Source organism: Colias philodice, chromosome 7 (assembly GCF_061535455.1).
Source record: "Colias philodice isolate Cphi_HAF_F1 chromosome 7, ilColPhil1 Martin Lab GWU primary, whole genome shotgun sequence".
In the NCBI taxonomy this organism is placed as follows: Eukaryota; Metazoa; Arthropoda; class Insecta; order Lepidoptera; family Pieridae; genus Colias; species Colias philodice.
The window spans coordinates 2,061,927-2,190,895 of record NC_143092.1 but is presented as its reverse complement, the minus strand read 5'-3'; the positions used below and the strand labels follow the sequence as shown (position 1 = coordinate 2,190,895).

The window sequence follows — 128,969 nt, the reverse complement described above, 5'->3', positions numbered from 1 at the left end:
GATACGTTTAATCAGGTATATTTATATTTAAAATGAAAATAAGTGCTGCTTTTTGGCTTTGTAGCTATTTTAGAAACAAAAATCTTATGATACGTTTTATTACATAAATAATACGAGTTGCGACTTTCAACTGAAACTTGTACAAGAATTAATGAGGAAATTGAGAAACGAAACGATAAAGTTTAATGTTCATTTACATTTTAAGTAGTCTAGGAGATATATTACACAATTTTCTTATAATGTTTATTTTTAGAATTCCAAAATGATGATTTTATCTGTCATGTTCCCCCTTGTGGAAAACGTTCACTTATTTCCTATTGGACTATTTTTAATACAATAATTATCTTCGATAGCTTTTCTTTGACGCCTATATTCTTCACTTAAAATTGCAACTCAGTTCTATACAAATATATAAACACTTTAGATTATGTTTGTTCAGAACTTCCGGACAAATACCTAAACATAACCCACAATTATGTAACAACTGTAATATAGAATAGTAATCATTGTGTTTTACTCACACAGAAATAAAACATGATTTGATTTATTTTCTGGATGAATATACATCGATTTATTTCATGGTTTATCCTTGACTGATTTTGATGACTTTGTTTTGATATAACAAAAGCTTGGTAAGCAATGAGAGAAGGATCAGATCATCAGGTATATTTATATTTACTCAAGAAGAAGGAAGAACCAATTAATTTTTGGCTTTGTCACTATAAATATTGTAGTGTAGTAGTAGTAGGAATGGGATTGCGGATTTAAATTAATAACTTTATTTGAAGTATAGAATATCGTTTTTATACTTCACAAGAAAAAATTACATTTTAGCAATATCTTTTAAGTAGTTTTTATGAACGTGAATTCAGAAAAAACTCAAGCTAACATCAAAATATAGGTGCTAAACATAGAAATCTAAATAACAAGTGTTATTTAGATTTCTATGGTGCTAAACATAATAATAATTTATGTTTGAATATACATAGCACGTTTCACACTCTTTTCTTTCACATTCTTTTTTCCAATAAGACGTGTATTATTTTAATAATTATGATACAATTATCTATATTTCAAACTCGAGATATAATGTCAAAATATATTATGTTTAATAACAGACTGAAATTTTCTGTAATTTCATGAAAATTACATACAAGTCCCCAAAGAAATTAAAAGATAGTGTTTAATACAATTTTGTTATTATAAGTTTGAAAAATAACATTTCTGTTACAGCACTTTTGATAAAAACATAATATTGAAAATGATTTGAAAATGAATAAGAAATCAATTGAACGTGAAATGTTTTTTATGGATATACAATTCCGTATCCCATAATTTTATTGATGACTATGTTTAGCATGTGTTTACTATATTGGTATGTTTTTTATAGTTATCAGATCTTTAATTACCTTTAATATCCAAAAGAGATCAAGTAAGTATTTGATAATATGCAATATTTCATAATAATTTGCATTGAAATCTAATGGACCAGTATGTTCGGGAATAATAGCGCACACATATAAATAGAAAAATATGAAACGTTCTTAAAATAGCATGCTTAGGTCCAAAAAGCCTTCCTTCATCCATACAATTGATTCCACGTCAACGTTCAATTAACTGTAATGATGCGATTTCGTTAAACCATTAGATAAGGGTTTACAACCACTTCCCTGAAGGATAAAGGTTTATTGATTGACTGTTGCGGCTGTAACGTGTGGAAATGCGCTTATAAACTGCTTTGTGGAGTAGAAATATAAGAAATATCGCTTATATTATGGTATATTATAATATATAATGTGTGTAGCGACACCTCGCTCTGAATCGCGCAAGCGAAATGTTTTCGCTACAGAGGTATATATACAACTTTCCGACATCATCCATCGGGGCCTTCACGGCCGGCCAGTCGAGTAGACTGGTCGAGGATCCTCCCTTTTTCGATGGAGGAATTCCACCTTCCTTCCTCCACAGTGGTGACCCCTGACAGTTCACAACTCCTTCTGTCCATCCATGATGTCCATGCTCACCTATCCCTTCCCCGCCTACGATCACCGCCCGCCAGCCAGCGCACTCGGCTTCAAATGGAGTCCTGTCCACTACCATGTGCGATCGCGCATGCTTGGTCAGCTCCGCAGCCATCCTCACTGCACACTCCGACTCACTGGAGCATTACACGCAGCATCACCGCACTCAGTTCCGACTCACCGTGAACTAGCGGCTTCCTGTTCCGACTCACTGGAACATACCTGGCACTGGCAAGGCAACTCGTACTACGACCTCCGGTCTCGGAGGGGAGTCCTGTAGCGACACCTCGCTCTGAATCGCGCAAGCGAAATGTTTTCGCTACAGAGGTATATATACAACTTTCCGACATCATCCATCGGGGCCTTCACGGCCGGCCAGTCGAGTAGACTGGTCGAGGATCCTCCCTTTTTCGATGGAGGAATTCCACCTTCCTTCCTCCACAATGTGTAAAGAAATAACGCTTACGCGTCTGCCTATAAGGTCACACATAATTTTGTTTAACGCATACATAGATACGATACAATAAATTAGGAATTACTTACTATTATTATTTCGAAACGCCGAATTTTGAAGGACCGTTAAATCGTAGATCTATTCGTAAATTCTACTGAGCTACTACAAAAGTCTTTCTATATTATTCTTATATTATAATGTTTCACAACCATTCAGATATCAAGCGAATCGATTAGTTAATATACTGTGGAAGCTAACGTTCTCTTACACGCTTTAAACTATTTAAATAATAATATTGTTCATAAACACACGAATTCAGCACTACCACCTCGATCCTACAAAAACCTACACCAGACAATGAATATATTTCCCACCCATCTAAATCATAAGAATCCCGTATTAGGACAAACCCGTGTGTACTACACTTAATCCGACGATAAAGCATGAACTATGGCTGTCGTTAGAGGATCGGGCCGGGGTAATAGCGTTCTTTGTCGCTAATGTATACGCGCCCTAGGGCCCGGTCAGAGCGAAATTGTGCTGAAATTCAAATGATGGCCATTCTTGGAAGGACAGTAATTAGGTTTTTAGCTTTGATTTTTGTTTTTATGAGAAATATATTTATAAGCTTTAAAAATAGTATCAAAAATAATATAGTACTAGCTTCCACCCGCGGCTTCGCCCGCGTGGTGTTTTAATAAAAGGTAGCCTATGTTGTTTCTCAGGGTCTAAAATTGTCTGTGCCAAATTTCATCAAAATCGGTTGAAAGGTTTAAGCGGGAAAGCGTAACAGACCGACAGAGTTACTTTCGCATTTATAATATTAGTAGGGAAGGGATAGTTAGTAGTTATATAAGTTATCCGTCGCGCAAAATCAAGTATTTCTGTAGCTAATAATATGTATGGACGCGTCCTGTGTTTCTGTCGGTAAAGCTTCGTCAAAACCGTCTAATTTTTGAAAGTTTAGTGAAATGGTCACAAACATACATACATCCATTCTCACAAACTATCGCTTTTAAGATAGGAGGATGATATTATTGAACATGTATAGTATCTTCAATCCATACTAATATTATAAATGCGAAAGTAACTCTGTCTGTCTGTCTGTTACTCAATCACGCCTTAACTACTGAACCAATTTGCATGAAATTTGGTATAGAGATATTTTGATACCCGAGAAAGGACATAGGATAGGTTTTATCCCGGAAATCCTACGGGAACGGGTTTTTCTTTAAAAATGCGGGCGAAGCCGCGGGCGGAAAGCTAGTATTATCATAAAAATATTTTTATTGTATTTTTTATTCCGATTATAAAAACAGTTCGATTGAAAGCCGGAAAAAGCTTATATTATGTTATTCCAGCCCATAATCTGCATTTCAAATTTGACGCAAATCAGATCAGGATTTATCGTGCAAAAGAGCAACAAACATAAACACATTTTTTTGTAGGTACAAATTCGGATTAATATTAGAATGTTTCATCATGTGGTTTCACAATGGTTTCATACGACTGTCCATCAAACTTACACCAATCTTATCAAAAGACAACACCTCGGCTAAAACCTTTGTTAAAGTAATTAATCTAATTTTAATTACACGCGCCGCACATTTTATATCAAATTATCTACTAAAAGTTCTTGGGAAACCTTAGCAAATTTATATTGGAGTTCAAAAACCATGATATAATTATTATCTATAATTACATTTTTATACACGGGATTCTTTGATGTTATCAATTGCCGTTCACCTTTTATATTAAATAATGGAAGCGACATTAATTGTATTAGTATTTCATAGAATATACAATTCCACAGCAGTGTCGTTCCGAAAAACGAATTTAATCACAAGTTTTACAAAACAAAAACTTTTTGACGAGCCGAATCTAATAAAACTTAGATGATTTCTCGCGAAACGAAATGGGCAAATGTTTTCGATGACGTATGACACAATACTTTGGACCAGGAAGATTCACGGAAACGTGAAATATTATTTTTGGAAACTTTTTTAAATGATTCTTCGTATAGATAAGATTAAAAAATTCAATTATAACTTGGAAAATATCAGATGTTTCAAGTACCGTGTATTTATTTATGATTGTTATTCAGTTGACTTTAAGTTTTAAATTGCATGAATAATTTGAGTTTTAGCGATTCTAAAAAGCTAAAAGCTCAGCTGAAATAAAAATTTAATTTAGACTTTTCATACCGTAAAACGAACCGCTTTGTAAAATCTATTATACGAAGCAATTCGTTTCAGATAAAGAAAGCGTCTGTGTAATAATGATATAAATTGCGTTGAGAATAAAATTGTCCGATTTGGGTTTAAGTTTTAAATTTGTGGCTTAATTCAATTTCAGACTATTTTCATCCAACAAATAGTCAAGTATATTTATTTATAAATTTATAAAAACAAATAGAAATAAAATCCTATTTATAAGCAAGGATACAAGAATTCTGACTAATATTTATAGACAAACTAGCTTACCGCCCGCGGCTTCGCGCGCTTTGTCTAAAACCTAATAAATTATATACTAAAACCTTCCTCTTGAATCACTCTATCTATTAAAAAAAACCGCATCAAAATCCGTTGCGTAGTTTTAAAGATTTAAGCATACAAAGGGACATAGGGACAGAGAAAGCGACTTTGTTTTATACTATGTAGTGATAATAGTGTAGAGTAGTAGAGTCTAACATCGCTTCACAATCGTGCTCATTTTCTTTATATCTGTAACTATGATTTTTGTTCGTTATAAATTTTGCGAGATAAAAAAAAGACAGAACCAGAGTTTATGGTTCAGAATCAACGAATGCTCACATGCAAAGGCATACGTTATAAATATTCTATGAACGGACGCTGATTTTTCCGACTAACCCTAAAACTGAGCTCGCAAAATATATTTATATTTTTTACAGTTACATAGATTCCAGTATATCTGACAGTCAACCTTGTTATAACTTGATAACTCAAACATTTAAACGAATGAACAAACTGAAGGGTTTCCGCTTCCCGTTTATTCTCAGATTAAAATTCCACATTTATTTCAATTACCCCGAAAAACGTTGGCCAAAATTAGGCCCGTTTGGTTTAATTAATGCCTCGAATAAGGTCAGGGAAGTTTTTTTAAACGCACCCGCGGGTGCGAGTGGTTTTTATTTTTTCACGGGTGTTTTTCAGGTGAAAATTTTGTTTATTGTCTTTAACAGAGGGGTGTGTCTTAATTTGTTTGGTCGAGTTTGTTCAAATTGCCGCTTGCATTGTTATAGCAGCTGTAAACTTTGGAGCAATTGTGAAGCTTTCGTTCTTATTGTCGCTTCTACTGAAGGTTATTAATTTAAATGTCGCATTGTTGTGTTTAATGTCTAATTGATTATGACGCTTACACAATAACGGGTTTAGGTTTTTGAGTTGTTATTTTATGAACAAGTTTACGTGTTTAACTTTAAGTTAAATTGAATAAAATTGATTGCTTCTTCGCTGTTTTAAAGGTAACAAAGGAAAAAACATATTACCGTTATTAAAATAATGTTGAAACTTTATATTTTCTACCTATCAACATCAAAAATAGGCACCATCACTGACACCAACTGATTGAAACGTAATCAATTCAGTTTAATATTCCAAATAGATTTTGAAAGCAATTCAAAGGACATTTGTTACTGAGTGGCATTTCATCAAAAACCGTTTAAGGGTTTAAGTGACACGTTCGAGGTTAGGTGCCCAATGACATAATGGATGGGTCTCGCGCGAACATTGAATTTTTTAGTCGAACACGCTGTAAGATTTTAAAAACCTCTCATTTATCGTTTTTTGTGAAGTATTTTGTGAAATTGATTTAATTCTTAGCTACGTACATGTGCAAATCTATTATTGATTAGTTTAATGGTGAATTTGAACATCTATTTTCTCATATCTGATATCAGTTGTGTATTTTTCTTTTTCCGATCACAACACAATATTAAAATAATCTGAATCATACACAGATACGTCTAAATTAAGTGGATTGTGAATATTTATCAACTCAAAAGGTATTTAATGAAGTATACATATCTGTTACTTGGCTAAACCACATTTCCTGAGCATGACAGGATAAACCGGTAAGGACTAGACCAAACTATTTCATCCTAAGTCCCATAGAATCCAATGTAGTCGAGTAGAGTCTGTGTGACTGGTTTTATCCGGTTAAATCTTTGATATCCTAGCTTTTGCCTGTGTCTCGATGTGTAATAAAATATTCAATGTTAATATAAAAGCCATAGACCTTTTTAGTGAAATTTCTTAGAATTCACTTTGCACCGCCTCTATGTATTCTGTGTATGGTTATTCTTCTGTATTTTTATAATTGTATGTGCATAAAAATTACCAAATTTCGTGTTCTTATATAAGTTTATAAATAATGGAAAAAACTTGACCACGAAGCGGGATTCGAACCCACATCCTTTCTCGCCAATCCGGGAATTTTGTGTTCTTTATATTTCTCGTTGGTACATTACATAAACTATTTAACATTTCTCATACAAAGTACATTTTATATAATAAATTTGATAAAAGAGCATCAAAACCCCACACAATATATGATCAAATTATTACGAAAAGCATTAATTCCTTTACTTACCTGTCCGTGGAAAAATCATTACATCCATTCACAGTTAACAATGGGGAAGCAAAAAAGCGATTTTATGTTCAAGTAATTCACTGAAACGAATAGCAAGGGACATATTGTGGCCCTTAAGAAAGGGATTTAACGAACCAAAATACTCTCAGACTGGATTTAAGTATTGCGTCAGATTCTTACTTGATGACTCCCTGAATTTAAATGTATGTTTATGTAGAATTCGTTTTAACGAGAAGTTAAAAGGTCATGTCTTTTTTTGTGTTACGAGTTTTGATATTTCTTTTTGTACATGCAGAAATGTTTAACCAAATATAGTGTTATTAAAAATAACAAAACATATTGTTTTGTAGCTCTATTTGGACTCTATTTTATCAACTTTATGTATATAATTATATTAAGTATAGCTTTATCACCATGAAATGATGTTTCCAGAAAACATTTAAAATCTAGTCATAGCTAACACAGTAAAATTTATTCATAAATCTCTTTCATTAATCTTTAATCTAAGTAAATAATATATAAATCTCAGATACAAAACAAATTAAAGTTTCTAAGAGATAAGCAAATAGAATAAACTTTGTATTAATTAAATTTCGCTGTGCGTTATTTATGCAATAAATAATTTGAAACATTCTGTAAAAACTTTTCCAACTCCAAAGATGATGTTCAATTATTTACTAAGGATCTTGATAATATTAATTTCACTGTTAAATTTTGTTTACAAGGAACTATGAATATTCACTTGCCAAACCTTTGTTAAACTTATATTAAATGTTTTCGAGTAACAAACATTACGGTAATAAACAGGTAATTTTCAACAAAATTGTTATCCCGAAACTTAGACCGTGTAATATAGTCTTCATAATTTGTTTTGAACAAGTGCTTACATTATGAAACTACATAAATTTGCCGCTCTTGTCTAATAGGATTCAATTTTTCATTAATTGTCTTTTATAACATTTGCATTATATCAAAAGCTGTATACATTGATTCATCCAACTATACATTGAAATAATTATCACCATTTATACCATCATTCAATCGATTTATTTTGTAAAATAATATGTGCTAATCATCTGTGCCTTATAAGATTTTCATTTAATTTTGCTTCTACATAGCCCTAGTACCTTAGTGGAAGCAAAAGTTAATATTATAAATTAAATTATAATTAAACTCGTGAACTCCAACTCATAATGATCACGAACTGAACAACATTATATATGAGGCTAGAAAAGAAATAAAAATAGAATCAGGGGTGCAAATACATTATAAATACCCGTGTTAAACAGATAAACAGCTAACAACACTAAATAGAAAACAAATCTGAAGCACCTTTCCAATAACAGCAAATTAGTGAGACAAGTATTCCATTCCATAAAGTAAAGAATAATCGCCAACCAAACTCGACCTCTTATCTAAATAACGTTTTATTATACTTTTGTAAAACCAGTTTCAATATACAGCTCTTGTAAACTGGTCGGTTGGAATATGAAAAATTCATAACGAATGTTTCCGAGAGCTCCCGATCGGTTTTATTAGCATTTAGGGTATCTCGTGATGCGAGCATTCTTCATGCTTATAACTTACCTGTTTCTTGTTTATATGGATATTGGCTGTTTTTACAAGGGCGTTTGGGTAGATGAGTATAGGGTTAGTGTTATCGTAGTTGGATCTTTATGGATCATAATATAATATTACTATTATTCACTTTGCATATTAATTTTTTTTTCTAATAATATTCTTGTGAAAGCTAATTTCTAATTATCGCTGGTTTAAATTTTATCACATAATGGAGACCACTTAATTTCCGGTGGCCCAACCTCCCCTTTTGCTTGCTCTGCCACAAAAAGGTTACGAAATAAAACCATCTTCTCTTTAAAAAGATGATAATCACAGTCAGTATTATAATTTTAAATAGTTTATTTTTTAATAAAATGACAAATTGTAATTGAATTGTAATGAACATTGAACGCTGTAATTTCCTGTAATTAAAGGTACAGTAGATTATGTATTTTAATAAGATGTCATAAACGTGAACTGTTTCCTTTGTTGGAAATTCTATAATAAATAAATAAAATGCTGTGTTGCAAATATGTGACCCATGGTTAATACCCATTGGTCTCGTCACCAATATATTTCCTAAAAGAAGTATAAATAGTAAATAACTAGTTTATCTTAACAAGCTCCGTAAAAAATATTATTATTGTTGAAAATTATTTAGAATTAAAGCCATTTAAAAAAACAAAAGGTTGTTTACATTGATTCTAGTTGTCCAATATAAGACTGTATTTAGGATAAACAGTTACACAAGTGTCAGCGTAAACTAATAAATAATAATCAGTCCCCCAAACAAGGCTTGTGCAAAGTTGATCTTGGTCCAGTAATTGAGTCAAGCTTGCACACAACGGTACTCGCCTATTGGATGCGAGATTTGAATTAGATTATAAACTACATGATAAACTAAACAAGATATAAGTACATAAGGTTTATAATTTTTATTGTTATGTACTTGTTAAAGCATTAAGATGATATTGATAAACTGTAGGTATATGGAAAATTCAATCACGATCGAAAGCCGCCTCATGATTGATATGATTCTTTAAATGATTGCAAATCTCTATTAATATTATTAATGTGAAAGTTACCATCTCTATCTCTTATTCACGCCTAAATTACTGAATCGATTTCGATGAAATTTACTATAGAGATAATTTGAGATGTGAGAAAGAACAAAGGACAGATTATAATATATATCACAGAAGAACTACGTTATTGTTTCGCAACGCGGATGAAGCCACGGAGCACGGAGCAAAGCTTAGATTACATAAGTTATTCTGCACGTTTATTTACAGTAACTATTCTATAACATCAAATAAATTCAAATTGTCCTTTTATGACAGTTCGACGTAAAAGTAGTGTTTATCTATGTATGGGTGTTCTTTTGTGGGACTCTAGAGACCAAAGGCGTAGGCTGACTTTGAAGTTTCTAAGGTCAATCGATTGATCTGTGTTGTAAATTCTTATATTGTATCTAGTAGTAGAACAAGATGGTAATATCACTTCAGTTTATTCTAGACTAGCTTTCCGCCCGCGGTTTCGCCCGCTTTGTCTAAAACATAATAAATTATATACTAAAACCTTCCTCTTGAATCACTCTATCTATTAAAAAAAACCGCATCAAAATCCGTTGCGTAGTTTTAAAGATTTAAGCATACACAGGGACATAGGGACAGAGAAAGCGATTTTGTTTTATACTATGTAGTGATGTAGTGATTTCGATATCACTGAGCTGAAGCGCTTGACCACAATCTCGCCTGATAGAAAGCAAAGATGTGGTCTACGATGGTACGCGCTTCCCTAGTAGGTACCGGTTCACTCTTCGCTTGAACACCCCCATAGTTTATTCGTCGGGGTCAGTGGTGTAGGAATAGAACGAAGTGTGAAGAATAGAATCAAAATCAAAAATAAACATTGCTGATGGTATCTTGTAAAAAAACAGTATTATATTATACATTTGTAACATACATGACTGTAATAATATACCACCCTATGTAATTAAACGTCTTAAAACAACACGACATATTTAAATTTGATTTTACGTCGATAGCTAACATTCCACAGCATTAGTATGTATGAATAACTAGCGGTCCGCCCCGGCTTTGCCCGTGGTACATGTTTACGTTTTCTCTACATAAGAACCATCCTCGTACTTCAAGGAATATAATAAAAAAAGAATTATCGAAATCGGTTCAGCCGTTCTCGAGTTATACGCTTACCAACACATTTTGCGATTCATTTTTATATATAAGATATTTAAATACCTACACATACTAAGAGCTTTTTGGCAGCAAATTTACTTACTCTATAATATTATGTCGGTTTTCTAAGCGAAGAATTTGTGTTTGCCCATCTATTTCATGATCTCAATGTACTACTGAAATGTATATATAAACATTGACTAACATTAGTTGGACGGACTTTGTACCGGTCACTTTTCATTACCCAGCTCAAATGTAATAAAAGTAAGTACATTGCAGTCTCAAGAGACAGAAATTTAACTAAAAAGATACTTGGCTATTTATAAAGCCCAAAATAACATTCCTTTGTACGAATATACTGCACTAAATCAGTTTGATTGCTTTAAAAATGTAGGCTTAAATGTCTTTTAGGGTTTAAATTAACTCAGGCCGACAAAGGATCTTGATTAATTGAGGCTGAAACAACTTGGCAGGCAATTTTTATTTTAAAAATAATTAGCCTTTGGGAAAATGACCTTTACAGTAAAAAATTGAGACCACTTAAATAGCGTTGTTTTGGTATCATCTGTGGGTTGGCTATGACTTGAGATAATAACGTTAAATGTGATGTTAGACATTCATAAGGCGGGAGCACAATTTAATAACTCATCCCTTTGATAACGATATTTAATTTTTATTTATATTTGCATAATTTTGTGTATTTTTTTACTGCTCTTTAGTCTTTATAACATGTTCGTATAAGCATAGGGGAGACCGGGTACAAAAGTAACACGTTGTACTTGTACCTTGATTTCTGACTGGGTGTTACTGTTATCATTAAATTAATATAACCATATATAAATTTAGTTTATATTCTTTACACTAGCACCTCAATTTATTATATTATGTAGTGTTTTATATTCATAAAGTAAGTTTAAAAAAAAATCGTCAGTTGTTACTTTCGACCCCGTAAGCAGGTCGAAAGTAACACGTCGTGGGTCGAAAGTAACAAGACAAAGGGGTTGGTAATTAATACAATATTATGATGGTAAATCAACAAATTATTAATTGTTTAAAGACTTTGTATTAATAACACATATCAACTTTTGTATTTTAAATATAATACTTGCAAATATAATACAAAACAATCGATAAAAAATATTCGAAGTTCAAGTCATGAGATTAATTAAGGGAATCATTATTTTATAATTAAAAATTCTGCATCCTGCATCCATCTACTAGCATTCCCAGCTCCAGCACAACCAACAGGACCCTCGGCAATACGAAAAAAGCGGAATGTGTTCTCCTAGAGCATTAATGGCAACAGCAACAGTTACTAATTTTCCAGGCTCTGCTAAGGTTATGGCCCCTACTTGTTTAATCCCTTTTTAATCTACAAATTTGGTTTGTGGTCACCCCTGTCTCGTCCATATTCCAAGTATCTTTTGGCTCAAATTGGTATCTTTCACAATACCTCAGCAAGGTTATCAAAAAAATTATTCACATTATGCTCGTTGATGGAGATAACTGAAAATAAACTGCAGAGCACTCGATTAAATAGTCGCGTAGATTACTTTACTTGTTATTAGTAAATCTCGATCGACGCAAGGTAGCTGCACTAGTATTACGGCTTGTAATTTTTTTATAAATCTATATAATGTTACATGGCAAATACATATTATATTTTTGCAAGGCCTCTAATTGTTGCACCATCTTTCAAAATGCTCTTCAGCCGTGTTGGTAATTCCTCGATCAGTAGTTCTAATGCGTTGTCGCGGCATTCTGTTGAAGTAAAGATGTACATAAAAATATACATAATCATAATGGGACAAAAATAACATGTTACTTTTGTACCCATAGGGCTATGTTACTTTTGTACCCGTCTATATTTTTGCCAAGACGTGCAACAAAACTTTAAAACGGAACGTGCTACATAAAAATGATTATGAGCAATGTACAATTACTCTAATCAAGAATGGATATGCAAACATTCAGATTTCTATCATCCTTTTAAGACTACGTAAACGGTTAATAAAAAAATGTCGAAAATCTTACTTTTGATTCGTGAAAACACGTAGCGTCCTGTCACACAGCCTAACAGCGCGTGGCGCACGCGGCGAATGAATACAATTAAGGGGGACGCTCTCGGCTATCGCCTGACAGAGGCTTAGCGGTGTTCGCCCATTGGATAAATCTAGAGAGCATTTGTTACTTTCGACCCACCGTTACTTTTGTACCCGGTCTCCCCTATTATTTACCTCTGGACATTATACAGATATAGCAGAGATGTCTGTTGGTATGAAATATATTCTTCATTATTTTATGATTAATTTAATTAATGTTGTTCAATCATTAAAAAAAAAGTATTCTGGTATGTAACCGCATTAGCTTGCTTCATTCTCTACACAAAGCACAAACCACATCTAACTATTCGATAAACAATATCATAATATAAGGAGCAAGGGATAGATCGGTTGAGCGATCATTAACATTGCCTGTAATTATGTATGTATATCTGTTTCAAACATTCGAGCTACAAAGGACTGATGTACCTGAATGCAGTGATGTAATTAATTATTATTGCTTGCTTGTCGCAAAATAGAATGAGCAATCGCTTAAGGGATTAGGTACTTAATAAATTGCTTGAGTATTGCCAGTGTGGTATTGAATATTGTATTAATTGTGGGGATACTGAGAACTATTGTAACGCGTGGTAATGCTGTGTTGACATTTTTGTATTTTTTTTATGAAAGCTGAAATTGTCGTATGTAAGATTTTAGGTTTTACTTTGCATGTAATATTTATGTGTGTATATGTGTTTTCGTTTCAGTAAATGTATTTCCTGGTTTAAATTGTTTAGAATTTAGATTTTAGATCATAATATTATTATTACAGGTTCGACGTGGGTACGACCATGGGACATTGGTACGAAAATCAAACATCGAGATTTGATATGAGATCTGTGATAAAAATGTAAATAATCTATTAAATACCTATTTTATACTAGCTGTCCGCCCCGGCTTCGCCCATGGTACCTACATGTTTAAACTATTCTATCTCTAAAGTTGGATCGAATTGCACATGGTGTGCGAATTTTATTTTAATCGGTTAAGTGGTTTAGGAGTCCATTGAGGACAAACATGGTGACACGAGATTTATATTATATATTATATTAAGATGTTCCTCTATCTATTAAACGAAAACCACATATGCGTGTTTATTTAAAATTTAAATAAAATTCTAACATTATTAGCATTTAATCCATACGGGGACGAACTTATATTTTCTTTCACTAGTCCAATGTTTATTTTGGGTCAAAATGTTTGCTTTTAGTAATTACATTAAACTAAATACCGCAATCCTAAACAAACGGTTATAATAATGTGTTTACGTTGAAGTTAAAACATTTCACTCGATATTTTCTTTTGATGTTGGATTTTCTGCTAGAATAATTATGTTATATTACAAAATTTAGGATGGCATCCGTGAAATTTCAACAACTGTAGAGATAGTAGTGTACCAATACAAGTTACACATTTAAGTATGTTATTTAAGAAATGACTATAAAATTGGGATTGTTCTATTGGTTTGGGTATTTATTATAATAATCGAGCTAACACTTCTTAAAGTAAACGTATTTTGAATTCGTTAGGACACTTTTAATTTCATAATTATTTAGAAGCTCTATTTAGGTTCTATTTCGGTACCTGACGTAAGGTCAATCGTTGACCATATTTTGGAAGCTATTTTTGCTTCTCATTTTTACAGCAACATATCTTGGATTCAGCTTGGCTTATGCTTAACTAGCTTAGTATATGCATATACTGAAAGTTGGCTAAGGCTTCGTAGATTTTAATAGTTACGGTATATTATCTTATATGTTTACAGTGAGAGAGAGCATGGAAATCACTGCTCTACCATAAATTAAACAATTAATATTCTTGACAAGAAGACAAGATAAATATTATATGTATAATGTATCTATATGTATAAGTCTATAAATTTTCCGTGTTCAAATACCTATTATCATTAAACTATAAACACACCCGTTTAATATTCCATTTGTACAAACATGTTCACTCAATTTCCGATACATGATAACGCAAAAATATTTGGCAACAAAATTCATATTAGAGAAAGCATCTAATGTTTACCTATAATCCTATTTCCATGCGTAAACAATGTTATCGATATATTTTCCTCTGAATACCATTATTTTTAGTCCTCATGACAGCTAGTGAGCAATGCTCTGTGAATATTTTAAAGTAAAATGAACCTTATGTTTCAAAACATAAGATACAGTTATGTAAAATTTTCCACGCCTCAAGGTCCCAGGTGTTGCCCCGAGCAAAAATTGAAGTGTAATATTCCGACTTCCAAATTCAAATTTCGTATTTTTCTCCTTTTTTAAAACGTCTGGCTATAGACATTATAGGTGTTATAGCGCAAACCTGTAGCAAATCTTGTAACCTGTATCAGTATGCCTGTATACCCATTATTTTAACAGTTTTAAATGTTAACTGAAGCTATTTACATATATTATTATAATAAGAGGTATCTCTGAACAAATACTGAAGATCTCATTTTGTTTGACTCTAAGCTTTCGATTCGACTATGCTCATTGTAAGTTTCAATTAAATTGGTGCTGTGGTTTATTTAGTTTACACTATGTAGAGATAATAATTAACAAAAATACATTCTATAATCGAGCTAATATACCCATTTTAGATATTAAACGTTAAGGTTTATTTTTATATTCTGAATAAAACTACGAGAAATCTTAACAAGAAATCAAGATTTCTTGCGTACCTTTGAATAAAGGGCGAAGGAGGCGCCGTGACTAAAATAATTATTACATGCCGTATCTACTCCGTACGAAATACTATTTTTTCTGTCTCAGTGATGAATAGGTCATGTAAACATAATGTTATATTATTACAAGTAGCTAAATGAGCAATGTCACTTAGAGAAAGACATACTAAACTAGCTTTATTTGTAATGCTAGGCTGCGCTCCGCGGTTTCACCCGCGTGGCTCCGCTCCTATGAGTCTTAGCGTGGTGATATATAGAGCCTATATATAGCCTTCCTCGATGAATGAGCTATCTAACACCGAAATAATTTTTCAAATTGGATCAGCAGTTCCTGAGATTAGCGCGTTCAAACAAACAAACTCTTCAGCTTTATAATATTAAGTATAGATTGATTAATAGGCACAATTATACTAATATAAACTGAAAGATTAGAAGTTCGATTGCTGAATTGAGCTCATAAGTAGCCCAGTTTATAGATGTCTACACGGTACAACGGAAGACGCGGAATTGTTTCTATTCTTTATAAAAATAATTGTAAACAGCTATTCACCGTATACTCTCATCAATTCAAATTACACACTGCATTTATAGTACTGTATTGCCGATAATCCCAATAAAACTCAACAAACGCATAACAATGCATTTAAAATACATTTAATATCAAACCATTCGACAGAATCGCATCCTTATTCCGCACCTAAATCAACTTTATATCGCGAATTCGTCGTTCGCAAAACGATTTAAAATTGGAAATAAATGCTCGTGTCGATAAATCTAAGTGAACTGAACGTACTTTGAACTGTTCCGTAATTCGCTATCGGCTTCTGTACTAATGTTGGCTATCGTTTGTGAAAATAAAACATTCAATAATTGTGACATGAGCTGTTAAAGTAAGTTATAAGAAAGGCTGAAATTTAAAAATGTATATTTTTATTTTTCCTTGAACTTCTTGCAATAATTTTTCTTCTATAATAAGATTAAAGTAATTCTTTTTTATATTTTTAAAGAATTTTACTTATCATGAATCTTATTACAAAAAGTGTCAAAGGTATTGTGAGAGCTAAATACAAAAAGTCAATTGTTTTTCAAGGTTACCTTCCATGTAGAGGTCCATAACTCATAAGTATAAATAATATTAACAACTAGCGGTCCGCCCCGGCTTCGCCCGTGGTACATATTTATGTTTTCTCTACATAAGAACCATCCTGGTACTTCAAGGAATATAATAAAAAAAGAATTATCGAATCGGTCCACCCGTTCTCGAGTTATGCGCTTACCAACACATTTTGCGATTCATTTTTATATTATAAAGATGTAAACATTGAACTTTTAAACTTTGAAGATTGAAATGATATGAAACTACCACAGATACCTACACAGAGCTTTATCAATTATATTGATATTACCTACCTATATTACCTAGTGATTTTATTTCAAAATCAGATACATCTAAAAATATATTTATTAGAATGGAGAAGCAATAAAAAACTTAAATAAAAAAGGTAACACATATAATATCTCAAACAATATCACGCAAGTATTATGACAAGACAGCACAAAACAGTACAAAATGATTTGATCACGGCAATTCCCAGTTCACTTCGTCATTGTATTCTTCTGTGTCCTTCAAGGGCTCCAAGAACGGCAATTTGGCGATAAGACCTGAAACAAAATAAAAGGAAATATTAAATAATTGATTTTTTCATAATACTTTAAAGTTTTTTTAAGATTTTGAATATTCTGAGACTTGAAATGGTTTGAATACACACTATGTTATTATGTATCTACGATAAGAATTAAAAAAAAAAAACAAAAACATCTATACATATAATAAAATCGTAGGAAAGTCAAAACTGTACATTGAATATTTTTTTAAAAGAATACATAATCCATGATCTATAATCGATATAGAAGCCAAAAATATAGTTTTTAGAATTTTTGTCTGTTTGTCTGTTTGTCTGTTTGTCTGTTTGTCTGTATGTTTGACCGAGCTAATCTCGAAAAGTACTGCATAGATTTACTTCAAATTTTGCATGAATATTCCTAAGAGGTCGGGTGAGGATAGTTTAAACATATTATCATGATATCACCTTCGGGGGAGGAGCTGTGAGCCTTTATTTTTCTTACATATTCCGTGTGCTACGACAGCGTACAATCTAAAGACTCATGTTTAAATGTTGGTTTCGAGTAAGCCATGCTATTATCTAGCTTTACAAAATAAAAACTATGTCATTTACGTAATTTGGGCAGAGAAACAGTTTAATGAATTTAGTAGTATAAAGACAAATCTGAAACAGCGCCATCTATGAGATTTCGTAAAAATCAAATCAATTTACATGTTAACACTACTGAAAATACTGTTGAAAATTAATAATTTAAATATAATCATGTTATTTATTTAACTCTTTAACCCATATCTTCCCTTCCCTATAAGGTGCGCTTATATTTCGTGTGAATATACTACATTTTTAAAAGTGAGGGTAGATGTTTATTATTTTAAGTCAAACTAGACACCATTACAATCTCAGAGCAATATTACAATTAATCTAATATTGATTGTGTTCATTGGTTACATTTTTAAAATCTTCGTGTTTTATAAATTTATAAAGAATAGAAAAAATTCGATCACGAGGCGGGACTCGAAGCCACATAATTTCGTGATCGAATGTTTCTATTCTTTATAAATTTATTATTTATAAATTTATATTCATAAAACATTTGAATGTCATAAAACCAAAAATATCAAATTCAATCTTTGTGTTTTGTGAATTTTCACCATGCGTTCCCACAAAAGGTAAGTTGTTACTTTTATAGGTATTTATTATTTATAATGATAGCAATTCATGTTTTTTAAAGTGAAACTTTTATTACATCGTCTCAAACTTTTTGGTCTGTGTAGCGCATGTCGCGTGGCGGTCGAACCGTACTATAATTCTGTGCCTCCAGTGAATAAGGGAGTAAGACGAGTTATTCCCTTTGGTTTTTATTGCACCATTGGATTCAGCTCGTCAAAATACACAACATATCAAAAGGTCATATCTCTAGCTGCGTCCTAACCCATTTTTTCGAATGACCCAAACGGTATAAGTAGGGTGTGATTAACGGTATAAGTTACCTTATCCATCATTTTAGGCAATCGCAAAGGAACTATTCGTCTCGAGTCAAAAGTACCCACGAACACAAAGACGTATGTGTAGTTATACTTTTTGAATAAAGACTTAATTCATTTTGTTCCATCAGTCCTAACACTATTTTAGTATAAACGCATTTGTGTCATTTTTCTAACATGAGCATAAAGGAACAACTCTTTTAGTGTCATTGGTTCAAGTGACGACATGAGACAATTTGGCATTAATGCCGTGTTGCTATTGGTCTATTAATAATTGAATACTGCACGGAAACAACACACACTATTCCTTATTATTTTTAAATCGTTTTTTCAATAAATCTGCAACAACAAATCTTTATATTTTTTAAAAAAGGTATTTATCAGTTAACTTGGGATACTAATATATTTCTATGGAAATTAACTATTTTTTGCAATAGATATTAAAAATACAGTTAACACATTAAGTGCATTTAATGATATTATACTCTTTGTTTATAAAATACAGAACGATAATAGAATCATCTAAAAAAAGCCAACAAAAATGTTAAACTTATATTTTCTTCTTATAATTGGGTAAGTTTTTAAAAAATAACTCGTTTTTAATCTTTTTTTTAAAAAATTATCTAACTACAATAATCAAGACAATAATGCTATAGTCTATAATAGTCGCATAAAAAAGTATTTATAACCAGTCTTGACAATTATGAATATTGTTTTCTCCGCATATAGCGTTTTAGCCACTGTGCTTTGGTAATTTGCCTTTTTATAGGAAAAAAATCCGCAATATCGATACTTCTTTGGTCCTGCATTTTCGTAAACATTTTATGGATACTCTGGTACCACATATTTTGAAAAAATTGGGCTATTGTCACGTAGAAGTCTCTTCAAAGTGCGTGCCACAAGTCGTATTTGCATCCAAGGCACCTTCAAATCTGTGCTTAATTTTTTCATAAAATCTTTGCGGCTCATTGTATTTTCTTTATTTATCTACATTATTTTGATATTATATGATATAGAAATTGTTAAAATTCTATATCATGCCGTAAAATATCGCCACTGACCACCTATAACTTTTCCTGTATTAATTGAACATACAGGAATATGGTTTTCGGGCTTCTCTTATCTCTTTATAGTGCTTGTATCCTCAATGTATACCACCATGACATTGTGGCGTTGCCACTTTTATTATCTTTATTTTATTATCTGTGGCGTTCCGAAACGGAACGCACTTGATCGAATTTTAAATTGATTCGACGATTAATTTTCACTAGGACATTATAGTTATTACGCAAAACGCAATACGCAGTTGATACGTATTTAATACCAATACTCAATGATTGTCTCCTGCTAACCTGTACAGACTAGACTCATTGTGGTGACTGGTGAAACATTGTATAGCATTAACAACATAGTACTGTATTATTGAAAGATCGATTAAAGGTTTATTTTACAATCTACGACTTTCATTATACATGGGTAACAAAACCCCATAACATATTCGGTTTTACTCCGGACAACATCTTCAGCCACCCAATCCCTTTGCTTGAAGTCCAAATCCAGCGGAGGACAATAATCGTCATTTACTAAAATTGAAGGTTTTTCGTCCTAGTATAAAAGTTGTCTGGATCCCATTTTATACTCAATCTATAGTATAATACTATAGATATCATGTGAAACGTGACTTGGAAAAAATTATTCAAATAAATCACAAAATAAAAATTTGAAACAATTTTAAAAGTTACGAAAAGCCCAATTATACGTCAAAATTACGCAACATCCTCTTTACAACCAAATGGCGGAATTTACCTGGATGAGCCAACTATGTACTGCTAGGTCTCGACGGCTAATAAGTTGGTTCTGGATTTTGCAACGATTCGATGGTAAATATAGAAGAGTTCATACGTCAAATTTACGTAGATTGGACTTCTAGGGTTAAATGTATAAATACCTAAATGTTGTTTTGTTTTTATTATCTAATAACGATAAAAAAAAACCCGTTGATTTCATTCGTTTTTCAAGCTACGTGCATAGTTTTTCCACTAAAATGCCTCAATTGAGTCATAAAGTACACAAATTTCAAGCATAATAAGTCACATCATTTCTATAAAACCAAAACTGGCAATAATATAAGTCGTGTTGTGCGATTATGAACATAGTGCATAAGGGCATAAGTCGTTATATTGCAAAGAGTAAAAAAAAATTATGTGAATACATTGAGTTATTCCATGAAGTACTCGTTCATAAGGCCACAACTACAAAAAAACACGAAAAAAGTATATTTATGGGGTTGTTACAATATGTGTTCATATGTAAAAATATAGTCTAACATCATATCTTACACATACAAGCTTAAAATTTTGAATTAATAAAGATTTAGTATTGATATATAGTTTTTTGTCTCTCCTGAAAAGTGCTGTTTTTGAGTTATTCCCTTATTCACTGGAGGCACAGAATTATTATCGTACAAATACGATAATTTTGTGCCTAAGTTTCACTTTTACCGTGGTTTCATAAAACCACACAACATTTTTATTGGTTTTATAAAGGTTTTATATTACACTTTTAGAATGAAATAATAAAATGATGAATTCTTTTTGACTTTTACAAGATTTTGAGGTGCGTTGGGAACAGTAGTTTGTTGATAAAATTTTATTTGTAAGTAGCTTTTTTTATAGATTTACAGTTAACTTTTGATTTTTTATTTACAGATTCAATGTTCATAAAATTATATCGCCTTTGGAAGACGATTTCTGCTGACAATTTTACAACACCTTTTACAAATTAGTAATCATCCGCTTCGTCAATTTTTGACTGAAGTTAATGTCCAACGTATGGTTCAATCATTGGAAGTATCTCGGGTAATTTTGGAGGATATTTTTCAGGAAGGAGAGAAGGGGCAGCCAACCACATATCAAAGTACTACGTTTTAGTACCGAAAAAAATGTTATTGCCAAATGAAACATAAATTTTGCACTCACAACTGTACAAGTTATGATTTTTATTCTGACTTTGCTGTTATCTGATTATAATATTTATCGTTATGGCTATCGACCGTACTGGGATGAGAGTACATGATATACTCATCATCCAGGATTGCATAGAGCATTTTCACACTGAAAAAGATGTTTTCTTTGAATCGTAGTTGCTTCATTTATTTATTTTTAATCATTTTACATAATATGTTTTATATTTGCCCATTTTCATTATATTTTATAAATAAAATGGAACCAACATAACTTTGTTGTGTATCATTTCTCTATTAATAACCCGTAGGCATATTTTCCAAGCGCCCCATTTAAGGTGCGGTCCTGAAATTTTAATGTATACTTTTGCCTAATATAAGCTCAAGCTCATTTTTAGATGAAAATAACAAAGAGAACTTATTTATTAAAATTTAGTAGATAAAAGAAATTATGTTACGATTTTATAAGAAAACACAGTATATTTATTAGGCGGCGGTGATTTTCCAGGCAAAAGATATTCATCAGCTCAATAAAATTGAATAGTATGTTGTTAGTTATTCTTTAAATTCACAGATTGTAATGAGCATTGCCGCATGCAAGTTGTATCGTAGTTTAGATATATCATAGTTTTGACACATTAAAGTTCCAACAAAACCCTCAAATTTTTGAGCAGAGTTGAGCAAGATAATTTAAAAAATGTGCTGTGTTAAGTATTATAGAAAAGGTTAGTTCGTTGATAATTATTATTTCTTCATCATTTACATGTTGTTAAATGTTAGTAAAAATAAACTTTGACTGTTAATACTTTTGTTCAGTATTTACCTGTATGATTATTGCTTGGTAATTAATATGTATATTTTCATGTCGTATAGCTAATTATAAACATAAGTGTGATGTGAAACTAGCTGGATTTATTTTTACACACTCACAGCCATATATTTTATATTAAAATAGTGTAAATCATAATATTTTTTCACAATTAAAAATATTTCCTTTTTTCTGATGGTGTTGGCATCGAATTAAACCGCGCTGTCGTTTCGTTCACTAAAAGTGATGTTATGAGGACCGAATATGTAGCCGCCTCAACTTACGGAAACGAGAGTAACCTGCGTTGTCTGTTAGTTATTGTATAGTCGAATTTAACGTTACATGGAAATTGGAATCTAAATATATTATGTATACTTAAGTATATTAAATCTGTACATGAAATATATTTCCTAAATAACTATCACGGGGTGATTAGGGATCGACACTGATGCCAACGAAGCAAACAGTAAAATTTTTGTCCGTCTGTCTGTCCGTATAACCGTTATAGAAACAAAAACTACTCGACGGATTTAAACGAAACTTGGTACAATTATTTTACATATTCCTGAGCAGAGCAGTAAAAGTAGAGTTAAAGCTACACAGAAATCATATTGTATGAAAGAAATGTTCTCCTTATTATATAAAAAACATCTCCCGACATCATAAATGTATATCTTTTATGGTTGACTCACAATAACACGTGTAACTTCCGATAGCTTAGGAGTTCGAAGCTTTCTGATTATATTTGTCTATAACACTCTCAGTCCGTTTCAACTCAATTTTTATTTTCATGCATCAGTGCCACCTAAAAAATCTTTATCTCGAAAATCGAGCAAAGCTAAGAAAATGAGAAATAAGAGTTCTCAAGAATCGTTAGAGGTAAGAGGCTTACTATAGGCCGAAAACAACATGTGTTATGCCGAGAACCTGAAACCGCTTCACAACGAGAACTACGGCTCACAGCTGACCGCGAACGGCATGTACTATCCCGTGAGACCGAAACCTTCACTGAGAGGGTATAATGTCTCACAGCTGATCACGGCCGTCATATTTTATCTCGAGAATCTGAAACTTTTACTCAATATGAAGACCGTTTGACAAATGATAGGGTGCACCATAATATTATTCGATCTCTTGAAGATGAACATGAGCATAAGCAATGACTAGAGTAAGGACGCGAATATTACAATTAATTGAGACAAAAACGATTAATAAGTTTGTTTAATGAAAGATTAAGAATTGAAACTATTCGGTCTCTGGAAACGGACGAATAGCGAGAGGCCCCTCTTACTGCAGACAGATTTCGACATAGTCAAAATGTTTTCTATTAGATTAGAGGTAAACATAGAAGATCAATCTACGAATTCGGTGGTGGGGTCCGACAAATATAAAAGTGGGTTTGCTTATAACCTCACAATTGATTACAGATCATCTTCTGTATAGGCGATATTAACGTAGTATGTTATTTTTGTAATGCTTTAAAGTGGAGTAAGGACAATTTTAGAACATGTTTCATCAGGTTAATTCGTATGTATGCAGTTTTAAATCGACATTAGAAGCTTTTCCTCAAGATGGTGAATGGTGATATTAATATAAAATTGTTATAAATGCCGATAGACGGACGTCTATCGGCACTCAGGAACTTCCTGGGCGTGTTATAACGCCCAGGCCACAGTATTACAATTTTTTCTACAGCAGGGCGACGAATGTATTTTCGCATAGCAACGGAGGGGAACTCGCGGGGGGTCAAGTGACGCGGGCCACGTACCATTAACATGCTTAGTTTGTGGTACCGAGCGCGAAAGAAAGTCATCGTGTTTTTTTTTTGTTGCTATGTAAACTAACGTAATTTAATACTTAGGTACAATATATTCTATAACGGTGCGCTCAAACTGTTAATCTACATTTAATTTAGATTATTATTTGAAATACTAAGTAATGTAGAATTTAAATCACATTCATTCATGTTTTCCTCAGATTTTCGATTTCCTCCGATTTTAAGATTTTCTTATCAGTGTTCAATTTTAATTTAGTTAAATTTTATAAGAGACAATTAAGAACATTCAAAAATAAAGTGTCACGTATTTTTTTAAACGACGAATGACGAAAAACGACGTAATCGCGGACGAAGTCGCGGGCAACAGCTAGTCCTTGATAAGTGTACAAAGTTTAAATTATAATCTGTCTGTTAAAGTGCGTCAAAGTTGAGCCAAGGATTCGATTGCATACAAAATAATCGTGAAACTAATATAAGCGGGTTACTAAACAAAGTCGAGTCCTTTTGGAGCCTATTCAATATAACAAACAAAAAAGAAACCCTTCTTTTCATTTAAACAAGTGTAGATAAACTAGCCATTGCCCGTGGCTTTTGTACAATAGTATACAATAAAGATCTTAAATGTCTCGTCTTTGGACATTCCTTCGCAAAATCCTTTCCTTGACTTGCCAAAGTTCATGTTCGTAGGTCAAATAGTTTTCGAGATTTCGTGTTTCGTCAGCGAGATGATGGATCGTGTTATTGACCCCGGGTGAAGTCGAGGTGTTTGGGGAATGTTTCAATTATGAAATAAATAGAAAGTTTTTTTTACTTAATAATACTTCTATTATCCTATTTTGTCATCAAACCGGTTATAAAATAATTTAACAGTTTAGAACGAATTATACATTGCTTGTGCGTTTCTGAATGCAGGTCATAGAACATATTAACATAGATAAGTATTTTACAGTTATTTCAAAAATAAATAGTAAAATAATATTATTGCTTAATCCATGCGATCATATTGTATCTGTATAATTCACAGTTAAAACGGTCATTTACTGCCCCACTAATCATATACAATTTCACTAAGAATTTGTTACAAGTCCAGTACTTGACTTGACTGAAACGTGTACAAACAGCACGTATCCCTTTTCAGTAAGCGTCCAGTGACAGCCACGGGCCGATAGAAGCGAGCTTACTCCAATCCGGATTATTTCTACCACGGCAAGCCAGCGGCTGGCATGATACGATCTAAACGTGAACTGATAAACAAAGGTACGGATCTAGTAACTTTTAGACTGGCTTGTACTGCTTTAGCCGAAATGTTTGGCGAGCATTTTAAAGACGTGAAAGTGCGAGTACTAAATAGATATTATGTTACAGAAATACAGTTCTGTTATTTTGCTTATTGTGTAAACAGTAATTTAAAAATGAATTACATACTTTTTGTAGTAATATAATAATATAGGCATGCATGACAGTCAAAATATGTAGCTGAATTTGAAGAAGCTTAATATTAAGTATGATTATTGATTACGCAATTTGTTTTTTAGCGGGAAATTAAGGAGTTAATTTTGAGTTAGTTTGATCTTAATAAAACAATACCCAATTTTTATACTCAATGAAAACTCCAATCAAAAGTAAAATTAAAATATTATTCCATACACAAAATTCTATTCAAGCGAAATCTTATTTTTAATATTTAATCTTACTAGAATATACAAACGCACGCCTCACGAGCCACGCGCAAAACGTCGATTTATTACTCGATTTATTACAAACGTTCGCGCAAATCGATTCCCGATTCGATCCCTTCATTTAGTATTATCATCAGGCGTTACATAAGAGAGATTCTCAATCCGATTGAATGATATTGATGTTCAAATAAATGGCAGGAGTCGAATTATTTGAGATAAAACGTTCGGATTAGAGAGTGCGTAAAAACTTTTGTTCAAGACTCAAGTAACACAGTCACAGTATTTTGATAAGAAAATTGTGTTCATACACCGAAATGATATGTAATAGAGATAATATTCTTACGGAGGAATATAATTTTATTGCTCCAATTCTGAAACACAATTTGTTTCATCCCATTGTAATGTTTATCGTACTGTTTACATTACATACAACATTTTCGTAAATAATTCATATTTAACATCATTTTAATTTTGACTGGAGTTTTGACAGTCTATTTTCATAATATTTCACTGTAACGTATATTATATCAAAATTACAAACACTTTTTTTAATGCAAAATACAACACGTTACCTAATACCTACAATAATTATCATCCTACTAAATAACACCTCATAATATTAGCGATATCAGAACCAGATAAAGACCAGATAAGTTATAGTTACTAATCCGCCCAGTTTCATCCGGGATTGAAATTAAAAATAACCTAGTTACTCCAAAAAAATGTAGCTAGTGCAAATTTTAACACAATCCATAAAGCAGTTTTTGTTTTAAATTACAAAAAAAAGTTACAATGAAACAGAACAAAAACCTAACCTCTGTGTAAATTAAAATCATATTCAGAATATTTCAATATACCGAATCTTTAAAAGAATAATACGAAAAAGCAACATAAATCGGAAGCGCTATTCCGTGCTAAATAAGCCATATTCCCTTAACCAGCCTTTCAATTCGCAAGTACACATCGCCCCATTGTCCTCATTGTGCGAAACAAAAACAGCGCTCAATAAACAAACATTTCGTAAAATAAAACATCGTGATATTTCACCGAAATATAACGCGATACATAATTCGGCCAACTTTATACAAGTGAGCGACTGAAAGCGGTTTAAATAATAAAAGAGGGTGAAGATAGATGGTGTTCCCGCTTAGAGGCTTTTGTTTCGGGCACTGTGAGGGCGAACCCTCGTATCGGAGCTAACGAAGTAAATTGATCTACAAAGGTCAATAACAAAACGGTGTCAGATAAGGCGCCGTACTTTATGGGCCTAATGCTGATTTACATTGGTGATGCTGCTCGCACTGGATTTGCGAGTTGCTATATTACTTTTGAATTATCGTTATTCAGTTGACTGTTTTGTAAACGAATGTTTATTTTACCAGTTCTAGCATTAAAGTTGAAGACGAATACAATTCTTAACAGTTATTTCAAACTGAATCCAACTGTCTGTCTATTATTAAGCATATTATCAGACTGCTACCTCTAACAATACCCATTCGATTCTCGCGAGTGACTAGCGCCAATAGCTACGCGCCAGCAAATTAACGCTACCCTCTACGAAATATTTCCCGCCGTAGCCGACAAGTTTCGCGCTTTTATCTCGTTTCACTTCGATTAGAATGAAATATTGGGCCGAGTTTCTGTATCGGGGAATCGTGTAAGCGTTTTTTTGAACACGTGATTTGTATTCGTGAAACTAGTTTAAGTGAGATACTATGAGATAGTCGGCCGCTTTTAACCGTTGAACTTTTGCATGCCGTAGATGTGCTACGAATTGATGAAAGTTTGGTATGACTGTATTTTAAACTTGTTCATTGTTCAAGTAAACTTTAACCGATATTATTGATGAATAGAATAATATTTATATTTATATGTAATAATTTTCTATTTAATAATCCTAGCTAATTTCAAAATTTCTTCGTCATTGTAAGTAGTGATAATAATTAAACGATGCAAATTATAATTTCATAACAGTGAAACTGTAAAGTAAAATGAGACGTAAATCTGCAGTAAATTAACATTAATAATATTAGCTTATATAAAAGCTTTTATATAGGTATAACATTATTTTACGCGGTGAGAAATTAATATAGTTAGTATTTAATGAGTACATAAACATAAAATTATTATAATTGCAAAATAAGTATACAACGGCATCTATTAAATAAGAGTGTCAGACATAAATTGATATAACTCAGTACTTAATCCGGCAATTTCGTCGAAATAACTACCTAATAATCCGTTGCATCCGCTTATGTTAACATTATAATATAGGATTATATTAAAATGTGAGTCGGTTTGAATAATGGTCAATTTTTTGCATCGTGTTGAATTTCCTAATATAATATAATCATATTTTACGCAAGTTTTATGCATTTATGCATAAATTATATAAAATCCAAATTCTTGATTATATCGTTTTCGATTCCGCTTTTATAATTTTAATACATAGGTAGTATAATATTGTATCATCGATAAGCAATAATGAACAATCATAAAATTTTATTACTTAGGTTAAAACTTAAAAGTATTAAAAGTAATTTAAATAGTTTCAGCGTGCCAATCTACTCTTTTAACAGTAAAAAAAAAGTTTTGGATTAATTGAAAAATCTGTTGCAGCTTTTAATTTCTAAAGGAATATCGATAGCGAAACAAAATCGAGTGGATATTGACAACATATTCTGAGTCTCGTCTTGTTTTATCGTTTGCTATTTCATCGCTACATAGTACAAAAATATATTTAACTAGCTTCCGCCCACGACTTTGTACGTGCATCCCCGTTTTTCCCCGTTCCCGCAAGAATTTCGGGAAATCCTTTCTTAGCGGATGCCTACGTCCTAACATCTACCTGCATGCCAAATTTCAGCCCGATACGTCCAGTGGTTTGGGCTGTGCGTTGATAGATCACTATATCAGTCACCTTTGAGTTTTATATATATAGAAAAACTATCTAGTTGTCTTTCTCTGTTTAGATCTTTAAAACTATACAACGGATCCTGATGCGATTTTTTATTCATAGAATACTCTCCAGCAAGATTTAATTATATAATTTATACTGTTTTATGTCGAAAATTTAGACAACGCGGGAGAAGCCGCGAGCAGTAAGCTAATTTTACCATAAAAATGCAAAAGTTTGTTTAATAAACATCATAGTTTACACAATAATTATTTTGAAATACGAGTATTGGTTTAAAAACTGAAGTATTGTTGTGAAATTGTAAATACCAACGTAATATGATTATTACTACTTCAGTTTTTATGACAAAATTAAAAGCGACTGTTAAACAATACAATCTCGGTAGCTTGTATAACATTATATTCTTTGAACACAAATAGACAAAGGGGAAGGGTTCCTCATGATAGCTTTAAATAAGTTTTGATAGAATTTGACGTCTCAAATATTGAGGGGATTTATTTGAAAAATATTTGTTGTATTTCGAGGCCCTGAAGAATTCGCCAGAGTATCCTATACCTACTCTATTTTTCAGAAACCGGCATTATGCATAATATCAGTGTTATTAAAAAAAAAAAAAAAAACAATATATATATATATATATAGTGGACATAATAATTTATAATGCCGAAACATGAATGTCGATTAAGAATAATATTGTGTGTTAGAGTAATTTAAACATATTATATAGATTTATTATTATTAAAGTATTTTTATTGAAATTTATACAAGTTTAACAAACACAAAAAGAATTATTATTCCTATCTATTCCACAATTTCTATTTGTTTGGGTCGATATGATCTAGTTTTTCAGCTGTAGGTTTTCGCTATAGCAATAAACTAATATTTATTGTTATCTTTCAGCGGAATATTCACTTTTTAATCTACTTTATGAACGTTTGAAGTGTCGATATTGTGATTGTACTTGAAAGAGAAATATGCGATATTATTTTCTTTTATTTTTTGGTGTTTTCTTTGACTTAACATGTATCGTATTATTAATTATACCGTATCGTATAGTAATTGTTGTACAATTGTGTGTCGATGACCGATGCGTCCTGGGTTCGATACGTAATAACTAGAAGATTTATTACAAGTATACAAGAAATTTATTACAATTTATATTCTATTCAGTTAAAACTTAAACTGGGGAGGCTGAAACTTATTGTCTGGCGTGTGTTTCATAACAACACAAAGCCTAGAACCCTAGTTTTAAGTAGATACTATTGTTCAACCCAGCGGTGGCAATGATGGACGGTAATAATAATAAATGTTATAATTTAATACGGGTAAATTTTGAATTACGAGAGGATTATACATACAATGCTTAATATTATTTTGTTTCGCACAAACTTATCAACTCCTCCTAAAAGGTTTGAAGAATTTATATATGTATTTTTGTGTAGATATATCCTAATTAGACTAGAGTAGATAATTTTTGAAACAAAAAAAAATCGCAGTCGGATGAAACCCATTAGAAAAGGAGGGGAATATGATGAAAATTAAAGGAAAAATAAATTACGGTCAATCCGAGTTCGGGAAAAGGGAGGGGGGAGCTTTTAAGAGAAAAAAATGGTTTCTCTTGATTTCCGACAAAACTACAAGTCCTACGGAAAAAAGTTCAATGGCAAAGTTGTAGATAATAAAAAGATCTACAACTTTTGTATTGACAATTTTTTCACATAACCTCAAAATTTAGGTGAAAAATTCAAAAAACCAAGTTTTTGGTTTTTTATTTTTATCTACTTCAAAATTTATTTTTTTTCTACGAAATTTGGTGGAAACTTGCTTTATTATGTCCCAAATACACTGTAATTTATTTGACTGAAAATATTTATTTTTTCGCCTTATTTTGAATTAATACCAAAAAAACAACCTAATTTTCAATCGAAAAGTCACCCGTCAAAATATCAGCTTTTTTCAAAAACTTGGGGAGCCTTTTATTCATTGAAATCTCTACTTTCATATGGTGTAAAAAAAAATAAACATTACCATAGTAAATGTTCTCAGAAAATGCATACAAACAGTGTGAAAATGAGCTTTTACTAAATCAGGCACACTTCTCAAACTACCTGAAATGTTTTTATCGACATCATTTTGCTTTTGAATATGCTGTAAAATATTATACTTAGAACAGATAATTTTTTTTCTTTTGAAATATTACCGAAAAGCCGATACAAGAGAAGATATAGAGTTCGAGAAGTGTGCCTGATTTAGTAAAAGCTAATTATGACACTGTTTGTAAGCATTTCCTGAGAACATTTACTATGGTAAGGTTTATTTTTTTTACACCATATAAAAGTAGAGATTTTGATGAATAAAAGGCTCCCAAAGTTTTTGAAAAAAGCTGATATTTTGACGGGTGACTTTTCGATTGAAAATTAGGTTGTTTTTTTGGTATTAATTCAAAATAAGGCGAAAAAATAAATATTTTCAATCAAATAAATTACAGTGTATTTGGGACATAATAAAGCAAGTTTCTACCAAATGTCGTAGAAAAAAAATAAATATTGAAGTAGTTAAAAATAAAAAACCAAAAACTTGGTTTTTTGAATTTTTCACCTAAATTATGAGGTTATGTGAAAAAATTGTCAATACAAAAGTTGTAGATTTTTTTATTACCTACAACTTTGCCATTGAATTTTTTTCCGTAGGACTTGTAGTTTTGTCGGAAATCGAGAGAAACCATTTTTTTCTCTTAAAGCTTCCCCCCTCCCACTTCCCGAACTCGGATTGACCGTAATTTATTTTTCCTTTAATTTTCATCATATTCCCCTCCTTTTCTAATGGGTTTCATCCGACTGCGATTTTTTTGCACTTTTTATTATTTTTAAAGGGATCTACCCCAGTGTAAATGGTGTGAGAATCGATGTATATCGTAATCTATATTTTAATAAGTGCTAAGGGTGTCCTGACAGAACTTTGCCGGGTTATATTGTTACACCTCTGAAAAAGAGATTTACAACAAAGGTAACTATTTCTCTACTTTATTTTGTAATCACAGCACACTAGTGTAAATCCTGCATTACATTAACTAGAAAAACCTCAGTTAAACACAGCGTATATTGACTACAAAAACATTTAAAATAAAGAGAACAATGTATTCATTAACACGGCTCAGTAATGAAGCCGACCGCGGAAAAACCGCACTCGCGTTAGATTTATCATAGTTTCCGATAGTTGGAAATTGTATTTGTATGTATATAAAATATCAGTATACAATACGTATAAATAAACACCTTTTCATCATGATTAACTATAACGTTTGGTTTTTATTAAACGAGGTCATATAAATGTTAAAAGGTCTTTAACACATAAGTTCTCCGTCGATTTCAATATATTTTTATTGGAAATGAGATTGATTGAAAATTAGAAATACTGAAATATTAAATTTAAAAATTCGTTCACAATATTTTTCGTAAACAGAAACATATAAGTTCCAAAATAGCATAAAGCAGCTTATTTCAGATGCGTTAGACACTAAATGTAGGTGGAAACACGTAAAATTTTAGCTTAGCTACGACGTAAAACCATAGTATAAAGATAAAAGTAAGTTATCTTCGAACAAATTGCGCCGTTTGTATGTACGCGGAGCGTTTGGCCACGCCCCCTTTCATGTACGTACGCAAGCTTGACACACGCACACGACGCCGCTCGGTTCCTTCTCATGGACCGGTCTCGTGAGGGCCGCGCCATTGTCGTGAGCGGGCGGTGTTTGTTTATACAATTATTATTTAAAATATCAATGTGACAAGTAACAACCTTGCGCCTCGCGACTTTAGGTACTGTGAGCTTTTAAACGGCGAAAGTCGAAAGTCAGCCTACTTGTCTCTTTATACTATGGTACAACGTTCGCGAAAGCACCATAAATTATGTATTATAACGAGTGCGTCAGTTACCAAAGTCGCGCAGGGAGGCGTTTAACGTAATATCCTTATAAATATCCGCGATAAATTCTTTGTGCGTGCACCTTACAGTTGCCGATAAAATATAGAGTGAATGAATCGTTAATTCTTTAAAGCGATTATCGAATAATATGGATGTGATATTTTTGATTTGTAAAATTAAAGCTTGAGGATTGACAGAATAAATTGTTATTATCTTTAGTAAGCTTCAACAGTAGTAGAAGATTAGGCATAAATGTTACGCTGCCGTTAATAAACGGCCTAGCCTCTTTATTAAACGGAGCGTATGAACTATATAGTTGACTATTCGATTAGCTAAATCAATACACAAAATAAAAATTATTAAATTTCATTTAAATTCGTCTAGCAAGACGTGAGTGGTATACAAACTTATGAATAATAAAAAGTATCGCAAACATTAATATCAATTCTAGTAAATAAATGTATACATTTCTAAGTTACGGTTGGTTTAATAAAGTAGGTTTTTCAGCAGCATCATATAATTTCACATTTAAATATATTATTTAACCTTTGTACACATTTGTTTACTTTGTAACTTATGATAATGAAATTACTCTTTGTTCCATTTATTTTGGATGTTTGTGTTCATTATAAGAAGTACCTACGAAATAAAAAAAACATAATTCCATCAGGTATAACATTCCACGCTTGGATAACATTATTCTTTAGCCATACGGCGTGTTAATATGAAAAACATTTTTAGCAAATGAAATTTAAATATAATTTATTTACCTGTTATAAATCCGCCCACAAATGATACAGCAAGGGTAACAATTAGAGCCAGAAATTGGTTTAAAGCTTGCTCGCTTGCCGTTCTACCGGTGCCGTCCTGAAAATTATATAAAATATAAAAATTATTTATATTTTAAATACATTAAAAAAATATTTTTTGCTAAAAATAAACTTATAGAATAAACAAAGAAAAGTTCTAAGCGTCTCTTTATGAATAATAACATTTATTGGCATATAAAATAATATTATGTGCTTTTTATAAGAATGTATTTTTCAATATCGTGGTTCATAAAACCACATATTAATTAATTTAAACGCAATAAGATTTATTTATACTCTTTAAATATATTTTAACTCTGATTGAATGTTATACCAATAAATAATTTCCTCAAAGGGAATCAAACACAACATTCTTGGAAATTTCATTCCATTAAAAATATGCGATGAATTAAGTCATACTTCAAATATAAATATATTGCAAATTTTTCTTATATTTTTAGTTGAATCCTGCGCTGTTTATAAGTTCTATAAAAATAGGTGACTAATCTAAAAATATATGGTAAAAATTTCAATTAGACACTTTAATAACAGCATCAAATTAACTGAGAGGTTAATAGTTTCTACGTATCATGAGTCATGACTATTCAAAAGCGTATCGAATTTGAGTTGAAAAAAAAAATATTATTTACAGTTTAAAAGCTTGACTTAAGTTTCAGTCTGAGTTCCACCTTGAGTCTGAGTTTGAGATCGAGTTTCGGGTCTGAGTTTGCGTTTTTGTTAATTATATTAAATTAGACCAACAATCAACATTAAATAATAACTAAAAATATTGTCTCACCTCATGTATAGCCTCAAATACATCATGTAGTTCCTTTCCATATGTGTCCTTAGTGGCCACGGCTGCGAATATCACGGTTAATATCCCGGAGTAGATCCCGGGCATCCCGTGTAAGTTGTTCACACCGCATGTGTCCCGGATACCGATGCGTGTTAGGAGTGGCTGAAGGATAATGTATGGCAAAGTTATATACAGGTTAGAATTTTCTAGTGCTATCTGGAGGAAAAGTAGTGTTAATACTATAGACATTAAACTTTGTGCAAAAATTCCATAATTTTTGAAAAGTACAATGCATTCGCTACTGATCGCCAGAAATGAGATGCATTGTGGGCCAGAGAGCGAACAAAAAAACAGGAGACAACATACAGCTTGAAATAAAGCACCGTGGCGCACGACTAAAGAGAAGATTCATTAATTGCATTTATAGATTTTTAAAAATTTGTTAAATTTGCTGTTTTCACTTTTATTGCATCGATTGAAAGGGTCAATTATAATAGGGATATCTAGAAAACTAGATAATGATTCGATTCTATTTATAGTTGGATCGAATAGTTATTGAACATGATCACAGGTTGACCGTCAATAGGGATGAGACTCTTCCTTATTTTTTATTAATTTCTTATAATTACAGAGTCTATACTGAAGTAGGATAAAAGGTGTAACGATATTAAATATTGATAAAGAATGAATAGATAATGCCCAAAAAGGTTTGATGGGAATCTTCCATAACACTGGTTTTCTGAGAAACCTGCGTTTGCCTAAAGGATTAATAAACGGTCCATCATTTTGTTATTGCGAAATTTCGTCTAAATCTTGAGATATTTATTAATTAATATTTATTGTTTGTTCAAAAATACTACAATATTAGATCACTTATTTACAAATTATTGTTAATCTTATCGAATGTTTTTTTTTATATAAATTATAATACTAGGTTTCTGCCCGCGGCGTCGCCCGCGCAGTCAAAGAAAAACCCGCATAGTTCCCGTTCCCGTGGGATTTCCGGGATTGCGTCATTTTCCCGGGATGAAAAGTAGCCTATGTCCTTTCTCGGGTATCAAAATATATCCATACCAAATTTCATGTAAATTGGTTCAGTAGTTTAGGCGTGATTGAGTAACAAACAGACAGACAGTTACTTTCGCATTTATAATATTAGTATGGATTAGTATATTAGTATATTATTAGTATATTAGTATATATATTAAGAATAAGAATAAAGAATAAAATAAATAAAATAATATTAGTATATTAGTATGGATAGTATGGATTATCTTAGTTCTTGGTTATCCTTAGAAGTTGTAATATATTTTAGTCTCCCTCAAAACCACAAAGCTTCTATACCAAGTACTCTATACACTTTCAAATGGTATCTAAAAGATCGGCATTCTATCTTCCAATAGCATGTTCCCAGTTTTCAAATAAAAGAGTGGGACAAAAGAAAATTTAATAAGATATGGCGTGGCCAGTTCACGATCCACATTCCGTAGATATTGTCCTCGCAATGTCGATATCAATGCGCAATACTTGCGGTTATGTGATTGTACATTTTGATAATTATTTTATACTGGCTTTTGCCCGCGGCTTTGCATGTGTCAATGAAAATTCCTATTAGAATTTGACTATTCCTTAGAGCATTAAACCAGACTATTCAAAGAGCTTAAAAGTAGACTGTCACTTTGTCTTGCCTTCTGTCTCCAGACACAAAACAAATCAAAAAGTTTACATCACCTAAGCAATTAAAGATATCCAATTAGATTTCAGGCTTGTATAAACGTTAAAATTGGATTGAATTTTTCCACTATAAAACGATTTTTAGTGATTCTTCCAATAAATGGATAATTTCAATCCAATTTTAGAATTATAAAACCGTGAACATTGTAGAACGCGCTAACAAATCAAGTTTTGTGTTTGAGTTTGACAAATTATATAACCAGCGAGCCTATCGTATCAGCATTAATGGTGCCATTATATCATTCTGTTATCATTAAATAGTTCCAAACGCAATATATAATAGTCGTTGAATTTGTCGTGGTATTAGTGCTTATTTACATTAATTCGTCTTTTAATTTTTATTAACTGAAACAATTTTAATCAGTGACTAGTTGAACTAAATGGCAGTAATTAACAAAAGATGACATAATTTTTGGAAATAAACACTACAGTCGAGCCAATTTAATAGGCAACTATTGACAGTTCAACAAAATTCAACAACGTAACCTAGTAACGACGACATAGAATAATATGTCATTTCGTTTTGTTCGAATTGCACATTTGTTTAACTTTAGTTCTGCACAATGCCCAGCTTGGCACGAGAATACACTGTTGCTACGCAACACACAAACTCACCATAAGGTACAGAGCGCGCCCAGCACAGCGCACCCGCATCTATATAGGGTGTCCCACTATTGGTATACTAAGCGTGAAGGGACTTTTTTGCTAAATTTTTCCTGAAAATCTATGTTTTCTTCTCTAGCTTCGCGCAGCTGGCATATACTACTTCGCTAATGTGAGCATTTTGTCTATAAAAACATAATCTTAAACGATAGCTCACGTGCAGGTAGCAAAGTTGGGCGGGTTGCTTGTTATGGGTGTACACATACAGCCGTACAAATAAATGAGTTATAACATTTTATGCAAAGAATAAACTAAGAATAAGGAAAAATCATAGAAATAAACACGAAATAAATGTAACCTAGTATAACTTCGTAATAAGTATTCATACTAATGCTATTCCGTCCTTATTACGGCTACCACCCTAGTATAAGTCTGACATAACCGAGTTATAACATATCTTTTAGTACATTGTGCTGTGTTTTACAAGTTTTAGAAGCAATTTTCAATCTAAATTTGAGATAATAGCAATGAGAGTAATACAAGAAGTAGAAAAAGTTGAGCAAATTAATAATTTCATTACGTACCTATTGAAATGGAAAATTTTGTATGAAATGTCAAAATATACGAAATTATGAAAAACCCTTTTGATACTTATAATGATTTATATTTATTTACAACATGCGCCAAACCATACATACATAAAACTTATTTCTAAACTTATCACAATAATATACACTTTCGTTGAAAATATAAATCTTCTAAGCCTGGAGTTGTATGTTTTGAGTACCAGTTATTTGGCAACTCTCTATCTCAAGGTGGGTTTATCTTCTGTTCTCCAGATATTGGATAGCGTTATCTATCATTTGCTTGCATATTTAATGATATATTTAAATTATTTCCAATATATATTTAAAAAATAAATAAACAGAACATCGTATGATGAAACTTCACAACAAATTCGACGAAGTCAAACGAGCGTCAGCAAAATGACAGCACCAAGGCATAACCGTAGACAATTTCAATGTTTTTCATAATTTTGTGAATGAATTGCGACGTTGCCGCTTCGCGCCTATTGCATAGCGTTAGCATAGTTACATCGACGTTATTCCAAATTTATTTGTAAGAAATTATGACATCCTTATTCTTTATTTATTCTTATCATATCTATGCATTGCATAAGGTTTTATTTGTACGGCTGATAGAGTTTTAAGAATTCATCTATTTGAAAAAAAATGCGTCTGGAATTTTATAAGTATTTTTTACGAACTCAGCGTATGCAAAACTATAACCTCCTTTGAGCTTAGTATACCAACAGTGGGACATCCTGTATATCGTAGTTCTGCACGTGCACAATGTCCAGCTAGTTCACACTCCACTAGGGATGTGAGAACGCTGTTGCCTAGCAACTAACAATAACGTACGGTTAGTCTAACACGCTCGCTGCGCCCGCACCGACTCCCTTTTCCTCACTGTGACCACCGTTGCCTAGCAACCAGTAACAAACACCGTTGCCTAGCAACACTCACCGTCAGGTACCGGTAGCCCAGCACACTGAGCACGCCCGCGCCGATCCCCACCGCGATGGCGCCGCCCGGGCTGATGTGCATGTTGCACACAGAGCCCACCGCCACGCCGCCGGCTAGCGTGGAGTTCTGTATGTGCACCATGTCTAGCTTGCCAGCGTGGTGGCTTACGAGGGACGAGAATACGAATGTTGTTACCTGGTATAGAGGGAAAAAAATTAACGGTATAGATAGATAGAATAGTCACTGGTTGACCCCTCAAAGGTTTTCCTAGTGGGTTAACTTATGTGAAATTTTGTTAAAAAAATGTGAAAAAAAAATGAATTTGAATTAGGTATTCTTTATTGCATAGGTACACAAAATAAAAGCACAAATAGAAGACGATCAAAGAAATTGTAGAATTGGTTGTATAGGTACATAACACAAAATGTGGAACCTAATATAGCTTCCGCTGTTTATTAAACTTTAATAATTGATAAACACCTACAAATGGAAACTATTGAGTATAATTTATCAACATACATGTGGTATTGATAAATTTAGCTAATTGCCCATGGACATTACTGCATGATAGAATTAAACTTCCTCTAATATCATGTTATAAACTGACTCATATATTATTGCTAACTGTATTCCGAAATTTAATTCTTTGTGTCTTGGAATTATATCTAGAAGTCAAGGGATCATATTGAATACCTTAAAATTTTCGATAAACCACTAAAAATAAAAATATCACTAATTTTATATTTAAACTAGCCGCTCCACGCGGTTTCACCCCCGTGGCTCCTCTCCCGTTGGTCGTAGCGTGATGGTATATAGCCTATAGCCTTCCTCGATAAATGAGCTATCTAACACCGAAAGAATTTTTTAAATCGGACCAGTAGTTCCCGAGATTAGCGCGTTCAAACAAACAAACAAACAAACTCTTCAGCTTTATAATATTAGTATAGATATTACATTGAAACTGCAATACAATTCCATACAGATTCTCTTTCACGATTAAACTCCTTTTCGCCTAATAACTTGAAAGTGAATTCATTAAAGGAAAACCTTTTTAAAACTATTTAAATTAAAATATTTGCACCAAGAACAAATTCTCGATTCTAATGAAAATGTTATCAAGATGCTTAGGAATGTTACTGGTGGAGATATTTTCACGTTTATAGTTTTATTTTTGTATTTATCTCAAAGCAGCTTGCAGATTATTTTGTATAAAACATGTTAATGAATAGAGCAGCGGTGTGCAAATTTATTTTAATACAAATCTTACATTAAAAAGTAGAGTATGTTTTAGATGTTTACAATTTTGTGTAACATAAAAAGGATCATACGATCCTCCTGGATATGATTAGTATTCATAATGAATGCCAAAAGTAGTTTATAGAGTTTGGCTAGGCATTTAATATTTTTGTATGTTTGACAGTTTATTTCATGTTTTTTCGATCGGAAGTAGAATATAACATAAATGTATAGCAAGACATTCCTGATAATTTCCTGTGCGTTGTTCCGATATACCGTTGCATAAACAAGTTCATTTAAACGTTATCAAAATTGATAACTGACACTATTCATTATTTCAATACAACAACGAAGCTTTGTATTGCTCCGAAAGGCGTAAATAATATATAGCTATTTATATTAATCGTAAAATCCAATATTTAACCATGTGTTTCCATTTCACCCCGGGGTTAGTTTGCTCATTAAAACGGACAAGATCATAATTACGTAATTAAATTTTATTATTCATCCGAGGAGTCATTTCCATTGAGATTTGTTTATTTATTTTATACATTCTTGATAGATCTTACTCTACAAACTAAATTGAACTTTATCTTAAAAATAGCACAAAACAAAAGATTGATTTTTCTAAAATATTTATAACTAGCATTCTGCCCGCGGCTTCGTCCGCGAATACAGGAAATTTCCTTAAAAGTGAAATGTTTCACTTCTGTAAAACGTATCCTATGTCACTCTAAGTTTAGCCTCCTATCACCAGACACAAAAATCCATACTAATATTATAAATGCGAAAGTAACTCTGTCTGTCTGTCTGTTACTCAATGACGCCTGAACTACTGAACCAATTTGCATGAAATTTGGTATGGAGATATTTTGATACCCGAGAGAGGACATAGGCAACCTTTTATTGCGAAATATGTACCACGGACGAAGCCGGGGCGGACCTCTAGTCATGATAATATAAAATCGCTCTGTGGCGACGTGAAAGAAAGACAATCAAACACACGCCTATAAAATATAAATAAGTAAAAATTGTACTAAGGGTAAGTGTACTTTTAAATACATTTCGTAACCAACTATTCATAATATTATAAAGTTTTAAATAAAATACTTACAGTAGCTGCAGCCAACGATAAATACGAATTGACGACTGCCCTTTGGTATTCACCGTTAGATCTGGTGAGAGCCGAATTGAATGACGGCCAGTAAATCCAAAGAAAGATGGAACCTGTAATAATTACATACATTTTACTATCTCTTTCACGCTCAAGTAATTTGATATGAGAGAGAAAGAGTTAAATGATTGTATAAAAAGTTTAAAGTAATGCAAAGAACATAATCCCTTAAATTTATGAAGGCTCATAAGGATTTCAAAACTTTCTTATTATCAGTTTCTAGTCGAAAATTTGCTTCCAAATAGTATGAATAGTTACAGCAATTCAAATAATATTTTAGGTTTAGCATCGTTAAGTTTGTATGCCTATAACATGAAATAGACTATTCAATGGTAATTTATTTTCTTTTTAAAACCACATTTTTTCTATTATTTCTTATTTTATAAATATCTTCATAATAATATATAAGTGCATCAAGATATTAAACTTAAGTGTAGAACATTTCCATTAAGAAATTTCTATGATAACTACTCCATTCAAATTTTAGATCATACTAAAATAGTTTCATAAATATTATCAGCAGTGTATGACTGGAAATATCTATAAACGGAGTGTATAAAATATTCATTGCGCTATCTCAATATAGGAAATGCACATTTAACCATAAGCATTATTATAACTCGAACAAGCATCGAATATTTAACAATAGAGCGTTTAAAATGTTATGTAAAAATATTAACATTAAAAATATCCCGTGATATCTGACTTTTTTCACAACAAATTTGGTATCAGTCCGTATTTTTCTCCATATTATCAATAACATTATTTTATTTAGATATTAAACAAATCGGTAATTTCCTAAATAGATCGAGATAGTTTAGGTACTATGATTGTATTTATTTCATCAGTACCGTGGGAAGACTCGCTATTAGACATATTCATTATTCTATAACCTTTAAATAGCAAAATTGCTTGCTCACGCTTTCAATTTAGTTTATATTTAAAGTATCGGAAAACAGAAAAGAAAACTTATTAAAAAGCGAGGCATTAAATTGACGCTTGACAGTTTTCCATTACAAAACGCCTAGTACTTGAGTTTAGCTTATTTTCATTTTTTCCAGGGCGTTGCTCGCTTATTACATACTATAAAAAAGTCTAAAGGACCCTGATAAAACCCTAAACTTACAAACGCCACGTAAAACACAAAAATCATCACCTAACCTAGAGAGAGATTCCATCTAAATTTGTTTTTGCCGACAGCGGCATAAAACTTGGTTTCTATTGGTCATAACTTTTCTATAATAATATATTCTGGCGGTGCTCAAAAGCCCACGAGCATAGATAAAAATAATATTTTATTCACAGCTTCCTGTTACATTTTCTGTAATAGGGGTACGGGTATTATGTATTTTTTCCCACGACGATACGCGACGCTGATATCTTCTCAAACAAATGCCTAAAATATTGCGTTTCAGTTAAAATACGTTGAATGGAGTCTGATAAAATCAGAATGATTTCCCTCATGGAAAGATGATCCTATGTTCTACGAATATATACGAGACTTTTTCTTCATGAAATATTGCCAATAACCAAATAGTTTTGTGCTCACTAAAGTTTTTAATATCTGCAAATGTCAAGAGCAAAAGAAACGTGATGACTGATGTTCACGACTAAACGATTTTATGATCGTTGACCTAGGCTCTTATATAACAAGAAACCTATAACTTACTATTGGGGAAAATATTTTTTTTAATAGCAAGATATTAATGCCAAATATTTATACCAAAAAAATTGTTCTTGTGTTTTAGCATTTTAATCCTTATAAAAAAATCCTGAAATGAAACACTTAAAAAATCCATACCTATCATAGCTGTAACATCGGAGCTATAGCTAGGCCCATTGAGATCGACGGCCGGCGCGGTGCTGGCTTCGTTTTTCGTTTTGCGCGGCTTCAAAGCCAGGCTCACGCCGAGGCCGAAGTAGGCTCCAAACGCATGGATCGCTATCGACCCGCCTACATCAGCCGCCTGGTGGGAAATAACATATTTCTAGGACACGTACACGGTCTTGTGTGCAAGCTTTTGTTTTTTAATGTTTGACACAAAAGTAGTGAGGTGATTTTTGTGTGAGAGCTGGATTGGGTCAATGTGTAATAGAATATTATGTGAGAAGATTAACTGACTATAGTTCAAATACAAGTTTATGTTGTAGCCATCTGTTATATAGAAATAAACTTTTTACGGTTACATCGATTAACGCGTGAGCGTAAAACCGTGAGGTCACCTCGGTTCGATCCCAAATGAAAAAGACGGGATCTGATAAGACTAACAAAGCTAATTTACTAGGTGGCCAAATAAATGAAACAATGAATCAGACAGGAATGTCAAATGTTTCCACAAGGGAAATACATGATGAAATTTGATCTTTAAATACAAATTAATAAAAAGTAAAAATGTGTGAAAACACAAAGGCAAAATAAATGCATGCAAAATAAAAGCAAAAATGTATTTGTTTAGGATGTATGCAAATAGTGGAGGTATTCCAGTGAAAATTTTTAGCTCATGAATAATACAGATATTCATCGATATTTGAGTGCGTGGTAATTTTTATGCCAACTCGAAATTTAAATTAAGTTGTTGAATTTTAACAAGTTTTTACTATTAAGCTTGAAGTTTATTAATGTAATATACAGTGTGTCCGGACATGACATACCGATATTTGAAAGGGCTTGAAGGGGCTATTCTCCAGGTATTTTTATCGACAATTCAACCCCTCTACAGTCCCCTACCTCACCCCCCTCAAAATGGCAAACCTATCAATTCGGATAGTGAATTTATGAAAATTGTAATAACTTCGAAAGTGAGTGTCACAAAATACTAAATTTGGTTTTATTTGAACAATAACAAGTTATTCTAGGGACCACTAAACAAATTTAATTGATAAGAGTGATGAAACATACTTTAAAAAATTCGAAAACCATTTTGAGGGGGGTGAGGTAGGGGACTGTAGAGGGGTTGAATTGTCGATAAAAATTAAAAATACCTGGAGAATAGCCCCTTCAAATATCGGTATGTCATGTCCGGACACACTGTATACATATTACCTATTAGTTAATACTTAACATATTTTAATTTCGAGGTAACTTATCATTTTCATTCTTCGGTCGTTCTTGGTAGAGCTAAAATAATTACAGGCGATATTTTTTTTCTTTATTTATATAATTATATTAAGTAAATACAGGGCACAAAAGCTATACTAATAATTTAATGTAATAAATGTAAAATGCATCCTCCCCATATGGCATACCCCAGCAGGAAAATTCGCTCTCCGTTTCTATGCGTTTCACTTCAATTAACGAGAACATTTGAGGTGCATTCATCTGAGTTCCTTGTTGCAGTTTCTAATTAGATAATGGTGTGAATGGACGCTAGTTACATTGAAACTTGAAATAGTTTAAAATTAAACGTTTTTGTAAAGTTTTACATAAGTTTTCTGTTTATTGCAAAGCAAATGAAATAAATCGCTATCAGCCTTGCTGGGATTATTTTTTCATTCATCACCAACTTTAAAATAATGCATGTCTAGATTATTGTTTGTTTAACTTATTTATAAATTCATAACAAAAACTAAGCAATATCTACCCCGGCGTGAAAACAATTTTTGAATTGAAACTAATACCAAACTATCAACCCACTTTCAACTCCATCCAGTTATTGCACGATACTTGAAAAAACAGTTTGAAATCATCGTAATATTTGAGCGCTACTGTATATTTTGGGTATCTTCCGACCGAACACTCATACATTTCTACCAAAAAGAATATACCGTTAGAACTAGAAAGAATACCGTTTATTCATGGCATTTTTGGTGTATATTTTACTATAAATGCAAACATTGCTCCAACTCCATTCCTTGTTCCACGAAATACAGATGAAAGGAATATCTCTTGTGTACACAGGGGCATATCGAAAAGGGGACACGTCGCAAGATAGCTACAGCCTCGTTAAAACGTGCCGCCGTTCCCGGATGATTTTTTGCGAGATTTTTCAACGAATTTTTTGATCCGATTCAAAATTTACGGTGCGTGCATTCAAGTCTATTATGTTGGGGATGTTAAATAATGATTATAATACTGAATTGCTGTGTGTATTTTTGCGTATTTAATTTTATTTTGTGTATTTCTTACAATGGTTCTGTTTAATGTTTAAAAATATTTTTTTTGCAGGTCAATAATTACTGCTATACCTCCACAATTTGTAATGCAATGGCTAAATAGTTACAATTTCGAAAACTCAAATACATGCAGCCGACGACCGTCTCGCGATAATCGCGATCAGCGGCAGTTGCAGCCCGCTCGCCGCGCCCATCGACAGTTATTATTACGCTACAAACTATAAAGATACAAAAGCATACTTCTTACACGAACTAAATAACAATAAATCTCACCTTAAACACGCTCTCGACGAGCCAGAAGTTGAAGCAGCCGACGACCGTCTCTATGATCGCGATCAGCAGCAGCTGCAGCCCGCTCGCCGCGCCCAACACCGCCCCGAAAGTTATCAACACAGTTGCAGACATTATATCCGCCTCTGGGGGAAACTTATTGATTAAAATATGTTTTATTGACTGTAAATAAAATCTCTTATAGAATTAAAGGTTGATAGTAATTTATGATCAATTTATAAGTTACATTCGTTATCTTATAAACTCGTAGGTAAGCTAAGTGAAAAATCTATACATATAATAAATCTGTAGAAGGGTCAATTCTGTACATTGAAAATATTGAAAAAATAAATAGTAGGGGGTGTTACTGGATCGATACCAAACCCAAATATGTGATAAAAAAATTTTTGTCTGTCTGTCTGTATGTAAAGGCATCACGTGAAAACTAACGGTTCGATTTCGATGAAACTTGGTATAATAATACCTTATTATCCTGGGCATAAAATAGGATACTTTTTATCCCGGAAAAATACGTAGAAAAAAAATCTTAATTTTTCCGCGCGGACGGAGTCGCGGGCGGAAGCTAGTAGAAAATAAAAATTAAATTGAAGTAGGTATCTTTCTGCACTAACAAGTTAACAACTTGCATAAGAGGTGGACAATTTTACGTATATTATTAGGTATGTATGTTTATACGCATGCCTTTTACGAAAAATAAAAATTTCATTATTTTTTAGTCTGTTAGATATTTAAATTTTACAGAGTTCGAAGAAAATATCGCTCTCCACAAATTTTTATCCTTATGTTTTGCTTATAACATCTGAATACCCTGACGTGTTTGAATTGTGACTAACTATGGTAAATAAAATGACCAAATTATCTTATCGCAAAATAATTAAAAAGTAAACGATGCATAAACGTTGGGAGAAACCACTGATAATGTCCATAACAGAAGAGAAGAGTTAACCTTTTCTATGTTAATGATTTTTGACACTCCACCCAAATGACAGAGTATTAATTAAAAATATTTTACAGACATACAAATTTTAATTAAACACCGAAGTTGAAAACATGAATCGGGGTTTTATTTTATTAATGGATAAAGGATGTTTTTAAATGAAAGTATCAGCGAGGATTTTCATCCAATTTTAAATGTGCGCCTTGTTATTTTTGAAAAAGCATCAATAAAATTTATATTATTGGAATAAAGTCGTTAAAAATAACAATGTTTGTACGAAGTATTTCTACACACGTCTCAATGACGCTCGTGACTTTTAAATCAGACTAGGTGGATATTTTTGTTTATCTTTCGCGATATAAGGACGGATAGAGTAAACATTCATTATGGAAATTGTGTTGTGCAAATTCGAACGATAGAAGTACAAAACACTTAAATCTGGAATTAATATTTTTTATCCTATAGATCGATAATGATATTTCGATTGAGTTGAACTTTATACTATTGTTACAACAATATAATTAAACAAATCCACATGCAAAATCTCCAAATACAATTAATTATACCATAATATTTATTGTAAAAACCCCGTTATCTTATATATAAAATTCTCGTGTCACAATGTTAGTCTGCATACTCCTCCGAAACGGGTGGACCGATTCTCATGAAATTTTCTGTGCATATCGGGTAAGTCTGAGAATCGGCCAACATCTATTTTTCATATGTACCACGGGCGAAGCCGGGGCGGACCGCTAGTATTTACATAAAAAAAATCTATACTTATCACTCCCCTCAATTGCCACTCAAACAATTATCAAAGTCTAACAAAGAGTGAAAACACAGGTTAACCTCACCACGCCGCGGTTTTTAGCTCGTAATTATACAAAATACATTTGTTTTATACGCCACAATGCGATTCATTCCACTGTTATTAAATGTGTAAGAATATATTAATTTTGTATTATTTCAGGTAACGGCTGTAATGCAAATAAACCGAGTAACAATTACAATAAGGTTTCATTCGGGAACTAAGGGTATTCTTAATTAATATTCGAATGTTTATATTTGAGTTTGATATTCCTACTTATATTATGCTAGTTTGAACCGAATTGACCGGGGTAAAAACAAACAAAGTAATAGCCATTGTAATTTATAAATTACGTTGTTTTCGAATAGTGATGATTGGGGAATACTTTTAAAAGCCGGTTCAGTATCAGAGTTTGCTTGCTACAAACATACAAAATCTTCGGCATTTACAATATTATATCAAAAACTCATAGATTAACAGACGTACTAATAAGTTATAATAAAATGCATAGAACCATAAATAAACATTTTTTTTGACACGCTTTTATTATCTTCATTTTATTTATATCCCAGAATAGCTAATTATTTACCAAAAAGAAAACTTACCGAGCAGCGACTTCTTGGTAACAAAAATAGTGTTGTCCTTCATATGAAAGAAGTTTTGACACAACAGGGCCCATTGTATAACCAGAGCTGCAAGAAACCAGTTAAAGCCGAGCGCACTGTAGCAGTACTTCTTCAGGAATGTCATGAGGTAGCCGAAACCTATGAATATCATCACGTGGGTGTCTTCAAAACCTGGAAAGAAATTTAGTGTTATTTTTTTACTATTTGATAGATGCAGGTAAACACTGAACATAATATCATCTCTATGATCGTCTCAAAATTTAGTTTGAAGATGATAGAAGATTTTTTAAATCGTCCGTGAATTGATAAACGATAGCAATGAACGCTTAAGAGCTGCTGTGATGTCCATCTAATAATTAATTTCATTACCGCTAAACACTCTTAAAACATTAATAATTCCTTAAAGATTGTGGTGAGATTATTATACATAACCGCATACATAAGACTCATTTTAGTTCGTTAAGAATATCAAAATATACTTTCATAACAATACAATTGTCGCTAATTGTAGACTGGAAGGCTATAGACCGCCGGCTGCTTCTGGACAAATTCCAAATTACATTAAAAATGTTGTCTTGATAAGCTCTAGTGTGGCTGCATTTCATGCTTAACATTAAAACGCTGCATTTACTGAACAAGTGCAGTGTTCGAAGTTTTTTCCATTCCGTTGATTTTTGTTATGGAAACTAAAAATACGAGTGTACGTACGTAGGATTTTTTAATGTTTTGCCTTTCATTGACCCGTTTTGTTGCCGTTTTAGTTTTACCGTTAACTATTTACGAAACTAAATGGATAAAATATTCACACTCTCGACACGGATACACATTTTTATTCATTCATACATACATTCTGCGAGAGCTAGAGCTAGATAGCAAGTTAGATCTTGTGTGGAATACTGCTGCCACCTGTGGGCAGGCACTGCCAAATGCCACCTTGATGTTTTGGAAGCGATGGAAAGACGTGCCAAAAGAATTATAGGCGACGATAACTTAACTAAAAACCGCCTTCAGAGTCTTACACATCGCCGAAGAGTTGCTAGTCTTTCGGTTTTCTATCGCATACACTTCGGCGAATGCGCCACTGAATTGCACAGCATCATCCCTGCTTCCCCTTTTTTTCAACGGACATCCAGGTGCACTGCAGGTTACCATCCTTACTTGGTGGAAATGCCGACTGCTCGCACTTCACGCTTTGCGTCGTCATTCTTAGTGCGAACCGCCAAAGAGTGGAACTCCCTGCCAGCGTCTGTCTTTCCGGAGAACTACAATATGGGTTCCTTCAAGAGGCGAATAAATAGGCATTTTCTAGGTAGACATGATTTACCACCATAGACCGCGTCACCGCTTTCCATCAGGTGGGACTGTGGTCAAATGTCTACCTATCCGAAATAAAAAAAAAAAGTTTTTTAATATATTTTAATTATATAATCGTTGTTATGAAATCAGTAATATACCGGTTAGGAAACTGTATTCATTTCATGCCATTAAATCGTAATTTCCTGCCAAATAATTACTTTATGCTTATAAATTCAAATTTATCATTCCCAACGAATAATTATCATCAATTATAAATATTATAATAAATATTAATAATTAATATCTATCAGCTATATAACTTGGAGAACATTTAAGGTAATTTAAAGCAAGATTCCTTGTAATAAAGAACAGTCGTCTAGCAGTCAGGCTTTGTGACCTTATGCAGTGTTAAAACAGTCCTGACCTAATTCTTGCAGAATCATAAACCGACTTCCAATTTTAACACGGCTTACACCAAATCCGTTCACAGTTCATATTACGTTATGAATGTATAAAACTTCCTATAACAGCAAAACCAATTACGAAGCGTGAAACCACACCAATCGGTGGTTATTTAAAAGGGAAGTTCGATACTCTCAAACAAAATATGCCTAAACAAGCCAGTAATCCTCTCGATCATGTCGCACGGTGAAACGTGGCTAAGTGTGACTCGTTATGAGGTATGAAGTGTTCCGCACAAAAATATTTTATGAATATACAAGTGCTGGCAGCTGGGTATTGTTTAACATTCCTGTTCTTACGCAATTATGAATAACTATTCTATCTCTTTCTTTATTGGTTTAATTTACCAGGTAAACAAATGTTTTAATCGGTATTTCAAAATTACAATGTTACGCAAACATGATAACCAATCAATTTTTATTTAAGTTTTGTTCAAATCGATTTAAGATCGGTATCTCTATCGCTGCAAACGTTACCGATTCATACGTTTTAATAACGTCGAAGTTTCGAAAGCCTTTTCCATGGCATACCTAACTAAAAAACCCGTTCAATTCAAATACATATCTTTCAGCTGTGGATTCCCGAAAATCTTCGGTGAAAAATGGCAAACGAAATCATACAATGCTCGTTAATGTGCCCCCGGGGCATGATGGGAAAAAATATTTTACGTGGAAACGGCCACGGACGCTCCTCTTTATTACACCGAGGTGTGTTACATGTGAAAATCATTCTAATTTTTGCCATGACACAATGATTAAGTGACTACAGTGTGCCGCTGAAATTATGCTCAACGCTCCAAAATTTATCTTCAAACAAGAACAAAATGGAAATTAATGTGAACGTTGGAATAGATACTTGAAAGAAAATATAAAATTAAGTACATTAGCTGTTAACGATACACGAGTATTATGTTCAAGCAAAAATTATAATTAATACAGCAACTTTATGTCTCATAATAAAGTGGAATTCGACATAAGCTCAAAGATAGAAACAATACAGCCCCGAGCACATTAAAGAAAATTTTAAAATAGGATCAAAGAAAAGCAATGCTGCTTTTCTAATATCATGTACAAATCTTTCTAGGAAAATTATCTAGACCACTTTTTCTCGCTCGATTTCCGGTATATTTCTGAGTAAAAACCTTATAAAGTATATTATATATGTACAACATTATTTAATCTCGCAAATACTTTCTAATTTAAAGCAGCTGGCAAACACTAAAGTGCTCCACAAATACCGTAACAAACATATTAACTCCAAACACAATCTGACTACATTATGGGATTTAGTTTCAAAGTTCGCAAACTCAGCGTACGTACGATTAATAGGCAAATCAGAAACATGTTAAATTAACTACGGGACGTGAAACTTTCGACACAATTACGAACTGATCACGTTGGTTTGTCGTTAATAATATTAAATGAAGTCAAGTAGTTGACTTGTTACGACTCTATAGGCTCCGTACTTTGAACTCGTATTTGCCAATATGGGGACAAACTTGAGGAACATTGTATGAGAGTTCAAACGGTAAAGTTTATGCAATACGTGATACTACACACAAATGAATTTCTCAGTGGGAAAATCAGGAAATGATATTATTTGATAATATTTCACTTATTTAATGAAAAGGGAAAATTTAAGTATTTACAGAAATACGTTAATATCAATTAGTATCATCAAGTTAAAATAAAGAAAGGCTGCACATTAAGAACGAGCCGCTCCCTCTAACCATCATTTTATCATCGAACCCCATTAGTATTCTTTCCATATCTGAATATTAAGTACATAATCATAGCAATAGCAGCGATTGTGATCCGAGATTAATAAACGATCTCGATTTTATTGGACCAAAGGAAGAATCGTGAATGCTTTATAAACGGAGTCGTTAGCTCTATTAAAATGAAATTGAGGCCGCAATATTAATATCTCTTTATATTGTAGGAGATTAACGCGGAGGTGGGATTTTTTGTACAAAATTTTCTATGAATAATATGTAATGAGGTGGGACGTTGTCGTGTAATTTTGTACGCACCCGAGTGTTGGGGAAATTATTTTTATTAATTTACAATTTCCTCTTCGTCTTCGATGTTGAAGTTTATATCAAAAGACGGAATAAAGTTTGTCTTTCTGATATTAATATTGTGTTTTAATCAAGACTTATTTCATACTGTCTATAGAAAGATCATTGAGATATAATCTTTGGTAAGTGGAAAATGATATTTTGAAACATTTAGCTAATTGTCTTTATGGTCTTGACTCAATTAAGGTGCATAGGTGGCAGTACTATAATATACTGTCTTCCAACGTATCCATTCATAACAAATAGGTAGTCCAAGACAATCACTATTACCAACTATCCGTCCACCTTACGAAACACATAAGCTTACCCGGATCCTAATACAGAATCATCGTCAATTAATTCCCTTCCACATGACTCAAACCCATCCGCTCTTCGATCATTCCTTAATAACGTCTGATGAAATTACCCCATTCGGGATCATGAGCTACCCGTAATAAGGGCCAATTGTTCTCACAAAGCCCTAGCGCGTATCCGTAACAATGGGAGTCTTGAAGTAATTTGTATTATGTTACCGATTATGTTGCCTTATTAGAACCCCGCTAACAAGTTAGACGTGTATTGAAAGGGACAGTAATACGTTTTCTTGTATTGGCCATCTAATGGGATATCAAAGATATTGGATATCGTGGATTTGGCTTGATCAAAAAGGGATTCAGTCGTATCATCATTGTATACCTATTAATTACAAGACGTAACTCTCCTGAACAATTTGATATTTTTAATAGAAAACATTACATAAAATATCGGCAATGGATTCCCAATCACGCGATTGTGTCTCGAACACTCGAGTAATTAATTTTAATAAAGAATAGAAAGGAAAAGCTTCACGGAAAAATGCAGTACCTACGTTATCAATATTTTAAGCATACATACGTGCGTGTGTACTAGCATATGTGAATTGTTGGTAATTTATTATCAAACTTATTATGAACCTTAAACGTAAACAATATAATTCACGCAAATTATCTATGATCTTTAACTAACCATACTATAACTGACATTTATTATAGGTATTATTCTATAGAGACCTCCTCGAGAGGTCATAATATTTATATATTATAATCATAGTACTTATAATATAATCGTAGCATAGAAAACAATTTAAAATTTTATCTCTCCCCGTTTACAGTGGCTCGATTTCATACATAAACATTGCACCTGCACTGTTATAAAAATACAAGGACAATAGTTGACTAGAGTGGAACGAAAGTTTTAAAATAATCCCCCCGGAATAATCTTCATCTAATCAACATGCGCATCTTATTTCCAACGTGTTGGAGTCTTAACGTCATTGAAATACGATTCTGATTTGTGACCTGAATTTCCTTCGAAAGAGCTTGTCATCGCTAAAAGTGCTCCGTTCCTTGCCTTGCTGCATTTCAATTAAACTCCTGCATTATTTGTAGTGTGAAATATTGCAGTCATGTTGTTGTATGTAGCGATTTTACATTTCTCGTGTGTTTAATGAGTTCGTTTTAATGTTTTCCTTGCTGTTTTCGAATTTGTTTTCGTTATTGACAATTCGTATACAGTTTCTGGATGAGTACATAATGGTTACAAATATAAAAGTTTATTGGGCCATATAAATAACATGTAAACATAAATACGTACAGTATACAATGACGTGATTGTATTTAAGTACATTTTCATTAGACGTCACGTACACAATGAAATAAATACGTACGATGTTGATGGAAATTCATTGGTCATATATTGTTATTATGTAAATATAGATGGACGATCCTATGAGATTTGTGTATTGTTATATAGCATACATACATAAATAATAAAGCACTTACAGCTACCTAATACCAATATTTTATAAGATATCTATGTATTCGTTTTGTCTTGTATGTATGTATTATTATGGCCATGTTATTAACCTCTGAGTATTTAATGTGAATGAATAAGAAGCTGATTTACAAAAGTAGGTAGGTACATAATATTAATCAGATCTTACTTAAGTATTGTAAAGTTTAATAAAACACACACTACTGAGTCTGAAATCGTACTTGCTCATACGGTTATACCTATCATGGCTATATTATAAGGTTATTGGGAATTTGTGCGATTTATAATTAAACATTCATTTTGTTTAAGCAATTACACTTCAATAAATTGTATATAAAGTAAACATCATCACTTCGGAGAAACGATCGAGTTGTTTGAATTAGACAAATTTGAAAACTTTTGCACGTTCCAGCTTGAATTTTGTAACTAGCAATATGATCCACATCCTCACAGAAAATTTAGGGAAAATGTATTTTAAATGTTTTGTGTGTTTCCGCATTTTGTGGTGAAGGGATTAAATATCAATATCCATTACCCAGGATTTACTTGCTCTCCTTGTAATAAAGGTAAAAGGTTCAATATAAATTCCGAAACTCAAATACAATTAGGTATTTGCGATTGTTTAGTGATCCTGAAAATTTACAACATTCAACAAACAGTAGGTACTTAGTACAGTCAGTGAATACAACCTTCAAGAAAATAAGTGTATTTTTAATTAAAAGACCAACAAAGCAAGTATAACACCACCAGTATTACTAGTTTTTACGGGCGGTAACCACCTAACATGCGGTGGACTACATAACCCTACTATTTAGGGTCACGGTGGCCTACTTCCGCGCAAGTAGGACCACCTAACCCTTTGCTCTACCATAAAGCATAGCCAATAAGCTCAATATTTAAACAGATTCTGAGGAACATGAAGCAGTTAATTAGCCAGTTTTTTAAACAGGTTCTAAGGTATAATATCTGGACCCGCTCAGTCTATCACCATACACCCATACAACGTGGTTTAGCCAGTCATCCAGCACGTCTCAACGCCCGCGTTCATATTGTCCGTGAGAACGACAAAATTGATTCCCCGCCGACCTCGTACTAAACAAACTCGAATATTATTATATAATAAATAGGAAATTTGCTTTTCATTCGACGTCGCTGAATAGGTCGTGCGATTGAGGAAATATCACTTTATATTCATTTAATGGGACGAAGAGGACGTATGGATAATTATTTATAAGGTTTACGATTTTGGCTTCGTAATTGAGTTATTGGAAAAATTTTGTTGTATGAGAATAGTGATTTGAGCTTAGCAACGCCTTGCGCAATAATGGAATATACTTAGTAAATTGATTAATGAGAACTATGTGTATTCTGTTCGCATTAAGTAACCTTAGCTATTAAAAACAATATGTTTTCATGCTCTCAAATTAGTTTTAAGAATAATTTAAAGAAGTTGTTTATTTAATTAATAGCAGGAGTTGTTAAGATAACTGTTTGCTGTAGATTCTGATTTGTTTTGTTATTTTATGTATTTAATATTATGTACATAGTGAGACGTTGAGGGTGCAATTTAGATTTAATAACCGAATGTTACAATAATGCTGTCTTATTATGTATATATAAACTAGAGATATATTTTGATACAATAGATATGTGGAAATAAATAGTAAATGAATATAAATAGTTTCATTTGCTTTTTAGCTCTATGCAATAAAATAAATCACCACCCAATATAAATTCACGTGGGTAAAATCAGAAATAGACTCTTTAAATATTAATATAGTGAAATATAATATAAATACAATAAATCAGCTAGTTTCACTAGAAACAAGAAAATGTTTGGGCGTTCTATTTTTTGTTCATCAACATTAAGAGGATTACCTTCGTATTTATAAGGAACTAGATTTCCGCCCGCGGCTTCGCCCGCGTTTTCAAAGGAAAACCCGCATAGTTCCCGTTCCCGTGGGATTTCCGGGATAAAACCTATCCTATGTGTTAATCCAAGTTACCCTCTATATGTGTGCTAAATTTCATTGTAATCGGTTCAGTAGTTTTTACGTGAAAGAGTAACAAACATCCATACATCCATACATCCATACATCCATACATCCATACATCCTTACAAACTTTCGCCTTTATAATAGTATTAAGATTAAGATTAAGATTCAAAGGAGTTTTATGGAATCTTTTCTTATCGAGAAACTTTCTCCTTAGCTCATTTTGCTTCTATCTGATAATTTGGATTAGACGGAAAAAAGCAATTTGTTTAAGTTTTGCGAGAGATTTTAATTAGAAACTATTGTATGATAACACTTGTTTCTGAAATTCTCTCTTCAACGTTTAAACCGACATCCGAATTCACTCTATAAAAATTCTTCCATAACCTATTTGATATCAATCGTCTTTACTTGTCCAATTAAAGATAAGTTTAATATTAATATTCCTTCGACTATAAATCATCTTTAATATAAATCATTCACTACAATGAAATCGATGCCCATACTAAAGCTAGTACAGTATCACAAACAATCGTTTAATAGAAGAATAAGTCTAGACAAATACAAGTCTTCTCACATTTCATTCAAGTGGATCATTAAAGAATTTGTTGATATTAATTGCGCCTTAATTGTTCTGTCCTTAACTCGTTAGTGTATCTTCATTATCAGAGCTATTAATCTTCAAAGCGAATACAGCTAATGTGTATGTGTGAGATATTAATTATGTAGGCCCGATATATATGCCAGTATTTGGCAGCTATGTAATCTAGTACTATGGATAAAATATGTGGAATGATATTATGTTGTCGATTTCGGAATTTATGGAACAATAGTCTCGATAAAAAACTTAAAAACTAATAATATTCATAGATTAAAAACTATGATTTTTATGTCTCTAGTGATAAGGAAGGTTGCGACCTATTGATAGTTGAAATTGATAGGATATTGTGATATTTAATTATAACAATGAGCTAATGTATTCGTAAGCGTATTGTTTGCCACTTACATGATAATAGCTCTATTTTACAAATTACACAAATGTTAAAAAGAGCAGTCATGTTATACAGGCTGTCCCAAGAAGTAGTGATATACTGAAGCTGGGAGATAGAGGACCTAGAGGGCTATCCGAATCGCCCCCATAACATACATGGGGGTGATTCGGATAGCCCTCTAGGTCCTCAGTCACTCACATCACAACTTAGGACATTCTGCATATTGTAATAGTAAATACTCAACTCACCTCGTATATCGTGATCTTTATCGCCGCCATACTTCACAAATATGAAGTAAAGTACCATAAGTATTAACTGGAACACCAGCAAGGGTGTATATTTCAAATTGGCCATTTTATACACCATTTCTGGATCTTTCCCTGGAACAAAGAACATATTTCACAATCTGGGAGCTAACATTTTTACCGAGTGCAATGCAATATGAATAGTTTTTGCAAAGTTAGAATGGAATGCATTACGTTTCAGAGTTTCCTAGTTTACGCTTACATTGGATATGCTTCACTTCGGATAAATAAACTAATGTCGGTATGCTCTATTATTGTTAGAATTGTAGTACTGCTTTCAGGTACTAGGAAATAAAGTTGTTGCGTTATTTTTTAAATAAAATATGGTCAAATATTTTGAACATTTTTGATTGTTTTAAATTAAACAGAGGAATATGAAATAAATTTGCCTTTTAAGTAAATTTGTATCATAATATAATATTATTATGTTTTGTATAGCAAAGCTAAGATAATTTACTAGATATTTGACGCTAGTTCATGAGATGGGTGCTCATTTAATTATATGGATACCTAGTGATAATAATTATATATAATTATACGGATATTTTTTTATTGAATAAATTAATACTTATATGAAAATGTTATAAATTCTTACCGATTAAAAACAAATAGCGATGCCATTATTACAACGCTACTGTAGCTGATTTTGAACAAACAATTTTAAATCAAGTTTTTTTGTAACGTAAATCAATCAACCAATTATTGCCAAATAAATGTTAACGTATACTATTTATACTTTTATCTCCTAAACAAAACAATTCTGAACAGCAAATGTATGAACAATATTAAAACTCAGTTAACTCTAATTATGTCAGATCTCAATTTTGATGATGTACTTGACTTCATCTTGACAAGCTTTTCAAGATCGCTTTATTTCGTCTACGAAAACTGATTCATATACAAACTATATGAATAACATATAAAACCTTGTTGACTTTTATTTATCTTAATACTAGCGGTCCGCCCCGGCTTCGCCCGTGGTACATGTTTACGTTTTCTCTACATAAAAACCATCCTCGTACTTCAAGGAATATAATAAAAAAAAATTATCGAAATCGGTTCAGCCGTTCTCGAGTTATGCGCTTACCAACACATTTTGCGATTCATTTTTATATATAAAGATATATAAATCTCGTGTCACAATGTTTGTCCTCAATGGACTCCTAAACCACTTAACCGATTATAATAAAATTCGCACACCATGTGCACTTCGATCCAACTTGAGAGATAGGATAGTTTAAACGTGTAGGTACCACGGGCGAAGCCGGGGCGGACCGCTAGTAAATGTATAATATTTGTATCCTTACTAATGTAAAAGCTGTAATAAATTATAATATGTAGAGATAATGAGTAAAGATATTATTTAATACAGGTTAAGATGGAAGTAGATTTCTGTAACTCGTTGTGGGGATGCATTTTAAATAGGTTTCCTTGATCGATGAGCCAAGATAAGCGTTCTTTGAGGGCAAGTAGATGATCAGATTTCCATTGCTCATTTATTTAGTGATTTTTTTATTTTAAAACAGAGAACTAATACTAAATCGAAGCCTGATTTCAAAAATAAACATTTTCAAATGAACCATCGTTTTAAGGAATCCTAAGATGTAATTTGGCCATAAATTTTTCACATTTTTAGATACTGATATTTTTATTCCGCAGATAGTAAAAACAATTTTTTATTTCATTTATTTTAAATTGAATGGTGTATTAAAGGATAAAGTATCCTTTCCACTTTGAATCTCTAGTGGATGGGTCGTAGTTAAATCCAACCTTACCAACATTTTACCCTTTTTGATACATAAGATAATAAGCTTGCATAATAAGCTCGTGAAGAATATAATTTTCACTGAAAACAGGCACTAAATTTTTAGTCAAAAACTTGTTAGATGCCTGAATAAATGTGAAATTACTTTAAATTTTAATATACCTATATAGTATAGTAGCAATATCATTATCATTTTAACAATAATGTGTAAGACATTGTTATAAGACAATGTTAACTAAATAAATTAATATTTAAATAATTTTAGATGAATCGATTGTCCAGTTGAATGGTAATTAGTCTTTAATTAGTAAATTAATGAAACGAAAAGGAATAGAAAATAAAACAGGATTATTTAATTTGATAATATTATTCACTCAAATAATCATATAATGATAATTGTACTGCAATACATTTGAATTTTAATAAATTTAACAATAATCAACGCGATAATTATACACAATATAAATTAATTATGAAAATTGTATGCAATAATTAACATACTTGAGTTTCCAAATTAACATTACTTATTTGTAAAATTCCAATGAATACGTACATGATATGAATATTTTTATTTTTTTATTATTTATATAGTCCTCTAAATCGTTACAACGATATTTGATTATATAGGTAGTATGAATATTAATTAAAATTAAAGATTGTAACACATTAACACTTAATCAAAACAAACAAGCATTATTTCAACTAAATCTCAACCTCAAATTATGACTTCCTTGGGAATAGAAGGCTTCGTCAAGCCTTCAGTTTATATTACGCTAAATTATTTACGAATAAAGTACTATCAGATTGTGAATAAAAGTAAAGTAGGATTTAATTTTCGATTAAATGGCCTTTTAAACGCCTTCAAATTTCAGTGACGATAATTAATGTCAATAATACAAAAATCTCAAATAATTGCGTTGCTAACTCTATGGTATGTTTTTCAATCACAAATAATACAAAATATATATTTGTCATTATTAAAATATAATGCTATGATTCGGGTAACATGATATCAAAGATAGATAAGAAACTAGTGTACCAATAAAATCGAATTGTTATACAATACAGATATTAAACTACGATAAAAACGATAAAAATCTACGGTATCTTATTCGAATCCTTAGGGAATTGGAATTCAATTACCAACGTTCGTAGCGAAAAACTGAATGCGGTCGATTAGGAATTAACCACTGAAAAATATCATGAAAATTTATTCAAGTTATGGAGCTGCATTTCAACTGTTTGAATTTAATTTGCTTCTGCAAATTGATGTGCAGTGGTTAACTTTATTTAAGGTTGTTTAATATATAAATGATTGAATATCGCTTTCTTAGTAAAAAATTGTCATTTTAATGGTTTTATACATTTTTTTTGTAAATTAAATACTATTGAAGCTATTTCCCAGTTCTGAGGCAGTCTTCGTTTAATTGATTTATAGACCAAAGAAATGTCTACTCTTACTACGTTTTAGTTTATCAAATTATTTGAAGGCATAATTGCAAATTAATTGCCGTTTGCTTAGAAAGAAAAGCTGAATCACGAAAAAGCCATATTAAAATAAAAGCGCTTTGTATACAATTTTAGAAAAACCATCGCAATAAACCTACCGTTTAACAAAACATAAAACACGCGGATTATTTCAAACGAAATATATATTCACAAACGCTTAAAATGGCCACAAAAAGTTCAGCAGCGGGTTAATAGTCGCTCGCTATTACAACGATAACTGTTACGTATTACAAGCCTAGTACATAACTATTGCAATGAATCCATTCAAAGCGCTGGCCGTTTATGTTCAAATAAATTGTGAAAAAGTAAACTGCTTTTGAGGTAATTTTATTCATCGGGCGGCTACGGTCGAAAATTTAATTCTCGATTCCGACAATTTCAGAATATTGACGGTCATTATACAATTGGCTGCACGCGACTGCATTAATTTTTAACGGCCCCTTAAGGGACCGAGCCTTATTATACATTCCACGAGCGGACCGATGCTTAATTTGATACTGAATTTTTAAATATTCAGAATATAAGACGGGTGTTTTATTTGTAGACAGTTAAAACATTTGTTTTAGCTAAATTTTCACGTTCACAATATTATTTTTACACTCGTATATATCCCACAAAAAAATACAGTAACGAATCGCCTCAAAATTATAATGAGACGAAATTATAACGACTACAGTATGAGAATAAACATAATTTCAAATTTACAAAACGTATTAAACCCACACGCATCCAATCTACATTCCACCATTTTAAAGAACACAATTACACAAACAGCTTTGTTTCCATTTCGTAAATGTAAGCATTAGATTGTACATTGTCTATTCCAGTGAAATGTGAACACGTCAAGACTTCCCTAACACGTCGGAAATGCAATCTAGTCAAGACATCTCCTGATTTTGCACTTTACTTCTGTAATTTAGGGTGCTATTGTGTTGGCTTGATTGATGATATCATGACATTGTTGTTCAAGCCATAGTGATTATAATATGCATGCCTTGAATCATTAAACTGTAAACTTTTAGAGTAGCTACGGTAAAAAAGTGTGTCATGTTTTTAATTTTATTAATTGTTCAACATAAATATTTTAAAACAAACAATAATAGACAACTCTATTTATGTTTATGTATAATAACATTTTATTATAAATAGATCGTTGTAAAGTAATGCTCAATTAATTAGTCGTACACTTCAAGTACCGCGTGGGCATAATAAAATTGAAAATTGATTTTATCATAAGTAGTTTGACTTAAATGTTTTAGTGGTATTAAAGAGAAAATGAGCCCTTAAAAGGGTATTTGCTTACGAGTCGACGACCGTTTAAAATATAATTAGACACTGAGAAGGACAGATTGGTACACATTTAATGCAAAATTAGATGTTGTCACAACTGTAATTAGTCTTTATTATCCTATAAATTGCCGTATTTCTTTTAAAAAAAACGACAACACACAATTTACTCCGTCAATAACCTCTGAAATACTCTAGCATATCAATTACGTCGTGAAATCAAGATGTATCGTTAAAACATGTACGGCGTACGCACGTTTATTTTGTACAGGAAATAAAGCGGATACCTCGATACAGTATGTTATGACATGTTATTTTCACCTCCTATTCATCAATCATGTATGCGAGTTGCGAGTTTCAGCTGATGTGATAGAAGAATGGGAAAATGTTTTGTTTTGCTTTGTTCATGTTGAAAATTTGTACGTGTTATTAAATGTTTGGGTTTTTTGTTGTTTAGATTATTTTTAGATGTTTGTTTGAAAATAAATGATTAACAGTGTGATAGAGCAATAATTATTTACAATATTATAAACTTCAGTTATGTAAATACAAGTAAAAAATACAACACATATATAATACTATATGTATAAGTATACATATAGGATACAGATAGAAAACCTCGGTTGAGTTATACGTATACTAATGGTAATACATATTACACATGTATAGGTAATATAAGATACACACGCTTGCAAATTAATCTAATTCCGTGTGCACGAATTTTATGCCACTAAGCTAAGAAGATCTTATCTACTTCAAATAAATTATAATATTATGTAAGTGGGCAACAGTCGTTTCAGAAATATATTTCCTATTTCCTTTTTTTTACACTATTTTTAGTGCATTCTATCATTTAAAATAGTTCGAATAACCGCAAGTAATATTTGTAATCAATTCTTGAATTACAGTCATTATGTTTTACGGGAACAATTTAAAATCGAAAAATAACTTTTATACTCGATTAAGCTTAATAGAGTGTTAAATTGCTTTCCTGAAAGTACTGTTTAATTGAAGCGAAAGTTAAGCAGGAAACGCACAATAACAGTAATTTAACGGTCAAATTAATTTTTAACGAACAATTATTTTGGAGTAGAATTTACGATTCTAAAGTAATGTTTATTTTACTATTTAGAACATAGTTAAATATTTATTTGTTCATTAATAATAAACTAAGTATTTCGCCTGTATAAATAAGGATTAGGTTTATAAATCTATTTTTATTCCAAAGTTCTCATAAATGTTTTAATATTTTTACTTGACTTATTTTATTGACACATGGCAGTGAATACTTGCCCTAAAAATTGGATCAGTGAAACGCATCTGGGGTACTCTATATGAGATATGGGACATCCCTCTTACTTATTTATGGCACAAAATTGGTCCCTTCCTTTTGCTTATTTATGAAATTTCACGCAATAATACATCAAAATATAAAGTCAATATAGACTTACTAATATGATTAGAAGCTTTTACTTCAAATATAATATTAATTATTATCAGTAGATTAATATTCATAAATTTGAATATATCTGACTTGTTTAATACACTTATTTGTTCCTCCCTTCTGCTTATTTATGAAATATTTTAACACAATAAAAAATATAATATAAATTGTTAACAAATTAAAAAAATGGAATATGGGTGGAAATGTTCGACTAAAAATAAAATATATCCCACTAATAAAACTAACCTCAAAACAACGCAAATGTTTCCCGCTCTGTCCACTACTATCAACTGAGTTGCGATTTGATGTGACTTTTCGCACACATTCGTCAAATAAATTATGTTGCAGCTCGTTTCATTCAGACATTCTGCGAAATGGCTAGCTTTAGTGCACCTGACATTTGGTTTTAGGCCACTTTTGAGAAGTTTTTTTGGATCTGAAAATGTAGTTTAATTTATAATTATAGAGTCATATTTCAATAATTAATATTTATTTGGGTTGGAACAGAATACACAGTATCAATAATATATTCGGTAAAATTGTTTGTAATTTATACGTATTTTGAAAAATAAATATGATCATCTAAAATTGTTTATAAAAAATTGGTAACCGGCTTTTATCTTTCGATTATTAAAAGCGAAATTTTTGAGTAGAAATATCTATCAAAATTTAATATCTTTTGAAGAGGCGAACCTCTTCTCATTTTCATTCCTAGTTATTTGATATAAATTTTGGAACACTGATCTTTGTGATATAATTGAAACTTAAGTATTTATTAATACTCACAAACAATGGAAAATGTTTATAGAATGTCTTCTGTTTAAATATTGTTTCCTGCCTTTTGTGTGGAAACTACGGCGATCGGCTTTCATTTTCCTGTACTCGTCTTAATTACGTAGTGTTTATAATATTATGTATGTAGTTAGAAATTTTGTCGTAAACTGTAGGTGGTTTTCAAACGATGCTTTTATTGAAGTGAAAACTTCTTTAGCGGCGTTGGGTATAAAATCTTAAACTCGCGTCAGGACACGTGGCCTAGTAAGACGGATGTTTTTTTTTTAACCCTTATATTCCTAATTCCATGCGTTAGACGGATACCATTCCAAAATATCAAACATGCTGAACGTTAATAATCAAGTTTTCACTTCTGCCGGCACTCCCGGAGTGCAACCCGTCTTTTTTTTTATAAGTTCAAGTTCAAAAGGGATTTTTCAAATATAAATCAGGATAGCGTTACTTATCAGAAAATTTTAATAAAGAATAAACACAAAGCAACGTTATTGTAACCATTTTTAGCAGTGTTTGTATTGTAGGATATTAATATTCGGTGCAATAACTTACCTCTTTTAATTTACAACAAAAATGCATGCGTTGAATGTTACGTAGTATCTATATACGAGAGTTTTAGTCCATAATAAATCTTTTCATGTGTAATAATTATAATTTTATTAAACCGTCGCTTATCGTGTCATTAAATGTTTACAATCCTAAAACCCACAGTAAAACAGTAATTAGACAATATTATAAATTCTAACTGATAAATTTTATCTTCAACAGTGCTGTGGTTTATTTGGAATAACGTTAAAATGTTTAGTGATTGCATTCAACAGAATTTGGGGTTTGCGGATTAGGGATAATTGGAATCGAATCTAAAATATGTTAGAATTAATAATAGTTGGTTTCATCTTGATTATTGGTTGGTTAATGTAGTTATGCATTTAATACTTAGCATTTTTAATTAAGTATTGGAATTTGGATTTGGTAGATGTAATTAATAGGTAATGTTTTTTCAGTGGGATGGGGTGGATTGACCTAAAGATAATATAACGGTAGAGAAAAGGGTTGAATTAAAATAAAAGATTAGGTATAAGCCCGAAGCCGTTTTACAATAAATATAAATATCTACAACGCTTATTAATAACCAAGAACTTCATTAATTTTGTAAGGAGTAATTTACTTCTTCAGTCATGAAATTCAAAAGTAGGTAAAATAAAGCGAAAAAGAAGAAAAAAAAATACTTATACATAATGGGCTATTAGTTAATATCGGATTACAAAGCTTTACTCCAATTAAAAAGCAATTAAGATGTTATGATTGCCAAGTCGACGATCTAAATACGTCAAGTCATCAATCATAAAGACGGTCAGCTACAAATTACATTACATTGTCCACGTGACACCAAAAATCCTCTAAAGAAATATTGACTGCAACATATCCGTCTCATTTCTTCCTTTGTAGGCAGATAAGGATGGCAGATAGTAGGTACTGTGATAAACGATTCGCAGGGGACCCCACTTATCATCCATTTAATATTACATTGAACGCCCTTGCACTTGAATTTTCATATATCTACGAGTATATTTGCTGAGCTCAGATTTCATATGCCTTTACAATATGAGCGTTACGAGTAACGACGATATTTTTCTTCTTCGTTTATTTTTCTTGTGATGTTTTTATACATTTTTCGTTTGTGTGGGATACATTTCACCCACACCAACTGATACTAGAATAATTTCCACTTTCACCCAGACACATATTTTTATATATTATATTCTTCATTGCTTCAATTGTGGAGTTTATAAATTGGACAGTTATTTTCTTTGCATAAAAATACATAAATTGAATTTAAATTTCTAATCGCAATTTGGACTTTTTTATCGGCTGCTTCATTTTCGTGTTATTGACTTTAGTTAATATTCGTTTGATCTATTGTTACATTTCTCTGTTATGAAGAATCATAATTAAGTAATTCAAAGTAATGAGGTAAAATAATGAAGCTTAATATTTTTTCAGATTATTTATTACTTTAGGTACCTAATGTTAATTTAAGAACTTATTAATTTTTTTTAATGGTTTCTTAAAATTCTTATTGTTGGATGAGTATGTAATAACAATTATTATTATATAATAATTATTAAAAGCTTGCATAATAAAACATAACCAAAATTAAATATCAGAATCTTACATAGCTACAGTTACTAAAATATCTCCCCTGGGCATTCGGGTAATAAATAATCAGCAAAAATGTGGGTAAGGGGATGTCAGTAAACTTCTCAGTAAAAAACGAACAGAATACAAATAGCTACTCTTTACCAAAATCACTTAGGGTGTGAGTAGTCGTTAGTCAGTACCTAGCCTTATTAAAAAATAACAAGCAAAAAGCGTTGCTTATGAGGCTCTTTCAATCTAATTGCTAAACTTTATATTTTAATGCTTGATTGCAAACATTATGTTTTAGTCATCAAAGATATGTATCATAATGCTATGATATTTTTAATACATTCTTCATTTAACTTAAAACAGCCACTGAATCTGTTGTGCAAACTGATATTATCACTTATGAAATATCAAATAGGCCGAACAACATGTTTAATATTTAAATGGAATATAATATCAGGATTAAAGTGGAAGTTGATATCTACCACAATATTACTCCTCACTGAATTTCGTACTCGGGCCAATCTCGATTGAGACTAGTCAATTATGCAGGAGATTATAATATAGCGCACAAATATGCACTCTCTAATACATCAACCATCTAGCATTTAGTTATACTATATTATATTGTATAGTCCTACTGTTATTATAAATGATAGAGTTTTTCTGGATGGATGATTATAGGAGTGATAAACATACAATCTTGTACGAAAAAATACTGGTCAAACTTTCCAATGATATAGGATATACTGAAGAATAACAAACACATGAGCTATAAAAAAAACTTGCTTTATCCAGAGTTTCGTCAACGGATGAAACCACGCGGCACAGCTAGTATAATACTATATACCTACCTAGTATTTATTGAATATTTATATAATATCGAAATCACAACTCAAAAATATCAACCCAAAATATTAATCAAAATAAAAAAGTAAGATATCCTTCATACTCTCACGAAGTGTTAATAATGTAACGACATAGAGGCGTTTTCATCAAATTAATGACCTGGGATTAGCCGCTAATCACATTAGGGTATTACATAATATCCGAGCCTTTGGCGAGCCTCCTGTCGTGAGGAACCTCTTATCAGGCCTCCGTCACTCGCTCAAGGTCGCGCTATAAGTGCCTACCGCACAGTAGGTCGGTACCGACCCAAGCGGCAGTTGGTTGGCACACGCGAGACTGCGCACCCGCGTCACGTTTCCCGCGCTCGCTACCAAGATGCCCGGTTATTGCGATGTGGACGGGTGTCGGAGTTCAAGAGTGAATAACAAGGAATTGTCTTTTTTTCAATTGCCTAAACAGGAACAGGCTACTTTTTATCCAGGAGACACATATAGCGGGTCCACGCGGGTGAAACCGAAGGAAACAACAGCTACTATCAATAAGATTTCATTTTTTTTATTGTATAATGTAACAAATATAATTAACAATAAAAAATTAAGTGTTTCAGCAACTCTGTGTTTAATTTACGCGCTCGGTACAACCCTAAAGTTTTCGTTTGATGACGCAATCACGCGGCGTGCGCGGGAAACTCGCTTCTCGGTGCGTGTTCGTAGAGTACATTTCTTACTGCAGCCGAGTTGCGGCGCATTTTGTAGGTACATATAGCGTAGGTATTTTAGCTTTTGTATGGGAGTGATGTATCTGTTACGAAGTAACTATTCTCTAATCTGTGCCTCTTATCGCTTATATGTCAAATCCTTGGTAGAAGGTACTCATTATGAAATGGAATTTTAAGTAGGTTGTAACGTGTGAAAATGTTTTTATGTCTATTTTGATATGAAGAATATAACATTTCTGCTAATAGTAACAATAATATCTATATATGATAATAGAGTATTTCAAATACTTGATATTAGAAGTATTTTTGGCGATAAATAATTGGATGGTATAATTATTTTTTTCATATAAATGGTGAGTTTTGTGTGATTTTGTGTGATTGATTTTCGTGTCATGTTTTGTCTATACTTAATACTATATTATCCTATTATTTTGAAGCACAGTTGCTTTGTTAATAAGTCACACGCATATACATCTTTATCTAACTACTTATTTCAGTAAAATATGTGTTTCGTGCGAAATGAAATCAGACAACGTAATATGAAAATGTCATAATAAACCGTCTTCAATTAAAGTTTGTAAAGTTACTGCTGGAACGCTTGTAGAATATATTAAAGAAGTTAAATTTAACTGCCTGTTGGTATCTCTTAGTTGAGAAAATGTGCTGTTACATTTTTTTTTTTACTGAAAGTAATTTTAACTCAATTTACGGTACATTTTAATGTATGCTGAATAAAACGGGACATTTTTCTTATTGATAAAATTAATATTCTTATAAATCCAAAAATAAACACGCTTCGTCACTGATCCTTGATAAGTGCACAGAGTTTGAATTAAATCTGTCCGTTAAAAGTAGGTCAAAATCGATTGTAAAGGAGGCTTAGAGGTGAAGCTAATATAAGCATGCTAAAAATAGGATGGATAATATAGTTTGTAAGCAAATAAGTCACAAATGTTTGATTCAAATTTTTTATTGACATATTTTGTTCATTCAAGTGAATAAAAGATGGCCTAAAGACGTCTCGATAAATATAATTTATAAAAATGTAACGAAATACATATAATATTCTACATTTTCACAGCATTGTTTACACGTATAAAGGCTATAATCAACTTACAACACGTGTATACATGGACTGAGATCTTACAAAAGATCAGCGTAATGCAACAGCATTAGGACAGATTTGAGCTACACAGCGCTCACTAAGCTTAGTCTTGGTAGCGGAATTCTCTAGAAAATATACCCTGAATGCACAAAGCATGTAACATTAACCGAATTAAGAGTTTCAAAATACCTTATGTAATTTAGTATCCAGAAATCTCTGAAATACATAGTACTTCAAACATTTCTTGATACTTAACTCAAATTCAATTCAATTAGACTTCATCTCTAGAAGCACTTTTGAATCGTCATAAGGGTCATTATACAAAAATGGGGTAACTTTTGAGGATATTTTGTTTACTATATTTTTTATATCAGATTGTTACAAATTAGGGTGTATATGATAGCTAATCTAATGAATATATTGTTCCAAATCGGGCCAGCCACTTTTTTAAATAGATTGTGAGATATTTTAAATTTTCTGGATTTGGCCTCCAGGGGACTGACGAGGCTAACATGGTACTGATAAAAAACTATAACTTGTAATATTCTTAAAGAAATTCAATGAAAATTACTACAAATCTCTCAGTTTTAATAATGGCACATGTATTTTACGTACTTAACATGTTTAAAAATGATAATTTATAATATGTGATACTGGGAAAAACAATGTCTCAATTTTCAAAACAGCCTTCTGACATTTAACGCAACGTGAATATTCTTACTCTCTTACTTAACTTTTACTACTTTGAATTAGTTTTACTTGATATTTTAAGTAATTCACAAACAATAGAGACAAAAAAACGGCCAAGTGCGAGTTGGACTCCTAACAAACCTATTGTTTATTATGTTTGTAACTTAAAATTTACACTTTTAGCAATTTTTCCTTTATCTGTGTTATAAGACGTTGCTATTTACCGAGTAGAAGTAAACTATAGTAGACTGTATACACGGCAAGCATCCTGTGTGTTTTTTTATTCCCTTGCGAATATTGAATTTTGTGGAAATTTGCAGTATTAACGGATGTAGGTATCTTTTGATTGCGTTGCGTTATAAGTTTGATTATCAGTTGTGCATTCGCATTCCTTCTGATTGGTTGTGTTTGTACTAGCTTTGTCTTATCTTATCTTCGTACGTACTTCTTTGCACGGCTCGACCCGCGGCCGGGTCGAGTCAGCGCACTATGGAAAACGAGCCGTATGACTTAGACAATACGGGCGAAGCTGGTGGAGTTGATATTGCGGAGATTAATGGAAGCGGATCGGAGGAACGTATTATTGAAAGCGGTGATGTATTAGATATGGGAACGGAGGATGTGAATAGGAAGAGGTCGAGGATACGGGAGGAGAATTCGTCGGAGGAGGATTGGAATATTGTTTCTAGAAAGCGTAAAGTTGTACGTGCAGGCAGCATAAACGAGTTGGAGGAAAAAATTGAAGTAATTGTCACAAGCAGTTCTGTGTTACCTAAACAGTTCACATTAGCTCGCTTATTCAGCGAAAATAAGATTGGCGGTATATGTCGTATTAAATATTTATTACAATATAAAATGAGCATTACATTCGAGGAGGAGAGATTTGCAAAGCGTTTGGTCGAGTGCAAGGCTTTTGAAGATTTGGGATGGAAATGTCAAAGGTCATCTGAGGTGGGGATGTCATATGGAGTGATTAAAAATATTGAATTGGATGTTTCTGAGGAGGAATTATTGCGTAATATATCAAGCAACATCGAATTAATTTCTGCAAAGAGATTAAATCAGAGAAATTTTAATGACAAGGGTGTGAGTTCTTGGGAGAAGTGCGAAGCTATCCGACTGTGTTTTAAAGGGTCAGCTCTTCCCAGTCATGTATCCATTTATGGCTTACGTATCAATGTGGATCCTTATGTTTTTTCTGTCACACAGTGCTCTCGATGTTGGAAGTTTGGCCATAGGCGTTTGGTGTGCCCTTTTAAGAAAGTTGTTTGCCCTAAGTGTGCTAAAAACCATGAAAACTGTACAGTTACATCATTCTGTTGTGTTAACTGTTCTGGTAACCACATGGCACTACAAAAAATTTGTCCGGTGTTTAAAAAAGAAAGAAGATTACGAGAGATAATGTCAGAATTTAACTGTACCTATAAAAAAGCGCTTACTATTTACGTGCCTCCTAGCCCATTACCTGTAGAACTACCCGAACCTACCCCCCCTATTTTACCTGACACTATGGAGAATCAAGATGTTGTGGGTGAAAAAAATGAACATCTAATGTCTCATCTGTTTGCTACCCCCCAGCCAGCTGCATCGAGAAATATTGGTATCCGCCGGAAGCAAAGGAGACAGAAAAATGCCATGTCTGGACGGGATACGCCATTTCCCTCGATGGAGGATATATCTTCAGCACAAATGGATATCCAAGACCACACACCTCAAAGACAACAACAGCCACAGCCTTCGAGACTAAGTGAGGAAGGTAGAAAGGAACTGGTGGAAGGATTAAGTTTCTTTCGCCTCTTGGCCAAGTTGTGTAATGTCGCATTTAGTAAACAATCACTTGACGAGAAAATTCATCAGATAGTTTCAATGTGCACGCAGTGGATTATATCTAAGGTAGTGAGTAGTTTTTCAATTGAAGATTTATTTGAGTCATTAAAAAATAATGGATGATGACGATCGAGTTAGCATTATTAATATTATACAGTGGAATTGCCAAAGTTTACGCCCTAAGCTCATTAGTTTGGAATCTTTACTTAATCATGAAAAAATTCATATTGCTGTGTTAAGCGAGACATGGCTTATGCGTGAGTCTGATTTGAGAATAACAGATTATAACATTTTTCGCTCCGATAGAATAGATGGTTATGGTGGAGTAGCTATTCTCACGCATAAGTCTGTTAAGTGTATCTATAGTAGTCATCAAAGTTCGAATGTTGGTATTGAATTGTTGCATATTAAAATTCTTAATTGTCGGCATATTGAGCATATTTTGAGTGTTTATTGCCCATCTACTATCCCGACTTCTCAAAATGATTGGGATTATGTGTTTTCTGGTTTCGGTGGTAAAACTTTAATTCTGGGTGATTTTAATGCACACCATGTTGGTTGGTCTTATAAATCTGATCAAAGAGGGGCACAGGTTCTGAGCGCATCGATAGATAATAATTTTATTTACCTAAACAATGGAAACTTCACAAGATTGCGGCTCGTTGATGGTGTTCTACAACAATCCACTCCTGATATATCTTTTGTCTCTACAGATTTGGCAACTTTGTTTTCTTGGAAAGTCACTAACGAGTCATTGGGAAGTGACCATTTAATTATAAAGCTGTCATCATCCACATATGATAGACGATCGTTTATTAAACGTAGGAATTTCAATAATTGTGATTGGGATGCCTATACTTTATTTTTAGAACAATCATTTAATAACTTTAATGTTCCCTCAAATTTACAAGACTTTTATGATATATTTGAACATACTTTGGTATCTGCTGCTGATAGACTAATTCCGTATAAGAAAATTCCCCAATTCTTTTGTGATAAATTTAAACCTAAACCCTACTGGAATGCAGAAGTTTCAAAGGCGGTTGCTGAACGTCGTTTAGCTCTGTCAATTTTTAGAAGCTGTCCTTCTCCTGCAAATCTAGATGTACTCAAAGAAAAGATTTCTAATGCTCAAAAAATTATTCGGATCGCAAAGAATAAATCTTGGCAGCGCTTTTGTACTTCTATTGATCACTCCACCTCATCCTCGGACATGTGGCGTAAAATGAAGTGGCTTAAAGGGCATCATGTTAGATCGACTGGATACATGGTAAGTAAAGATAGGGCGGAGGCTTTACTTGTAAATCTAGCGCCTATGTATGTGTGCCCTGCACAACCTACCTTTTCGTCCAGGAATACTAAACTAGAATCAGCAATAACTATTCAAGAACTAAATAATTCTATTAAAAAATCGGATAGTGCCCCGGGGTGTGATGACATTTCATTTTCAATGATGCGACACTTACCGATGGTGGGGAAGCTTTTATTACTTCAATTATACAATGCCTTTTTATTAACTGGTTTTGTGCCCTCCCAATGGCGTACAGCAAAGATAATTCCTATTCCTAAACCTAATTGCGAAGTCAATACTCCGCCTGCATTTCGTCCTATCGCTTTATTATCGTGCATTTGTAAAATTTTCCATTCAATTCTAAATAAAAGGCTAGAATGGCATTTTGAATCGAATGATCTTTTCTCCCATAGTGTTGTTGGTTTCCGTCGTTCTCGCGGTTGTTTCGACAGTCTTACATTTCTTGTGTCTCATATTCAATCCAGTTTTTCAACAGGCGCTGCAACTGTAGCCTGTTTCTTTGATATCAAAAGTGCCTATGATAACTTGGATATAAGTGCTTTGTTAAAAACTTTAGATGAGGTAGAAGCCGGGTCAAAAATTTGTAATTATCTTTGGTCGTATTTAAGTGAAAGGCGTCTCAGGATTGAAGCTGAGGGTGGAGTTGTGACGAGATCTACCGGACGGGGCTTAGCTCAAGGCGACCCAATTTCACCATTGCTTTTTAACGTTGCCACGTATCAAATTTGTAAAAATATTCAGAGTGTTAAAATGTCTCAATATGCCGATGATTTTGTTCTATTTGCGTCAAATAAAAATTTGTTTCGTGCTGTACAGGATGTGCAATCAGCGGGGAACATTTTTATTGATTTTCTAAATGGTTTGGGTCTTTCAATTTCAACTTCAAAAAGTAAAGTGTGTGTGTTCAAAAGGGGAACTAATAGAACGTTAGTAGATTTAAGTTTTGATAACGATTTGTTACCTGTAGTGAATGAAGTCAAATATTTGGGCATGTGGTTGGATTGTTCTTTAAGATGGAAAAAACACATAGAGGAGATGGTTGTTAAAGTGTCTAGGCATATTAATATTCTGAAAGTATTGGCTGGCCCCGGTTGGGGGATTCATCAAAAACATATAAGACGGCTTTATATTTCTCTCATTCGTAGCCGAATAGATTTCGCTTGTTTTTTATATGATAATGCAGCTAAAAGTACATTGCTCAAATTGGATAAAGTTCAAAACCAGGCTTTGCGTGTAATAGGTGGCTATATACGTAGTACCCCTATTCATGTTATGGAGAATGACCTTTGTCTTCCTCCTCTGTTTATTCGAAGAAGGTATCTGGCGGGGAAGTTTTGGCTAAAGTGTAGGTCGTGTAAAAATAGTTTAGCAACTACGGCGCTAAATGAACTGTTTTCACTGAGTCGATCAAGGTATTGGAATAATAAAAAGCTTCCCCTTCTTGTTCGATCGCAAGCCGGATTATCTTCGTTGAGTTTACAGAGTTGTGGTCGACTTGAGATGTTCTCGATGGACACTTGGGTTAGTAATATTAATGTTCAGGATTTTATTTCAGATACCATCCCGTCAGTAGATCGTGCCAAACGCACTTACCATCATCGTACTCTTGAGGCTATTTGTTCCCAATTCATCCTTAATAAATATGGAGCACATCATAAAATTTACACTGATGGCTCTAAATGCGCAAGTAGTGGTGGTGCGGCCGTGTTGGATTCATTTCTTGGATGCAGCCTTAAGTTCAAAGTTGATTCAGAGATATCCATTATGCATATGGAATTGATTGCTATCGCGGAAGCTTTGGCTTATATTCAATCTTTAAATTTCGGACATTTTGTCATTTTAACTGACTCTAAAAGCTCATTGCAACATTTGGCTCGCTGTGCCTCTCAAGTGAGAGGAGTACCGATTGCCTATAAAATTTTAGAGTTAATTTTGAACTTAAAAGCTAATAATAAGGAAGTAATCTTACAATGGATCCCTTCTCATATTCAGCTCAAAGAGAACGATGAGGTTGATTTATTAGCCAAACAAGCAGCAATAGATGGGGTACCCTTGGAGGTCGCTCCATTGTACTCGGATCATTTTAAATATGTGAGGGATAAATGTCTATCCGATTGGCAGGAATATTTTGATGAACGATCGCGGGAGAAAGGAATTTGGCACAGAACAATCCAACCACATGTACCTCGGTACCCATGGCTTGATGAGATTGTATGCGATAGGAGGACGTTGACAACTATTTTAAGATTACGTTCGGGACATATTCCATCGAATAAGTTTGCACATCTAATGCAGAAAGCCGATTCTCCGTTGTGCAATGATTGTGGTATTGTAGAAGATGTGCAGCATATTCTCTTGGAGTGTGTTCGGAACGCGCAATTTAGACAACAAAATAATGTCTTCCGCTGTATTAACAATGTCGGTTGTGTGAACAGCATTCTCACTTGTCCCTCGTCGGCAGAGGTGCGGGTGCTGGTCAGACTGACCGATGTTGGATTACAAAATTGATTGCATTGTTTACTGTAGTTTGTACTTATATTTTTTATATTTAAGTGTTGATTGTTATTGGAATTTACGGGACGACGTGGTCGCTAAGCGACAAAGTCCCTTGAAAAATAAAGAATAAAAAAAAAAAAAAAAAAAAAAAAAAAAGTTTGATTATTTTACATCCCCAAGGGTTCTTAATCTTGAGTATCCAATATAAATTTCAGATTGATACCTCCACGCGTTCCAAAAAAACGTCTTAACAAACAAACGGACAACAAAGTGATCCTATAAGGGTTCTATTTTTTCCTTTTGAGGTTCGGAGCCCTAAAAATCTACCAATATTTATGTTAAAAGTACTAATTATTATAAAATTAAAAACCAAAGGCTCGAATGAAAGTCTCATCTGAGTTTTCATAAGAGCCCCTTGACATTTTTATAATGTTATTAAGTATATTAATTAACTTTTATGTTATTTTGAGGTAATTTTACTTCACAGTATTATACGTATACGTATTTATCTGATAAATATAAAAAGCTATGCCCTGAAAGCAACAAAATCAATAATTAAAAGAAAATAAGATCTTTTTAATAAAATTAATAGTAGTTTGTTTCAATAGCTCTTTTCTTTGCTACTCTTTTTTAAATGTTTCTTCCCTAGTCAAATTCAGTTTCTTTTAGCGTGGCGCATGATGTTTTTAACTGAAATATAATATAGAAATGCTTATACCAATAGCAATCAAGATAAAAGTTCTCAAAAATGATAGAGTCATCAGTACTATGGGGCCCCGTCAGTCCTCTGGCGCGATATCTGACAAAGGACTGATGCCAGCGGATTGATGAAAAGGGACTTAATATGAGGTTATAATCACAAATTAGGTTTTTTTGCCTAATTTCTAATATCAACAAACTATATTTTTACAAATCATAGTTAACCATTTATAAATGAAAATAAAAATCGGATTAACAATAAAATAACGACTCACCATAGGACTGAAATGTTGACTGGCGCAGCAAGATTTTAGAGGACAAACACAACCCTAGCGCTGGTACAGTTATGACGGCCGTCAAAATATGCGGTGCACAAGTAACTTCATTACCAACATTAATACTTAGACAGGGATTTGACCTCGACTTGGTGATATTTAGCGAGAATTTCGAATTTAAAAAACACACAACGGACTGACTAGTGAAAACGATGACAAAGTTTAATTTTATTTTTTAAATAAAATGGAAAACATTGCGTTATGAAAGTTGTAGTATATAATACTATGTACATCAAAGATTGAAGTGAATTAGTAAGTTTTCTTAAATCGATGATAATGTTTAAACGATAGACACTTGATTGTTGGATTTCGGAGTTGTGACATGCCAAAGTACTGACGTTTGAGGTATTAATTTATTATTTTTATTCATTTGTATTTTAAATAAAGAAGTGAAATTGAGTGACCAAATAAAGGACGCTTCATTGTTTTAAAATAGATTGTTATTTGAATAAAATATAATAAGACTTTGTTTAAATTGGCTGATGACATCGAGTTACCCCATTTTTGTATAATCACCCATAACAGTTTTAACATTTACCACAGATTCTGAAAGCCGTTTCTATGGAGAAGAACCGGCAAGAAACTCCATAGTTGCGCTACTACAGTTCAATCTTAAAGGTCACGGAGCACATACGCTACGAAGGTTTTTGTTCAATAATCAGGCTATTTACTTTGATATATTATGTGAGAATATCTTTCCCAGAAATGTATCTCGGGACGTGTTCCTTTGTTTTCCCAGATTTGAACTATTGACTTATGTTTAATATGAGATATGACTGATGGTTTGGCAAGATGTTCATATCATGAAGATTTTATTAATGCGTTATAAAAATAAAATATAACTATAGATTATCTTGCTTTAAGTAACTTTCAATTTCATCTTAATCGAAATAAAATCATACCTAAATAATTGTGGCTTATCAATTAATTAAAAAAAGTCTTGTCTTGGAAAGTATTGCCTGTCGAGTGGCAGCTGTATGATTGCTTAATAACATAGGTTTTTTTTATAAATCTGATCCGAAGTGCGACTCGATTTTACAATATAAAAGTAAAAAGTAAAAAAATATTTATTCTTTAAGACACGTACATCAGTCATAATACATACATTATTACAAAGTGCTTAATACAGTTTCTTAAAGAAAAAACGTTAAAATACAGGAAATAAAATCATTGGTTCCCGCACTAGGCAATGCCTGTCCTGCGGGACCGTGAAATGTTTAACATTAGAATTTTATAAACAGAGCGGCGATTATGTTATGATAAATATTTAAAATTCAGATTTAAATTTAATACATAAACATAATACAGATTAAAAATTAAATTAGATTAAAAATTCATACAAACAATAATTAAATAAAAGTAAAAATAATATTAAGAATAAAAGGAAGGTCATAATATAAAAAAAAAATTGATATGATTTCATAGCAATAGTCAATAATTAGGCCTGTTTCATACCGATTACAATCACACTGGCTTAAACAAATGCCACAAGAAATATTCAAAAAAGTTGAAGACGAACAAATTGCTCAGTCTTAGCATAGTCCCAGGAAAGAAGCAATTTTGTTAGCATGTCTTTAGTTATGCAAGTATTTTTAGATAGGTTCAAGTGTCTGATTATTTTATTATGTAAGAGTGGCCACATATAATTAGGTGCACGTTTTGCAAAAGAGGTTTTTAATTTGGGAAGTGGTAAGTAATTTCGTCTGCTATGGGAGTCTTGTGTAGATGCAGTTGCTTTATTAATCCTGAGGACTGAATTTAAAATGAAAAGGCGTCTAACACTAAGAACTTTACATTCAGAATAGAGGGTCGACGTCGGGTAAATAAATGGTCTCTTTAACATGACTTTAAGAACAGATCTCTGAGCTCTTTCGAGTGTTATAAGAGCAGAGGATGGAGCAGAACCCCAGATCGATATGCAGTAAGTAATAATAGGTTGACATAATACTTTATAAATCCTCATAAGAATATTAAGACTTACTTTATTTCGCAGGTTCTTCATTATATATATTAATTTCCTAGAACGTTTAGCAGTTGCGTTGATGTGAGGTCGAAAGGAGAATCGTTCATCAATGATGACACCCAGGTATTTAGTTTCATAAGATACTTCGATAGAGACACAACTACAACATCCCGTGACATCAGCAGAGCTACTTATTGCACAAGTGTGTATGAAGAGAGGAGTGTTGTCTTTAGGCGCTGACCTAACAGTTTTATGAAATCTCAAAAATTTAGTTTTCTGTGTATTTAAGGTGAGGAGGTTATTATTTAGCCACATTGCTACTTTTGCCAGGCCACGCTCAGCGGCCGTTATACAATTCTTCCACGTGGAACCATGGAAAACCAAGGCTGTGTCGTCTGCGTAACATATCATATCACCCTGATCAATGGATAATGAAAGCAAGTCATTGATGTATGCGAGAAAAAGAGTAGGACCCAGGATACTACCTTGCGGGACCCCGAAAGACACGTGTTCAGACCTACTCAGAAAGGAATCTATTTTAAGTTGTTGGGTCCTGTTTGTTAGGTAACTTTGGAACCAATCTAATGCACAGCCTCTAATTCCCATACATTCGAGCTTACGTAGCAAAATTGGTGTGGATACAGTATCGAAAGCCTTTTTAAGATCAAGGAAAACCCCTATGCAAGCCTTTCCTTTATCTAGGTGAGAAGAAACTAAGTTTGTTAAGTGGCTAACGGCATCTTCCGTTGACTTAGCTTTACGGAAGCCAAACTGGGTGTCAGCCAAGAGCTTGTTAGACTCTAAGTATTTGATCAGCCTTTTACTTACACAACGTTCCAGTATTTTAGAGAAGGTTGAGAGCAGAGATATAGGTCTATAATTACATGGGTCACTACGACTACCTTCTTTATGAATGGGTGTGATTATAGCGGTTTTCCATGGTTCTGGGAATACTCCCTTTGCCATACTTAAGTTAATTATAGCTGTGAGAGGCTCGAGGATGTAAGGTGCAATTGCTTTAATAATACTGTTATTTAAGCCATCATAACCTGGACTGCTACTATTACTAAGGGATTGAATGATGCTACGGATTTCGTGGCAATCAGTTGGTTCAATGAAAAAAGAATTTACAGGAGAGCTTTTTAAGGTAACTTTGGAAGCTAGAGATATCTCAGTTTCATTGGTTTTATTCAATGTAGCACTAGCCAGGCTTTGACCTATAGAGGAGAAGTATCTGTTACAGGTGTTAAGCGATTGTAATGGAGTGCGTTCCAGATTTAGCAATCCCACAGGGTCCTTTCTATTCTTAACGGTGCCAGTAACGCTTTTGATTTGTTTCCAGAATGTTCGAGGTTTGTTTTCAGCTTCAAGAAGTATCTTCGAGTCATAAGCATCCTTCAGCTTACGTAACAAGGTAATATAAAAGTTTCTATAACGCGTGAAGACTAATCTTTTCTGTTGGTTATTGGGGTCTAATCTTGAAAGCAAATGGAGCCTATCCTTAGTCTGACTGCATCGTATAAGTCCAGGTGTCATCCAATTCTGAAGATTATTTTTGCGTCTGCTGATGTGAGTAGTTTGTATGTGACTTTTAACAGAGTTTGTAATAGTAGTCATAAAAATATTGGTAGCTTCTGTGACACAGTCAGATTTTAAGATTTCACACCAGTTAGATTCCTTAAGATCGTTGATGATTCCATCGATGTCCACCTTTTGCCTGAGTCTTTTGCGTTTAGCAGCATTCTTGTGGGAAGATAAAATCCCTAGAATGATTAGGTCATGATCAGTCACGTCAGAAGTACAGACAATCGACTCGCCTGTATACTCCGTTTGTACAAAGAAATGATCCAAACAAGTTTTGTTATGGGTAGGCATATTGATTGCACTGTGGTAACCAAGTTCAGCCATACGAGAGAGATACTCAGATGACAAATCGTAGGTTCTGGAGGAATCTAATATATCAATATTTATGTCCCCCGTTATGATTTTACAAGTAAAACCCTTTATGTCTTTTAAAACACCAGAGATAGATTCGAGAAAAGTTTTAGTGTTGAGAGAGGGAGAACGATATATAGCAATAAGATGAGTATTCCAGTCTGGTATTACTACAGATAAACATTCAGATTCCTCGATAGATAGTTCAGCTACTGTTGCCATCCAAGTATCTCTAATATAGACCACAACACCGCCAGCCTTAGTTTTATGCTTTGTTGTGCAGTACGAGGTGTAGCCATCCATTTGGGGGATTACAGTCGCAAGTGGAAGCCAACATTCAGTGAAAACAATTACATCAAAACTAAGAGAGAATCTCTTTAAGCTAACTTGGAAAGGGAGGAAATTTTTATTTAAGCTTCTAATGTTACTACACAAAATTCGTATATTGTACTTGCTGAGAATTGCTGAGAATAAAAAAAAATATAAATATTTACTTATAATATTTAAATGTGTTAATTGAATTGTAAAGCGATCGTGTTACTTCAATTAGTATGTTTTATAAGACATAACCTTTTCAGTTAGCAACATATATTATAACATTTAAATAATATTTAACAAGGAATACTTATGTTCGTGTAAATTAGAATTATTTTTATGAAGTCGTTGGGCGTTCGTCGCGCCTCCTCTCGGAAAGGCTTTCTTTTTATTAGTTTTTCAAACTTCTAACACTTATTTCAAATTATATGTATAATCTAATGTCTTGGATTACCAAGAGAATACAAATCATACTAACCAACCTAATATGACTTAGGTCCATTCATTTTATTGTAATTAAGCTTTCAATAATAAAAAGTATTTTAAATATCGTTATTTCAATAGGTAATATGAATGAAGTGGGAGTCGCGAGCATGCTTCGGCACGAACTGGGCCACGCTCGCACCGGGGAAGGTACCACACCCTCACAGAATATCGGCGCCATAGTGACAGTTTACTGTCGCGTTCCGTACGGTGAGTGAAGGGTCCGGAGGCCGACATCCCTTCCTATCCCCTACCCATCCTCTCCTCCCCTATCCTTAATCCCTCCCATCCTCGCCCCTTTCTCCCTAATTCCTTCCAAATCCCTTAATCCTTCTGGTAGGCAACAACCATAACCTCTGTTATGGTCTATGGGCGACGCAACCTGCTTACCACCAGGCAGTGCGTCCGCTCGTTTGCCTCCCCATAACATAAAATAAAATAAATAAATAATAATATAAGAAATACGTGAATTATATTGACCGACCCGCGAAGGCGCAAAAAAAAACCGAAATTTACTTATTAATAATTTATTGTAAAAAAAATTACATTATAAATTATTCCTAACTTAAACTATGTCCCTCCCGTTCAATGTTGGAACAAAGAGTGCTCGTCGTCCACGGCGGAGCAGCTACAGCGTCGCGGTGGCGATGATTGCCGCAACACTCTCTGGAATCGCAGGTGTGCGCGATGTCGCAATTGCTAACAGGTGCAAGTCCTTCTTGGGTGGCCCCATGCATCCTCTAATAGTTAAGGCGTGTATATACAGTACATAACACCTCCCTCCTGAAGTACAGCGATTATTGGCGGGCAAGGCTCGTTAATATCGCTGAAATTTCACACTCCGCCGATTGATGTTCTATTTCTTCTTTTTGATTACCATGAACACTCGTAGTAATAGGCTTTGATGTACGCACTCTCCGTACGACGTACCATGTCACTAGGGCAACTGCACTCGTTATTAATATAACATATATCGGTATGATGGAAGGCTGCATATAGAGAATCTCGTATCCGTTGTTAGTACTGATAGGCATTTCCATTGAAATAGCTCTGTTACTAGCGTGTAATTTATCCAAATTTATCGAATTCAACTTCAGAACTTCTTCATCTGTATTATATTGGCTGGAATCTGGCAGGTTTGCAATTTTCATTATCTGTCCTTTGATATGGTCTTCTCGACTGACTATCTTGAAAGCCTCCGTTTGAAGAATGCAGTTTTTGGGTATTGTGGCTAAGTAGCTTCCTTTAATGACGTCATATTGATCTTGCGAGCATGATAGGTGAATTTTTGATGGCTTGGGGAAACTGATGACGTAGTGGGCGTCGTCTAATTTTTCTAGTGCGGGCGCTCCGAGTTTCACAGGCGTGAAGAGACAAGATGCGACGACTCGTTGCGTGGTAATAAGGTGATACACGCAGTCATTTTTGGATCGATGATCGTTCAGCTTGTCCTCACATAGATACCCTAGGCCAGACTTCGGGCATTCTGCCTCCATGTACATAAAATCCTCGTCGTGAATTGCCACAAAAGGATAGGGTGGAATTAGGACTTTACTATCTTTATTAGGAACTATGGATAATTTAAATAATTCAAAGGTAGCATGAAGGACAACCGGGAACGTAAAAACTATAACTACCTATATTTCTATATATTCTCTATAATTAACTTGAAGGATTTGCTCTTTGCCATAAAATTTGTGTAATTTATTTAACATTACTATCAAATTCTGGCAAAAGTCTAAGTGCATTAAAAATTTTATCCAAATCTGACATTTTAAATATCTGTACTACCTTTAGGAATATATTAAACTTAATTTTTATTAACTTCGTTAGATTAAAAAAAAAAATACTTAATAATCTTTACTTAATATATTTAAATTTAAATTATAAAATGAATTAATTAGTAAAATTCGAAAATTAATCAATTCGTAATTAATTGATATTTAAATTTATTAATCTTTTATCAACCTAATATCTATATATTTGAATTTTACAAATTGATTTTGTAAAATTCTACAATTAATTCTCGATGAATTAATATATTTTAAGCCTACGCACTACAGTTCCTCGGTTCCCGTGAATGGGTAATCTAGGAAAACTTACAAATCTAGGAATGGCAAGTCACTAAGAGAATTAGTGTACTTACAGGATTTAAATTTCGGCCTTTCCTGCAGTATCAATGTTTGGATACCCTTCGCGTTGCGGCGGCCAACGGTGTAGGTTCTGGATCCCCGTCGTCGTCCCTCCGATGGAATAGCGATACTCGATGCTTGTAGTTTCGCGTTCCGAGAGACGGCTCTCAAGGATTATCCACAAGACTGCGCCAATTATATTGACCGACCCGCGAAGGCGCAAAAAAAAACCGAAATTTACTTATTAATAATTTATTGTAAAAAAAATTACATTATAAATTATTCCTAACTTAAACTATGTCCCTCCCGTTCAATGTTGGAACAAAGAGTGCTCGTCGTCCACGGCGGAGCAGCTACAGCGTCGCGGTGGCGATGATTGCCGCAACACTCTCTGGAATCGCAGGTGTGCGCGATGTCGCAATTGCTAACAGGTGCAAGTCCTTCTTGGGTGGCCCCATGCATCCTCTAATAGTTAAGGCGTGTATATACAGTACATAACACGTGTTCCTTATCCAGTTAAAATAATATTATTACAAATATGTTTCCCAGAGTTTCCTTCACATTACAGCCCAGCTAAGATTATACACGAGTAACAAAATTAACAAGTACAAGCACTTATTACCTCAACTCCTACATGAAGACTTGTTAAAAATACGCTAATTAGCCAACTGCGCCAGCTCGAAATGATTATGCAGATGGAATTGTGCATAATATCAACACTGCGATTTAATGTGTGAAAATTATGAAATTTTATTGCGTTTTGTAAGTTTTGTAGGTACTATTTTGTTTATGTTATAGTTTACTAACGTTTGATATATTTGTGGTTATTTACATAATATGATTGATGAATAATTTTCTTATTTCAAGATTTTATAGTAGATAATTTGGTGCCGCGTTTACTAAGGTTTCCGATCTTATTTTTTACTAGCGGTCCGCCCCGGCTTCGCCCGTGGTACATATTTAGGTTTTCTCTACATAAGAACCATCCTCGTACTTCAAAGAATATAATAAAAGAAGAATTATCGAAATCGGTTCAGCCGTTCACACGTGATGCCGTGACAACGCGAAACGGGTTTAATTTTTATATATATATAGGTATAGATGTATATTATCATAAGACAATACAATTATAATAATATGAACTGACCAATTTCGAATGTGTGAAAATTATCACGAAATTGTACTAGTTTATTGCGGATCACATTTGTTTCACCTTTATGAAACAACAATTTTTACATATTTATGTGGACAATTTTGGGACATTTCTGATTGTTAGTGTTTTTAATTATTTCTTACACAAATATAATAAAATTGGTTAAAGATACTTAACACCCTGTAAAATTTTTTGTACTGATTAAAAAATAGTGGTGTATAAGCAGTTTATATTATGCTAATTAAATAAGCGGACATATTCTATATTTATCAGTGTTTTACTAACCAATATGTAAATATATTATAATGCCATAAAAAAGCTGTGTGCCATAATAGTACAAAATTTCTTCATTGCTCTAAATACTGGATTTTCCTCACTAAAATATAGGAAAAATTCTACAAAAACAAATCGCGTTTTTTTAAGTTAAAGCGAAGTGTTAAATTCATGTAAAGGTAATAAGCGGAATTTATATCAAATAGGATTCAAATATTGACGGAGATTTACATTTATTAAATTGGTTTCATATATTATAATTAAATTCATAAATCACTGGTATCCGAGTCAGAAATAACTTAATTACTTTAATTATGCAATTGTTTCGTGTTGTTTATCTTCATTAATGACCCAAACATTTTAATGTAAATACGATGTCGTGAACTTCATCAACTTATCTTCCTAAATCCCCCTGCAATTGAGCTCGAGAAAACATCCGTAAAGAGACGAAACAAATAATAAATTAAGTTCCTAAGTAGCCACGATTATATACAAGGATTGTCGAAAATATTAACGCGCTCGAAATTACCTCTTACCCCAAACAGTTTAAGGTTGAAATTTGTTAGCGTGCACTAAAGAGAGCTTCATCCATTAGCCATGCTCTTAAACTTAGCAGATCCTTTATTCCCATAACGTGAAGAGCACTATCCATTGAAACGCCTTGTTCTTGCGTTAAAATAAAATAGAATATTCTCTTGATAGCCACATCGTATCTACTCGCTTCATACAATATTTATGCGTGGCGAACATAGAATGTCGATTACTGGTGAACTTACAAAGAAAGGTTATAAACCACTGGAAGGAACTAAGCGGATTAAAATTGTAGGTCTTGGTATTAGAATTTTCTTCGTCCCTGTAAAGGTTTAAGAACTCGCTGCGCTTTTAAACTATTTGTCTCTGACGGAATTTATGATGGAACATCGCAGCGCTTACGGAATTTAGACATTTTAATATTTCATGTCTTCGTAGTTAGCGCGGATTAATTTCAGGACTCTTTAAAAATTTATTTTTAAGCGATAAATGTAAATTTTATGTTAAATACATTATTAAAAAAAAACAATCAGTGTACTTACAGATAAATGATATAAAGCAGTAGCATCATTATTTTATTAAATTGTTATCATTATTTAAATTAAATTATTATATTTCAAAGGTATCGTCTAACAATCATATAATAATTTAGCTCAAAATTAAATACAATTCATAAGCCTTGACAAAAATACCAACACTGAATACAAGTGCATTAAAAATAAATCCCATCCATTTCCACTAAATCCGTTGCGCCCAACATCTGATATTTCACAGAGTCGTAAGATACAAACGACACTAAAGATAAGAGCCCTTAAAATCTTTATTAAGTGTTGATAAATCGACTTAGCCGGTTTAATTTACAACCCTCGTCAAATTGCGAAATAGAATTAGACAGATATAGAGAGCTTGGTGGTTGAATTATCTGATAGTGAATCTGTATTATGGCCACTAGATGTATCGTCATTATTGCATTTCTGTAGATTATAATATTATTATTAAAAGTTTTGATCTTAATACTCGGTTGATAGGAAAATAAAATATGCAGCAATGAATCAAATTATCGGATATTGTTCGTAAAAATGTTTCTTATTTTTGATTGTTGAACATAGAAACGTGCAAAAAATAATGCAATTAAAATACACCAAAAAGATATGCTAAAGCCAATGATCGTATACCTATGAATAATTTCATGAGAAACTTTGTACAATGTACCTAACTAAATAGTTTACTATGTTACCCAGAAATAAAAAGTGAAATTTCTTAAAAGCAAGTCGTTGCTTCCCAGCTGTCGTACAATATCCTAAGTAACGTATTATTGAATCCACGTAATCTTATAACTAACTTTGTTGCACATTAGCTGGTAACATATGGTATAAACTAGAGTAAATTAACATTATATTATATTACTAGATATAAATAATGTAGAGCATTAGATGCAGACGTTTTAAAGTTTAAACCCACTATTGCTCTTGAAGTAATGCTAATAATTTTGAAAATTTTTGAGCTTTTTATACGCTATTTTTAATATAATAATAAATAAATACGTTAAAGCGAGAAACCAAATAATATGTTCCCATAACAACACCCTTTAATATTATATTGTACCTATAATACACTTTCACAAGATTACAGTTTGAAACTTATAACTTTGCTGGATTACGAAGTATTAAAGATAATAACTAAAATTATCAAGACAGTAAAAACAACTAAGTCAATATCTTGAATAGTGTTAAATATAAAATTCACAAAACTCACCTGAAGGTGTTCTATGTTTAAACAGTAGGTACATTGAATGATCTTGCCAGTCTAGCTACACTGGCAAGCACATTTATTCCAGTAGGCGTCGTTGTCGTCGTCGTTTCAGCCGTGGGACGTCCACTGCTGGACAAAGGCCTCCCTCAGGGTTTTCCACCACGCCCGGTCACCGGCGGCCTGCATCCAGCGGCTCCCTGCCAGTCGGACCAGGTCGTTCCAGTAGTACCACTTTTCAATATCATGACACATGGCTAATTCAGTAATACAAAGAACAACTGAAACCAACGAATAACTAGATTTAATTTAGTTTATGTTTCTAATTCAGAAAAGTACAGATACGTTTATTCGAGTGTATAAATAAACTAAGTGTAATGGAAAGCTTTCTCTTATACGTTACATAAATGTAACATGAAACAACACATCCATTAAAACAAATTTGAATTGAAATATACTCATCAAAAGCAGACTTTCCGAGGATCAAAAAAGGATCTAGCTAAAACAAAAACAAAGTAATACAAAGCTGAAAAGGCAGTAAATCTTTCCTAATAACCATATTCAATTCTGTACTCGTTTCACAATCAGCATAATAAATACGATATCCGAAAACGGAAAAAACAGTTTGAAATAATCTTTTAAAAGCACACTAATCTCGCTGTGCTATTTGTAGCCGGGGACCGCTTTTGTAAATCCTGAACTCCCATCCATCACCATTCTGGGGAGATCGGGGTTTAACCGGTCAATGTTTAGAACACGTCTCAATAACATCACTTGTTAAAGTTTGTGGGAAACATTTGTTGCAGATAGTTTCTTATAGTTTAGTTCATGTTACTTATTGTATAATATTCTAGCGTAAAGATATTTTGTGTATCTCACGACAAATATAAAAAAAAATGTGTGCATGTACTAGTGTACACACGTAAGAAGTGAAACTTCTTTATGACCTTATTTCACGCGTGGTAGGGATAAGAAAAAGATGGCGCGTAGCGGAAAAATGTCACGCGTAACGAAAAAATGTTACACTAAATTTTTTTCCAACCCCGATAAAGAAGTTTCACTTCAAAAAAACTTCTCACTTCAACACTCACTTCGGGTCGATTACCGGCGCGCGTGTTCACTTGTTCACAATTGTTTACTTTCAACTGACGTCATTTTGAAATTTGCCAAGGAAAGTGTATGAAAGTTTTTGACCACGTTCCACAGATGTCACTAGGTGTCTCTAAAATCAATAGTAAAGTATTCAATGATTATTATTCTTATCAGAATGCGTTTTTTTCGAAAGTGTCATCCTTTAGTTCACTGTCGAGCATAAGTGATTATAATATGAGAATAAATATCGCTAATTTAAATTTATAAGTACCTAAAAAGATTTCACAGACTAACAATATAACTTTTCAAACTAATTTTTTACATCATCTAGAGCCAGAACTACCAAACTGATAAATTAGCTTTAAGAATCCATCTCGTTATTAATAACTAAAATCGTCTGAGTAATTTAATTTATTAAACTTGCTAAAAACCCTGAATCTAATAATAATGAGTAAGCGATCACTTGTTTGACTTGTAGCGCAAACTCAACAAGTATAATGACCATTAAAGTTCACTTAAATATAAAGAGTATCGAAGCAAATTGGATAACATTTGTAAACAAGATACAAGTTTAACGAAGTTAGTTCACTTAGTAATTTGTTTGATTAGAAATAATTTTGATGGAGTAGACTGAAAATTCAATACAGTTGTACTTGGCAAGATAAATAAGTTTTATGAATAAATATTGTTTTTGTTTAACGTTTGCATAGAAATGAGTGATTCAATTTAAATTTTGAAACTATGTTAGGTTAGCATATTAATATCTAAGGCTATGTTGTCTTAGAGCAATACCTAGATCTGACTCGGGCTGATGAACGATTTACGTAACATAAGGAGAAGGTTATTTACTTTGAAATATACCATATTAACAAATGGAATATTGCTCAGTCATTCTAGAAAATAAAGCAAATTAAACTTGAAATGATCAGAAAAAAAACCATAATTATATCTAATGATTATTTTTAATACTTAATTGTTTATAATTGTAAAATTGTTGTAACATTTTCGAGAAAACACGGAACTTATCTCAATAGCAGTTGATTGTTACCAAGTAGGTATTACAGGTATCGTGTAAAATTTAATTTCTTATGGAATCGAATCGCTTCGTTAGCTGAGGCAAATTAGCAACTTAGCAAATACGAAGCTCGGATACCCAGTGATTTGGCTTTTGTTTTCATTTTCACGTTCATTTGCTACTGATTAGGTCGACTATTTCATACTTTGCTTCAGTTTTGATTCAATATTTGTTTCGCTAGATATAAAGTGATTAAAAGATAAACGATAAGGTTCAGATTTGTTAGGATTTTTTTTCTTATCTTGTAAATAGTATGTGATATGACCTTATATGAAAACATCATTGTTAAACAAAACAAAGTTATAATTTAAATTCGTACTAACAAACAAAACCTCGTTGGAGGGATAGTCAACACAAAACTGCTTACCATACCTATTATTATTAACGCTTCTTGGATATTCCCTGTACCTCCATTATTCTTAAACATAATGAGGATAGCCCAAACTTAAAAGACACTTATCTATTTACTCAAAGGCAAATTTTACCTCGAAATTTAATAGAGCATTCCTCACTTAGTGGTTTCTGAAATTCTAAACGCTCTCCACTCCCTAACTACTAGACGCACTCAGAAATAACCAAAAGTGTGTTGACAAAAACGTCTAGAAGGAAAATGAGTAGCGATTTAGGCGAGTGATGATTAAAATTTCATTAACCAAAATGCAGCCGAAAGATTCCGTGAATATTTTAACGAATAAACAGATGGTGTGGGCGTCTGAGTGTCGTTTGATGTTACGTCTGTATATTTCATGTTTTAGTAATTCATTATACATTGTATCTGCTTTGAAGTACCGGTTATTTAATATTTTAAAATAATGGACATTGTTCACCAAGTGACCTTTTTTGATGACCTTTGAAAAATCTAATTTCACATTCAGACCTGTATTTTTTAGGCCATTCGTAATATTTAGTAGTTACTGAATTTACTAATACTGTTTTCTTTTAAATTTATTTTGAACGGTTTCAATTATTACAGGATATGATTTAAATCTATACTAATATTATAAAGCTGAAGAGTTTGTTTGTTTGAACGCACTAATCTCGGGAACTACTGGTCCGATTTGAAAAATTCTTTCGGTGTTAGATAGCCCATTTATCGAGGAAGGCTATAGGCTATATATCATCACGCTAAGACCAACAGGAGCGGAGCAATGTTGGTGAAACCGCGGGGAACAGCTAGTTGATAATAAACAAATGCACATAATCACGGAGAAAAGTGCAATATTATTGCCTAGATAAAATTCTTAACCATGAAAGGATTCTCTATATCTCTCCTTCACTAGCTTAAGAATCTAAGAAGCTTCTAAGAATCTAAGAATCTTAAGCTATGTATTAAACAATATAATATGTATCGTTTATAAATAAAGCAAAGTAAATTTCGCACAAGGATATTTTCCTAAACATCAAGCACACGCCACATACAGCTGCGTGCTGTGACACATACAATTTTAGAAACAGTTTAATTAAAATGTATATTCTGTAGGTTCTACTCGTATTATATTCTAATACTGAGTAAAAATGACTGTTACGACTGTAAGTATTATCTCAGAAACTTACAGTTTGCAAGACTGTTACGACTAACTTGTCGGTATATTTCTACTTAAGTTCTGGAATTCAAATATTTACATTAAGAATTTTGAGCTTATGCGTACCTATGAAAATTACAGTTCAGATTGTTTGGTTCACAATTTAGACACCCGTCTCACACTTAGTTTCAGTGTTGTGTCAAAAAATTGGTATAAATGCTTTGAGAAAATATATCTTATATTTTAGGACGTATTTTTCAGTGCAAAGAGCGACCGATTAAATGGTAAAGAATCGCACATAGTTCCAATCGAAATGCCGCAAATAAAAGCAGTTCACGCATAATGCGAACTTTAGTTTCACGGTCACGTCACTCGCGTTAATTCAGTTGCCCACAAGGGAGAGATAACGTTGAAATTCTCTTTTTTCCCCATCACAATTACTTTTTCAAGCAGATTAACGGACAAGCATCAAGGCCGTTGATATGTTGCCGTCTGTAGGTTTTTCGATCTTGATTCCGAGAACGACTGATTTATCGTGAATACTGGGAGTTTTTGTTATGATTCTTCTACAATATGGTTCATTCGTTTCAGTTTAGATAATGTTGAAATATGGCATTTGTGTGATGTATATGGAATTTATAAAAAGCATAACCACGTGATATTTTTTTAACACGCTTATATATTAGCTTCAACTGTATATTTGTATGTATCCGTTAACTCACCCACTCTTTTAGACTAGAATTTGACCCAATTTTAAAATTTAAAGGACTGATTTAATTCAAACTTTGTAGACTTATCAAGGACCGGTGATTAAACAATTAGTTTGCGTGTTTTTTATTTCATTTTATTAAGTGCCCAATTAATATTATAATATTATTTTGTAACTTTTTGTCGCCTAACAATATTCTTATCTCTATGGGACTATAGGTACCTGAGGTGACCATATTATACAGGTAGGTAGGTAGGTACATATACCTAGCTTGAAAATGAGTATTACATACGCGATAGTGATCGAATGAGGACAATACGCGTATATAAAAGGAAATTGGGCAAATCGGATCACTTCGAACACGATTACGAGATGTACCTCAATCTCAGATACAAAATCCTATCCAGTAATTCTAAATCGAATAAGATTCACCAGGCGTTTGTTACTGATTATATTATGACGGGCGCGTGAATCTTTTGACGAATAAATTGTATTTCACGATGTGAATATGTATTTTATCAAGTTCCCTGCATGAAACGTGGATTTTATCAGCGTTTTGTGATGAAATTCGATAGTATTGAGGAAAAATTCGATATTGTTTCCCTTTTACTCTTATCTAGTTAACGATTGTATGACGACGAAATTGACACAGCGCCGATGTGGAGGGAGGTACGATCTCAATTATTTTAAATTATATTTTTATATGAATCATCATCATCATAATCAGCCCATATACGTTCCCACTGCTGGGACACGGGCCTCCTATATGAGGGTACACAGGGCCATAATCCACCACGCTATAATTTTTATATGAATACATTTTAAAATTTATGAAAATAAACGAGTAGTATTTAGCAATTAAATGCGTCTGCGTAAAGACACAAATGTTTTAGTTTCGATTTATAATTCTTTCAAAAACAGTGTGAGTACCTACTTATCAAAATTTAAATACTAATAAATACTTTTTTTATTCCATTGAACAGTAATGTAATCAAACTGTGTATCGCAATTAATACGAACACATAGAAACGTTTATTTTTATCTCTAAATACTACGAGCTATGAACACTTCTCACAGCGTATCATTTAGACTGAAGATGACTTGCCTCTCAACTACTAATAACATGAAACTTGTTCACAAAAGAAACTTGTAACTCAGACCGTGAGATATTAAAAAAAGTTTAAGGGAAGATGTTAAAAAGAGAATATAAAATGATACTTAAAAACGCATGTAAAACGTATGTTTTAGCAATAAATTCTAGTGTCCTTATAAATAGATATTAACTAAAGAAATTCAGAGTTTTAATCTAAGAACCAAAATACTTTAAAAAATACAGCTGATTGTATGCGATTAGCACAGTAATAATAATTATAATTTAAATCGGAATCAAGATTAGCACGGTAATATTTTGTTAGGCCTAACAAACAGTTAACATTATGCTTCAAAGTACTGACCTCTCTATTGCCTAAATTAGCTATAAAATAAAAGGTAAAACACTAACCTGAATTAAATTTAAAAGTGTGCCTGCCAAAAGAGGCTAGATTCTGGCAAAAGATCTGCTGTTCATGTAGGTTTTCGCTTCAAACGATAATCGAAACAGGAAATGTTATTTTAAAGCAATTTTTCTCATGCTTTGGTGTATAATAGATCCATTATCTGCTTCAATTTTATATTGAAAACTTTTACAAACAATTTTGTTATTTTTAATCTAAAATAGCACTACAACAGTTCATTTTTATATAAATTGTTAAAAATTGTATGAACACGAAAAACGATTCGCGCCTCTTTTAAATTTCGAACGTAGATAGCTTCGCAATGTCTTTGCCCGTCATTTTTTTTTATTTTGTTTCCAGTCACGTACCTAGTTCAATTTACACAATAAAGAAAAAAGGTTTTATGGTATGTAGATTGTATTCCTATAAATAATTTGATATGGATAACATGAATGTGTGATTCGCTTTAGCACGGAAAAAATTGATTTTAATATTTGTGTACCTTTTAGCCCAAATATTAGATCCACATTTTAAGACTGTAATGAGAACAAAAATACAAAATAGTATTTTTAAATTTAATTCAATTTTAAAACTTTAAAGGTTTAGTTTAGTAAGGGCCGATTTTTCAATGCTTGGATAAAACTTATCCGTTCAATAAAGTATTACACAATAATATTAAAATATCACGTAAACTGTCAAATACGGGCAATTAGAACACGTTTTTAAAATGGTAGTTTTATACATTATTCGACGCATAAGTTTTATCCAAGCATTGAAAAATCGGCCCTAAATATAATAAATAATATTATTTTGTTAAGTATTTTTAAATTAAAATTTTATCACTACATTATTTTTTTACTATGAGCACAAACTTTTTTTTCTGTTACTACGAGAAGATAACCATTTGCCAGTGTCAAGTTAAAAGCACAAACTTTATTCGCGCCTCCCGTATGTATTACTTTACTCTTAGCGCGCCTCTTTCAAATTTAGAACTCCATAGCAGCTGTGCAATGTCAAGCGCATTTTTTTTTTAATTTTTGTTTCCAGCCAGCTATTTAAATCTACACAATGAAGAAAGAAGGTTTTACGGTACACATAAAAATAATTTTATATGGATTACATAAATGTGTAATTTGCTTCTGACGCTTTGTAATCATGGTTTTGATTTTTATGCGTTATTTTTTAATAGACTTTGCTAATATTAGATAGAATATTAGATCAATAATTTTATGGAAGATTTTAAAATAAACAAAAATATTTCTTGTTTATTATCTCAATGTTAAAACTTGGATTTATAATAATAACCGTCTAATTTACACAATTGTAAGTGTAACTTTTAAACACTTTACCTTGCAAATTTAACCCCACTTAAAACTTCTCAGTAAAGGCTGTTCCCATCCAACTATGCTCTAAGTAAGTATTGTATCTAATTTCCGACCCTCAAAAGGATTAAGCCGTCAAAGTATTATAAGGGAAGGCATATTAAAAGGCCATTACAAAGACAATGTTGTCTAAAAGTGGCTGGCAAATTTGTGTGATAATATTGGGCCTAATATTGTGGATATTAAGGTTCAGTTTAGGTTTAATAATTTTTACACTTCCAGAAGTATACCAAGATTGACAAAGAGATTACAGCAGTTTGCGTCGGTTTGGAAATAATATAAAACATACTGGAATGACGCGATAATGTTGAAATAATAGAAGAGACAAAGAAACTTCTACCTACAGCATTTTTTGCTCCTATTGCTTGTGGTGTTGTATGTAGGTATGTGAAAAATGTCTAATAGGGATTATGCGACGTTTTTGTTAAGTAAGTATTTAAACCTCTTTTATAATATAAATGCAAAAATAATTTTAAAATGCCTACGGTACTAAAGTTAATTTTAAAGGAACATTCACGTTTTTTAATTTTTATAACATTTAGAAAATTATTAAATGAAGAAAATAAATTGTTACTCCTCATCCAAATTTTAAAGTAGACAATTAGGACATAATTTAATATTTAAAGAAGGCTTCTGGCTGTAATCTAATAAAAATTGACGAGTATGATTAAACTAAATAATAAAACTATTTAACATAAATGTTAAATTATACGGGCACTATTAAAACAGCAAGAAACTTAGACAAGAAAATAATCAAATTGGTAATTTTTTGACCTATGTCCCCATTTTACTAGGCATGTTCCTTTGAAGTCAATGTTTAAATTGGACAGTCAAAAGAAAATTATAACGGATCATTTTTCCTAAGAGATGCTAATCGCTACCTTATCTCAATTTTCCTTGTTGCTATGGGAAATGGTTTTTATTACTAAAGGGAATGAAAATGATTGTATGAAGGCAAAAAATAAGAAAATGTTGCTTCAACCTCAATAAAAGTTATCTAAAAATCGATCACCTGTATTCTTGTAAGCAATGATATTATAATAACTAAATAAAAAAGGGTGGATACAATATAGGTTACCAACACATTTTTATATATTGATTATACAGCGTTGTATTGTAGAATATTTTGTCAGACCCTAGTAATAAAGATTACATGTTTAATATTCCGAGAAGAAAGGATATTAAAAACATATCGCGGACTTAAGGCACTAATGCTCAATTTTATTCGAAGGGATATGCCCTTAAAACCAAATCCTACTATAAAACTAATATATTCCAAAATCCCTTCCTTGGTGATCCTCTGCATATGGGAAGGAAGATATAAATAATGACATCGTAAACACCCTGAGAGCGATTTACATTATCCGATCCGATATCGGTATCGGATATCAATTATTCTGTTTTTAAACGTTCTTATAAGAATAGCTCGTAAGATTTGTGCCTGAAAAGTGTTTCACATTGAAAGTGATATTGAAATATTTATTAGAGTTTTATGAAAAATCTGTTGTGTTATTAACTAAATATGTGTTTTAAGTTTATAATAAAACAAAAACAAAAAACGAGAGCGATAATAATTATGCTGTACCTTACCTAAAGATTGTTATTAGTGTTAATTATATTATTTATTTTCGCGTTAACGATTTGATGACGTTATTGCGACGATAAATCGTATCGTTAAATGTTAAAATACTGTCAGCAGATAGAGAAGAAATGGCAGCTTCTATAACTGAATTTACTTTACGACAAAGCTTATATTTTATGTTATGTTAGAGTGTAAATACAATTATTAGTAAGTACTGTTGCACTGAGCTCTTATGTTTTTACGAGTCGAATTAAAAGCTATTTTATGAGAATATAGTAACAAGGTTAAGCTTAAACGTTGGGACTTTGAATATCTAGTTATAGTGTGTTACAATATTTTATACATTAAAATACGACTGCGTTACTGGTGCATGCAAATTGTATTATTGTTGTCTAAATCTCACTTAAAACGTCGTAGCAAAAAAAAAATATACACACTTATGTGATTGTAATTGTTAGTATAATAGGCATGACGAAAGATTTTGAAATTCTCTTCCATAATGTGTGTATACGTTTACTATACAAGAAAAACCCTATATTTCGGTAATATACTTAAATTAAACGAAGATTAAAGCCATTTTTCAAAAAATATTTAATATCTGTGCCAAAACAGCTCGCAGGTGTCATGGCGTAGGCGTGACGTCAAACTTTGGTAAATACGTAGTTATTTGTACGCATTGCGAAGAAAATTAAAAAAGTCTTTATTTAATATGTGTTATATAGAAACGAATTACAAAGTTTATAAGTGGTGTGCAGTATTGCAGTGTGAATCCACATAAAAATAATGCTCAAAAATGTGTTAGTAATTATTTCAAGCGAAAAAATAATAAGAAATTATTGTATAAAGTTGGCGCGGAGAATCCCGAACCATGTATTCGTGAATTCGCAATTATATTTCTGTTCTGAGTCGATAAAGCATACGTGAAACAATAGAAAATAAATAAAAATGCGTATTCTCAACATATTCATAACAACAAAATACATCTGACGTGAGTTGTTTACTTATGCGTGACGTCACGCGTGTTTTAGTCAAAATGGCGAACTTCAGAATTTCAATGTTTTATTTTATTGATTATCTCATTAATCTTAATGTTTTTAAGATTTCTAAGTCGCTATATTTAATTTATTAATTATACATTTTCCCTTAAAAACACTAATACGATCATTTATGGATACTGTCGTCATGCCTATTGTCCAATGATCACTGTTCTTATCTATACTAGAATATTATAAAGAGGAAAGGTTTGTAATTATGTATGTATGTATGGCTTTCACGCATAAACTACTGGACCGATTTCAAAAATTCTTTCACCATTAGAAAGCTGCATCTTCACTGAGCAACATAGGCTATATTGCATTTTCCAAAAAAATTGAGATTCTTACCAAAAATGCAATAATGTAACCCAAGGTGTAAAAAATTCCGACATCGCGTGCGCTGCGGAATCTATTCCTTGAAGTACGAGGATGGTTCTTATGAAGAAAAACGTAAACATGTAAGTACCACGGGCGAAGCCGGGGTGGACCGCTAGTTTAAAACATATTTTGAAGAATAAAAAATAAATTCATACGCTTATCTAGTCAGAACACCAATTCCATCACACTGAAGTTGCAATATAATAGCGAACTCTCCGATTTTTCTTTAAACTTTCCTAATAACAATTGACCTATCTTTCATTCTTTCAAACAATTAGTTGGAGAGCTTAAGTCAATCGTGCTCTGTCTTCCGTCCCACTTTCTAACTGTATATTCCTAACACTTTTCGCCCACATCATTTATGCATCACTCCGGAGTGCTTTAGCAAACAGTGGAATATCTCGACGATGAGTCACATTCTCTTGCAAATGGAAAACAAATGCATTTAAAAGCGGTTGCGTCTCGCCTCCGGAGTCCCGACAAATTGTTTTAAAGGACCTTGTTTGAAGAACTCTCTAGATGCGCTTTAGACGTGCCTAGAGTGCCTACACTTGTGGAAAAATGTGAGATTTTTGTTCAGAGACAATGCCATGTGAATCAAGTGAATTGTGCTCGAGCATGATATGTTGGATTTCAGTTGTTATATGACATCTTCGCTGAAATGCTGATGGCGTTCTACGTGCTATCGCTATGGGTACTCTGCGGATTTACATTGTAGAGGTTGTTTGTTCAAACGTACACAAAATCAGTGGTAAAAAGATTCATAGCGAAAATTCAATGTGATCTGAAGATTAAAATACCGCCTTAAAAATTGACTGGCAGTAACAAACAATATAGTAATAAGAGATGAGATTGATCAATCATTTGTATATTTCATAATGCAGTTGCAACGTTAAACTCTTAACGACCACAATAATAATTCATTTGTCAAGTAATTTATATTAATTTGTTTGTCAAGTAGATAACACACTAATACCAAAGCTTGACCACAGGTTTTCACAGATACAAACTATAAATGACCACAAAGCTATAAATAGGCTTGTACACGGTCACGCATGACCACAATTGAAACGCGTCAGGAAATTTCAAAATTGAATTTGCATGCACTAATGATGTCTCCATTCTGTGCCTGGCTATAAGAGGGGATATATATGCATAGGATTTGGTGACAGACTTAATCAAGTTGTATGGTCATTGTTGACTCGATTGCTTGATTGTTACGATGTGTATTGCGCCAGAGTTTGAATGGGGATAGTTGAGGGATATCACTTGTATATTATAGTATGGATTTGGTACAGTCCAATTTTGTTCAATTGTGAATCGGAAACTTATTATATAGTTTTATTTAAGTTATGTTAAATTTTGTACAAGAATATTTAAAATCATAGGATTAAATCTAGTAAACAACTAATTTATCAAATGGCGTCATATTTTCAATATTCATATTACAATTTTAACTATTACATGAAGCAAACGAGTTCAATCTTAATAGTTTGTTCATATTGTAGTAAGAAGATGTTTAATGTACGGCGTCATATTCTTTCTAAGTACTTATACTTTCCTCTTCTTTAATTTTATTGGATATTAAATTTAGTAACTGCTTTTTAATTTTAATTTTCAAACAACCGTTGATTCGGGATAAAACATAATCTAATACGTGTAACTTACAAACGCCGGTATTCTGAACATCAACTGAAGTTAAAGATTTAAATTTCAATATTAAACTTATGCTTTCAATAGTTCAAACGAATTTGAAATTCAATATTGTACTTAGATTCATAACTATAAAGTTTTAAACTATTTAATTACTGTAGGGGAACATGATGATGAGTAATACGGTTAATGTATATATATATTTCAGAAATTTTGTAAGTTGAAAGGTAAAATAATAATATGATAACATAGGTTCGTTCAAATGGCAAAATATAATGTTGATTCAAACATTTTTGAACGTAGTGTTTTGCTTTTGGTAAAGAGCGTCTATATTTCTGGTCAAAACGAAGACGTTAATCATTTTATTGGGTAAGTCATCTTTGAATGCCTTCTTTTCTAGATGAAGAAAAGCTAAGATAAAATGGAATAAATATTTCATTCAATTCATTACATTTCATTCATAGAGTTTTGAGCGAACCTTATTAATATTAGTTTTATTGATATTAATTACTTAATGGTAGAGAGAAAATGAAGGGAAACATATTGATGAATCTATTTGATAATGTAATTATAATAGTAGTTGCACCTTGACTAAGAGTACATTATGAAACATAAAAAACTAAAAGCATTTTATGATAAAATAAATTAGTAGGTACAAGTACTTATCCGAATATAAATGTAACATGATATATTCAACAGTACGGGAGCATAATCTGCATAACAAATTAGTTTTTGTGTGAAAGAGCAACAGTCTTCTTAGCCAACTAAAATAAAATTTTGAAGTTATATTGTTAGTACCTAGTATAGTAGATCATAACATATATGTATATTATTCTACATATTATAAAGGAATTGAGATTACAAATACCTAACTATATATTCTAGCATTTAATGGAAATATAAACTTTATATTTAATGCAGACGATTATAATAAGTAATCAGCGACACCCACTTGCACTCACCACTCACTTTGTGTGGTTTTGATTTAATGAGTGTGTTGAAAATTTATTTATCGTTGCTATTTAGAAAATGGCATGCGGATACTTATTCAACAAAATCCTGTTGTGCGTGAAATAAAAAACACCTACCTACTTAATATTTTTTAAATGCATTAAAAGTGATGCCAGGAAGTAAATGTCATCCTGTAAATTCTTCATTCATCCGCTTTTTTTTGACTACATGTCACTAAAAAGTAGGGTTGTAACGGAGGCCTACTTAGCGGAGGCGGAGGCGGATGCGGAGGTGTAGAGGTTCGCCTCCGCGGATGCGGAGGTTAACGGAGGCGGAGGCGGAGGTGTAATTTGTTCGGAAAATTTATAATTATCGTCTACTTCTACAAAGTACTGCCAAATTTCACTAGTTTTCGGCTTCATCACGTTATTTAAATAACATCTATACTAATATTATAAAGCTGAAGAGTTTGTTTGTTTGTTTGAACGCGCTAATCTCGGGAACTACTGGTCCGATTTGAAAAATTCTTTCGGTGTTAGATAGCCCATTTATCGAGGAAGGTTATAGGCTATAATATAACATCACGCTACGGCCAACAGGGGTGGAGCCACGGGGGTGAAACCGCGCGGAGCAGGTAGTAACTAATAATTACGCACAAAATTACTTAAAAGTTAAAACAATCACGGCTCAATCGCGGTACCGAACGCTTTGACAAGTTGATTCCTGTTATTCATTCACTCACACTCCCACCACCCGCTTGGCCGTGTTCCCGTGGCTTAAGCAAACTCGACCATTTCACTTGAAAACACGCAGCCGAGCGGCCGCGTCGCCTAGCGTCGCTCCTTGCGCGTTGTTTGTGATCGTAAATGAACTTCCGATATGGCTCCGCATAAATTTTGCGGAGGCGGATGCGGAGGCGGAGGTTAAATTCTTTGCGGAAGTTCCGCAGTAACGGAGGCGGAGGCGGAGTTCCGTTACAACCCTACTAAAAAGTATCGGCTACGCATACGTAGCGTATGCGTGCACTAAAGTATGGGCTACGCATACGTAGCCAATGCGTAGCATATTCGTAGCGTTGAGAGAACGCATACGCTCAATTCATGGGTCAGTTAGTGACATATCACACTAGCGGATTGCGAGCGGTTTCAAAGCGGAGCGGGTGCGCAACGAATACGTTGCGGTTGCGCAGCGAATTCGTTGCGGACGCGTGGCAGATGCGCAACGTTTACGTCGCAGTCATGTACACTCATTAACAAAATGGAATCCGTGCTGGTTGTTACTTATAACTTGTGATAGTATAATAATTATGAGATCATTATTTTTTACGAGTTTCATAACATGTTAATGTTTAGGGTATTGTTTTATCTATTAAATCTTGGTCGAAATGCAATCAGATAACTTAATTGCTCATTAAGAAAGTTCATTAGTGAAATAAATGTTAAAGCTCCTTAACTAAAACAGGGCTATCTTATTATTAGATAAATAGCAGTGAATAGAAAATTTTATCAAGCAACCAGCAACTCACTATCACTTTGCTCATAATTAGGTTCACAAAATCTCTTTATAACATACGTTGCTATGGGAGAGATTATACTGGTCAGTCGTTACATACTTTTGGAATGTATGGTACATTCTAAAAGTCCTAGTAATTCAATTTTATAGCACCTTTTTTTAACAACTCCAGTTGTTATTACATCTTTAGTTAACTGTTAAGTAAGTGCATTTCCACAGTACGGTTAAAAAATTGAGTGCTACAGAAACGATGGAAATATTGAATGGAAGTTAGGCAAGGCGGAAGGGCTGGCTTTTGTGCGAGAGTATACAAAATGACGCGTCCGCAACGAATTCGCTGCGCAACCGCGGCGTGTTCGTTGCGCGCCCGCAACGTATTCGTTGCGCACCCGCTCCGCTTTGAAACCGCTCGCAATCCGCTAGTGTGATATGGCACTTATGCGAAACGCTGAATCCTACACAATGGTATTCTATAGGATGATAAATTCTGCATACATCCGTAGCTAACACTTCAAGGGACTGATTGCCAATTGTTCATCTCTTTAGGTATGGGACCATTTAATTAGACTAGCATATAAAAAAGAAATACAAAATTGTTATCATATTCTTATCGTTATTTTCAACTCCTTGTCATGAAAAAGAATATTTTACAAAATTGTTGCAACGAACACGCCAATATTGTCAGTGGGAATTCAAGAAACTTGAACAAACGGGTAGGTATTTTATTCAATTTCACGGGAACATAGACTTTAGCGCGAATCGTTTACCGTCACCACGCCAAAAGTAACCGAGCGCGGTCCCCGGTGTCAATAAGGAATATAATACTGTGCAAATATTTTGATGTCCCAGCTGTTATTTCACTGCATTTACATAGCTGTTTGATACCCGGTGTGAACGCTAATATTGTCTTTTCTAAAGTTCCATTTATTTTATTTGCTTTAAAGTAAAATTAAGGACTTAATATAATTTTAGGTTTGAAACATACCTCATTTTAATCTATGTGGTAATTACACTGTTTAAGTTAAGATACCGATGAAACAAATTAGTGTTTACAATTTGAAGAATAACTACGTAAAAAAAAAGATTGAACAGCAAAATAATCGTCGAGGTGTCGCAGTTATATGTATCAGAATTATAAAGATAGGTACAATTAAACTTTGTGTGCTATATTTTGTATTCAAATTTAAAAAAATAGCATTTGCATTTCACATAATATTATTTCCATTAAAATTTACCTCAAACAATCGCCTCGTCACTTCTCTTCCTAGTTTCGTAAGCTGATATTTATTTTCCTCATTTTTCGCCCATTCTCAAACAATGACTTTCAGTTACGAAATTAGCAATAAAATAACTACACTCACCGAGGATTTTCGGTATAAACTTGAACAATTCCAATAATCCCGTAAACCGTCTTCAACCTTTAGTAAGGTTCACTAATTTCCCGTGCCTGGGGTAAATTTACATGCCCAAATTATATAGGACCCTTCAACTCTATAGATTGTGTACCACACGTGTGTAATACAAAAGGGTCAGGGTCTCATGTCATACTGGTCACTAGTATTAGATAGATATCACCTGTTTCTCCGTTTCATTTACGCTTGATAGAATTGAAATTTTGCTGTATTTTACTTTACGGATTCGGAATAGATTTAATTTAGGTAAGCGCTTTAGCGGTTGTTTGTCAGAAGGTAATTATGAATTTTTATTGTTTGCGAAACATTATTTCGAGAGGATTTTCATGTTCTTTTGTTACGTTGTATTAATTTCTAATTATAAAATGTGTGTGGCCGTTCCATACAACCTAATTATAAAAGCGTGCGCTTTCTAAATTAAACATTATTTTTATACTCGTGACTGTAATGAGATGGCTTTTTAATCTTGCATTGTATTTTCTGTGTGTACATACACACAAACACAGACCGCATGATAAATAAGAATAAAGCCTTCTTTTATTTAATACAAAAATAATACAATCTTACGAGGTTAAATGAAGAAATCCTGTAGTGGACAGATCGTATGACCCTTAGACCTTATATAACAGAGCTTATAGTTATATACATATCTCTTTGAATATTTGACCTACATTTTGAACAGCGCTGATTAATCTCTAATTCTAGATGCGTTCAAACAATGTCACCTAAAATACCATCAAAGTGACGAGTGTTAATGAAGATTAATTTCCTTTTGACCTCGTTTTGGTCACGACGATTAACAAGCTGACAACTTTTTGGGTGTAATGCTTATGAACAAATTAGGGAACACTTCATAATATTGTGGTTGATATAATAAAATTGTGTAAGGGGAAATGTTAATATTTATGAATCGATGAGGGCTGATAATAGTTGTGAAATGAAGCATTGACTGTCAGTACCTACTAGTACCTACAATATGGAGAAAACTATATTTTTAAGTTTCATACATTATGCCACGATAAAGATTATTATTTTACGCAATGCATCATTATATTACAATAGAATTAAAAATAATATTTTTTTTTTCAGGACAATTTTTCACACACGGCACGAGCGGATCCCGTACTAAGCTTTCGCTTGTGTTATGGAAACCAGATGGCTGATAAACATACATATTATATAATTTTAAATAAATACTTATATAGATATTCAACACCCAGACACAGAGCAAACATCTATGTTCATCACACAAATATTTGCCACGGGTGGGAATCGAACCCACGACCTCTGGCTTGGAAGGCAGGGCCACTACCAACCAAGCCAATCGGCCAGTCAAATAGAAATAGTAATATAAAAGATCTTTAAACAATGGTTAATTAAAAATAAATAAAGCTCATTGAAAATTGTTATATATTCTGACAAGCCGTGTTCCTGCAATAGAAACAATGATGATGATTATTTTAATCCTTTACTAACGGATACGAGGTTCACACAAACAAACCTAAAACAGGCCATACAACAAACCAATTTACCGTGTGATTTCCCGTTTATTTCTATGTCCACAACACGCTTCACATAAATCTATTCTCTATAAATTATTTATTCGTTTCCACAAAATGCATAATAATATTTTATGATATAATATTTCATACATTTTATAGCGTTCTCGTAAATTACGTTTGTATTGTTATTAAAAGCCGTTTGTGTGAAAATATTGCGTTCTTCACTCAGATGAGTGTTTATGTCGTATGTCCAAATCCTATAGAAAATTGTTTAAACAGGGACTAATAAATTAACTGGTATTCTGTTTAATAACAATAGTAACATAATTAAACAATGCTATAACAATCTTATTGAAAATAAGCGCCTGTATAGGACGCAATAAGACTAAGTGAGCTTGTGTCTTATTTCAAATAAGCAATATCTGGTGACCTCATTTAATACATACAACATACATACTTACATAGCATTTATGTGTATATATATTAATATAACCACAGGAATGCAATGTACGTACATATTAAATAGTATTTAACATTTTTGACACAGGTATACAAATTATATGTGCAATTTTGGTTTTGGACGATACTTATGTTTACTAGCTTTCCACAAGCGGCTTCGCTTCGCTATGTCTAAAACTTAAGAAATTATATTATATTAAAACCTTTCTCTTGAATCACTCTATTTATTAAAAAAAATTAAAAATCTGTTGAATAGTTAAAGATTTTAGCGACTTTAGCGCCTATGACAGAGCAAGCGACTTTGTTTTATACTATGAAGTGATTATCCCGTGCCCCTTAAATGTTGTTTTTATAAAAAAATATTTCAGTTTCCTTTCCTCTTCGTCACTCGTTATTAAGATTTTAAATTGTTACAAGAACGAACAACTTTGACAGCTTTATTTGCTCGTAGGAAATGTGGAGGCGTCAGCAATTAGAAAGGCAATAGATATCTGGAAAAGTACGCTATTTTTCAAGTGAAACTTTAAGCGCGTTGAGAGTAAAATTGCAAGGTCATGGCAATACCGTCACGTCATGGAGTAAGGCGACGATTTGGTATCTTTGAATCTTGTCAAAGAAGTTTCACTTCTGACACGTGTGTTCGGCACACACGCTCTATTTTGTACCAATTGAAATTTAACATGAAATTCTATCAAGTAAATAAAGATTATGAATTACTTTAAAGTGCATTAAAGCACCTATCAGGTAAGTACTTTACGCCTTTGCAATTATTTTTCTTAGCAAAGTTAATCAAGTTGTTAAAGTGTATAAAACCTTTATGGCAAACTTCTTTGTGCATAAAGCAAAGCCAGTATAGCAGGGAAATAATAATTTTCTTGACCCATTTAATTTTAACTTTGTACCTTTATCGTTTTAATGATTTTAATTCTGCAATAAAACTTAATTTTATAATAATAGGTATGTAGGTACTGTATTTAAATATGTAGTATGTTCTGGAATTACAAAATCGATAAGGCCCAGTTATTAACATTTCTATAAAAAAACTAAGCAGAAAACATTGATTACTCCACTACTTATAACGGGATCTATGCTGGTTTTCCCTTGAAAACGCGGGCGAAACCGCGGGCGGAAACAAGTTTTACCTACATATTTTATAGTATAGTGGGCGGAACTAATTCCCTCCAACACATTAAATCAATCAGGACTAACCACTACATCAAATCAAATATAAACAAACACCAATTAGTATAGTATTAGGATACTATTTTTATACATGTTTTCATGAATAAACCCTCAGAAGCCCACGCAAATACCCACTTATTGCAAATACGCTTGATGTTGTTCATTACTTAGCGGGGACAGGTATTTCAGTATCTATACTAATATTATAAAGAGGAAAGGTTTGTAATTATGTAATTATGTATGTATGGTTTTCACGCATAAACTACTGGACCGATTTCAAAAATTCTTTCACCATTAAAAAGCTGCATCTTCACTGAGCAACATAGGCTAGATTTTATCCGGGAAATCCCATGGGAACGGGAACTATGCGGGTTTTTCTTTGAAAACGCGGGCGAAGCCGCAGGCGGAAAGCTAGTCATGAATAAACCCTCAGAAGCCCACGCAAATACCCACTTATTGCAAATACGCTTGATGTTGTTCATTACTTAGTGGGGACAGGTATTTCAGTATACTCGTATATCTTTATATACCTGTACATTTAATAAAGTGAAATACTCTTAGTATCATCCATAATGGGATTAGATACATCTTAAAAATATTGGGATGTGAGTTTGTGAGATATGGCCGAAGTTATGGCTGAGAGGTCGAACTTTTAAGTTTTCTGAGGCATGACAAACATACGGGTGATTTTTCTTCACGTTTTAAAATATAGATAGCTTCTGGATTTTGTTACTGTAGAAATTTTAAGTAAAATGGTAGAATCTTTTATCCTGAATCTCCTTCTTCCGCCTCTCTTACTATAATAATTATAATAATAATTTTATACTACTCAAATTAAAAACTAATGTAAATCTTTAAATTGTTGTTTTTCTTATAGCTTTCTTCATAGACAATATAAAAATTGTTTAAACATACAACATTTCAAATTTTGGGTTTGAATCGATATTTTTTTTCTTCACAAAATTTAAATATAATGACATAAAAATTTCAATGAAAAAAGATCCCATTTAAACAAGAAGACTTTATCATAACATTATCCATTCTACCTAATCACATCAGACATTAAACTCCGAAATCAAATTCAAATCTTGTAATATTAAAAAGCCCCAGCAAAAAGGTTAGCGACCCGTGACAAAAGAAACAAATTTCAAAAAGTATTCCACTCCAAACTCAACTGACCCGATAATTGAATCGCTAAATTAACGAAATAGATTTCGAATCACGAAAAAGTAACTTTTATAATCATTACGAAAGTCGTTTCGCAAAAAATGGAGAAAATTCACGGTAGGCAAAAATTGCTTATTTCGCGTAGCCGAGGTGAAATAACCGTTCCACTGAAGCCAGGCCTCTTGTACTGTTAAATTAAACCGTTATGCCTCAAATATACGATTTTCGGTCTTTAAATGTTGGTCGTTTGTTACCCGCGTGTGATGGAAACGTGCGCAGGGTTTGCGTTTTAAATTTAAACTGTATTTTAAATGCAAAACAGTGTGCATACATTATTTTGTTCGAATGTATCTTGACAACGTTTTTATCGGTTTTTGGGGGATGAACAAGTTATTAAAATTCGTAATGAAAGGAATGCCACGTTGTAACAAGTAGTGGTAGTAGAAGTGTGAGGCAATCATTAGTAGTTTAGTTACGAATAGTAAGGGAGTTAGCTCTATCCATTTAGGCATATTCTATCAATAAATAGACCGAAAAGTAGTTCGTATTTAAGATCAAAATGCCTTCAGATCAAAATATTATAGCCTTCGTTTATTATTTCTGAAAACTATGTACCTATTTATTTTACTGTTAACACTGGACTTAAATTAAAACCTACCTTTCGCTTTTCTTACCAGTTTTTCCTGTGACGTTATAATATCAAACATTTAATTTAACTTTTTTCCTCATTTCCCCATCACTCGGTAGTCGTTTCCTTCCAAATTACTGTCAAATGTTAACATTGTAAGCGATCCTTATTCTCTATATAATGTTAAATAGGTACCTTACATAATACTTACTCAATTAAACAATATATATCTATTATGTACTACCTTAGTCCTGAAATCGTAATCAAAATAAAAACCGGAAATTTAAACATTTAAAACAAGCATTACCATGAGCATACTCGTAAACACAGCGTATTAAAAATAAAACGCAAAGAACTTCAACAATAATCAGTAGCAGTAAAAGCTAATGGTGAAAGTTAATATACATGCGGGTGTTAAGAAATAAACAGGTGTACTCGTGCTCCAGATTCAGTAATTAGGTTCCTCCACACTGCGAGCATCCTCGCGAAGCAATTACTAAGCGAACTAGCTAGGTTTATGTGAACTTGACTCCCTTATAAAGCGTGTGTGTTGCGATTTTCCTCGACTGAACACGTCCACACTTACCGAGCTTTAACTAGGTGAATCCACATAATATATTAAGTATATTATTAAGTAATTACGCAATCGCCCAAATATTTAATATGAAATATATTGAGTAATTGGGCGATTCCATACAAAACAAATAGCCTCGCGAAGAAATTGCTGCGTGAAGCATCTTGGTCTATGTGAACATAGCTCCCGCAAAAAGCACGTACGCCATTTTTTTCGACCGAGCCCTGTCGACACTTACCAAATTATTTCGTGCGGATAATACTTCGTAAGCTGCTCGCTCTAACTGTTCATTTTTTTAACACCCGCATGTAATGCTTCGCGAGGCTGCTCGCTCTGTAGACCCCTCAAAGTTGCTAACTACTGTACCGTATCATCCATTATGATATAAAGTGCGAGTGAAACGACAATTTCGCGGCAGGAATGAAGCCAACTAATTAAAATGGTGTTAAAGTTGGGCCCTTGGGGGTCGTAAAAACTTCGGGAAGGTTATACTCAAAGTTCACAAGGGTGCAGGCGAAGGGTTTGATTTAGTTTCGAAATGGAGCTTCGTGTGTCGTATGCGGTGAGGAGTTGGGAGCTCGGTTTACTAAGTTTTCCGTGAAAACTATTTACCTTTGATGAGTGGCAAACTTTATTATTTTATATGAAGTTTTAAACCGTTGAGTGTGCAGGGAAAGTCATTCTGGCTGTAATATAGGTAGATGATGATATAATATTTGACAATAACTTTGTCAGGATGTTTTAAATATAAGAACTACATTATTTACTTTTTACTCAGAGAATTTTGATGCAATCATAATTTTAATATTGTCTCATCTACAAGTTGCGAGATTTATAATAGATATAATATAATATAGATTTAGGGTTTTCAGCTTGGATAATAAATGATAAAAACTTCAGTTTCAACCAGGACCAACAACATTACTTATATTATATTCATACTAGCTGTTGCCCGCAGCTTCGCCTGCGTGGAAAAGATAAATAAACATGATACAAATTTTCATCCCCTATTTTATCCCCTTGGGGGTAGAATTGATCAAAACCGTTCTTAGGGGACGCCTCCATCCTAACATCTACCTGCATGCCAAATTTCTGCCCGATCCGTCCAGTGGTTTGGGCTGTGCGTTGATAGATCACTATATCAGTCACCTTTGAGTTTTATATATATAGATTTAGATTTAATTTAAAAAGCTCTGGCATCTGATATAACTCATGTGTCCTGTATGTAAGTACTATATTTCATGTACTAGCTTTGCCCCATGTCTTCAATCGTGGACATTTCCACGAAATTTTCATCTCAAATTTAATTCAGACCTTTGCATTTTTGTGTAATATAAGAATTGGTATCTTCATTTATTTAAATAGAATTATCAGTGATCAGATCCAGAGTTAAGAAAGTTGCTTTTTATGTATAGATATTTAAAAAAAAATAACTCTACCCTTTGTATTCATTACTTATTACTTTTCCTTATCATAAATATTATATTCTTTCAGTTGGAAAATAAAACAAATCTCTCTTAACATCAACCTTTATTGAAATTATTTTAAAGATACTTTACAAAGAGTTTCATCTGTATGGGCGCGTTGACAAATATATATATTTGCTCTATTAAAACTTAATCACTATTAACAATTCATTAAATGTTAACAACATGAACTAATAATATTGATTCCGAGGACATAAATAACTAAATGATCTACTAATTGGCATACCGTTCACAAATAAATTATATTTGCTAAAATAAGCGTGTATTTATGAATAGAATTATAATAATACTCTAAAATAACTATTTCGATAAATTAACTATTCATAATAATTTCGGTCAGACAGGTCAACCAGTTGGTAATAATAAACATTGGATTTGTAGACACAAATTGTATATTCAAAACATCACAAATAAGATTCATTTTATAAATGTTACTATTTCAAGAAATGCGTTACACATGTATACAGGTAATAAAAACTCAAACTAATGATGAAGTATATAAATAAACCGCATATACACTAAATAGTACAAAGAAAAAAATTTCATACAACCGCACCAATCGGTTGCACATGACATGATTTTTGTTTAATTTGTAACAGCTCTACCAGAATAAGTAAGAATTTTGCACGTTCTAAAGAAACCTTGTCTATGTACTATTTATTTACTCATGTAATATAAACTAAGTAAAATAATATTACACCAAATCCATTGTTGATATCAAAGGAAAGCCGCACATATAATATAATACTCTATCTTTGCCAATTACCGTTACTTTACTAATGAAATCAAAAGTAATCTTATAAAAATTAAATTAACAAATTTTACAATCCAATCCTCAAATAACAACCAATCAAAATCTTTAAAAATTAGTTAACAAAATCCGTTCCACTACAAAGCTTCATCGAGTAACAATTAAACTCAATAACATCACAAACATTTAAATTGGAAACGGTATAAATACAATTTTGAAACCAAGGACAGAGGCTCGAATGAAAAAGTAATTGTGCATCCAATGATGGAAAATGTTCTAAATTCACCACAACCGCAAAAGCATTCATTAAAATTCAATTCTAATTAGTATTTAACCGGTTTTGATTGTGTTTTGATTATTGAATTTCATTTTTCTATGAATATTGTATAGCCAAACGTGCTTGCATAAATAAAAATAATTTCTATCTTTGCTTGTTTCACATTATGTGTAAGAGATAATTTTCACCCTTTATTTCAACATCTACAAGTTTCTTTCTATAAATAAGTAGGTATAAAAAAATGTATGCGTGTACTAGAGTACACACGTAAGAAGTGAAACTTCTTTATGACCTTAAAAATGTCACGAGTATGGCGTAACGTAAAAATGTCACGCGTACGGCGTAACGCAAAAATGTCACGCGTACGGCGTAACGCAAAAATGTTACACTAAATTTTTGTCCAACCCCGATAAAGAAGTTTCACTTCAAAAGTAGGTAACAATTTTTTTGGCGTGAATACTGAATACACAATTACATATTATTGTAAAAAAGATACCATTGAATATAATGAATTAAATGGTTTTTGCTTGAGTTTTTTAAATTACACATTGATATCAACCAGTTTTGGTAAGTTTTGCAAATAAATCATTAATAGCCAAATCACATACTGAAGAAAGGGATGTTATTTTTATCAAATACAATACAAGATTCAGTCAAAACTAAATGTTCTTTGAAACTCCAAAAACTAGCATATAAATTTTAACGATATGAACAATGTATACTTGTATAATAAAAATACAGGAATTTATAAACCTCACGTTTTAGTTGCACTAGCAAACGAAAAATAGTCATACAAGTATTACCCACTGCTGTAGAGCAAAAGTTTTATTTTTTTCACAGCGAGGTCAAATAGCAAATAAAATCATGTAGTTACGGCGCCGCTTGCAATGCCAAATATTTTGTTATTTTAGATAAAATCTCTAAATGTACGAGTTCTTTAGTTCAAAATTGTTTGCCCTGAACAAGGTCACACGTTTACATTATTATCACTAACTGCGTTAGTTTTGCCCTTTAATTTGAGGCCCTTAATTTTCCTGAGGGTCGGGTCACGGGAACACATTTCACCGGATTGAAATACGTGGGATATTTTTGTGACGAATATTTCAATTAACTGAAATGAGGTGGGTTACTGTAATTATAGATAGCATGTTTCACAATGGAGCTTGTGAGCTAATGTTCTGAAATAATAGAATTTGTTAAATTAAACATTTTTCTATCTAAATTTATCTAAAAAATTAATAATGGAAGTGCTGCTTTATATGCGGCAATATTGTTCGATTATAGATAGGTAATGCATTGACATACAGATGACCTCTATGAATATAATTTTACAATTATATATTTACATTATGTTAATTTAATATTTTTACAATAAAAACAAATATTTACAAGACTTTTAAAATACTTTTACAACGAGATCGTGATAAAATCCATGGAAATCAGCATATTCAACGCAAACATAATAAGTTTTTTAAACAATAAAAAATATTCTTACAATTATATCACATTTCTTTACAAAATCCCTTAAATTATATGTACAGTAAATATAATACATATATCGGTTATTCAACAGACCGTGAATGTAATTTTGAATATGTACATTGTGGTTTCAATTGAATAGAAAGTGCATAATAGCCGAACAAATATCTCATTTATTTAATCTCTTCAATAATAATGCGGCTAACGCAAATGACAGCTTATTTATACAAAGCTTGGCATTCAGACGTTGAAAGTAATTGAATCCAGGAATTAAATCGGCCGTATGCACTGCGGAATCCAATTTACTTTTATAAGATCAAATAATATAAAGAGCAAACTCATAAGGCCGAATAAAATCAAACGTCCCTAAAACTCAATCGGGACGTGAAGCGTAACAAATATCGCAAAATATTTATTATTACTTATCCTTACCCTAACAATAAAAGTAATGATAGGAGGAAAACTGAAATATTTATGCCGACCGGCGAAATAGACGATGTTGTTATGAGATTCCTATAATCCTTCGCCTCGTTTTGAGATGGGTAAGTGTAGGTTCTGTCGGTGACGCTCTTAACCTCGGCGGGACAAGGCAATAACTCCACGGGTATTTGTAATAACGTTCTTTCGTTATCACCTCTCACTCTCTTTGGTTCATCCAAATAACTCTCATCGATTTCGTCGTGAAATTCATCTGTGTTGTCTACATCGTCTCTTATTTTATCACTGTCTATATTATTTTTAGTATCGATCCTCTCGTAATAAGTAAAGTGTGAATTTGGTGAGAGATCAGAGTTGAATTTACAAACGAAGTTCTCGAAGGACGTTCTAACTTTGCTACTCTTCGTCTCGTGGCGTAGTTTGTGCATCCAAGCCAAATGGCAGTCACAATCGAAGTCGTTTCCTGCAACAGTCCGTTTCTTATTAAATTCAATACAACTCGAATCATGATATTTTCAGTACAAAATTTATCGTTATTAATCTTATATTCTATTTGGAATGAGAAATGCTGGAGAAAGAAAAGTACTTAATTAATTTAAATCGTATAATTTTCTTCGTTCAAGTCAGGAAGCACTGAAAAATTAAATTATTTAGTGAATTGAGCATTTATATTTCTATTGAATGAGGTGAATGTGAAATTAACTTTAATGAACTTATTAATAACGTAATAAAATATCAACCAACCTTCTAGAAAGATGTAGCTTTTCTGAAGTTTTAAGTTGTCGTAAATTGGGCGCAGGTTTTCAAATGTAAATCTCTTTAATTTATTATGTCGTAAATCCAAAGCTGACAAACCTCGAACTCCTTCGAACAATCCATCAACTAAAGTTATCAATCTATTATGACTTAAGCTCAATTTCTTTAACTGTGAAAGACCATCGAATGTTCTCTGTGCCAAAATATAAATTTCATTATAATCTAACAATAGTTCTTGGAGGTTCCATAGCTCGATAAATGTAAATGAATTTAAAATAGCTATCTTATTTTTCCTTAAGTCTAATCTCTTTAAATTAGCAAGTCCATCGAAACATTCTTTTTTTAATTCACTTATGTTATTCTTATCGATTTCTAACTCTAGTAAATTTACAAGATGCCTGAATGCACCGTCTTCTATGACGCTTATATTATTACTAGTTAAGAAAAGTTTTTGTAGCGCTGGGAGCTCATAGAAGGTTTCCGTTTCGATTTTCTTGATTTTGTTCTCATCTAACGTCAGTACTGTGAGATTAGGCAGGTTGAAAAACGCATGTTTGCTCAAAACAACTATTTGATTTTTGGTCAATGTCATTTCGCGAACAGAAGTTACGTTCACGAATGTGTATGACTCAATCTTAGGTATCGAGCTGTACTTTATGCTAAATTGTGTCAATTTTCGCAGATATCTTAGCACTCTCGTGGGCACGAAGCTCAGTCCCCCATCGGCACGTACGTTGAATGCGAGCGTTTCTATGTTCATTTGTGAAGTGAAGCTTGACCACAAAGGGTCCGCTCTGTCTATGCCTCCATTGAACACCCAGCATTCTGTTTTAATAGCTTCGTTTATATCTTGGCTATTTTCGCAGTAGCAGTGCACTTTGGAGTCTCTGTCGCTTATGTCGCAAATATTGATTGCAGTTTGAACTATTTTTTCCTTTTGCTTCCTTCTATTGGCGTGCAGGGAATCTATTGCGATGAGCAACAGTAGCAAGGCAGCGGGTATCTTTTGAGCCCGCATACCTTCTACCTGGAACAAAAAGAAAATAATATATTAACAACAAATTAATATTTCTCATTAAAGTTGTCGGTATCAACAAAATTCCTTTCATAGTTCGAGTGTCGTTTACCGAATTAATTTCATTTCGCCAAAAGTGTATTCAAAAAATTTGCAGTGCGGTTTTTGAAATAACATTTTCTATGGCGTGTATTTGGATAGCAATTTGCATTGAAAGCCAACCCCAGGTTGTGAAAATTTAAATATATACATTTAAATATATGCTAATAATGTAATGTCGGTGTATTTAATAACGGTAGGGAATGCTCGGCTAGCTGTCGCTTAGTTGTGTTTACGGGAAATGTTGGGAACACCTGTTATTCTTGTTTCTACAACGATCGTGAAATTTATGTCGTCACATGATTTATATTCAAAGGTTAATATTAAACGTTCGTTCATTCATAACGCTACACAAAATTAGATGTGAAATTTCATTTGAGTGCTTTGGTTTATTTGATGTGCGAATATGTTATTCATTCGGTACGAAATTTTTGCGCTGCTTATGTATTGATTTTACATTCATTTTACATAACATATTCTAATTAGCTTATATTATTATTTCTTATACTTATTCATAAGTATCTTTATTTATATATTATACCTAGTAGTAGGTAGAAGGTATTATATTCAGATATTATGATGTGAAAACATTAAGCTGTGGTTTATTTGCAATAAACTTTGGTTTAACATTTCCCCTTGATTAGAGCTGACTATTAACGTTGAAAATGTTTCATTTTACGAGTTTAATTTGAATTTGCTTTAGATAAACAATTACTATTATTTTATCAGAGTGATTAAAAATATTTACAACTAAGGTCAGGAAAACTGAGCCGAATTTTAATGGGCAAAAGGTTTAACGGGAATTAAATAGGTACAAGGGATCCATAAATAGCTTTAATTAAGGTTTCTAATTGAAACTGCGATCTCAAACTGTTATTGTTGAGATTTACCGCCGCTTTGTTAAATAGTTAAACAGATCTGTATTACAGAAATCTTAATTTTAATGGGTGAAATGTTTTACTGATTTGAGAAGTTATTGACGTATAAGGAAATAAATAAATTGTTACCAATTTGAAATAAATAAATTGTTACCAATTTATTTATTTATTTATTTAAGACACGATAAAGCTGGCGTGATCCCTCGATTAGGAACTAAATATTATGTGGTCATTTTCTAAATACAATGATTTATAAAATGTTTTTACCATCATTATAGTGTAAATAATTATTAAATTACACGTTCGTTGATTTTACGTGAGAGAGTAAAAAAAGATTTAGCAATAATTTAGTTAGTTGATCAGATTCTTCAAAATAAACACCTATTATGAAGGAATAAATGCTTTCAAAATGTACGTAATAAACGATTCTAATTACATAACATAAAACGTTTCAAGAAAATAGTGGTAAATATAACACAACAGACAGTCATTATTTGTCACTTACTTCGATATTAACGATATATTTTGTGTAGGTACTTAAAGTCAGGAAATATAAATATATTATTAGAAATCGTTTATACTGGTAATCATTACAATAAGCTATTATTGTAATATGAAAATACTGGCAGGTATGGAAGCCTTTCTACCTTCATTTTCATTTTCACATAATTTCATTGTTTATAAAAATCTAAGATATAAAAAGTCAAATTGCATTCACACTAAAACATCTTAGACTGCCGACTGATTTGCATGATGCATTACTATACTTTTAACCTTACATTGTTCATACACTTTAAATTGACTTTAATCTATAAAAATACGGTTATTTATAGGCAAAAGATGTTGGCCGAATAAACAGGTCTAAATCCAGACAGGCGGATGTCTGAGGCTTCAGTCGTAGTCACGGTTGAATGTTCTCACGCCCAGTGACTTTCTAAAGGCCAATAGAGCGAAAAGCAACTGACAATTTGATAAAAATATAACGGTTCGTTGCCCCGAAACAATTTACAGTTGTGTAGAAAATACATGTTATTTGTAGTTGACATAGGCTACGTAAATTTTGAAGCATTTTGTGTCACTGCCTGTCACGCTATACATATTTGCAATTTGATTGAAGTAGTAAATCCATGGAACTAGGTCATTTATTTAACATCTTTGATGTATTATGAAATTATTGTTGTGTGTTTGTGTGTGTTGAAATAATTAATGCTTTCTTTCTTTCAAATCTATGAAAAATAGCTAGTTGCAGGCTGCAGCACTTATTACGAAAGAGCAAGTAAACTTTTAATAAAATACCTTTACATCATCATTATAATAACAATTACTAAAATCAATTGAGTAATAATTTGCAGTGGTACGCATTAATATATAAACAATTAACAAAAGAATATAAATCAATATTATTGCACACCTAGCGTATTCCCATTACTATAATCAAATTTCATTCAACGCAACTTTTACCGAAAAGTTACGTAAACCAGCCAACTCATGTGAAGGTAACCTGTATAAACCAACCTAGGAAACCAACCATTACATAAACATGTGACATCATTATGCCAATCTAGAGCAATTTGTAGTCAAAAGATAAAAGTCTCTCAGATAGGAGAGGAAGGTAAACTTTGAGTTAATTACTTTAGTTTCCAAATCTCCATTCACCATTCGAGACGTGACAACATTTGAACAAATTCGACTTAATTTAGAATGAAATGCTTCAATTACAAAAACGAAGAAAATTGATTTATGACGTCATTAATTATTACTGCTATCTTAGAGGATATTTATAGGCTTTGAAACTGGAGATTGACAGTTTCTTAGTGCTCGATTGTCTAAAGACTAGTTCGAGTTAATTAACTGCCCGTTCTCGAGTTATAGTTATCTGACGTGGAAATTGGTCGGATTTTATTATAAATTGAGTCGCTGTTGATTTTTAACTTCGTTACATGAACAGATTGAAGTTACGGAAACATGTTAGTTAAATTGTATTTTTGTAACAGGAACTTTATTAATGAAAATGATAATGTTAAAGTTCTCAGGTTATTAAAACTGATTTGTTTCTTCATGCTATTAAAATTGTTTGTGTGTGATATGTTTGTGAAGATATCTTGGAAAAAAAAATGTAGGTAAAATAATATACCTTATGAAAGTTGAACATTTGTATTTTAAATATTTCAAAATAACTGTGCTCGATCATCGACAGTCATTATTGTGTCCCAATAAATCAAACGTATACGCTGTAAAACAAAACAAAATCAAAAATACACATTCGCACCTATTTTTCAATAAAATAACAGAGAATTTTGTCCTAAATATTTTACATTTCAACATAATTCCCGCGTGATATTCGTAGAGGGGCATCGTATCGTAAAATCGCATGACCATAAGCCTATTGCAGGCGAATAAAGATGTCCATATGCGCTCAGAATGCTTCAGAAATGGCTTTAAACTTTAAGCGAATATAGCCTTTATAGTTACAGCTACATGTAGTTGGAGTGATTAATATCCTTTGATATATTATGAATATACGAAACAATATGATTTTATCGTTAGAGTGACTTACTCTTTGGATTTGTTGAAGTAAATACAAGAACTATAAATCCGGAGTGACATTAAAATTTTAATGCTGTTAAAGTATTCGTGTAAGAGCCGTTATAATTAGAAAATGTTTTAACACAGAAAATATTTTTATCAATAGATATCGATTTCGATAGAGATCAGTTATCCATGTATCATTACATCATATTTTAGGGAACATGCAATATGTACTAGTTATTGTTAAAATTATCCGTTAATGCAATTAATGTATAAAGCATATTATTGCATTGTAAAAGCTCACCCAAAGTAATATGTGAAACTCATCTCCAAGCTTAAATAGTTATTTTCCCGCACTATAATATATATGCCACAAAAAAGGGAAAAATACGCTGGCAACATTGTACTTGAAAGCTGCACAAAGAGACGACGGAAAGTATTTTTTTTTAATCAAAAGTCCGGATGCAAGCGCTTGACTTCAGAACGTAGATTTGAAAAATTTAGCATTTGTAAACGAAACGAATGTGTTTTGACTCTGTGCTGGTACACGGGTTCGAAATTGAATTTTAAAATTAAACGACCAATGGCGATTCGACTTATTTAGATCCGGGTCTAGTTGGTAAAAGGAATCTAGAATTCGGTGTTGCTATCTAGTAAATACAATTTTGCCCTAAATTATGTAAATATTGTATTATTTAAAAACCAATTTTAGTATGTTAAAATTAACAATTGTGATCTAATAGTAGACTAACAAGCTGTGAAAGTGGACGAATGCCGATAAAGTGTAAAATATAAAAACAATCTGTTTTATCAAAAAATACTGATAAAGTTTGATAGCTTATTTAACAAGAAATCGGAAAGAAAATTCGAGGCGAAGAAACAAGCAAAATAGAAAGATAATAATTGAGACAAATCCTAATAAAAGATGAAATTTTTCGTTCGTCAAACAATTGGCATGATTGGCTTTGAAGGTATTTTACAAATGTCTATAAATTTCTATAAATATATTCTTGTTATATAACAGGATTATCTTCAATGAAATATGTCTCTAAAATTAGAAGATTCAAACCATTATGATTGTTATCGTACAGATTAAGGGCTAAATTGTTAAGTACTTGACCTTTCTACAACGTTGGAAACTTTGAAATAATATTATACATTATACATTGCGTTGCCTAATATTATTACGCAACTATAAACTAATTTCAATGAATATTTGAATACATTTGTATAAATATCTTAAAATTAAAGACGTAGGTCGTAGATACTCTACTATTTTAAACTGCGTTTTTGATAAATTGAGTCGTATTACACATCTCAATTTTAGATAATAACAGTTTACTAAATACACACTACATTAATACTAAAATATATAAAAAATATCTTAAATCTATACGAAAAGTCACAAAATCTGAAAGTCGGTCGTTGGAATAACAAAAAGTTTAATCAAAAACCCAAACCACAGGAGAAGCCATTTGTATTATATATTTTTGTCCAATGAAGTCGTAACTTATAACAATGCCAGAATAGTTTACGACTTGTTACAACTTGTACATCGTTTAATTAATTTGTAGTGACAAAAGGCAACTCTGTTTTGTCACGAGACTTATGTAACCCGTTAGTCACTGCTCTCTTGATTTTAAGATGAATAGTGTATGGCTTCTGTTATTACACTGTAGTTATCATTCTGTGTTCTCTATTAAAATGTGAATGGAACAAAGAGTTATAATCAATGTCTAGTTATTGTTCGGGGTCAAATATCTCGATTAGCGTGAAGTTTCAAAGCGTGTCTGTAGCTTAGATAATTTTGAAATTCTTATTAGCTTTAGCCATAAATATATGCGTAAATATGCGCAATATTATGTTTAACCCTTCCTATCATAAAGTGACAATTTCACATAGTAAGCACTTTAGGAAATGTATTTATAATTATTAAGTATACCTATTTACAAGTATTCTGTGTTTTCTTTTTGGCACTAGCGTGACGTAACGCACCTTTATTTTAATCAATAACATAATATCTCTTTACGATATGAACCAGTATTTCTTGAGATTAAATTATTCAAAGGATCATTCAAATGAACTTTGCACTTTTTAAATTCCGCAAATACGGTGTATTATAGTTGTCTTTAAAAAAAAACAACATGTCTCGCATCTGTGATATTAACCTCCACGTAGAAATGTAATGGCCACGTTTACATAAATTTCGTCCTCTATACCGCCATTTTGTTTTGATTATATTTTTTATTCTACACATTACATTTTATAAGCAATAATGAGCCCATTTGTTTAGATTATTTCCAATAAAACTATTTAGAAACAATTTTGCTCGTGTATTTGTCCCGTTCGAATAAGCGTTTTACCTGAATGCGTATTGCTAATATGTATTTCATTATTTAATCAATAATATTATTGAAAATCTTCAAATTCCATTACATACTTAAAAATCAAACGTTATAATATTATCAGAATGCGAAATGAAGAGATGTTATATTACATTCAACTTAAAGTTATTGAGCAATTAATTGATTTAAAGATGAACCTACAACAATCAGCAAATCAGCTTTGTATACATTTATATACAAATACATAGGTAGTATACATTGAGATAATATTACTACGTATGGAGGAGAACCACGAACAAAATCTGTGCGCCATTTTTTTGCTCTAACTAAGTTTTAAAAATTATTATCTAGTTAGGTACTTACCGATAAAAGTTATTCCTTTGCACTTTTCCGTATTATTTGTATTATTTGTGCAATATCGTAACACACATGAAGGCATATTTGATGCGTTTCACTTAAAAAAAATAAAAAAATGAGCGTGCAGTTACGCCATAATATGGCGTATGTTGAGCGGAACATAATGATGTAGGCGGTGTCGTCTCCGTATGTATATCTCAATGGTAGTATATAATATTTTATTCCTTCACTATGATCCTTAATATATATCCAATATCCATAGCTCGACATAAACTCTATTGGCTGAGTGGTTGAGCTGGGAACCACAAATCAGTGGCCTGAGCAACATTGGGAGTAATTTTGGTCTACCACGTCGGTATTATATTGACAGGCTATCTGCAGATGTTAAGGTTAATATTCAAGATTATTTTCTATATCACTGATACTATGTGTTACCGACAAATTAAGATTTTAAAGACTTAAATAAGGTTAAATATATGAAAATGAATGAATTCTAACATGTGGAGGGTAATATAGATATTTATACCTTTAAAGAAAACACTAGATTACTTGTAAATACATTTCGTAAGTGCTTTTTATATTGAATTATCACTTTATGATAGCTAGAGTGAAGTAGCTCCATAATTTAGATATATTGGTGCCTATAAGATGATGGTTTATAATCGTGAACAGTTTATTTTGTGTATGTATTGTTGTAAAAAAAATCTTTATTAAAATGTCTGTCAATAAAACAAAACGCATCATTAAATCACTAACTAATGATCGTATTAAAACACCAATATAGTACAACTATACCGAAGAAAAGCGGCTTTACATAACAACGGTATTATCCAACAGATTGTTTCGACTCCGACTATGGTGTCGGTCATAAATAATTCAAGTCAGTCAACTATAGGTACCCATTTCTTACTTATGGGTGGCCAAAACTTACCCTGGCCGATTTGTCGAACTCCCCGCTAACATAGAATAATAAAACAAAACTTTATCGATTCCAACTGTATCCTATAGTCGTTCCAGATGGTATTATAATAATTTTAGAGTTTATTGGGCGTCTATTATTCACTTTTTATTGTTCTTACGGTCAGGCTATGAAATATATACTGTTAAGGCAGCGCTTATAAAACATGTGCGGGTCGGTTTGGGTCGACGAATTATGCATCTGCCTATTCCGATTGTTTTATGTTCGGGCGGTATATTTTAGCCAGTTTTTACGTTACTTTAAATTTATAGCAAAATGGTAGTCTTATCAAAATATACTTTCGTTTTTTTATCTATTTAAAATTATTTTATTTCGCCATTTTTATTTAGTTCTTGATTAATAAGAACAGCGATAAAAATAACAAACACGCACAGATGAGTTAAAATCTGTGTGTGCTAAATAATCAATGCTCTACGAATGCTACGACAATGTCTACGACGTAGCTGCTGATCCAATAAGACATCGGCAAAACGAGCTGCAGCGTGAAACTTTGTAGTTTGATTATACACACATATTAGTTATACATCGACTAACATACACAGATCTAGCTTCAATAATAATTATTATGAAATTCATTTTCTTATCTTGCTTATATAGATTTAGTTCGTAAGCGTATTACGAATCCTCTTGACTATATTAATTACCCATTATGCTAATACGTCACTACCCCCTAATCAAAACAATTCCACTAAACAGTATATCTAGTAATGCACAGTAACACTGCATTGGACTACCGCCAAGTCCAATGATTTTAATATTTGAATATGTATTTGATGTATGTCACATCGGGGACCAGAGTTAACCACAGGCGGGCTTTTAACTGAATGGACTTCCCTTTTTGTGATATCGCATTGCATAAACTTTAAATACATTTAAAATGTTTATGCTGCTCTGGGTTTGAGCGTCGCATCTAGGTATACGTAACCTTTGAAACTTCGTCGAACTATGTTAGTCTGTCGCTGTAAATAGTTGTTTAAAACGCAGTATTTTGTAAGTGTTTTAGAAGTCTTATAAAATATTTATACGTTTGAACGTATAAATATTTTATAAGACAACACACGTCAAGTAACACTTGAGTGTTACTTGACATTTTGCATGAAATTCTAGACGTGTATTTCTATATTTATTTGGAGGTAAATGAAGGTAATATGATTCCACCAAAAAGTGAGCAATAAAGTAGAAAAGAAATCGTAATTATTACACATTACTCCACTTCTTTATATTTTGATAAACTGAACCCTACAGCCATAGTACTATTACATAATTATATTTACTAAAATAACGTAAAATCGTGAATATCTTCACGTGTGTGTATTTTTGTTCACTTGTGTTCTTAAAACACAGCATACAATTGAATGAATTTAATTCAAAGTACCCACAAATATGACCTCAGAAAAATAGAGTTATTTCAAGGTTTTTCTATTCGCTATAGCTTCGCAGGTAAAGTTTTTTTTAAGATTTTCAAAATTGTTGACAACTATTTGTATTACTTTCGCACAAACCTTCTCGTAATAATAACGAAAAAGGCAATATTTTAATTAGTTATTTTGTGAGATATTTTATTTACGTTTAAGTTAAATAAAAACCTTAATAGGTTACGGTTAAAAAAATTGAGCAAAAATCTATTAATGTAAATTGGGTGAACAGAGTTTTACGCTAATCATCAAATATTATAATAACTTTAGAAAATATGTGTGTTTTTGTATAATTCAATAGTTAACTAAAATCACACAGAATATAATACTACACTAAAATACAGAAGACACAGAATAAATCCATTTTCGTACTTGCAACGTATAGTGATATTCTTGTGAGTGATTCGCGGATTTTTATTCCAAGCACGTGCTCTCTGTTGAGAGAGACATTAGTAAAATTACTAGTGAAATTACAGACTTGTAAAAATATTCACAATACGACTTTTTGTTATTTCTACACTGGCATAAATTTATGTTGTTCCTAAAAATTGAACAGTGTCGACCCATTTTACATTGTAGCTTAAGTTAAAGAAGTTTTTCAAATGTTTTCTAAATTCTATATCAACATATTTAAATTAAAATTATATATCTAGATATAAAATTATCTTAAATTATATATCTGTCTAAATTACGTCTATTAGAAGTTTATTATAATCGATATAAGCAAAGCGTATAGATCGTACTAAAGTAACAATTTCCCATTGTATTTTTTTCCCAATGTACTTTGTTACATTAATCGATTCTTATTTATTCAAATATAGATTAGGTATTTAATAATGACTGTAACATATACATTTCTTACCAGAATTTCATAGTGCAATGTATTTTTAAGCTTTTGTTCAATCGCTGTAATCCACAACACTATTACAACAATACACAATATTGCAATATAGTCATGAATAATTATTATGCAGCGTCAACTGACAGTCTGAAGGGTCTATTAATTTCGCATCAGGTAATATTATCTTGACCCCATTTAAAACCGTTCAAATATTCAAATTGAAAACGGTACAAACAGTCAAACTCAGACGTTCGATACGGTACCGAGCACCGAGATTTTATTGAAAAAATAACATGCCACTTATAGGTGAAACTATAAAAATATATTGCAAATAAAATTTTATTTAATTTCCACATATTCTGTATGGAGATATTGTGATAATATTGGTTACAATATTTTTGTATTTTGAGGTAAACAATAACCATTCGACAGGGGAGACTTCATAATTGGAAAATGCAGATTTTTGTTGTTTCTCTTGATAATAAAATGCAAAATAGATTCTTGTTTTGTTTTTATCGATATTTCTCTTATTGTCTGGGGGCAGAGTATCGAGTCTGTGTAGATAATATGATTTTATTTTCACATTCACTTGATATTCCAACAAAGGCTCGTAACGAAGGAGTCATAAAAAATTCCCTACGTATTATAAAACAAAGTTGCCCGCTGCGTCTGTTTCATTGTTCATTCAGTTAAAAACTAGTGAATTTAATAACTAGCGATTATTCATTTTTAATAATTAATTTAGGTAAAAAATACCTACCTGAGTAAAAGTTATTCAATATATTTAACTTACGACGCTTACATATTTTATCGGTGTAGATTTATTCATTATTTACAAACATTTTTAAAATTAACAAGATTAGAATAGGAAATATTTTCAAAACATCTCTATCGGAGCATATCCGGGTCAAACCAGTCTATAATAATTGTATAAAACTATACTCTGTACTGTATTTTTTAATTTAACTATGCATTCATAAACAAAAAAATGAAATAGTTGACATTTTTATTTCAGTTTTGGTTGAAAATAAAAACAAGAGCGTTTTACGTATACAGCAATAAACCTTCAATTGATTAAATAAATAAAACAAGTAATTAAATCGCGACAAAACTTTTGCGTTGCGAAAATTAATACTTCGCTCTATTAATGACGTCACAAGCCTCTATTCAATCGTGAAACATGCAATACAAATTGGAAAATCCTTCCACAGTATTAACAGCAAATCGTAACTAACTTCAGAGCGCTCACGTGAAAAATCGTTTTGTATCAATAAAATTTTTCATCAAACCGTTTGTTCTGACATGCGATATAATTGAAACCGCGAAATTTAAGCTGTCGATAAACTAATTGCAATTGTGATTTACCACTATCAAAATAGTGGGTTATTTGTCGGAATATTTGTTGTTGCATGCATGTTGATAGTCGACAAAGTAATGCTGGTGGCAAGTTTTAAAATAATAATATCTTTAATTGGTTAATGTAGGTTTACGAGTTTTAGCGAGGAGGATACAGCGGACCACACGCTGAGTGTGTGTCCTGCGTGGTCCGTGGCTAGACAGCGACTGGTCGCTGCTGTGGGGCCGGATCTCTCGCTCCCGTCCTTGGTTCGCGCCATGGTTGGAGGCTCCAGGTCCTGGCGTGCGGTGGTCGCCTTCTGTGAGGAGGTGATGGTGCGAAAAGAGGAGGCGGAGCGGGTTCGTGAGGGGAACCCTCTCGCGGACCCGATGCGGCGCCGGCGACCCTTTAGGCGCCGACGCCGAGTCGCGGTCGCTAGCGATCGCGACCTGCCTCCCTAGCGAAGGGCTCTGGACGATGGACCGGGGACATGCTCCATCGTCCGGGGCAGTGAGGTGACATGAGACGTGTTCCGCTCATGCCGCCTCGCAGAGGAAGGAGGAGGCGCGCACGCGCGCAGCCGTAGGTGGTAACGGAGGTGGGCCCGTAACCGGGCGTCCGCTGCCAGGGTCGTGGACGATTTCTAAGAGTACCCGCGGCCCCGGCTAACTGCGCGGCTCGACGGAACACAGTGGGGTTTTAGTCGGTAAGAATCCGACATAACCCTTGGCTCCATCCTCGGGGGCCGTGGGTATCTTTCGAAGATTTCCCCACTATAAAAAAAAAAAAAAAAAAAAGGTTTACGAGTTTTGAAATATTTTATTTAAATTTTTCAAAGTGAAATTAAAGAAGGTTATTGTAATACAGTTATTATAATTTGATGATATTGTATTACTTGTGTTGTTTAGATTGGGTTCCATCTGTGATTTTTGGACTTATAAGTAATTAAAAATCATTATAAAATAATGTTTAGATGTCAGCATGATATTTCAATAACAATACCTATCCATAATTGTAATTAATTCCAAACAATTTTGTATACATCATAGTTGTTCCTGTATTTTCGTATTTACAAACGAACTTTACGTAAGCATGACACGGTCAAACTAATTGCCAAAACCACAACACACTCCACTATACATTAAGACGGTTGTATGTTTTTGTTTTTCTTAACGCTAAAATGTTCAGCATTTAGACTTAAGTGCTTCCCGCATTCAGGCAGAATACGGAATATTTCCTCCGAGTCTTAGAGAGCAAGAATTATAATTTCTAAAAGGCACTCCTTATTTACTTTAATGAGAAGAAAAACTTACTCGAGTGGATTGAGTTAAATGCAAACCGTCACTTTGTGAACGTTTACATGCAGGAATGGAACTTGTAAATTATGAGAACATGCTGTTAGTTTTAAATGGTTTAAATTCATATTTTAACTTTAATTTGAGCCTAGGTATATATACCTTCTTGTTATTAGACTTCCACATATTTGATACAATACTCTCTGATATTAACTCTCTCTACGATATTATCTCATACCATAGTAGTAGATAATATCAGAAAACTTGTAATAGGTTTACAAGTTTTTTGACCAGATTAAAAAGAGTATTGATGTAAGTATTTTCACCATTTATAAAAGTACAATTTTATAGGAAAATTTATCTATTAATCTTCTTATATATAAAACTAGCGACTCGCCCCGGCTTCGCACGGGTGCAATGCTGATACTAAATACACTACAGAAAAATTGTGAACGTTTAGTTGTATAGGTATAAAAATATAGCGGCCCGCTCCGGCCTCCGGCATCGCACGGGTATAAAATACATAGCCGGGCGGCCGCAAACGCTACGTCCTGCAATTTTTAAATCTGTAATATCTTCGAAAATATTCACTTAAATCATACGGTGTAAAGGGCCATATAGATCTATATTAAATGAACAATGTATCCATGGTATTTAATTGGTTAAGGATTAATGCTGTATTGGTTAAAATCGCTTCGAAAATTAGCCATTATTTGTCGTAAAAAGTAAATGACAAAAAAAAGTTATTGTGGGTTATCCATAAGAGATAGACATATACCATCGCGGACTTTTCTGTAGACCTTTTCAATGTGTATAATACTTAGTACATTATTTTGATAAAACTCGTAGGGTTCAGCCTGCGTTTGCAATGTAAGCGGAATAAATGTAATTTTTTACGACATCACATTAGAAACCTCAAAAATAACAGTACTTCTCCACTACTTAATGGATCTTATTATACATATAAACCTTCCTCTTGAATCACTCTATCTATTAAAAAAAATCGCATCAAAATCCGTTGCGTAGTTTCAAAGATTTAAGCGTACAAAGGGACATAGGGACATAGGGACATAGGGACAGGGAAAGCGACTTTGTTTTATACTATGTAGTGATTCTCGTGTCACAATGTTAGTCTGCTTACTCCTCCGAAACGGGTGGACCGATTCTTATGAAATTTTCTGTGCATATCGGGTAAGTCTGAGAATCGGCCAACATTTATTTTTCATATGTACCACGGGCGAAGCCGGGGCGGACCGCTAGTATCTACATAAAAAAATATTTTATTCATATTTATCTAATAAAATATAGAAAATTAAGTTTTTTATTGAAAACTGCTTCTATCTTTTGAATATCAGTAATTTTACCTTTTGTAAAATTAATCTGGATTAACTCTAATATTGGTAAGTAATATTGAGATACTTAAACTATTAATGCTAATTGGCTTAGTGTAAGGAGCTTATTTTCATGGAAATTTCATAACGTATTTTTCATTAAATAATAGCCTCCTACTTTAATAAATTGTGTTGTTTTGGACGAATATGAAAATATTTATTACATTTTTATGCAAAAGTAGGATTAAGTTAAAATTTAATATGCAAAAAGATTCTTTCCAAGAATAAGTATACATGAGTTATTTTTATCCCGGGACCTTATCTGGTATAACTCTAAATTGTGGACAAAATATATGTATTTAAGACAATATCGCTTAAAAGCTTATTTTGTTTTACATAGTGTATATTTATTAAAATATAATAATCTGCTTACATTATCATTTTTAATGAGACATACTCTCGTTTACCATTGGGATCGAATCTTCAGAATGAATAATAACAATTATAATTAAAATCTGTAATTTATTTATTTACAACATTAACAAAATTACCTTGGCCATCCATTAAATGGATTATCTTTTAAAAGCATGTACGTATACTTTTACTAGATTAACGCCCGCGGCGTCGTCTGCGTTTTCAAAGAAAAACCCGCACAGTTCCCATTTCTGTGGGATTTCCGGGATAAAAGTAGCCTATCCAGCTACCTACATACCAAATTTAATTGTAATCGGTTTAGTAGTATTTACGCGAAAGAGTAACAAACATCCATCCTCACAAACTTTCGCATTTAAAATATTTATTAGAATTTTTAGGATTAGGATTAATAGCATATTATCTTTAATCTTTAACCATTAAGAATCAACGTATACTAAGTCATTATCTCATTTACTAATTCATACTCAAAAAACATTTAAAAACAAAATTCGTATCCCCATTTCTCGCATCACAGACAAACCTGAAGAATTATAGCAGAATCAAAACGACAGCTGCTTCGAGTATAAAGGAGTTAGAAACGAATGCCATTCTAGATTTGTGGCCGGGATATAAGACAATTTCTGGAAAAATCTCGTAATGGAACATTCGAGAAAAGATGGTACCAAGCTTAATGGACAGAAACGATCATTGCATAGATAGGCTAAAGAGCTTTGATACTTTCATTACTGCCTACACTACTACATATACTACTATAGTAGAGTTCAGCGTATTTGTTAAACAGATTTGAAATAAAACAGATAAGACTCATATTATTATCATTAACTACCTCTTAATCCATTCAGGAGTCACGGGTAATAAAAAGCGACACAAATTCCGTTAAGTACTTATTGCGAACAAGTCAAGGCGTAAAGAAAGTAATTTTTTCCCCTCCAGTAAACAGCACGTCCCGCTAAGAATGTTAATGACCATAAAAGCCTTTAATAAACATTTAAGAGATAAAATCCTAAATACCTTATCTTGGGTTCAACCGATTAATCTCTAATCTTTTGACCCTCGGGAAATAATTCCAAAATTACTGGTCTCTTTAAACCTCACACACGTACGAAATAAATATCCACAGCTCCATTTAAAGAACAACGAAATACAAATAAAAAGTAAAAATTTTCCAGAAGCGCAAAAGCTAAGGCAATTTCTCAAGTTAAGACAAAAGTTTCTGTCTTTTGAAACTATCATATTTTAACCTGTTTTAACGTTTCGTAAGAAAAATATGAACCAAGATTAATTGCACATTTCTAGGCGCTGTTTGCATAGATTTTTGAATATATAATGTTTTTATAATTTTCCATAAACAAATGTATAAAACAAAGGTCTAGTAGTAGATACATCAAAATTTTAAATGTTCGAGAGGCCATGCTTTGTTCCGAACTGGGTCGAGTATTGACTTTCAATACTGATTCGTATAAAATTGGTAACGAGTTATTACATACAAATAATAATGTATGTTATGAAATATCTGAAATGCTGAATACAATTGAAATTTCGTTAAACATTACAATGAAAAGCGATGAAGGGCTTTTCTCTTAGGTATTGATATTTGTCATAAAATGAAAGTTCATGTACCTATTTAACATATTGATCTAAAAACTTTCTAAAAGAAACTAGAATATCAACTTACTGAATTTGCAACACATACCCCAATTTCCTCTCCTGAAAACATCATTTTT

The 128,969-nt window shown here is 32.5% G+C and overlaps 3 protein-coding genes and 1 long non-coding RNA gene across 5 annotated transcripts; all 4 read right to left on the bottom strand.

The window, feature by feature from the left end:
* Positions 1–17,131: 17,131 nt before the first annotated feature.
* On the bottom strand, positions 17,132–84,671 carry Rh50 (Rhesus blood group-associated glycoprotein Rh50). Of its 2 annotated transcripts, none has more exons than XM_089697035.1 (10): positions 84,657–84,671; positions 56,331–56,462; positions 47,447–47,638; positions 45,079–45,221; positions 42,494–42,659; positions 40,633–40,745; positions 38,283–38,477; positions 34,420–34,581; positions 33,582–33,678; positions 17,132–17,297 (listed from the first exon to the last, which is right to left on the bottom strand). In XM_089697035.1, exons 2-10 carry the CDS (start codon positions 56,446–56,448, stop codon positions 17,215–17,217), a joined length of 1,269 nt encoding a protein of 422 aa, XP_089553161.1. In that variant the 5' UTR covers positions 56,449–56,462; positions 84,657–84,671; the 3' UTR covers positions 17,132–17,214. The 2 variants fall into 2 exon arrangements, with proteins under 2 accessions (XP_089553161.1, XP_089553160.1); XM_089697034.1 differs by lacking the exon at positions 84,657–84,671 and adding an exon at positions 62,639–62,687.
* Positions 76,859–79,561, bottom strand: LOC149486920 (uncharacterized). The gene has a single exon (XM_089697348.1). It carries the CDS (start codon positions 79,559–79,561, stop codon positions 76,859–76,861), a length of 2,703 nt encoding a protein of 900 aa, XP_089553474.1.
* On the bottom strand, positions 80,568–82,683 carry LOC149486919 (uncharacterized). Its single transcript, XR_016315857.1, has 2 exons — positions 81,253–82,683; positions 80,568–80,971 (listed from the first exon to the last, which is right to left on the bottom strand). It is a non-coding gene; the product is annotated as an uncharacterized LOC149486919 (long non-coding RNA).
* A 26,919-nt stretch (positions 84,672–111,590) lies between the features above and the next one.
* LOC149486917 (uncharacterized) lies at positions 111,591–113,414 on the bottom strand. The gene is made up of 2 exons (XM_089697089.1): positions 112,379–113,414; positions 111,591–112,097 (listed from the first exon to the last, which is right to left on the bottom strand). Exons 1-2 carry the CDS (start codon positions 113,406–113,408, stop codon positions 111,625–111,627), a joined length of 1,503 nt encoding a protein of 500 aa, XP_089553215.1. The 5' UTR covers positions 113,409–113,414; the 3' UTR covers positions 111,591–111,624.
* Positions 113,415–128,969: the final 15,555 nt, after the last annotated feature.

Excerpts from the sequence above, each read along its gene's own strand:
- Rh50 (XM_089697035.1), bottom strand. The coding sequence starts at position 56,448 with ATGGTGTATAAAATGGCCAATTTGAAATATACACCCTTGCTGGTGTTC. Across the intron at positions 45,222-47,446 it reads TACCAAGAAGTCGCTGCTCG|AGGCGGATATAATGTCTGCA; the intron begins GTAAGTTTTCTT and ends AGTTTCCCCCAG. Across the intron at positions 40,746-42,493 it reads CGATGTTACAGCTATGATAG|GTTCCATCTTTCTTTGGATT; the intron begins GTATGGATTTTT and ends TAATTATTACAG.
- LOC149486920 (XM_089697348.1), bottom strand. The coding sequence starts at position 79,561 with ATGGATGGCTACACCTCGTACTGCACAACAAAGCATAAAACTAAGGCT.
- LOC149486917 (XM_089697089.1), bottom strand. The coding sequence starts at position 113,408 with ATGCGGGCTCAAAAGATACCCGCTGCCTTGCTACTGTTGCTCATCGCA. Across the intron at positions 112,098-112,378 it reads AAGCTACATCTTTCTAGAAG|GAAACGACTTCGATTGTGAC; the intron begins GTTGGTTGATAT and ends GGACTGTTGCAG.